This window comes from Liolophura sinensis, chromosome 8 (genome assembly GCF_032854445.1).
Source record: "Liolophura sinensis isolate JHLJ2023 chromosome 8, CUHK_Ljap_v2, whole genome shotgun sequence".
Taxonomy (NCBI): Eukaryota; Metazoa; Mollusca; class Polyplacophora; order Chitonida; family Chitonidae; genus Liolophura; species Liolophura sinensis.
In genome coordinates, this window is record NC_088302.1 from 1 (window position 1) to 127,596 (window position 127,596).

The 127,596-nt window shown below is 41.2% G+C and overlaps 1 protein-coding gene across 3 annotated transcripts; it reads right to left on the reverse strand.

The window, feature by feature from the left end:
- Positions 1-38,999: 38,999 nt before the first annotated feature.
- On the reverse strand, positions 39,000-107,003 carry LOC135472946 (thrombospondin type-1 domain-containing protein 4-like). Of its 3 annotated transcripts, none has more exons than XM_064752685.1 (16): positions 106,139-107,003; positions 66,213-66,279; positions 62,740-62,963; positions 59,371-59,449; positions 58,471-58,573; positions 55,809-55,939; positions 50,064-50,268; positions 49,508-49,680; positions 47,995-49,300; positions 47,452-47,581; positions 44,914-45,118; positions 44,434-44,610; positions 44,059-44,232; positions 43,252-43,437; positions 41,353-41,506; positions 39,000-40,961 (listed from the first exon to the last, which is right to left on the reverse strand). In XM_064752685.1, exons 1-16 carry the CDS (start codon positions 106,150-106,152, stop codon positions 40,834-40,836), a joined length of 3,456 nt encoding a protein of 1,151 aa, XP_064608755.1. In that variant the 5' UTR covers positions 106,153-107,003; the 3' UTR covers positions 39,000-40,833. The 3 variants fall into 3 exon arrangements, with proteins under 3 accessions (XP_064608755.1, XP_064608756.1, XP_064608757.1); XM_064752686.1 differs by lacking the exon at positions 106,139-107,003 and adding an exon at positions 82,622-82,781; XM_064752687.1 differs by lacking the exon at positions 106,139-107,003 and adding an exon at positions 82,496-82,511.
- Between the last annotated feature and the right edge of the window lie 20,593 nt (positions 107,004-127,596).

The window sequence follows — 127,596 nt, forward strand, 5'->3', positions numbered from 1 at the left end:
TTGACGTGGGTTGCGAGCCGTAATCTCCGGAGGACGGGATCCTAGGGGTTGAGGGCGTGTTTGTCTTGCGAGATCCTCATGCCCAACACGCGACTTTGGCCCTTACCTGGAAAGAGACGGGAGGGTTGGATGGGCCCGGTCCGATCAATCGGCTTGGTCGCGTCAAGCCCTACACTTGATCCAGTTTGTTATTCTTTCACGTACTGTGATGTAAAGTTGGTTTTCCACAGACGTTCTTGTTCGAGGTCAGTGTAGAAGGCGGTGGCTAATGGGTCAGTCGAGTAAATTGAGCTTAACCTTGTTGGTATAATTCAATCTGTTCGAGTATACCTTGCGGGGATTCCCTGTTTCTATTCTCTGCCGGTCATCCGCAGAGTCATCTAGTTTCCACTAGAAACTGAAACAGAAAAAGATTGTTTTCCTACTTTTTTTGGTTATATCTAATAAAAATGAAGGCAACATGAAAATAAACCCATTCGCATTTTTAAAAAACACTAGAAATTTATGCAGGAATGTTAAAACATGTCAAATAAATGAAATCTGGAAACATTTTCTTGGACGTTTCCAGAAAACAACAAAATATCAATTTACTGAAAATTCAAAATATAGGAGAGTATCCTGTTTCTTTTTCTCCACATAATGCATTAAACTGCTGTCATGGTATAATTCGTGACAGAGACCAGCACCTTACCGAAATGGCTGAACAAAAAATAATTGAATAACTTAAACACCAAGGAGTGATAAAAGTAAAGCGCTTCATAATTAAAAGAGATGGGAATCTTATAAATTGAGTTGTTTATACCTAACCCCACCCGGTGTTTCTCTTGTCAGCGGTTTTGTCATGGCAGGAGTCAATGCCGCAACACACTGGTCTGCTTTAGACGTGCGGAAGCAGGTCACAAGGGCATTCACAAAAACAATAAAATGTTTGAACTGTAGCGGAGCCCACGTGGCCTCTTCCAAGGACTGCCCCCTGTTCAAAAAAGGAAAAGAAATCATAACCTAAAAATGTAAAAATAATATATCATACCAGGAAGCGAAGCGTCTTGTCTCTGCCACGCATGGTCTTACTACAACTACAAATGCCAATGCTGTAAGGAAAACCACTGTTTCTGTCGGGGTCCAAACAACTTTTACTTGGCTCATTGTCAAAGAACAGCCTCAGAAACTGGTCATCAATTCCTTGAATAACACAGCCAGCTCCTCATCACAAACTGATATAAACCTTTCTAAAATATCTAATACTTTACCTGATTATCCAGCACTTTCTGTACCTGACAACACATCATGTGATAATAAATCCAAATCTCATAAACCCGTTGATTCTTGACAGAAAGCAACGGGGGACAAAATTAATTCTGACAAAAACCATAAAAGGGATAAACGTAATGCCCCCTCTAGAGCGTCCCTCTAAGGCCACTAGAAACCCTGTCCAAACTTTTAATAAGTTTGGATAGTTGGAGGACGTTGATCCTTTGACATCAGGTGCAGACGTGATGGATACATCATCTGCACTTGGCAGGTCTCCTAGTAGATCTCCAAAAAAGGGTCGCCCTCGTTCCAGACATGAATCCCCAATACGCCTTCCTCCATAATGTCGTCCTTAGACAAAATTATACAAGGGAACTGTCGAGGTCTTAAGGCAAATCTTATTGAAATAACACAGCTAGTTCAATCTTTAAATCCAGTTGCCCTGTGTCTTCAGGAGACTCACCTGAAGACATCCGACAAAGATAAATTATCTCTTAAAAATTACACATTGTATAGCAATTATTCTGGTGAGGAAGAGAGAGCATGTACCACAGCCGACGATGTGCCAGTATCTGCGGTGTGCCGCAACCCACGATGTGCCAGTATCTGCGGTGTGCTGCAACCTAAGATGTGCCAGTATCTGCGGTGTGCCACAGCCGACGATGTGCCAGTATCTGCGGTATGCCGCAAGCCACAATGTGCCAGTATCTGCGGTGTGCTGCAACCTAAGATGTGCCTATATCTGCGGTGTACCACAGCCGACGATGTGCCAGTATCTGCGGTGTGCCGCAAGCCACAATGTGCCAGTATCTGCGGTGTGCTGCAACCTAAGATGTGCCAGTATCTGCTGTGTGCCACAGCCGACGATGTGCTAGTATCTGCGGTGTGCCGCAAGCCACAATGTGCCAGTATCTGCAGTGTGCTGCAACCTAAGATGTGCCAGTATCTGCGGTGTGCCACAGCCGACGATGTGCCAGTATCTGCGGTGTGCCGTAAGCCACAATGTGCCAGTAACTGCGGTGTGCTGCAAGCCACAATGTGCCAGTATCTGCGGTGTGCCGCAAGCCACAATGTGCCAGTATCTGCGGTGTGCCGCAAGCCACAAAGTGCCAGTAACTGCGGTGTGCCGCAAGCCACAATGTGCCAGTAACTGCGGTGTGCCGCAAGCCACAATGTGCCAGTAACTGCGGTGTGCCGCAAGCCACAATGTGCCAGTATCTGCGGTGTGTCGCAAGCCACAATGTGCCAGTATCTGCGGTGTGCCGCAAGCCACAATGTGCCAGTAACTGCGGTGTGCCGCAAGCCACAATGTGCCAGTATCTGCGGTGTGCCGCAAGCCACAATGTGCCAGTATCTGCGGTGTGCCGCAAGCCACAATTTACCAGTATCTGCGGTGTGCCGCAAGCCACAATGTGCCAGTAACTGCGGTGTGCCGCAAGCCACAATGTGCCAGTATCTGCGGTGTGCCGCAAGCCACAATGTGCCAGTGTCTGCGGTGTGCCGCAAGCCACAATGTGCCAGTATCTGCGGTGTGCCGCAAGCCACAATGTTACAGTATCTGCGGTGTGTCGCAAGCCACAATGTGCCAGTATCTGCGGTGTGCCGCAAGCCACAATGTGCCAGTAACTGCTGTGTGCCGCAAGCCACAATGTGCCAGTATCTGCGGTGTGGAGCAAGCCCCAGTGTACCAGTATCTGCGGTGTACCGCAAGCCACAATGTGCCAGTATCTGCGGTGTGTTCCAAAATCAAAATCGCCAGAATCACATCCATCACAGTATTCTGTCGTATCATCTTTTTCGAGCGTTTCATTTGATTAGCACTAATACTGATTGACTAACCTAAATCAGCTGATTAATGGCTATGATGACGTAGCTCCGCTGCCACTAACAGAGACATACGACAGTCCGACGTTTATCAGCTTTATGATACTGCCAATTCTAGGTTGTAAGGCTCTAAAATTCATTACCGATACGGACTGTAAAGATTTAAAGATTTTATTTTACTGCCATTAAATTAAATTAAAAGGGCGACAACTCCAGGTAAGCAGTCAACCTGGCTTAGTTATCGCCGGTTTTCCTGAGTTTCACGCCTCAAATGCTCTTTATGATGATAAGTTCGTCATATGACGACCTTCCGGGGGTATACGGGTAGATCGACCTCAACCAAATATCTACCCGTATACATCTGGAAGGCCGTCCTATAACTAATGATATCCTATATCCAATAACGGCGAGACAGGGCGTACACAGAGGTGACATACCTTCATATATAAATGTGAGACAAGGCGGACACAGAGGCGAATTACAATCATATATAACGGTGAGACAGGGCAAACGTAGTGGTGAAATACCATCATATATGCATACAAAAGCGAGACAGACCGAACAGAGGGTGCAATATCATCGTTTATAGCGGTGAGAGAGGACAGACATAGAGCTGAAATATCATCATACATGACAGTGAGACAGGATAAGCAAAAAGTTGAAATACAATAAAGGTGAGACAAATCTTACAAGACACTCTGCATGGGGTATCTGTCTTTCTACTTCTTGCAAAACAACATATTTCTCACTTGGCCTGATCTTGGCCTGCTGGTGGACATACAGAAATGTGGTAATGTGATTGACCTTGAACTGCCCGTAGACATACAGAAATGTGGTGATGTGACGTCAGTATATTGCCACTGATAGTCCAGGCTGACAGACTGACCGATAATAGAAAGGTCAGTATTTATATATTAAACTTTGAGTGCTATTAAAGACTTCATCCCATCGTTTTATTTACCAGTTTCACATAACTTTTCAGTTCTTCGGCTTCTTGGCTACTTAACCATAACACAATGAAAGCCCTCAGGTACAATGATAACATGACCATGAGTGGTAGTCCAAACACGGCAATAGATACAGCAACATGGTACACGATCAGCATTGACAGATCCCGGTACGGTGCACCACATCCACCCTTGCCCGTGTAGTCCTAGTGATTATATGAAAAAAACAAATGGTTTAACATTAAATCAGCTAAATTTTTGTTTATTTTATTTCAGATTTAATCTGTTACTTTTTTTAGCTTTAACATCATTTGAAAAATAGGAATTAGTACATACTGAACTGCGCCACACAAAATTATTAGTTAATTAAATATTTTACAATTCACTATCCATTAAATTTATTTTTGCACACAAATAAACTGCATTCTGTTCTTGTGTTGTAGGCGTAGGTCAACGTGTTATAGATCAATAGAAGTAATGTGGAGGGTAGTCCGCTGACAGAAATTGGCGGGTTTGTCGGGGTCATTTTTAAACCTTGCACTGGACTTATGAAATGGACAAAGTTGTAGAGGCTACCAATAAGAATTACATATGTACTGTCAGTATAATGAAACACATGAATCCTAGACCTGATACACACACACACACCGATATAAATGCGCACATGCAAAGTAAACGTGTTTACGTATATGTTTTTATTTATTTATTTGATTGTTGTTTTACCCCGTACTCAAAAAATATTTCACTTATACGCCGGTGGTAGACATTATGGTGAGAAAAAAATGGGCACAGCCCAAGGGAATCCCATGACCATGTGCAGGTTCCTGCAGATCTTCCCACATATACACGACGGGAGAGGAAGCCAGTATGACCTGGAACTGAACTCATTGCGCCGCGTTGACACGCTAACCAATCGGCATGCCTTATGAAGAACTAGTAACATATCAGGAAGATAAAATTGGAAAGTATCTGGATACACAACAAAGATCTAGAGAAAAGGGACACGAACTAGAATCTTTGGTATAACTAAGACAAGTGCAAACCGCTAAAAGCTGATGCATTTGTGGAGATGAAATTATATTAAATGGTGATTGAACGAGCTACATTAATTTCTTAGTCTTGAGAAGATTATATTTGAACATCGGTGACCAACATTCGAACATCGGTTACCAACATTATACTTTAAGCGATAGTGCAAGGAATAACCCCAAGAAACACAAGTCAATTTCTGTCAGGGGGTTGCCCTACAGATTAGTACTATTGATCTATAGCACGTAGGTCTACATCACGTGGTCGCGGGCCGCTGCTCAAGATCGATACCGTCCTCGTCCCCTCGACCCACGTGTGGCGGCCGTGGTACGAGGACGGTACCATTCGAGCTCGATTTGCTCCGCTCTCGTTCCGCGGGCCGCGACTATTGGACCGCGGGACAAGGGCATGAGGACGGCCACCGTTCGCGCGCATTTATCTGTTTATTATACAAATTCATACATTTAGAATGCCAAACAGCCGTTTGTTTATCTCTTAACTGTACAAATTCATACATTTAGAACGCCAAATAGCCGTTGGTTTATCTGTTTATTGTACAAATTCATATATTTAGAACGCCAAATAGCCATTGGTTTGTCTGTTTATTGTACAAATTCATATATTTAGAACGCCAAATAGCCATTGGTTTATCTGCTTATTTTACAATTGATACATTTGGAATGCCAAATTACAATTGGTTTATCTGTTTATTGTACAAATTCATAGATTTAGAACGCCAAATAGCCGTTGGTTTATCTGTTAATTGTACAAATTCATCCATTTGGAACTCCAAATAGCCACTGGTTTTTCTGTTTATTGTACAAATTCATATATTTACAACGCCAAACAGCCGTTGGTTTATCTGTTAATTGTACAAATTCGTCCATCTGGAACGCCAAACAGCCCTTGGTTTAGCTGTTAACTGTACAAATTCATACATTTAGAACGCCAAACAGCCGTTGGTTTATCTGTTAACTGTACAAATTCATACATTTAGAACGCCAAACAGCCGTTGGTTTATCTGTTAACTGTACAAATTCATACATTTAGAACGCCAAATAGCCACTGGTTTATCTGTTAACTGTACAAATTCATACATTTAGAACGCCAAATAGCCGTTGGTTTATCTGTTTATTGTACAAATTCATATATTTAGAACGTCAAATAGCCATTGGTTTGTCTGTTTATTGTACAAATTCATATATTTAGAACGCCAAATAGCCATTGGTTTATCTGTTTATTTTACAATTGATACATTTGGAATGCCAAATTACAATTGGTTTATCTGTTTATTGTACAAATTCATAGATTTAGAACGCCAAATAGCCTTTGGTTTATCTGTTAATTGTACAAATTCATCCATCTGGAACGCCAAATAGCCGTTGGTTTATCTGTTAACTGTACAAATTCATACATTTAGAACGCCAAATAGCCGTTGGTTTATCTGTTAACTGTACAAATTCATACATTTAGAACGCCAAATAGCCGTTGGTTTATCTGTTAACTGTACAAATTCATACATTTAGAACGCCAAACAACCGTTGGTTTATCTGTTAACTGTACAAATTCATACATTTAGAACGCCAAACAACCGTTGGTTTATCTGTTAACTGTACAAATTCATACATTTAGAACGCCAAACAACCGTTGGTTTATCTGTTTATTGTACAAATTCATTCATTTAGAAGGCCAAATAGCCGTTGGTTTATCTGTTAACTGTACAAATTCATTCATTTAGAACGCCAAACAGCCGTTGGTTTATCTGTTAACTGTACAAATTCATACATTTAGAACGCCAAACAACCGTTGGTTTATCTGTTAACTGTACAAATTCATACATTTAGAACGCCAAACAACCGTTGGTTTATCTGTTTATTGTACAAATTCATACATTTAGAACGCCAAACAACCGTTGGTTTATCTGTTAACTGTACAAATTCATTCATTTAGAACGCCAAACAGCCGTTGGTTTATCTGTTAACTGTACAAATTCATACATTTAGAACGCCAAACAACCGTTTGTTTATCTGTTAACTGTACAAATTCATACATTTAGAACGCCAAACAACCGTTGGTTTATCTGTTTATTGTACAAATTCATACTTTTGGAATACCATTGGTTTATGCAGTTCTACTTCTGTTCTAATATCTCATATAGCTTGTTGTTATTGATATATCATGGCGTCGAAATCAGAGATTTTCATTTCGTTTTCTCCTAGCTTTATCGTGTATTTTCTGTGGGCGTGCCTTGCGGGATGGGAATAACAGGCTTTCCTTGTGATCATTGAGACGTATTGGGATGCAGACTGGCAGATGCCCTGTTGAGTATTTATCGTCCTGGACATAGATCAGAGCACCGTCACCTCAGCTCCGTTCTTCCTGTCCAGCCACTTACCGCGAGTACAAGAGGAATACAACAGCCAATGCACACGACCCATTTCCCAATTGTACAATTTCGAGCGTTCTTCACGGTGCAATATGATTTGTCTTCAGAGGATGACAGATCGCGATGTACCCTAACACAGAAAAGAGGATGTTTGAGCATGAACAGTACCTTAACACAGAAAAAAACATGTTTGAGCATGAACAGTACCTTAACACAGAAAAGAGCATGTTTGAGCATGAACAGTACCTTAACACAGAAAAGAGCATGTTTGAGCACGAACATCTGAAACACTGAGTTGAATCACTTAAAACCCCTTAACACAGAAAAGAACATGTTTGAGCATGAACATCTGAAACACTGACTTGAATCACTTAAAACACCTTAACACAGAAAAAAACATGTTTGAGCATGAACATCTGAAACACTGACTTGAATCACTTAAAACCCCTTAACACAGAAAAGAGCATGTTTGAGCATGAACATCTGAAACACTGACTTGAATCACTTAAAACCCCTTAACACAGAAAAGAGCATGTTTGAGCATGAACATCTGAAACACTGACTTGAATCACTTAAAACACCTTAACACAGAAAAAAACATGTTTGAGCATGAACATCTGAAACACTGATTTTAATCACCTAAAACACCTTAACACAGAAAAGAACATGTTTGAGCATGAACATCTGAAACACTGATTTTAATCACTTAAAACACCTTAACACAGAAAAGAGCATGTTTGAACATGAACATCTGAAACACTGAGTTGAATCACTTAAAACACCGTAACAGACGAACACGAACATGTTGTGTTCACAAACCACATCCATACAAAATTTGACAAATGTGGAATGGGTATTAAACATTTATTTAAAAAACGGTTTGCATTCAAATATACAAGAGAATAAAAATAGATCCTTACAGAATACAACTCCATAGGAGACCCCAGGTTATGCAAATATGTGGACTCACCGTTCAACGGACATCACTGTCATAGTGAGTGTTGAGGTGATGATGGAAAAGTGTCTCATAAACTGGTACGCTCTGCGTTGATGCTTTGCACCGCAAAGAAAACTTTGACCACCTGAAGAAATGCAGACAATGAACCGTTTACCAGGTGCCACAGGTTGTGCAAAGTGGAAGTTAGCTACCATGAGTCTAAGCCTGCATGGCAGACTACAGGTCTACACCAAATAATAAATAAACGCTAATCAGGTATCACACTTTTTACTTTTATTCCTATTCAAACTCCCGAAACCTTTTCTCCTACTCTCCTGTTTGAGGAAACAAGCAGAGGAGTTTGAAGGAGCCCTGTCCTGTTCATTAGCTACATGCCGACTGTACTATGTTCCCACATTTGCTGCATGTCAAATGTCTCGTGTTCCAACATATGCTACATGCCGACTGTCCTATGTTTCAATATTTGTATCATGCCGACTGTCCTATGTTCCATCATTTGCTACTTGCCGACTGTTTCAATGTTCCAAAATTTGCTACACACCGACGGTCCTATGTTCCAGCTTATGCTCCGTTCCATTTTCCTTGTGCTAACTTATACTCTTTGGTCTGACTTAATATGTCTACTTATATGTATGATCTTGTGACAGGAGTCTCTCACCAATGCGGCCGCTGTGAGCTCAAGTCCAGCTCATGCTGGCTTTCTTTCCATACGTGGGAACATCTGCCAACAATATGTCGATGGCCGTGGGTTTCTCCGGGCCCTGCTCTGTTTCCTCCCACCACAATGCTGTTCGCCATCGTATAAGAGAAATATTCTTGAATACGGCTTAAAACACCAATCAAATAAAGTGTCCTGTGTTGTCACTTATGTTGTATGACGTTACGTTTAGGTTCCGGTTTACCCATCACTAAGTACATTTTAATTTGCTAAATTATCACCTTTCAAATATATTTTACATTACCTGTATTGGCAAACCCAGTGCTAGCACAAAGATGTCGAACACTGCCAGTCCACAGAGGAAGACGCTTGTAGAGTTCCGAAGGGTTTTTCTATGACCGACTCCAGTAATGATCAAGATATTTCCTTAAACAAATAAAAACAAAGAACTCTGAGTTCTTTCAAAGTTACCCCAGGTACCTGGTGAACCCCTCTGAGTTAAACTGAGTCACCAATAAATGACAACGAGCAAGGTTATGCATGGACTGCCCGGCTAATGCCACTAGAGTCCCGAAGGGTTTTTACGACTGACTCCCGTAATGATCAAGATATTTCCTTAAACAAATAAAAGAGTTCGAACCCCTGAGTTAAATTGAGTCACCGATAGACGAGATCGACCAGGTTTATGGATTAAATGCCCAGCTTGAGCCACTGTTCTTTCCCATATAGCTGGAAAACCCGGTGAGTCACACTGAGTCACTGATGAACCAGCGAGAACCGTCTGTTGGTAACAGAAGCATTGACTACGTCGTTATTAGATTCACAAACGCTATTATTAAAAACACAACTCATTAAAATGAAGAACTGATTTTTGAGGTCCTTGATTTTGTAGAAGGACTTAGACAGAGCCCACTCGAAACCACTGCATCTACCGAACTACGTGACAAACCTTGTGGGTGCAGCGTAATCAACAAGAGGTGGATTTGAACAAACGGCATGAATTCAAATTCCACGAAGTAACCTCTGTCTATCACAAGAGCCATTTGAGCTACCGACACAACTTTTATATCTAGACTTTCGTGACACACGTGCAAAAGACCTTGCTATTAAAATGAAATCAAGGGCCCGGTTTTATCCACCAATAAAACCGACTACCACAACATAAATGGAAGATTCTTGATTATTGTGTTAGAGATCAATAAAATAGATTTAAAATTTAACCAGAGGTATAAATTTGAAATGACCTATTTACCTATGACGCCCAGGACAGTGGTTACCATTAGCGAGAACGGCAACGACTCAGAAGGTGGCACTGATATCGCCACCTTTGCTGCCAATTTGTCCATGTAATTTTAGCACTATCGGTGTCCATGCAAATCGCCGTTACACAGACTAGCCCATTATCTGTGTTATTTGCTAACTTTTCTTGAAGTTCTTGAATCTGCTTCTCCGTGAGCTTCATTACGACCAGATATCTGGTGTTGTTCCTGTCGACAAAACCGGCTTGTTTTCAAATCTGCCCATACGTCGAAGCTTCAGTGATCGTAAAGTCTACCGATCTCCGAAATGTCAATTAGGATAAAGTCCTCTGTGGTGAGGGGCGCGTCTGTAGTCATGGAGCTGTTTTGTTGTTCAGATGTTGAGTATGTGAGGGAAATCCCCTCAACGCCTGATCTACTTAGAACTGGACATGCACGCCAACAACCACAAGTACGCCAAACTGCACATGCATGTCAGCCTCCACATGTACGTCAAACTGCACATACACGCCAACCTTCGCACGAACACCAAACTGCACATGTGTGCCAACCTCCACACGTGCGCAAAACTGCACTTTAGTACCAGCCCACAGACATATGCCAAACTGTACATGCACGCCAACTTTCAGACATACACCAAATTGCACATGCATGCCAACCTCCACACGTACACCACACACACACACACACACATATATATGTGTGTGTGTATGTGTGTGTGTGTGTGTGTTTTTATTAAATATTGTATATAACAGTTTATTGCTGCTAAGATCTCCTGATTTCACCCTTGAACAATGGAATGGAAATCATATCTTTCATAACATTAACATTTACATGTAAGGCAATGTGTTCCACAATTTTAAGACTGTTGACAGCGATGAGGCTTTCAGTAAAGATGAACATCTTATGTCCTTCTATGTATTGGTTGCCCGACTCTAGGAACCAAATTGATATGATTAAACCATCAGCGAGCGTATAATAAAGTGTGAAAATCACTTAGTTTTACGATTTGCAAGATATTATATTTTTAAAATATAGACGCAGAACGTTCTAAGCTTTTGGAGATAGTTATAATACGGATAGTTTAACTATGTTAGATGCGCATTTGATATGATAAGTTTGCGAAAGGGCATTGTACAAAGTAAATATGTTGTTCCGGTTTAGTAAACTTTTAACATGGTTAATTACTCCATTGTTACCAGATACTTTCTGACATGAGAATAACCGGTAAGAAGGGTCCAAATAAAATTACTAGTTATGTATCCGCCTAGAAATTTAAAAAGTGGCAGTAAAGTAATTATTAAAATAATCAAGATCAATAATTCAAAATGTTATTCTTAATAGCATTTTGTCAACACTTAAGCTGACTTGATGGGGAAAGCAATAACGGGTTACCTAATTTAACTAAAATACATGTAGTCTGGCACGTGATGTCTGTGTACAAGAAAGAAGTCTAGGCTTACCTTGATGGTCTATCTGCAGCAATCGGTGATCGGGTGACTGTCATTCGGACATCATCCCGTGCGGCTTATATGTGCTTCTGTTGACCATTGTGATCATAACCACGAGTTCGGCCAAATATTATAATGACCAGCACTTTTATCCGACGTCAACTCTTCTTGTCCTGTAATCAGTGGCTGTAAACATAGCTGAACCCACAATCTATAAATTCGATAATTACACAGCATGTGATATTCACATATCAGCGCATGTTTTCTGTTTCCCAGTTCACTGACGGCCCCTGGGTGGAGATAATTATATAGCACAGACCGTAAACACCCAATACAGCTCCTTGTGTCACCCAAACATGCGCACGAGAAATTATCAAAAAACGGTACCTCTAATCCGAATGACTTTTACCCTCTCTGCACATCCACCAAACAAACTAAGTGAACGGATCAGTTAATCAATCAATGGTTATGAGAAGAGAGTCTGGAAATTTCTGTAGAACTAAATAGTTTAAGCAACATTGGAAATACCTTATGTATTTAGGAATTCAGGAATTCTGAGATATTTTTTTTATTTTAGACTGTGGTTTGATGTCCTATTCAAGAATGTACGCTGGCAATCGGAGTGCTCAGGTAAATAGCCGACCTGTGACAAATAACTGACGAACTTTCCCACATGTGACATACAGATATACACAGCATATTGGCGGAGACAAGTGACAAGTTACTGACGAACATTCCCACATGTGACATACAGATATACACAGCATATTGGCGGAGGGAACCGGAGTGCCCAGGTAAACTACCGACCTGTAACAAGTTACTGACAAACATTCCCACGTGTGACATACAGATATACACAGCATATTGGCGGTGGGAACCGGAGTGCCCAGGTAAACCACCGACCTGTGACAAGTTACTGACGAACATTCCTACATGTGGCATACATATATACACAGCATATTGGCGGAGGGAACACGAATGCCCAGGTAAAACACCGACCTGTGGCAAGTTGCTGACGAACATTCCCGCATGTGACATACATTTATGCACATCATATCGGTAAAAGGCAAGTGGCCAATCTTATGAAGCTCGTCTACGGCTTTCAAAATATATTAACTCACTTAACAACGGCTTGACGACATTGGCGACCGCCTTCCATGCTTTTCCTTTCGTACTTACCAGGCAGTTTTACTCTCTTCTGGTCCCCCTTGTCTAATTTCACTGTATTTCGCGGTGAATTTATTTAACGGTGACTTACAATCTGTCAGCCAATTATTATTGTATCACATCGTACCATGTGTTACTGGATATGCGTTTAGGGTTGTAGTCAGTAATTGGTCTCTTCATAGACACTGGCAAAATTGGAAGAAAGAATCGGTTACAGAGATGTACAGGTTAAACCGCGCACAGTTGGCACATAATTGATTAACTCCCCCCACGTGTGACTCCAAGATGTTCATGGTCTGAGCAAACTCGATCAAATATAACTGAATGTAAGATCACTCGAACGGCTTCGCCTCATTAATGACACCGTGGCCTGATAAAGCGTAGAATATTAGGGATTCCTTGTACGCAACAGGGACTGGACCAACACCTCGTGTGTCAATGTGTATAAAACATAAGCTTGGCCACGATCCGCGCCATTATTCATTTATTTATATGTGTGCTGTTTTACGCCGTACGAATATTTCACTTATACGTGGGCGGCTAACATTATGATGTGAGGATACCGGACAAAGAACAGAACAGATAAACCTACGATCATCCGCAAACAGACCTTCCCACGTATGGCTGAAGAGGACGCCGGACATGAACTTACACGCGACCGCATAGGTGGAAGCGTCGTGGGTCATTGCACCAATGCTGGCGTGCTAATCCTCTCTGGTGCGGAAGCCCCATCCGCCCCGTTATTCCCATGTATCTGACATTGTTCACACAAACATATTGTGTCCAGTTCATCAAGTTTTAGAACTGTGTTGATAATTACATTAATATTCGAGAATTTATTTTTAAAATTAACGTCACAATCTCTAAATAGGCATACTCTGAATTAAAATTATTTACATGCAAGAAAATGCGGGTAAGAGGTTTGATTGATTCCGGAATATCAACCATGTATGTTTTAATACACAGGTATATCAAAAGAATTTACATGTATACAATATACATGTGGTCGGGTGACAAACGTTCTCTTTAGTGTCGGCTGGGGAATTTGTAACAGGAATATAGCATTCACTACAGTCATATACTGAACAGCCCAAAAAAACCCGCCTTTTTGTCCATTTTTGATAATGAAATAAACCATACAGTCTCTGGTCCTATATTGGAAAAATATCTGGTTTAGAACTGAAAGTGTGTGTTGAAATTTCATCACAAGTGTTATCGATTTACCACAGAGAGCCACAAAGAACTACGTCCTGCAATGCTGGAACGTTTTACTTGTTCCAGTACCGTTTCAGTTCCCAACTGCGTGGGTGTACGCACGGACCATACGATGTCTCCACAAAAATGTGGAAGAACACATTAGACAAGTAGCTTCTATCAAACAGCATTCCACAGAGGACGTCTAAGGGTATCGGCGGATATTAGCCTACATCTCGCAGAGGACATCTAAGGGTATCGGCGGATATTAGCCTGCATCCCGTAGAGGACTTCTAAGGGTATCGGCGGATATTAGACGGCATCCCGCAGGGGAGGTCTAAGGGTATCGGCGGATATTAGCCAGCATCCCGCAGAGGACGTCTACGGGTTTCCGCGAATATTAGCCTGCATACCACAGAGGAGGTCTAAGGGTATCGGAGGATATTAGCCTGCATCCCGTAGAGGACGTCTAAGGGTATCGGCGGATATTAGACAGCATCCCACAGAGGAGGTCTAAGGGTATCAGCGGATATTAGCCTGCATTCCACAGAGGACGTCTAGGAGTATCGGCGGATATTAGCCGTTTTGTTGAATCTTGAATTCGGTTTAACCCATGATGTAGTATTCTTAAAACCTTATTCGTAAACCGTAGAAAATTCCCTTTCAGTGTAACATCCCGGCTGTTTATTAAGTAGCGATTGTTTGCAAACAGCTACTTGCACCTGATTTTGGAAAACAATTTGTTCTGTTAAGAATACAGTTGAAGTTGCATCAGAATGAGTTCCCGGAAAAAAAACAGATTGTTTTGGTTCGCTGTTTGCGTCTAATTGTATTTTGTGTGCAGGTGATACCGAACCGTAGTTGTTTATCACAACATCCTAACACCAAATTCCATGTACTTCGTGTGTATTGCAATGAAAAAATATTCCATCTTTCTGCAGCTCATGATAGTTTATAATCGTCAACCATACAACTAGATATTATGAGCGGATAATCACAAGGTCTTGGGTTTTCAGAAAATTCACTTTGCCTCTACAAGACAAACTGACACAGTGTAACGCTCCAGACAATGCTGCGCATGCCTACCTTTCCCGTTAACTACGTCCCTGAAATCTTAGGTATCACAAGATACACCTGTAATTAGACACAGATGACGGTAGCATTACAGATAATGCCATTCTGCTCCTCAATCCTGTGCCACCATTTATTCCGATGGACCGACGTTGTACGGCTACGCCAGGACCAATCAATAGCGCCGTAGAGTTGAATCTTAGTTGTTTTTGTGTTAAAGGATATCCAAAGGAAGGCGGAATGCTGCTGCCACACCTTCATGTTTACATTGATTTTCTTGTAGATGGCGATTACATTTATGATATGATCCAAGCTAAACTATAATTAGTGGCTGGTTTCTGCCTGGCTATTCTTATCGTGTCATTTGTGAGTGCATGGATGTGTAACAAACGCACCTAATAAATGATTAATGATTCACATCACGTGGGCAATAACACAACTACATCATCTTGACGAGCTGGTAAAAAACATAGCCGTGTATTAGCTGTTCTTAAATAAAAATAGATCAAAAAGCCCAATTAGACCCATGTTAGTAACATATATCTATACAAACAACTCTACTTTATATGTATGTAGTCGTAAGTTAACGTGATGGAGAAAAGAAATTGTTAGTGACATATATCTGTACGAACACTATATTGTATATATAGTCGCCAGTCAATAGGTTGTAAGTCTTTTAGTATAGCAGTTGCCGTCCAGCCAATGATGTTAATGGATGAAAATAGTCCATGACCCTATACCAAATATTTAGATTTAAATCGAGACATAAAACAACAAGTATGAGAAGTAAATCGAAGCTGTACTCTCCATAATGCCACAGTCCTGTCTGATTTATAATAAAGTTACTCCGCTTTTTTTGTATGAACAAAAGTTATCATCTGATAAATATAGATGACCTTGTTTACCTACATCTCTCAAAATCAATCTCAGACGCACTCTGATTGATGTCATAAAATTGCCCAAGTCTGAACGCAATCCCTCAAAGCATTCTTGAAGTATTGCTAGGACAAAATTAAAGAAAGCTATAGCAACAACTATGCTTGAATCAAAAATATCCGTGCATGAAACAAGGACAATGTTTTGGCAGTCACAAATAAACGGCAACCTGCAGTTGGTCGTGGGTTTGTGCCGGGCTCTATCCCGTTTCTTCCAACCATAATGCTGTCGTATAAGTGAATTATTCCTGAGTATGGCGTAAAACACCACTCAAATATATAGATACATAAATAAATAAGCGAATATTACAATTGAGATAAAAAAATTTCTAGGGCTCTAATAAACCATTAACGCAGAGCGGATTTATTGCCCTGCCCTGTAGTATACTAGGTACAGCTAATGGGCTATCGCCGTGCTCTCCAGTGCACTAGGTAAAGCCAATGGGTCATCGCCGTGCTCTCTAGTGCACTAGGTAAAGTCAATGGGTTATCGCCGTGCTCTCTAGTGCACTAGGTAAAGTCAATGGGTTATCCCTGTGCTCTCCAATATACTAAGTAAATCCAATGGATTATCGCCGTGCTCTCTAGTGCACTAGGTAAAGTTAGTGGGTTATAGCCGTGCTCTCTAGTGCACTATGTAAAGCCAATGGATCATCGCCGTGCTCTCCAATATACTAAGTAAAGCCAATGGGTTATCGCCGTGCTCTCTAGTGCACTAGGTAAAGTCAGTGGGTTATCGCCGTGCTCTCCAGTGGACTGCGTGACAGATTTGCGGAATTAAGGCCGTGACATATCAAGCGTTCTGTTGATTCAAATAATAGCATCTGAAAAACTCAGCAATGCCGCTCTGCCTCTGTTTGGCTCGTCAAAGTACTTATGAAGAACTGATCTAATCATCAGTCAGATTTTGAACCTGGCATTAACCTGTCATCTTGAAGCGCGATTCTATGTATGTTACAATTTTCGAGATCAACATTTATTTATTTATTTGATTGTAGCTTCACGTCGTACTCAAAAATATTTCAGCCGAACAGATCAGCATTTACGATTGAGCTCTAGGCGTGACCAGAGCGTGAAAATGTACATGTGATTGTCACACGCTCTAGAAAGGAATGAATGATCATGCATGGTAATGTACATGTGATTGTCACACGCTCTAGAAAGGAATGAATGATTATGGCTTAACGCCACATCGGCAATATTTCAGCCATATCGTGACGAGTACTAGAAGTGAATCAGCCGATTAACGGACAATTATAATCATGATTAATGTGTTGAATCAATCGACATATTCATTCCTTCTGGTACAATATTGTAATTCATTTTTAATTCAGTTAAATTATGAATTTGGGGGAGGGGAGGTGTCGTTTGTTAAAGATTAGCTTTCGTGTATTTTATATTCCATAAGGGCTTCACATGTTATTTTGTCTTACATGTTGCTGGAGCCACTAAGTATTTAGCCGATATTCAGAATATAATACTAATCCAGGAGACAGAAATGAGAAATGCTGATGAATAACCATATTATCGCAGTTTAGAAATTCCGTGAAGCATACAATCTCGGGATATCGTGAAATCGTTATATTTACGTAGTATACCTCAGCATTTAAACCGAGGAGTGCTATTATACTAGCCCAGTGCCATAAGTGTTCGGGCAAGGAAAGATCAAAGAATGAAATAATGACAAAGGCGTGGATTACGGAGTTCTGTCACAAGATAAATAATTTAACTTTCGACTAAGTAAACTTACTATGTTGATGATTCCACAAAATGGAGCAGGGAAATGGCTTGGTCATACCACGCCCCATAAATTAAGTGATTCAAACGCTAGTGTAATAGGCAGTATTACGTTTGTTACGTTTCCAATGAGAATAAGCTAGTGTAATAGGCAGCATTACGTTTGTTACGTTTCCAATGAGAATAAGCTAGTGTAATGGGCAGTATTACGTTTGTTACGTTTCCAAGGAGAATAGCCTTTTTCCAACTAAGGAGAGATTGCCTGTCAGCACCTTATCGATGTAAACCAACTTACCGCTTAATCCAGCAGTTATCTTACGTATATATGGCGAAAGTCATTACACCCACAGTTTCCTGTAGCCTGAGCTTATTCAGTGTCACTTGGACACCTGTGACGGCTGTCTTTTCATTCAGCATCTTAATAATTCCAAAGTTTTAACTGAGCCAGATGTATTTGCTGAGGGATTTTTTATGTGTATGTGTGTCTGAGGTTTATATCCACTGTATTCTATACTGGTTTTTCAACTGGAGAGTTGACAATGCTACAGAAAAGAGTTGGTGAGGGATACAATAGAGGAAGAATAGAGGCAGTGACTGTCACCAAGTCCTGCAATTGAAAACAGACAGAACATAAAAAGTCCTCTGTTATGTACACGACAAAACATATACAAAACCACAGTTAAACCACCAGAGCCACACATGGCTTTAATGTTTGTCAGTGTCATTTAAAAACTATCCCAGCTGATGCTAACTTCCTCTCCAGCCATAAGTGGGAGCAAGCTGCGGATGGTCATGGGTTTTTCCCTGGGCATTGCCAGGTTTCCTCCCACCATAATAAACCTCAATCGGTTATCATCGTTAACATCATTAAGTGGAACATGCAAAAAGCAACACAAAAACATGTCTGCGATCCTGACATGGTCTCCATAGTTATTTATTTCTTGCAATCGCGGAACAAGCGTCTATAACCATTAGAAAAGTGTATGCCCATTGCCTGTATGCCACAGATACATACTTGCAGTGATATACACCAAACATATATGTTTTACAAAAATCTGTATATACTATACAAATACTGATATCTACATTACATATAAATAGTACAGGCATAAACATTTAAATTTTTTTTTTAAAAATTAAGCCTAAATCAAGTTTCAGTTTAGCGTTAGTAAGTGAATTAAACGAGTCTTGGGAGACTTAAGCCATATCGTCGGTAAAGACATTTTTAAACTTAAGGCCAAAGTTACTTTTTGGTATAATCCAGATACTTTTGGAATGGCAATGGTATTCCTCAAGGACGGCATTGTCTTTGATGCGAAAGTACGTCAAACACAGATATACATGTGTAAATCATTGAATATTTTAACTGGCTCACTGGATTTCATGGAATGTCCAGATGTGTCGATCGCCAGCTGTGACAAAACGGTGTGTGGAGAGCGCTCTAATTGACGCTGCGTGGAATCACTATACGACTTCTTCTCGCGAAACAGTCAATACATCACGAACAATGAATGTATAAATCTTTTAGTATAATGTAACTTACTTGTATGGATAGCCAGCTGTGACCTAATCAGAGGGCAAAATGAGCGACAAACCATTACCAACCCATTGCTGCCAAGGTCAACACACCTATTAGTGACAATCTGATGAATAGCTGAACAAACATTGACGACCAAATAATTCACGCCACCTGTTCACAAATGTACATGTTAGATTTTCACGGATAAAAAGTGCTTTGACGGATAAAAAGGCTTTATAAAGTGTTTTTTTTTTTTGCCATTACAAGAAAATCAATAATTTTGTGTTGGATTTGAAGAGCGGAGTAAAAAAACTCCTTTATTTATCGTATTTGTTTCTTAATGAATTTTTCATCTACGCGAAAGCCACCAGTAATCCGATTCACGCTTCCACGTTGCGCCCCTTATATAAATCACCTGGCCGTCAAACCAACTTCAGGATCTCTGCTATACTGTCACCGACCGACACGTTTTGACGAGAGAGATCCGGCTCAGACATGGTAGCTAATGACTGACCTATTTAGCTGCGTAAGGGTGTTGACCAGAGGGTGAGGGCGGGGATGGGGTGAAGGGAGGGGGTTGTCATATAGAAAGTGGATTAAGTGACAGTATTACCCTTACTAGGGACTACATTTTCGGAATAAATCACAGATTCTAGCGCCGAAAATTGGCTGAGATCACTGCGGGATTCGAACCAGGAACCACAAACTGAGAAAGGCACTAAATCGCCAGCAATACATGTCAACCGTCTAAACCAAAAGGTCTCCCCCCCCCCCAAAGTAGTTGACTGGGTGACTTCACGGCGAACACACATTACCCCTCTGATGATCTGATATTTAGAAAGTGTAATCCCAAATAACGATACTACTGTTACTTAATACACTTGTCTGATATATTCATCTAAGGGAACTGTGTCATTTCTAATCATTAGAGGGGTAATGTATATTTGGCCTGTTAGAAGGCCTGTTGGTCTCTTGGTCTTGACGGTTGACATCTATTGCTGGCGATTTAGTGCTTGTTTCTGTCTGAAAGGTCGCTGGTTCGAAAACCGCACAGATTTATTCCTTTTTGTTTGTTAGTATTGCCTCTCCTTTAAACGAACCAACTTTTCCAACTTTTTCCAACAATTCGCCAGATACCCGAATAATTGTTGATTTGTATATTTGTGTCTGACCAGTCTAAGTCGCGGAGAAACATCCTACAGAAATAACGTTATGCGTCTAGGAGCTTTCATAGTTTTAAGCACAATTATTTGCTGATGGCTTCCCAGTACCTCGGGCGGAATTTTTAGGTTAGTCGGAACCTTTTGATAACTTTAATTCTGAACTTCATGTGAGCTCGCTGGGCGCCCAGCCAAAACGGGTTTTACCTTGGTTACAGATGGACACGGAAAATGGTTAAACAGAACGTCCGTCACGAACATATAGCCCACCCCACCAGAGAGCAAGTCCCGTATTTCTGCAAGTAGACTACATACATGGTCAATCATATAATTATCAGCGACAACAGCTGAGCTGGACAGGAAAGCAGCGCTCTGCATCAGTTATGGTGAGATCTAAAATTAAGCCATACAGTGGAAGCTCTGTAGTCAGTCGGATCATCGATGAAATGGAATCTTTATGTTTCGGAGAGAGATCAAGTTGATTGGTTGATGAATGGTTAGAACACCATTTCTGCATAAACTAGAATTTAGCTGCTGGACTAAGTATACCCGAGGCCTGATTCCTCTGCACTGTTTTTGTGTGATTCTTTGTTAACTGTGATGACAACACACCATGCATTCGAGCAAAACCCTAATTGAGGTAACGTGACAAGAGGCCGTATCTCATCGGTTACGTGTGGCCATTTGCCAACTGTCACACTGTCGTCGCCGCGTTGATTATATTCTCACTGCTGCAGTGCATATTATATGATGTTCATTGAATATGACTTGACTTCTTGTATGGTGCGTAGATGAGCGCGTTACATGTTCGATTTAAGCATAGCGGCTGGATAAAAGACTAGAAATATCAGGACGGTACAACTGATAAGGTGAATAAATGTGGAATCTGATTTTTACAATGCCAACTTATACTCTCATCCATTAGACCTATCAAACGCTATATGTCGGGGTCTAATGCAATTTATAGAATGTAAATATAATATATTATACAATATAGAGAGTAAATCCAGAGCAGTGACGACAGCCTGATAGTTGGCAAATGGGGACACGTAAAAGGTGCAATACGGCCTCGTCGCTTTACCTCGAATCCTGGTTTTTGCAGGCATAAAATATAATTAAAGACGTCCAGTAGAGACTAAGACCAGAACAGCGACGACAGTGTGATAGCTGGCAAATGACCACACGTAACCGGTGAAATACGGCCTCTAGTAGTTTAGCTGAGAAAGGGTTTATTCTATCTATTTATGTAAATGCTTAAATAGTGGCAAATTACACCACGCCTAGCACCATGGCTTAAGCAGAATTAGGTAAAAAATGCAGTGATGTTAATTGCAATTTCTTAGTCATTCACCTAGAATTACTCAAATGCTGTATTATCACATTTAACATACAAAACAATGCAAAGGAACCATACATTAAAGAAAATGACAAAAATTTAAGATTCTTATCATTTTCTTATCATTTGATAACACTCAAATGTGCAAATTTTAATGTGTACTTCTCCAAATTTTAAGAACATTTCAACAACCTGCCTTAGCAGTTTTCTCCCTTTGGTCACGCACAACCTACATTTATATCTATGTCGATATGCGAATTGATACAGATCAATAGAACAGCTCAAATGACCTTCCAATGATAATACAACTGCAGCATTCTTTGTACATATCCTAATGTCATTGAAATAGTGATAATTCATGCAGATCTGTGGAATATCAATATAGGCCTGTACATGTACGTTATCATCACTCGTATCCAGTTTAGTATTCAGTGTTTGGCGGCGGGTTTTACAGTAGTGAATCCTCACCTGCCTAAATGATGAACAGTCAGGCAAGGTAACAGGTGCATGTATCATCACTCGTGTTCAGTTTAGTATTCAGTGTAAGGCCGCGGATGTTACAATAGTGAATCCTCACCTGCCTAAATGATGAACAGTCAGGCAAGTTAACATGTGCATGTATCATCACTCGTGTTCAGTTTAGTATTCAGTGTTTGGCGGCTGATTTTACAGTAGTGAATCCTCACCTGCCTAAATGATGAACAGTCAGGCAAGTTAACAGGTACATGTATCATCACTCGTGTTCAGTTTAGTATTCAGTGTTTGGCGGCGGGTTTTACAGTAGTGAATCCTCACCTGCCTAAATGATGAAGTCAGGCAAGTTAACATGTGCATGTATCATCACTCGTGTTCAGTTTAGTATTCAGTGTTTGGCCGCGGATTTTACAGTAGTGAATCCTCACCTGCCTAAATGATGAAGTCAGGCAAGTTAACAGGTACATGTATCATCACTCGTGTTCATTTTGGTATTCAGTGTTTGGCCGCGAATTTTACAGTAGTGAATCCTCACCTGCCTAAATGATGAAGTCAGGCAAGTTAACAGGTGCATGTATCATCACTCGTGTTCAGTTTAGTATTCAGTGTAAGCCGCGGATGTTACAATAGTGAATCCTCACCTGCCTAAATTTATTTACTGATTTATTTGATTGGTTTTTTACGCCGTACTCAATAATACAAGGGCGTCCAGCATTATGGTGGGTGGAAACCGGGCAGAGCCGAAGGGAAACCCACGACCATCCGCAGTTTGCTGGAAGACCTTCCCACTTACGGTCGGAGAGGAAGCCAATATGAGCAGGAGCAGGACTCACAGCGACCGCATTGGTGAGAGACTGGTGGGTCATCACGGCGCGCTAGCGCGCTAACCGACTGAGCCACGGAGGTCCCCTCTAGACAATTTGGAAATTGTGGCACAGATAATTGTGTGACATGACAAGCTATTCTATAAGACAATCCAGAAGCTAGAGACCACGTGATTGCCCTTGTTGCAAACTGGGTGGGTGAAGAAATTCGTTCCGCAAAAATATTACACGGGAATATGCCAACTCGATGTCAGGAATACTATACACACTGTTAAAATGTTATACTATACCATGCTATACAATGTTACGCTATACAATTTTATTTTGCTCCCTTCTCGACCACGACTCCCTCATCCTCCTCGCTCAATGGACAACGCAGCGTCGATCTCATCGAAATAATCGAGCGGGAAAGCAGAGCTGCTCTCGGGCGTGACAACAGTTTTGGCGCGAATGACATGGAGCTCATCCAGTTTTGGCGCGACATGGAGCTGATGCTCTCGCACGTGACATTTTGGCGCGAGTGACGTCGCGCTATGAACAGGTGTGTGCCATAGATCGGGATGATTGTTCTATTTGTACATGATGATTTATAAACTACCGGGCAAAAGAAACGTATAACTTTTAAATGCAGTTTTTTCTATGGAAAAATAAGTTGAATAAGTTTGAACGTTGTGCAAATACGTTTGCACATAAGCACCCTGTGTACACGTCACTTTTCAACGAGATTCATTGAAATTGGTGTAAGACATCATGAAAAATGGGAAAAACAGAGTTTCGGGCCCTGTTGAAAATTCTCGATAATGAATGCCGTATAAATACGGATGTAGCACATGGTAAGGGTGCAATACCATAAAAAAACATCTAAGAGATGCCAAGACTCACACAAGCAGAACGTGATAGAGCCACTGGTATGGCCGACATGGGGGCCAGCCAACACCAGATTGCCAGAACATTCAATTGCAGTCAAGCCACCATCAGCAGACTGTTGGGTCATTACCGCCTAACAGGCAGGACACAAGATCGTCCAAGATCAGGCAGGCCAAGTGTTACAACGCCTGGCGAAGACCGGTACATCCGCACAATCCACGTGCGTAACCGGTTTGTGACGGCGATGTCAACGGCGGAAACGGCGGAAACAGCACTGGGACACCCCATCAGCAGACCCACAGTCTTACGACGATTCCGCGTGAGTGGTATCAGAGCCTATCGCCCCTTCCGTGGAATGGCATTGACTCCTCTACACCGTCAAAACAGGCTGCGTTGGGCAAGAGTTGTATGTTGATGGCAGCGACGAGACTGGAAAAGGGTGCTGTTCACTGATGAAAGCCGTTGGTGCTGGTGGGGTGCTGGTATGGGGCGGAATTTGTGGACAGGTGAGAACGAGATTGGTCATCATCCAGGGAAATCTGACTGGCTAAAGATACCGAGATGAAATATTGGAACCTGTTGTGGTGCCATTCGTGCATCAACAGCAAAGGGGTATCCTTTTGCAGCAGGACAATGCACGACCTCATACCGCTAGAGTTGTACTAAATTATCTGGACACCGTTGATGTCAACGTACTGCCTTGGCCAGCACGATCGCCAGACATGAATCCCTTGGAGCATCTGTGGGACCATCTTGATCGACGTCTGAGACAACGCGCCCCTCCCCCACAAAACAGGCAACAGCTCGAACAGGCTTTATTTGAGGAGTGGGACAGAATTCCTGATGACGTCATCCGGCGGCTGACGACTTCCATGAGGAGACGTATTTTGGCTTTAATTGATGCAATGGGTGCTCACACACGCTACTAACGATCTGTCTTATGACATGATACGACATTAGGTACACCTTTTTAAGGGAGTCCCTTTACTTGGATTTGTGTAATTTTTCAGATTTACCCCATGCCTTCTTTACTCGGCCTGACAGCAAGTGTAATATCCATATGGCTTTGAATTTTTGAACAGAACTTGGAAAATGGTTTATTGCGATATAATGCTTTTCAAGTTGATACTGTCTGTCTTTCTTTCTCTTTCTTGTGGTGCTGAACAAGGTTATACGTTTCTTTTGCCCGGTAGTTTATATGTACTTATAGGTGTAGGCCTAAATGAGAAACAAAGAGATCTGTATGTTTTGATCAATGTCATTGCCTTAGCACAAACCTGGTACCCGGTAGATGTTGTGTGTACTGTTTGATAAGGGTTATTTCCATCCTTTTATTGCTGTACTATGTTTGATATAAACAAGGATATGGTTGAAAACTAATAACCAGATATTTCACATCAGGAGACCCCTTGATTACACTGGTGTACATGTATGTCTAAACTAACTTGAAAGCAGCCTATAAATGTACTCCAGGCACATATAAACGTACACGACACAGTCTAATAAACATTCTGATGCATCACACTCCTACCCAGGGCAGAAACAAGCCACTTAACCATATAAAGATAACATTTCCTGTTGTTGTGTTGCAGTAAAATGTACCTAGATGTAAAACTCGATTGCGATTTGTCAGTACAGATTGTGCCTGATAAAACGGCTGTGGGTTACTCCGGAATATAACCAGTAAATTAATGTCTTGCATCGAACTTGGTTGATATATTAACCTCACACATACATTACTTTGGTTCACTCATTACTGTTCAGCCACCGAAAGCCCTACAGATTGGAACAAAGTTGAGACTTGTACGCGAGGCAAGTATAGAAATGGCTCACAAGGCTGACCTTTCTTGCCAGTCTGCCAATACATCTAGAAACATAGGATAGTAAACATTTGTCCAGATTAACAGGAATTTTGAAGGTACTACCACCAAAGCAGTTGTAATATTATTACGAAAATGGCAACAGCAACAGTAACATGAAACGGTAGGCTACAGTCCACAAATGTATATGTCCGAATATAATCCCCGGCTGTTTTTAATTATATATTTTCTTTTACTCCTTTGGGCTGATTGATGTAATGCGAGTAAGATGGATTGAAAGGCTACGCATTTAAGACGAAGCCTTCCCCTCCTCTTATCCCCTCTTGTACACAGCCATATCCTATATAATGGACAAAAAGATTAGAGAAATGTTTCACACACAGAAACACAACTAATGTTTGACCAATCCTTTGTTTATTTGCTCCAGCTGCTAGGGCCTATTCGTAGATTATTTATTTGCCAGATATATATGCATTTAGTTTAAAGTTTTCCTGGACCAGTGACGTCTAATAAGTTGCAATTAACATGATTGCATATTTTGACCAAATTCTGATTGTCACGGTGTTAGGGGACGTGTAAATTTCTACTATTTATGCATTTACACTAACAGTTTCAGTAAAACCCTGACTGGGGTAAACAGACAAGAGGACGTATTTCACCGGTTACATGTGACTATTTGCCAGCTAGCACACTGTCATCGCTGCTCTGGTCTTACTCTCTTTGTTGTACTTCTACAATTATATTCTGGTTCTCTGATTTGCATGAAATTGGCTGGCCACAACATGAGTTTAGCTGTCGGTTGCTTTGAAACACAAACTTTTAAAAATGTGGCAGACCATCTACCATCACAGGGCATTTCTGGAGCTTTTATAAGGTAAGTAACAGGCAACTATTCTATGAATGAATGCTTGGGACTTAACGTCGTACTTAAAAGTTTTTTATGAGGAGGAGTCATTTGGTGTGTGCACATATATTGAGTCTTCTTGTGGCAGAGCGAGTCCCACTCAGTTATACTTATAACGGGACAATTCGTTCTGTTTCCTTGCTCGAACCTCTCTGTGCTAAATGTTATAAGAGGAAAGAAAACACAAGCACAAATTAAAAATTGTCCTGACTTCAAGGCGTACGTTATAACCATTAAGCCACTGGGGAAGTCTAGTATTATATGAGTGTTGTGTTAGATATTCAATATGATCAAAGTATGCTACCTGCTTAAGTTAGGCATTAAATAGGGACATATAGTCTGTCAACACCCACACCAAATGTTTAAATTTTAAGAAATATGATAAATTAAAGTAGTTAAGTCTTTTCTGGCCTGCTTGTCCGTCCGTGCAAGAAAACATCTTTATATGTATATTTATTAACAGACATATCTATAACAGACAGGGGAGAGTTTACACTCAAATGAAAAAAGGATGTGTACTGAAAATTTCCTGAATTCACACCATGGCATAGTTGGCTATGTGCACTTGGGCTTGTATATCAAAGTATCTCGCAAGAAATATTCGAAGTTGTCTTCAAGTTCAAGTTCTCAGTCTTTTCTTCCAGCTGACATTCTCAGTCTTCAAAACATCTTAATATTTGATGGTATTTTGTCGAAAGTTCTATATGTAATAAGACAAGTGACTCCCTTCAGCTTGGTGCGTAATAGATGCACCGAAATACAAAATCTGTCACCACATGACAGACGTTTCGCCAAGACATAAAGTTCTACGCTGGTGTTTGCTTCTGTTTTGCTAATGGCGGCCTATGTTGCTTGAGATAGATTGTGGGTAAATGTAGTCTGTGAGTAAATCTACGAGTCAGGAAAGAGGGGTGTCGAGAACCAATCGTTCATGACCTGAGGATTTCACATCTCGTGAATTTTCAAACAGATAGCGAGGCCAGTCCTATCTCGCGAGTTCCACGTGGCGCCCCGTTGAGATGTTGAAAGCGAAAGTCAAGTATAATTGAGAGATACTGCAATCGGCGCTGATGGTCAATTTATTGTTGTTTTATCTACATATATGACCAGTTCATTTTTGAACTGTATCTATTACCGCTTAACCTGGGGCTAGGGGCCGTAAAGGCAGCCATGCTCATTACATCTGCATGATGCTTTTATGAACAGTTGCAATCAAAGCGCGACTGAGGTACCTTGTTTAATTGTTATTTGACCTGGAATTAATTCATGGACAACGAATGTGAACTTTGATATGGAATTCATGCCTGGAATATTCAGTGTCTGCCCGGTATCATTGAAAACTGATGACCGCTTCTCTCTTGTGTGTTACCGGCTTTATTTCCTATTTGTATAATTTCTTACATACCTTTGGGAGCTAGTGTTAAACGTTGTTTTGGAATTGGGTCTTGCTATTGTTGACTTGGAACGACCTTTACGGACTTCGAATGGTATACGAATGTCGGGCATGACGCTTATATTTTCTATATTATGCAATTTATTCCACAGCCTCTGTATGCATTTGTATTTGGGAGACAAGAAGTACATTTGCTTAAGTCATTCAAAATGACGTAAGGGCTTCCCCGGTATGCGGTTTGAAGCTGTTACATTGGAGGTGTAGCTGATGAAATGGGCCAGCCTTAAATGTTCATTGCTGACCATCAACCTACTCTAAGCTATTAAATGCATAGGATAATATCCTTTTCCGTCTAATGTTGGTATTTGAAGCAAGTTTGGCCTTAAGAATTGTACCGTGAATGTATGGCAGTGTGCTTAATACATCTTTATTACAAAGCTAAACTGATAAACAGGCGCCCCCTCGTAATTGTACGAGATGCTGTTAGCTGATTCAGAGGTAAACAGCGTTGAGCTTTTATTGGAGTGAGTGTGAGTGCTTCGGGTTTAACGTCATATAACCACGAAGGAGTCCTTATGGTGCATGTACTTGTAATGTGCCTGTTTGTAACAGGATTGATTTCCACCGCTCTTTTATCCAGTGCTACTTCACCGAGACAACTTGCCCCACCCGAGCCATTATACTGATATGGATCAAACAGTATACACTATCCCCTTTCATAAATGCTGAACGACAAGCGAGGAAGCTGCAAGTTCCTCTTTTAAGGTCTTTGGTGCGACCCGACCCAGAATTGACGTTGGATCCGAGTCGGACGCTCTAACAGCTGAGCCATCGGAGCAGGTAGCTTTGGTGGAAGGATACTTTATATAGTCTGTACAGATTTACAATAATATATCTAAACTTTTCCAACATATAACTTGACAGTATGTGAAGAAATATAAAAAACTCTTGTGTGGTTCAAATCCCCCTCCATTACCTCAGTTTGTTAAAGTTTGAAGTCATGAAATTTTATGGGGAATGTAGTTCCTCTGAACTTTAATATTACTTCTTTTTTGAATTTTAAAAAATACCATATGATACTTCGTCATAGCTTAACTAGAAACCAAATATGTGGAACATATTTTGGTTCACGTAATAATGCTCTATTTTGAAAGGAATTCCCGCAATAAAAAGCCTTCAAATAGCAAAATCGGCTTTGACCCTACTGTTCAACACAAAAAGAATAAATCGCATCCCCAATTTTTTTACCCGCATGTTCTTCGGTAATTGTACTTCATATTGTAGTAAGCTTTTCTTATTTTACTTGTGCATGAAAAAAATAGGCCGACATCTCACTGCTGCACCAAAGTGGGACAACTTATTATTTAGTTGCAAAGGGTCCTTTAGACAAAGATGTAGTCCACTATAAATTCCGAGCCAAGTTTCCTGCATGGCTGCATAGGACAACGCTTCAGCCAAAGTCCAGTTAGCCTATGCATGTGATTTGTTTGTTTTTATTCAATCATCACTCGGATGATAACGTATAAAAAAGCTGATAAGAAAAACATATCTCTTTTTCAAGAGGTATAAGCTGCGTCAATGTATGTTCAACTTGACGGTGTTCTACTGTCAGGCAACTCGCCTAGGAGTTTGATCAGACCGTTTCTTGGCCAGTCGCCTAGGAGTTTGATAAGACCGTTTCTTGGCCAGTCGCCTAGGAGTTTGATCAGACCGTTTCTACTCGCAATGGAGACAATGATTCTTTATATACAAGTGGCATGAGAAATGTCGATTTCACTAGTCAGTAGTCAGTTGGGCTTATTTCTCTCCGTTATTAGCCAAATTTATTTTGTGGCCTTTCCTTACAACAAGTCGACAATAAATCATTCAAAAAGGATCGCACGATGGTGAATTGCCTTTATATTATACAATGGGTGATTGAGGGACTGTTACATGTAGAAAGGTTTTGTCTCTAAACAGATACAAACATGTCCCGATCTCTGCTGTGGTAATGTCCGTAGCTCATTTAGAATCAAAATATGCGTTTTGTCTGGAATTTGAAATACGAAATTAATATGGGGAAAATGTCTTTTGTGGCACCTTTTGGTACAGCCTGCCTTTGTAAACATGTGTAAAGTGCGTTGTAGGCGATTAATTTCCAACGCCATAACTTCGGTCAGTATATTTTAATAAGCTTAGGTTTGCGTGTGTTGCAAACTATCTGGGCTTGTCTTCCTAACTTTTGTTTTTCTCACCTGTACAAATTCGGCTTAGTTGTTGAGCTTGACTTGTTGATGCCCCGCTGGGTGCTGAGCACTAAGAGGTTATAGGAAGGTAACAGGATTAGTTGACCTGGTGTCAGTAGAATGTGACTGGGTTGAGTGTCATGCCTTGTGTCTTCGACATAATACTTCAGTGGATGCAGCTCCTTGACGCATGGCCTCGCCCTGCCACAGGAAGACACATTACGTGCTTAAACACGTAATGACTCCTCGCTGTCATATGACTGACAAATTCTTAGTGCAACCATTCCTATACCAGGCGGTAACAAATAAATACGTTAAACCTCAAGCTTACATGCATACAAGTACATACATTCTATACAGTTGTAGCTACAGACACGTTCACTGGTTTCATTTGACATATTCTCTCTGGCAACAACAGTTTCCAGTTAGTTGGAATCCTTTTAATAGGGTTATTGTTTTTTCCCTATTTGCAACATAACTTGTAACATTTAAACCTGTAGGAAAATGAATTTATGTGAAATCATCCGCACGGAGACATCTGCCAGATAAAAATATCAACTTTATGTCTGCGTGGATTCAGCTAAATATCATTGGAATATTCCGTGCATGTGACAGTTTTATTCTAACTGAACAACGAACTGTTTGCCAACAGTTACATATGCAATCAGTTACATTTGAGAGCGTGAGCGGACCAAACTGTAAAACAAACTGTAATAACTGTTAATAACATATACACAAAGAGCTTAATTACACCCCTCCCGGCTTTTACTCTGACGATTTTGTAAACATGCGATTAATGTTCTTCTGTATCAACAGAGTGTAAAATGTGATTAGTGGTGAACCATGTGACGCTTTCTCTAAGGAAAAATGACAAAATGATTAGAATCGACGGGTTAATGATAACACACATGCATTTCTATCTATCACTGGTTTTGATGCAAAAAATGGCTATCACAAAATATTCACAGAATATTGTGGCGAGTGCTTCATCATCCAAACGTCGATTCTTGAGAATTGTTTCCATCACACGTGTAATCATCCTGATCTGTCGCTCCACACGTCACCCATGTGTTAGGAGCTGTGAGGTTAAATAAGTTTGTGGCGGTTCCAGTCCTTAACGGCCAGTCGCTCCCACACGCCACCCATGTGTTAGGAGCTGGAAAGGTAAAATAAGTTTGTGGGGGTTCCAGTCCTTAACGGCCAACCGCCTCCCACATGACACCCATGTGTTACGAGCTGAAGGTTAAATAAGTTTGTGGGGGTTCCAGTCCTTAACGGCCACCCGCTCCCACGTGGACACCCATGTGTTACGAGCTGGAAGGTTAAATAAGTTTGTGACGGTTCCAGTCCTTGACGGCCAGTCGCCCCACACACCACTCATGTGAATAGGTTCTGGAAGGTTAAATAAGTTTGTGGGCGGTTCCTGTCCTTAACGGCCAGTCGCTCCCACATGCCATCCATGTCTTAGGAGCTGGGAGGGTTAAATAAGTTTGTGGCGTTTGCAGTCCTTAACGGCCAGTCGCTCCTACACGCCACCCATGTGTTAGGAGCTGGAAGGTTAAATAAGTTTGTGGCGGTTCGAGTCCTTGACGGCCGGTCGCTCCACACGCCACCCATGTGTTAGGAGCTGGAAGGTTAAATAAGTTTGTGGCGGTTAAGGGCCAGTCGCTCCCACACGCCACCCATGTGTTAGGAGCTGAAAGGTTAAATAAGTTTGTGGCGGTTCCAGTCCTTAACGGCCAGTCGATCTCACATGCCACCCATGTGTTAGGAGCTGGGAGTATAAATAAGTTTGCGGGGCGGTTCCCAATCCTTAACGGCCAGTCGCCCAAACATGCCACCCATGTGTAAGGAGATGGAAGGTTAAATAAGTTTGTGGCGGTTCCAGTGTTTAACAGCCAAGTCGCTCCCACACGCAACCCATGTATTAGGAGCTGGAAGGTGAAATAAGTTTGTAGCAGTTCCAGTCCTTGACGGCCAGTCGCTCCCACACGCACCCATGTGTTAGAAGCTGAAGGTTAAATCAGTTTGTGGCGTTTCTAGTCCCTTAACGGCCAGTCGCTCCCATACGCCACCCATGTGTTAAGGAGATTGGACGGTTAAATAAGTTTGTGGCGGATCCAGTCTTAACGGCCAGTCGCTCCCACACGCCACGCATGTGCTAGGAGCTGGAAGGTTAAATACGTTTGTGGCGTTTCCAGTCCTTAACGGCCGATTGCCCCCACACAACACCCATTTGTTTGGAGCTGGAAGATTAAATAAGTTTGTGGCGGTTCCACTCTTTAACGGCCAGTCGCTCCCACACGCCACCCATGTGTTAGGAGCTGGAAGGTTAAAACTGTTTGTGGCGTTTCCAGTTTCTTAACGGCCGGTTTCCCCCACACAACACCCATTTGTTTGGAGCTGGAAGGTTAAATAAGTTTGTGGCAGTTCCAGTCTTTAACGACCAGTCGCTCCCACAACGCCACCCATGTGTTAGGAGCTGGAAGGTTTAAAACAGTTTGTGGTGGTTCCAATCCTTAACGGCCGGTTTCCCCCACACAACACCCATTTGTTTGGAGCTGAAAGGTTAAATAAGTTTGTGGCGGTTCCAGTCTTTAACGGCCAGTCGTTCCCACACGCCACCCATGTGTTAGGAGCTGGTAGGTTAAATAAGTTTGCGGCGGTTCCAGTCTTTAACGGCCAGTCCGCCCCCACACGCCACCAATGTGTTAGGAGCTGGAAGGTTAAATAAGTTTGTGGCGGTTCCAGTTCTTAACGGTCGTTCCCACACACCACCCATGTTTTAGGAGCTGGGAGGTTAAATAAGTTTGTGGCAGTTCCAGTCCTTAACGGCCCTGTCACTCCCACACGCCATCCATGTGTTAGGAGCTGGAAGGTTAAATAAGTTTGTGTTGGTTCGAGTCCTTAACGGCCGGTTTCCCCCACACAACACCCATTTGTTTGGAGCTGAAAGGTTAAAATAAGTTTGTGCGGTTCCAGTCTTTAACGGCCAGTCGTTCCCACACGCCACCCATGTGTTAGGAGCTGGTAGGTTAAATAAGTTTGTGTCGGTTCCAGTCTTTAACGGCTCAGTCGCCCCCCACACGCCACCAATGTGTTAGGAGCTGGAAGGTTAAATAAGTTTGTGGCGGTTCCAGTTTCTTAACGGCCAGTCGCTCCCACACACCACCCATGTTTTAGGAGCTGGGAGGTTAAATAAGTTTGTGGCAGTTCCAGTCCTTAACGGCCTGTCACTCCCACACGCCATCCATGTGTTAGGAGCTGGAAGGTTAAATAAGTTTGTGTTGGTTCGAGTCCTTGACGGCCAGTCGCTCCCACACACCACCCATGTGTTATGAGCTAGGAGGTTAAATAAGTTTGTGGCGGTTCGAGTCCTTGACGGCCAGTCGCTCCCACACGCTACCCATGTGTAAGGCGCTGGAAGGTTAAATAAGTTTGTGTCGGTTCCAATCTTTAACGGCCAGTCGCTCCCACACGCCATCCATGTGTTATGAGCTGGAAGGTTAAATACGTTTGTGGCGTTTCCAGTCCTTAACGGCCAGGCGTATTTCCTTATTTGCTCCCTGTGAAGTTAGTGCCATTGTCGAAACCTTTCTCAGGAAACTCTCTCAAGTGCATGCGGCACCTGCACTGAAAGCGTATGAAGGCGACGATGAGCGAATCCGTTCGCGTCGAGTCCGGTTTCTCGATGTAGACATCTTTGACCGTCAGGCAGGTAAAGAAACACCCATACCGTTTTTAAGTGCTCCGGACCCTGTCTAAGAGCGCACCAAAGCCATCTATACCAGTGTAGGTCAATGGTGGATACCAAATTGTTACTCTGACAGCCAGTTTATAACGTCCAACCTGAACTCTCCGTCTTTACAGAAGATGAAATTTCTTAATATCTTCTTAACATTACAGCAAGCTGTCACAATCCAATATCTTTGACGGATTTCAGCAAGGACGTCTTCTTTTCTAAAGTGTCCCAGAAGACTGTAATAATATCGAATGATATCACAAATTCCTCTTTATTCAAGATTGGTTCGAACTGATTGAATGAACTTGACCTTAACTTTGTCTTTCCTCCTGAGATATTCTACTTCCTCGGGAAGATTTTTCTCTCCGTTAGAATCAAAATCCGTGTTTTTGAATCTGTTGATTCCTTAACCGTCAAGGGACCTTGATTCCACTTCAGAGGAGATTTTGTCAATGCTATCTTGAAGAGCAGCGCTTTGAATCGGGGTATCCATGTAACGCTTTTCTTAGTCGCATGCATGAGAAATGTCTGCACAAGAAATCCTCTAGGATATCTGGACCAGCCACACTTATCGGACGGTGAGCCTTCTGTTATCTGTGTTTAATGCTAATTAAACCCACTCGCTCACTATGGTATGCGGTGTTGAGTTTGGATTACAACAACAACAGTCACATATGGTAACCGAATGTCACAGATTTCTGGTATAGAAACGTATTAAGAGCTGATGTACAACTCATAGTTTATAAAACAGGTATGTACTGCTGGAGCTTCTATGGTCTTATCTTAGTTAGAAGCCATTTAGATACTTATTTCCGATCAAAATGATTCATGTCACTTTGTAAAATCCGCCATGATGATTAGCATTTCCGATTGAAAGGTTTGGAATATAGGCTTTTGATATATACATGTACGAAAACGGCTCGCGCTGTATTTGCATGATTAGAAAGAGCAGATTTTATCGCATCGGTGTTTTTTTAAATTAATATTTAAGATTGCATAATTTGATAGAAACTGAGGGGTTTTTATCTATGTGTGCATGAAGATGAAAAGTTACTGAGTTACTGTAGTATACAGCTGCATGGTATCTTTACGGTCCCAAGACACAGTTTATACATCACCTGACATTCCGGAGGGAATCATTCCAACACATTAACCTGTCGTAATATTTTTTTAACTGCTAAAAACTGTTCACCTACTACAGCCGTATCTACAAGCCGGCAAGAGTTCTTCCCTTGAAAACTCCTTCTCGCAAACATCATTGCTGATTCCCATGGAATATTTGAATGTATACATGAGTGCTTTTGGTTTAACATTGACAACAATGAGTCATTACATATGTGTATATAGACTATCTTTTTGATGCCGGGCAAGTCCATGTCGCTAAAGTGCTGCCGCCACTGAAATATCATGCTGAGGATACGAGACATGAAACCCCACCGAGTCACACTACATGGTCACCGGGCCAACCAGTCCTGTTTTCTTGCTCTAACCCTTTAGTGTCAAGTCCCAAGCCAGGCAGCCACAAATACTATCTTTGGTATGAATTTGTATCTCCCGACTCCGAGGGGGGCTCTCTATCCATTAAGGCCACCGAGGTTAAAATAAATCGTTACGCTGGGTTTTCTTCCAAAAATTATATTGGAACAATACAGACTGAAAATATAACTATTTTGTGTTCGAATATCGAATCGAATAATTGCATCAAATAAATGAATGGAGTATTTATTTATTTATTTAGTTATTTATCTGATTAGTGTTTTACGCCGTACTTAAGAATATTTCACTTATACTACGACGGCCGGCATTATGATAGGAGGAAACCGGGCAGAGCCGGGGGAAACTCAGGACCATTCGTAGGTTGGTGGCAGAGCTTCCCACGTACGGCCGGATAGGCAGCCAGCATGACCTAGACTTGATGAGAGGGTCATTCCTCTGCGCTAGGGCGCTAACCAACTGAGCCACAGAGGCCCCAATGGAGCATTGAGAGTAAATCCATATTTCTGTAATGGTATCACCAAATACCCGGGGTAAATATCTGTCTCAAACGCTACCAAAACATAAACCTTTTACGTCGAAGTCTATAGAGATTAACAGATGATAAACAGAGCAGAGCAAAGCCTCTATTTTTAATCTCTAGAATCATAAGACTGCTTTTTAAAATCCGCTACAATATTCATCGCCAAGTTGGATATGTGAACAGTTGCAATCAAAGCGGAACTGACATGCATATTTTATTATCGACAACTAATATACCAGCATGGTACACGACTTGAATACTGATTTCACTCATTCGCCTAGAGCACACCTTGTGCCTTCCCAACATTATTGTAAACTGTTGACTGCTTCCCCTTGCGTGATTCCGCCCAGGTTTCGTACTTTATATACTTTCTTAGTTCCTCGGTGGTTTGTGTTAAATGTCGTTCTTTTTTTTTTCATTGGTCTTGCGATTATTGACCTGGAACGTCCATATTGGTGGACAGCTGGTGTACAAATGTCTGTTTCGAGGGACAGAATCACTGTTGTCCGATAATTGTAACAAACTTTCGTGGCGTATAGTAGCAAGACAATGTATAACAAAAACATGTTCAGTGTTTTCTGTTGTACAATGTCACAATTCAAAAGTATTCAGCGAGAGATAAACGATGATAATTTACATAAATATCACTCACTAGCCACTCATTGTAACAGTAGGTAGGGTGACAACGAATCTCATGAGTGTGACTACCGTCCCAGGTTTTCAATGCTTTGGCTCATCTCATGGGTGTGACGGTACAGTACTAGTAGAGAAAATGTGCTACCACCAATATAAACACTTTTGATTCTCTAAAGAATATACGAGAAATTATTAGGAATCGAAATATTCCGCTGACGAAATTAAATTTCTAACTGTGAGCATAGGAAAGTTATTCATGGTTTATATGTTCTAACATGCTCTAGAGTAATTATCATCACAAAACACAGGGATACAAATATAAACTGATGGCCAAAATAAGCTTTACAAAGAGTTCAAATCAATTTATTTTGCCAAAGCAAAAAACAGGCATGTTTAATATATTGAAAAGTCCAATGACTTTAGATATTGAAAGTCGTGAGTAAGAGGGACAAAGCAGCCTTCAAATTGTTTTACAAGGTGAACAAACAGAGCGGGGGTAGAAAAATAGTCAGCCCCATCTTGGTTAACAATGGGCAGAGTATACAAAATTTTTAAAAATCAGTCTATCCCTTGCTTGAGTGCATGCAAAAACTCCGAAGCATAGAAAAAATCAGACGTCTGATGAGATGACGTGGGATTCGTTGCCATTCATCTTGGAGAGCGAACGCCAGTTCTTGCCCGTTGGCTGTTAGGTGTGGCCGGTGTCTTACTGGACGACCCATGATATCCAAAGGTGTTCTATGGGGGGGTCATCTGGGGAACGCTGACGTCGTTGGCGTCCAGGAAGTTCTACCACGTGGCTGCTGTTAAAGGAATGGCAGGACAATAGGACGTAGAATTTTATCCAAGTAACGTGGAGTTGTTAAGCTCCCGTAGATGATGACCAGTGAGTCCGTTCCTCTCCACAAATCCCACTACACACCATCATGCTGCCACCACCAAACGGTACTACCTCCTGGACGCATGATGCAGCCGTTCGTTCGCCTCTTCGACGGTAAATTCGCTGTCTGCCATCGGCTTGGAACAGGCAAAAGCGGCTTTCATCCGTGAAAACAACACGTTGCCAATCACGTCGCTGCCAACGGCGTACAATTCCAGCCCATCGCAACCCTCTGGCGACGAAGTTCGGCTGTCAACAACTGCCCTGTGAATGGTCGATAGGCTGTAATTCCGTGAGTCATGAGTCCTCCTGGACACGGTCTGCCGACTGACCTGTGACTTAAGGCATTGATTGACGATGACGTCACAGTCGGGACGCGGTTCCTGAAGTGTTAGGTGCCCTAGGCCTGCCTGTTACCCTAGGTCTGCCTATTCCTTGGCCTGTCCCAATGTCTGCCCTGTCTGTCTGTAACGTTGTAAATCGAGTTTTACACAGTTACATGAGAGCAGCCGGGGACCATACCCCAGGGCCTGTTGTGTTGTTCTGGAGCCAATCGAGGCAATACTTTTGGTGGGTTTTAGTCAGTGTGCAAGTCCAGCAAACTGTGTGTAACGTTTTTATACACTTATTACACGTGCAGTTGCGGCCATCCATGGGTCACGTGATTTTTCAACTTTCTTCGTTGTCTGAAAACAAATTCGTGTGGGCGTATATGACGCTTGTCACACATGGGAATATGTTTCATACAATGTTTTCCTACAATAATTTCGTACTAATTTGCTGAAAAGGCTGGTTAAATTTAACTCACGGAGTCGTAAAGTTTTTTTTGGCCGTAAGTTTTTAGTACTATATAAATTTATAATCATGTTCAATATCGTAACATAGTAATCAGAGTATCTTTGTGGCCTAAAGAAATTCGGTGCAGTCGCTGTTCCTTCTCAAAATATCCACCAGAGAACCTCAGTATTTATCTGTGTCTTATCGATTTAAATTTGTAAAAAAAATCATGAAAACCATACATTGAATCAGCGCCCTTTTGAAAGAAGTGCACTATATTTAGAAACGTTCTATTCTGTTGGAAGTAATTATTATGTACGGAACACTGCCTTCTGCGACGCACCCCCCCCCCCCCCGCCCACCCCTTCCGACGATCATGCGAATGTACAATGGATAACAGCATAACATCACTGGTCAGTCGTGAAGTGTAAAACACACACTGGACACATGGGCCCTAGTTCGACGAAGAATAACTATATTGCCATTTTATTCAACACGGCTGTTGCTATCTTGACATATGCTTGTGTATAGCTAATAACATCTGTCGACTCATATCTCCTTTACAGCAGACCATTCTCATCCGCTCTTTACATTAAGAATTTGGTCTACGGACTTACTTACCTACTTACCTACGGACTTCAAGTCAAAAAGCAATGTTTTTTTCTCCCTGCGTGGTATAGTGTATTGTTTTGCAGAAATAGTCGACCCTTCCAAGGCTGACAGGCATCGCTTTGATGTGGTTTCTGCAACCACGGTGCGCTGTACAGCTATCTTGGTAAACTTTGATTTTTTTATCCCCAGATCAAGGGCGACCACTCTTCTTGACAACATGCACATTATTTCAAATACATGGAACACACGGGACGTGTCTGTAAAACGACTTTCACTGTTTGTTTCTTAGTCTGCATGCGCCTCCCAGTGCCTTCTACTATTGGTTATACTGTGTCCATATCTAAAGATAACGTATACACACTACATCCAGGAGTAAAGGACCGGAGTTAGATACACGAAAGGTATACGCGTCCAGTACCATACGTCCCGGTGTTGAGTAGCCAGTATTTAGGCCAGAATTCGGAAATCTTGAAGTGATCATGTTCACAGACATCCAGAATGACAAGTTTAATTTGAGATGTCGCCATGATCAATTTGCCAATAAAACGCTATCAGCAATTCACAGGTGTGCAGGTAAACTGTTATCAGCATTCTAACAACCATAGTCAGGATTAAACCTAGAATGGTGACAAACAGATCTGTTGTCAAAAATAAGACTGATTTCAATGTGGCATTTAGTAATACAACAGCGTTTCTAAAGTCTTAATGCAAACAAAAAACACACATCGACCGTGAAAATTACGTTTGTTAGGTAATGACTAGGTTAAACTGAAGACTGTAGCAAAGCGTGGACGGAGTTGTCCGGTTGTCATTACGGTTACACGTTACTGCTGTTTTCTATTACTATACTTGAGTTTTCATCCACATTGTACAGGTTATTTGTGAATTATTACAATGTATCCTATCTCACATACCATTGTCTATGATAGCAAGAAAGTTTAATACACCTTATTTGTGGAAAGGCAAAAACAGAGGACAAGTTTTCCAGTAGTGGGTTCACTTACAGAACTGAAATATGTATGTGGAAATGACTTCCATGGGAAAGATGGAACTCTTATAAAGCCACTGTCCACCGCTATCAAACCACACTCTACTGTTATCAAGTCATTGTCCTCTGTTATCAAGTCATTGTCCACTGTTATCAAGCCACTCTCCACTGTTATCAAGTCACTGTCCACTGTTATAAAGTCATTGTCCACTGTTATCAAGCCACACTCTACTGTTATCAAGTCACTGTCCACTGTTATCAAGTCAATGACCATTGTTATCAAGTCATTGTTCACTGTTATCAAGTCAATGACCAATGTTATCAAGTCACCGTCCACTGCTATCAAGTCAATGTCCACTGTTATCAAGTCACTATCCATTGTTGTCAAGTCACACTCCAGTGTTATCAAGTCACACTCAACTGATATCATGTCACAGTCCATTGTTATCAAGCTGCAAATCATTGCAGACTATGGGTATCAGGGTATAAGTGGTAGACATTAAATGAAATGTGTGTTTCAAACTTTGCACCAGTTTTAATTAAATTTCCGCTCAAACGGAAGGAAGGAAATATCCATATACCCTGTGTCTAATAATTCAAATGCTATGACAATTCATCTACGCCAAAACTTTTCTAATCACAGGCACCTACTTTTCACTCAAAAGTTACACAATTACTGACAAATAAAGAAACGGGTCTGTTTAAAATTCCACAATGTGTCCAGCCGTCTAAAACGTTCACTTCACTACTAGTCCTATGTTTCTGCTTCACCGACCAGTAGCGCTGCGACTCTCACGCCCTACTTATCTGGCCACTTTGTACGCATGAATCACAACACACGGTCTTGTAGTACTTAAATACGCACATCCGGGCCTGCACAACTACATTACAACTGTAAAAAGTATCTTTACAACTGCCATCTGCAAAGCAAGAGAAAAAAGCGCATGATTTAAAAAAAATAATTTTACAGTGCTAAAGTACTTTCTAAATATTTTGATATCATATTTCTATATTAAACGCTAATAACATTATCGGCAACAAAACATAAGCCTTCTTTCATAAAGAATGGTGTGAAGAAACTGCCCAGCCAACGTAAAAAGCCGGAACCTAATTTAAGTTCCAATAAAAAACTTTATTGAAACTAAGAGCCCATTTCAGAACTGACGATGAATTTTTTGATATAACAAATGCTTGATTAACCTAAATGTAGTGTAAATAAATTGCGTGATTAACTGTAAGAATATAATACTAATAAGAAAAAGAGGCAAAAAAAGTAATAAAAATGCACTTTCTAGGTGTGTGAGCGTTCACCTGTTGGTTTGTGAGTTCGATGACAGGAATGGACATTGCAGCTCTCTCTGATCACAGGTTTGTCATTCTGCCGGCAGTCTGGGCTCGGAACTTGTTTATCATCTAAACATTTAACCTCACGGGTTCTGTAACCAGTACCACAGGATGCTGAGCACTGTACATGAGACAAAGGGAACAACTTAGATACACCGTGAGTGACGGATTCTGTCGCTAAACTCCCCATACAACAGTACTCAGTAAAATCAAAAGGTTCATTGACATGACCGCTGTGAGTGAAGGCGAGTTGTGCAAACAATAAGACATTGACCTGAATTGAGTTTACACAATGCAACATTTACCTGAAGTGATTATACGCAACGACACATTGGCCTGCAGTGATTATACGCAATAAAAATTGACCTGCTGTAAGTATATGCAATGAGACATTGGCCTGAAGTGAGTATACATGATAACACATTGACCTGAAGTGAGTGTATACAATAAGGCATTAACCTGAAGTGAGTATACACTGTAAGAAATTGACCTGAAATGAGTATACGCAGTGTGAAATTGACATACGTCATGACAAAAATGACCTGAAGTGAGTGTATCCAACTGAACATTGACCTGAGATCGGCATGAACAATAAGACTTGACCTGAAGTGATTAAACACAACCAGGCATTGGCCTGAGGTAGGTTTACACAATAAGATTTGACCTGAGGTGGCTACATGCAAAACACATCGACCCAAAGTGAGTGTGCACAGTAAGACATTGACCTAAAGTGAGTATACACAATGACACATTGACCTGAAGTGAGTATACACTATGAGACATTGATCTGAGGTGAGTGTACGAAATGAGACATGGGCCTGAAGTGAATGTACGCATTAATAAATGGTCCTGAAGTAGGTATAAATGACAAATTGACCACAAGCGGATATACATAAATGACATATGGACCTAAAGGGGCTGTACACAATGAGACATTGATCTGAAGTGATTATACACTATGAGACATTGACCTGAAGTGAGTATACAAGATGACAAAATAATGACCTAAGTGAGTATACACAATGAGAGATTGACCTGAAGTGAGTATACACAATGAGACATTGACCTGAAGTGAACTTACGCATTGAGAAATTGACATGAAATGAATATTTGTAATGACAAAAATGACCTGATGTGAGTAGACCCAATGAGACATTGACCTGAAGTGAGTATACACAAAGAGACATAGACCTGAAGTGAGTATACACCATAAGGCATTGATCTGAAGTGAGTATACACAATAAAACATGGACCCCAAGTGGGCACACACAATAACACGTTGACCTGAAGTGAGTATATACAAAGAGCCATAGACCTGAAGTGAGTATACACCGTAAGGCATTGACCTGAAATGAGTATACACAATAAAACATGGACCCCAAGTGGGCACACACAATAACACATTGACCTGAAGTGAGTATACACAAAGAGACATTGACCTGAATTGAGTATACACACAAAGGCATTGGCCTAAAGTGAGTATGCACACTAAGACATTGAATCTATGTGGGTATACACAAGAAGACATTGACATGAAGTGGATATACAGAATGAAATATTGATCTGAAGTGTGTATAGACAATAAAACATAAACCTTAACTGGGCATACGTGGTGAAACATGGACCTGAAATGGTTCGGGAGGGACACGTGACCCACTCCACCCATACCCGCGCTGTCCTGGTGGGTAGCTCTGAATCTGGGCAGGCGCTTTTAGCCATGTAGACATTTATGTGTTTTTATGGTGCGTGTATATTAAGCTTTAGAACTGTTCCTTCTTATGTCAAGTTTTCTGTCAAAAATCGAGCAAACAGCAGCAAAGCTAGACAGGATTTCCTGTACACATATAGGAGGGAGCGATGTTTTACCTGGCCCCAGTCCTTCATGTACCATTCTGGCCGGCATCGCGGTAAGTTCTCACAGGACCTCACTGAGATGGGCTTTTCTTCCATTACACAGTTTTCATCCTCCACCACCGTTACAAAATCCAACCCCAGTTTCTTCATGCACAGAACGTCTCTCCGCTGAACACCCACGCCACAAGTGGAGTTACACTACCAGACGATGAGAAAATGTTACAACGTTATTAGAAAATCACCGTTAAAATGCCATGGCGTCAAGCAATAATCAAAGAAATAAATCAAAATACGAGGAAAAAATCCACATAAGAAATGGGCAAGGGCACCACGATTTACGGTCAGGCTCAAGAAAAGTAACCTTTACTCTGTTTTCTATGTCGATTAAAGGAGGAGACCTACAGATGTTTATAGCCTGAGAATTCTATCAAAATTCCAACGTTCAAGTTATTTACCAAACACTTGACTCTTCGAAATCGACCATTAGGCACTGAGGAAAGTTCAGTGATCAGATGACATTCTACTCTTGAGAAACAATAATCCCACCCGCCTGTTGTCCAGGGTAAACTGGTCACACAGACCGATGAGACACTGCTCAATTCATCTGCTAGCTACCACGCTTCCTGTTTCATCTCTCCAACGACCAGATCAAAGCAAGCCTTTGAAATCTCAAACGCAAATCTCAAACGCAAGCCTGAATGTTTGAAGCTTGGTTTGTTGCTTTAACTGGCATGATAATGCGGTGAAGCGTGCGAGCTGTTGGATGTAGTCTTCTTTCTTACAATTTTCAAGAATTTTCTTGGGAAGTAACTTGCTTGCCTTGAACCAGGGACCTGTAAACCATTTTCCTCCGCAGGGTATATCCGTTTTACAGGAGCGCTCTTTGTCAGGTTTGTGGAACTGTCTACATTTATTGTCTTCTAGAGGATTGCCACGCGGACCTGCACAGTGGATCTTCCGCTCCTGTTTTCCTTCTCCACATGCTGCTGAGCACTGAAAATGTCAATCAGAAATCAGACCGTAACATCAATTAACAATAGCTTCGTTATCTCCGCGTCAAACAGAATTCTTTCGCAGACAATTCTCTAAATATCGCAGATTGGGGCATGCATTTACATGGATATCCTCTGAAACTTTTCGGCATACATGTAACATAAAGATAGGTCCTATTGAAGCCTTGGTGGAGGGTCTTACATGTTCAGGCCACTGAGTATAAAACCATCCTATTCCACACGATCCAAGATCACAGACCTCTCTCTGCGAGGGTTTACGGCCTCTACGGCTACACTGCTTGTCATCGGCGGTCTGTCCGCTCAACGCCTGACACACCACGTCACGCGTCCGCTCACCTTTACCACAGAGAGCCGAACACTGAAATATCAGATATCTCAATGTAAGTACACAAATGACAGTTTTCATCACAGTACTGCAATAAGGCGAATAACATAATAAAAACACTTGCAAAGTCTGAAGTTAGGAATAAGACAAAAATACGATTAGCAACTTAAGGTTGCCGCAAAAGAGAGACGCAAAATATCTATTCTAAAACTGAAACCTCTGTATTGATCCACTTAACAGAAGGGAAATATTGTTATAATAAGGCACGTATTCCATGTAACGAAGCTTTGACAGCCTTAGTGCTAAAATCGTGCCAGTGCACTGTGAATGGTTTACCCGAGTCCAGTTGCCCGGAACCCACAGAAAGCAGCTTTGCTCCCCACATCTCTGAGCTGATATGGGTCTGACCAGTCCTGAACAGTCCTTCGTATCCACCGTGATGTTGACTCCTGCGGATAACTTTCGCTTACACATCACTTCCCTCCTCTGTACCCCCGTGTCACAACTGGCCGAGCATCCGCCCCATTCTGTCACGTGCCACCTTCAATCCGCCAATGAGGTATCATTTAACACAAAGTTTAAAGAGGTATACAAAGCAAATTTTGCAATTTAAAGTTTAGATTTTATCTCACGTAGACTAGTTACCTTATCCAAGTCTAAGAATGTTTGTATGATCACAATGTAGTTAGAATATTATGATCATATTAAACTACTGCAGTATGGCGCCTAATACTTTTATGCTAACAGAGCATTGTATTTTTCTGCAAATGTACATTTATTTCTTGTTTCACTCGAGACATATAGCTGTAAATCAATGCTTTTATCACTGTGACAGATTTACAGTCAGTCAACTGGTTCGGTTGGGCAAGCCTGTTTAGCATAAGTGCAAGACAACATTTTTGCTATACCTGGCAAAATCTTGTTCATTACCATATACAAATGCAACATTATGGCTAGAAAAAATATGAAACTAAGATACTTCGTCTGAAATAACCGACAGGGGCACCTATGAAAAGTATTTGGATCAGTGGGCTCATATGTAGCCAGAGTCACTTACCCGAATGGGGAAAGGGCTTCCCTACAGATGATGTTCTATTTGCCCGACGGGACAGGGGCTTCCTTAAGCATGACTATGTAAGCTTCAGTTACCCAACTGGAATGGGGGATTCCTTACAGATCACTGTGTAAGTTCCACTACCCACCGGGCAGAGGCCTTCCTTACAGATGACTCTGAGTTCCAATCCTCAGTCGGACAGGGGGCTTCCTTAAAGATGACTGTGTGTGTTACAAAACTGGACAAGGGGCTTCCTGTCAGGTGACTATGTGAATTCCACGCACAGAAGTGAAAAAGAGGGTTTCCTGACAGATGACTGTGAGTTTCACTTACTCGGTCGGACAGGAGGCTTCCTTACAGATGACCTGACGAGTTACAGATACCCGACTGGACAGGGGGCTTCCTTACAGATGACCTGACGAGTTACAGATACCCGACTGGACAGGGGGCTTCCTTACAGATGACCTGACGAGTTACAGATACCCGACTGGACAGGGGGCTTCCTTACAGATGACCTTGTGAATACCACTTGCCCAAGTAGAAAGAGGGCTTCATGACAGATGAGTTCCACTTACTCGGGCTTCCTTAGAGTTGACTGTATGTGTTCCATATAACCAACTGGACAAGGGTGCTTCTTTCCAGGTGACTGTGTGGGTTCCACTTACTCGATCGGACAGGGAACTTCCTTACAGTTGACCGTATAAGTCCCAGTTACCCAAATGGATAAGGGGCTTCCTGGCGGGTGACTGTGAGTGTTCCAGTTACAAGACTGGATAAGGGGCTTCCTGCCAGATGACTGTAAGTTCCGCTTACCCAACTGGAAAGGAGGTTCCCCTACAGACAACTGTGCGAGTTCCACTCACCCAACTGGACATGAGGGGTTTTTTTTTACAGAAGACTGTGTGAGTTCCACTTCCCCGACGGAACAGGGGCTTCCTTACAGATGACTTAATGAGTCTCACTTACCCGGTCAGACAGGGGGCTTCCTTACAGACGACTGTGTTAGCTCCACGTCCCCAACTAGATTGAGGGCTTCGCCACAGATGACTCTGAGTTCCACTACTCAGTCGGACATAACCCTTCCTTACAGATGACTTTTATTAGATCCACTTACCCGGTCGGACAGGGGCTTCCTTAAAGATGACTGTGTGAGTTATAAAACTGAACAAGGGGCTTACCCGGTCAGACATTTCAGTTACCCAAATGAACAAAGGGCCTCCTGCCAGGTGAGTTTGTGATTTTCACTTACCCAAGTGAAATGCGGGCTTCCAGACAGATGACTTACTGGTGGCTTCCGTACAAACGACTGTGTGAGGTCCAGTTATCCGACTGGACAGAGGGCTTCCTGCCACATGACTGTGTAAGTTCTGCGTACCCAATGGAAAGTGGACTTCCAACCATATGACTGTGTGAGTTCCATTTACCCGACAAGACAGTGAAGCTCTTTACAGGCGGTTATTTGAGTTCCACTTCCCCCGGTTGGACAGGGGGCTTCCATACAGATGACTATGTAAGTTCCACCTAGCCAATGGAAAGTGGGCTTCTCCACAGATGACTGTGTAAGTTCTGCTTACCTAATCGAAAGTAAGCTTGCAACCATATGACTGTGTGAGTTCCCTTTACCCGACTACACAGAGGATTTCTTTACAGACGGCTATGTGAGTTCTACTTCCCCGGTTTGACAGGGGCTTCTATACAGATGACTGTATAAGTTCCATTTATCCGGTTGGACAGGGGGCTTTCATGCAGATGACTGTGTCAGTTATGAACACTGACTGAACAAGAGCTCTTTTACAGATGAATATGTGAGTTTCACTTACCCAGCCGGACACGGGGCTTCATTACAGATGACTATGTGAGTTTCAGGCCGTGCTGTGTACTCACAATTCTCATCTGTCACAACAGCTTGAGAGCTTCTCTTCACACAAATAATAATTGTTTCCTGATATCCTGAGAATTTGAAATTGACACATCCTTGGATAATTAAAATTATTATTATTATTGGAAATATATGGGCTGATTGGAGGGTTCAGAAACTGTCCCACCTATCTTGAATCTACCCTTTTAACGAAGTTAAAAGAAAGTTAAGTTCAAGAAATACACGGTCTGAAAAAGGCTTATCTGTACAGGTGTAGATAATATACCAAGTAACAAGTACAAATTACACAAAAGTAATCAGCACAGAGAGCAAAAATAGAGCATCGACAGTCTGATAGCTGGTAATTGACACACGTAACAGCAAAAAAACGGGATCTGGTCAACTTACCTCATTTAAGGTTTTATTCTATCTGTGTATTAAAATGTTTAAAAAGTAACAAATTACACACATAGAATATCTGACGAGTGATGGTCGATAATCTTACCTCCGCCACAGGAAGCCGTGCAATCTGTAAGACCGGAAATCTTCCAGGAATATTCCCCTTTAGAGACTGTGTTTTGGCCTGAGAGAATGCTGTTGAAATCTCTGATGTCTTGTTCTGACCAGGTTCTATTCCGTTCAACTCTGTTGTCCACGATGCGTGAAATGGACGGGACACGATTCTGCAGTCGATTGATGTTGGTTGGAAGCGTAGTGAAAGTTAGAGCCCGATTTGGACTATCGGTACGTTGAAGAAAAACAGGTTGTTTTTGAATATTCAAGTTGTGGCGATGCTTTCTCAGCTGTTCTCGTCTTCGCACATCAACAGCTATTTGGTAATTATTGTCCGCCAATGACCTATGGCTGTTTTGATTCTTCTTCTTGTCAGCAGCTGCTTCCTGTGGACTGTGTGATCGCCTATCTGGTAAATAATATCGTGAATCAGTCTGCCGATGTAGCGTGTCCGTCGGATTGTATCGTGAACCAGTTTGTCGGTGTCGTGTGTCCGTCGGATGATATCGCGAATCAGTTTGTCGATGTGGTGAAGGTGTTTGTCTGTTTAGTAAATCGACATGAGTATGCCTTGAGTTAGATTGCTGATTGCGACTATCCGAGTGGCGATATGGAGAAGAGGTTTGACGATATGGTGAGGCTGTTGGGCGAAATCGCGAATCAGTCTGTGGAAGGTAGGAATCAGTCTGTCGATTGTAGGAATCAGTTCTGCGCTGTGAACTAGGCTGAGGGTATTTCGTTTGCGCATGTATTTGTTGACCCTGCCCATACTGCGAGTTGTGGTGACTTGAACTATATGAATGCGGCCTTGAATTGGAGTGTGCGCTGCGGGTCCTGTTTACCTCGCCGGAACTAGCATGGCGTGTGGCATCGATATATCTGGAGTTGTGTAAATCGGAAGAGCTAGCCCTAATCCTATGATCTGTAGAGCGAGTATCAACTCCATCCGGCCTGTAACGTTGATTTATTACACTTTTTCCACCAAAAGTAAAACTCTGAGTGTATTTTGGGAAATACAACGTTTGCTTTGACCTCGCAGAGTCGGTGTGGCGCTGGCCATGGTGGTGCCTTGTGTCACGACTGCTGTGTGCCCTGGTCCTCGTGCGCTCGTGAGATCGTTGATCATTCTGAACCTCACGAGAGTCAGACAGGTAACCTTGTAATTCTGTATCCCGTGTGGGCACGGTTGAAGTCTCGTGTCCACGATTATGAACTCGGTTAACTTCAGCTGAAATGCTTGATATTTTCGGCACAGAATATTGGTAGCGTATACCCGGATTTCGATTGTAATATAAAATCTACAACGCAGAAAAAACACTATCATTACAACGCAATCACTAACAATACTGGGGTGGAAGTCATAACGTCCTGTACATTAATCAAATGTTTAGTTACTTACGTCAGTGTTATGCACTGGAAGATAGATATGGTTACTGAAACAATAGGTTAATATTTTCATGTGTTTCCAATGTTGATCGCTTTCTGTTTTGGGTAACTCCCGGTACCTGTATTTCGATTGGCTCTGATGTCGGCCCCTTTGCGTGAAGGCACTGCCCGGGACACCAGCCCTCTTGATTTTTGTGATAGGTAAACTTGGTTCCAGCGGCGAAATATTCTCCCTCCGATGACAGCCCTTGTGGACCGTTTAGAATATATTTGTTCCCTGACGTTTTCATGGCTGAATAGAGAACAAACCGTTATAAACACATATGTACTCACAATATGCAGTGGATGTCTACCACAGGCTATTTTTACAATGTCGTCACAAAGTGGCTTACGATAAGAAGGGTTCTTCGACAACAAATGAACAAAACAATACAAAAGAGAAACACTACAAAGAGTTCATGTATCTTCCCGGTACGACCGAAGAAAAAATCATTGAGTCATTCTCAAAGGGGCATCGTATGATGTTCAAACAGAGATGTTGTAAATAATGTCTGTTACAAATATTGCCTTTCGTCATCTGATCGAGGTTACTTGAAAACAACTTGCTCAATGTAAAACAACTGTCACTGTCCAGTTTAGGGGAGGAGTAATTCACACGCCAAGAAAATCTATTACCTAAGAAGTTACTGCTTCTCCGTACTTCCGTCACGTTGATACTTGCAGCACCTGTCGGAATACGTAGTACCGTATTGTAACCCTGAATAAGTTGATCACTCGTGCGAGTCCCAGATATGATATTACAGCTAGAGTTATCCCCCTTGCATTGGCCGCACGCATCCAAGACTGCGTATGAACCCACTATGCCATCGCAGCCAACTTTCTGGGAATAAAGGATTATTACACGGTTTGAATAAAGGGTTATCTACATAGATGTAGAAAATATGCCAAATAATTAATTAGTTGTAAATCGACTGTGTGATAGTTTGCAAGTTTGATTTGAATTGGTGTTTTATCCCTTACTCAAAAATATTCACTTATACGATGGTGGAATAAAGTGGGGCAGAGGTCTGGGGGAAACTCACAACCATCCGCGGGTTGCTGAAAGACCTTTCCACGTAAGGCCGGAGGGGAAGCCAGCATGCACTGGACTTGAACTCACATCGACCCATTTGATTGAAAGCTCCTGGGTCATTGCGAGTCTCGTCAACAAGATACTGCCAAGTTTGCAAATGGTCACACATAAACGGAGTGTAATTCGGCCTCTGGTCAGTTTACCTTAGTTAGCGATAAAGGTTTTGTTGTAGCATTCCGTGTAAATGTTTAAAAGTAGCAACTTACATCTGATCTTGTTTCCCATTGAAACTTGTAAATGTAAGCAGATTTATGCAGAAATCACTGACTTTCCCCAAAGTTTTGGGGGAAACAGCTGACTTTCACACAGATATCACCCAAAGTCACGCGGAAATCACTGACTTTTACACAAATAGCACATAAAGTTATGCGGAAATCATTGACTTCCACACCGATAGCACCCAAAATTATGCGGAACTCACTGACTTTCATACAGATGGAATCCAAAGTTATAGCACCCTAAGTCATGCGGAAATCACTGACTTTCGCGCAGATAGCACCCAAAGTGATGTGAAAATCACTGACTTTAACACAAAAATCACCTAAAATCATGCGGAAATCACCGACTTTCACACAGATAGCAACAAAAGTGAATCATAGCATAATCAGTTGTACAAAAAGCTGAGTTATCTTTATACTTATTTCTGCTTCATAACATGGTATTTTTTTTATAATACCAAGAGGGAAATTTTTGATGTTTTAAATATATATATATATATATATATATATATATATATATATATATATATATATATATATATATATATATATATACTGCAGCCCAATATATAGATTGCCTCAGCGTGTACACAATGTTTATTTCCAAGAAATTCCGTGTGACAGCCCACATTTCGGATAGTGAAACCCAACGGGAGATTAAACGTGACCTGGAAATCAAAAAGCTGAGAACTGAAATTCTACTTCTTGAGGACGGACATATTCACCTAGTGTAGAAGTACACCCGTTTTGACAAGGAAATGAGAGAGCTTATCCTCCAACAAAAACGAAGACCCAATAAAGTCCAAACTGTTGGAATTTTGGACAGCTGACATCAATCAGGCTGAAACTGAAGCCGGTGAATGGTGGACCCAAAAATATGATTGGCTAAGATCTGTTTCTGCCAATTCGGAGACTTAAGAGGAAACCCATCCAAAGGAGCTTTACTCTAATGTAACTGTCCGGCAACCGCGGCAGAATTGGACTCCCCACAACAGAACAAGAGGCAGTTCTAACTCCACCACAAACACTTGCTCCACCCGTGACATCCGTAACAACGGACATGTCAAAAATAGCGGAGCACGCTGACAGTTTCGGTTGACCAACCGAGATGACGAAGTGATAAAGACGGTGGGCGTAAACAGAGCCGGACACCACGGAGCACAAGGAACGTGCCCGAAACGATACAAACAAATCGGGCAAAACCGGTTAGGCTAAACAACAGGACCCCGCCAGGCATTAATGACAAAAATTAACTCCCCCCCCCCCCGAAAAACTGTGTTTATTGGTCAATTTAGAAACCGTCAAAATCGCTCAAAGACTTATGTGGACATTTTTTTTTAGGAAATCGTCGGGGCCAACGGAAGAAACCGCAAAACAAACGGTGGTTCCCAAGGTAATTAACCTTTCTTCAGTGATTTTGACCCATGTTGACATTAACGAATTAAAATTAAGACTTGACTTCACTTCAGCGCTACAAGCTTACACTGAAGATCTACAGAAAGATATACGTGAGTTTAGCAGACGACTAAGAACGAGTGAACTGATGCATGGTCATATTAACGATAACCTGATTGACGATTCTCTTGATAAAAACCCATCCATTTTCAGGCCATGCACTAGTGATGACGATAATCTGGAATCATTTTTAGATAATTTGCCAAAGATTCCCCTCGAAACTACATCAAAATTTATCATCTGCACAAAAGTCAGCTCTGGATAATTTTGCATTAAATCCTAACATTATTATAAAAGAAGCAGACAAACGTAAAGCTGTCGCTGTTATGGATAAGTCATTTTATAAACAAAACTTATGGAAATGCTTGAGGACAGATACACTTATATGGAAGTAGGTAGCAAGCCAGATAGTGCAATACTCACTGAACCTTCGGAAATTGATATGTAAACATGAACAAGACCTTAATGAAAACGAATGCGAGTATCCAACCAAATTTGAATCTAAAACCAGCAATTTCTATGGTTTTCCAAAAGTACGTAAATCAAAACAGATTACCATGGCTATTGAAGACCAGAAATCAGAGTTCATTTCACTACACTGTCCTTCCGATTTGAAATTTAGACAAATCAAAGTTGGTCCTAGCTCTCCTACACAAAGGCTTAGCCATATAGTTGACATTTTACTTAGGCCATTTATTGCTCATGTAAAAAGTAACGTCAGAGATGATATCGACTTCGTAAATAAGTTACCGCAGGATGTAGACCATGATGTCAAAATGGCCACTTTTGATGCGGCAATACATCACTGGTTAAATCAACATCCCGAATCACTGGACAAACGTTTCAAAAATGATTTTCTAACAGATTGTATAAAATTTATCTTAAAAAATTAATCCTTCTGTTTTATCGATTGTCATTATGTACAAATTCTTGGGACATTGGGAACAAAGATGGTCCCAGTTTATACAATATTAGTAATGGGCTGTTTAGAAATATCTCTTTACAAAAAACAAGAAACCATGTTTGGACATGATTTGGCAACAGAATTTAAAAGCCAGTGGAAAAGATACCTCGATGATTGTTTTAATTTCTGGCTAAAGGAATCCGAGCCGATTGATCTTGTCTTTGATAGCCTCAGTAACCTTCATCCCCAAATATCCTTGACAATGGAAGTAAATTCTAAGTCAATACCGGTTTAAGGGAAACTTGTCTTGAAAGTGGGGACTTCTATATTCACTGATATTCATCGAAAACCCACGGACGCACAACTGTATCTTCACTTTAGTTCGAATCACGCGCGTCATACTCGGGAAAACATCCCATATTCACTTGCCAGAAGAACCTGTACAATAGTAAACGTAAAATCGAAACAAAATGAGCGAATAATAGAATTTAAATCATGTCTACGCAACAGGGGTTATCAGGAAAACACTTCATTGTAATTTTTTATAATTTATAATTTTTTGTAATGTATATATCCATTAATAAAAATCATTCTCTCTCTGATGCACCAAATCCAGTCCAGAAATATTAATCCGAACCAAGAGATAGGCCTAGCACTGGACTATAAAACTACTTCATGAACCCTTAGCTGGGAACGCATTCCATAACGTTCTCAACTGCCCCAAATGATTCTCGGCGTTTAAATCGAACAATGAAGATCTGCCAAAATATATTGGACACATAAAATGCACAAAACATAATATTGGAACAGGTTTATAACTGGGTCTGGGAAATGCACAACTAAGCTCCTGTCTATCTGGTTCTCAATCGCTATGCAGGAAGTTAAACCATTGTTGAAAGATATTGTTGAGTTATCGGAAAAAATCAATGCATGTGGATACTTAACAATTCAAACGCACAAACCGAGCAATTAGATTTCCACGTTTTAATGCAGTATAAACATATACCGTTATCCAAATGAGATTTCTCTACTCTCGACACTATAACCCTTCATAACGACGCAATCCAAGGCCTCAGTCAACCAATTGCCTTGGTGTTGCAAAAGACAGACATTCACACATCAGCCGTCAACCACAATGGACAATCCAGGGCAATAATCGCAAATATTAATTCCCAGAATGACGTTTAACACAAACTACTAAGAAAGAACTAAGAAAGTACATAAAGTACAAAAACAGGACAGAATCATGCCAAGAGAATCAGGCAATTTGAAAGGTGTAGTTTTATATTCTATCCCTCCATAAACCAGGATTCTGCTTCTGGGCTAAGCATCCCCGAGGCCTAGTCCATTTGCACGGTTTTCATGTTTTCGCATGTTAAATGTGATGACAAAACAACATTCTCAGTAATTCTATAGCAGTGACGTCTAATTAATCGGAACTAGAATCACAAGTTTTCTAGAAAGCGTGTAAATTGTTGTTATTAAAGTGTCTATATGAACAGTTAGAATATAACCTTAACTAATATAAATTGACAGGAGGCCGTACTTCACCGCTTACGTGTGACCATGTGTCAAACATTACAATGTCATGGCTGCTTTAGTTCTAATCTCTACGCTGCAGTTTTTCATACGATTCTTGGAATGTTCCACGGTTTATAGAGCTTCTCGAATTGAGATTAATAATATTTACGCGAAATTCGGCGTCGCGATACATCAAGATCATATAGATTCAGGTATCCCAGTGAGTATTCCCTGCGATCCGCATACATTCGCAGACCTTTATTTATTCACAGCTATATGAGGAAAACAATCAACTTCACATTCGTCAACAGTTATGTAAACGAATTCTGGCGGTACAGTGGAACTAAAGGAGACCACAGCTTCCAAGCACAGCACATCTCATCTGGATTTGTATCACAGTAAGCACGACGAGGGTTTCCTCTTACGTCGATTGTATGGCACGAGAGACACTTTAATTTCGATATCGCTAACTATCCGCTTGTGGATGGCAATACCTTTAAAAAACTCCTGTATATGAAACTTCTAAGTCAAGGTTCTACTACCCATCGCCAGCAATCAAAGTTTCTTGAATTGTGTCCCAGCTAACTACTACTTATAATCATTGCATGGGGGTCTAGTGCGCTAGGCTTTGTTAGCTTTGTAGATTCTTTTGATTTTGTAGCAGATTCTTATTCTAGCACAAACAGGCACTCTTCAGTGTTGTGGAATACGTACCTCATTGGACGCATTGGATATTATGCACGTATGGCTTTCTGACAACATGGCAAACTGTTAATTACTTCTACTTCCACTAAATATCTTTATATTTTTAGAGATTTTGATGGATATTATATGAATGAAACTAGTCTTTGGAAAGTTGACTTTGGATAAATTGGTTTTACCAATTCCCGGCCTGAAAAGTGGTTTTTGATACTTTGTGTAATGTCATACGGCTTTCAAAACTTGAAAAAAAAACTCAAAATAAGGCAGGACATATCACGAAATACACATTCCATCAAGAATCTTTTCGTACATCGTCGTATAATTCTTGACGGTATGTAGGGGGACTCAATCTCCTCTGCTGGATAAAATAAAGCACTGTGGTAACAGGAAACTTAAACTCTTCTATGCAGTGTTTGTAGAAATAATTTTGGACGTTGATACCAGCTGTGGTGTTTTGAGATTAGTCAATTAGTCAGGCGTGTTATTACCTTGCACAGGCCGGCTATACAGAGGTCCTCATCTCCGGGAACACATGGTGTTCCGTCAGCTACAGTAGCTGCCAGGCGGGCGTAGAAACGGAAGCCCTTGGCTCTGCATGTCAACTCACACTGACCTTTGGCTGAAATTATACAGAAAGTCCATGATTCGTCTAAACTTCGAACTGAAATTCAGCAAGACTGAAGCATTAATCTGAAAAAGTATCACCCAGTTTTAGCATGGTAAACAAACCAAAATCTATAACCGTCTCAATGTGACTTATAAATGCCACATATACCAAAGATAATTCAGCCAAAAAGTGAATAATATACAGTTCCCTTGTAGCAAAATAAAAAGTATTTCATCCAAATCTTAACAACATTACCTCTATGTCAGTCAGATGCTGCCAATATATGTGCTACATGTCTAAATATGCTATGTGCTGATAATAAATTATTTTATTTTAACTGCAAAATATTAAAACATGTAGTTAAATATTACGGATATTAAACAACTACACGGTATATCAGGGAATATTTTGTGCTTAAGTACGCCAAATATTACGGTGCAGTAAAGTGTGTCAGATATTACCGTGAAGTAAAGTGTGCCAGATATCACTCTGTAGTGAAGTGTGTCAGACATTACCCATCAATAAATTGTGTCAGATATCACCCTTTAGCAGAATGTGTCAGATATCACTCTGTATTAAAGTGTGTCAGACATTACCATTAATAAATTGTGTCAGATATCAACCTTTAGCAGAATGTGTCAGAAATCACCCTGTAGTAAAGTGTGTCAGATATCACCCTGTAGTAAAGTGTGTCAGATATCATCCTTTAGTAAAGTGTGTCAGACATCACCCCGTAGTAAAGTGTATCAGATATCACCCTGTGGCAAAGTGTGTCAGATATCACCCTTTAACAAAATGTAGTAAAGTGTATCAGATATCATCGCGTGGTAAAAGGTATCAGATATTACCCATTAGCAAAGTGTGTCAGATATTTCCCTGTAGTAAAGTGTGTCAGATATTACCCTGTAGTAAAGTGTGTCAGATATCACCCGTTCGTAAAGTGTGTCAGATATCACCCCGTAGTAAAGTGTGTCAGATATCACCATGTAGTAAAGCGTGCCAGGTATCACCATTTAGCAAAAATGTGTCAGATATTTCCCAGTAGTAAAGTGTGTCAGATATCACCCTGTAGTAAAGTGTGTTAGATATCACCCTGTAGTAAAGTGTGTCAGATATTACCTTTAATAAAGTGTGTCAGATATTACCCTTTAGTAGAGTGTGTGAGATATCACCCTTTAGTAAAGTGTGTCAGATATCACCCTGTAGAAAAGTGTGTCAGATATTACTCTTTAGTAAAATGTGTCAGATATCACCCTTTAGTAAAGTTTGTCAGATATCACCCTTTAGTAAAGTGTGTCAGATATTACCCTGGGGGAAAACTAAAGGATGTTGCCTTCTGGGAAAAGTGTCAACTATTATCCTGAGGAAAAATGTGCTAGACATTGCCAACTTTCAAAAGACGAATGAAAGCCAGCATTATACAATGAGTAGAATCAGCCGGCGTAACGTTTTGATCAACACTGGATGATACAGTACACAAATGATGGATCTCCAATGAGTGATCCTAAGCTAGCAAATTAAAAATTATTTGTTTTCACTCTAGCACTGTATATCCCATAAATATTAAATTGAGCCTCAAAACAGCGAGATTAAGCTGTTCCCTTTTCCTGTTTATATAAGCAGCGCAGAAGCGTGAGTTATTTTAGGATGTGACATCAGTCATTCGTTCTCAAGCTAAAGCACCTCTTTTATGCAGATGATAATTTCAAAACTTTTTTTACTGAGTGAAATTGATTTTTGACATTATCATGTATATAATTAAAACTGAATTGCAGATAATTGCTCCCAAACAACTTACGAACATGTTTTTCAGACAAACTAAGACCTCAGGAGTTGCACGGAAAATCAGTGACGACGACATGCATGCGCAACGTGCACGTCACCGTTCATGGTAACAGCTGAATAATGGCTGCATCAGTTACATATAGGTAGCAACAACTTAACACAGGATCCTGTTGATAAGGAATCTTCAAAGTATCTATCGTTACAGTCTACATATCTTCTGATATTTGCATTTAGTTCAGACAACAAAGTAACGTAGTAAAGTAGTTTGGCGCGAGTGTAGCTTTTGATATGCTACTTTTTATCAATGGGCTGTAGTATGGAAATCAAATACCTCTCAGCACAATCCCCCCCAAACCCCTCCCATTTTTATGCCATGGTTTATGTGACATTTGGGGGAAAAGGCCATTATATTGTAAAGTAAACGATGCAAACTACACCTTAAAGCAGGAGAAAATCAAAAATGGAGGGCCACGAGGAGTATCATACACAACTGCATCTGACACTTAAGTACCGGCATTTTAAAAGGTTTTATTGTTTGCCCAGTTGGGCCATATTCTGTCAATCCAGATTTACGGGACATGACATTTTGTATAATCTGTTCATATAATAGAAAAGGAAACTAATTCTATCAAACACATTTACACAGATTAAAGTAAAAGCATAATATGTTTTAGCTAACATAGCTTTTTCACGGTATTTCTGATAACGCTCGATGATATCTGTTTCCGACTGTTGGTCACCATCTTTTGGTCACTTACGGTTAATGAAGGGTTCCCACTTATATTGACGACCCATGAATGCCTTGTGGTTGAACTCGGAGCACTGAGACTCTCGGGAGGCCGGGATCCCAGTGGGGCATAACTGAAAACAGGCAGTTAACGCAGGTCAAAAATAAAATGAATGCAATATATAGTTTGGAAGTGACTTGGAATTTGTAGGTTACAACACAATATTATTATAATTGTACAGGTCAAATAAAATGATATGAAGAGAAGGATAGGTATGTCAGTTCTATCGTGTGGGTCATCGTGCGATCATCTAGTCGTCTCCTACCTAGGGATAACATTACGATACTCGTGCGGTAATTTCATTATAACCCTAGTGATCTCCAATAAATCAACAGACTATACAGGTTTGGCATTCCTGTCGCGACCAACAGCTATACATGAGTAATACATGTCCGAATCTCCTTGATACAACATCAACATACATGAGTAATACATGTCCGAATCTCCTTGATACAACATCAACATACATGAGTATTACATGTCCAGATCTCCTTGATACAACATCAACATACCTGAGTAATACATGTCCGAATCTCCTTGACACTACCGCAACATAACTGAGTATTACAGGTTCAGATCTCTTTGACACATCAGCAACATACCTGAGAATTACAGATTCGAACCTCCCAGGTACAACAGTAACACACCTGGGAAGTACGGGTCCGAATGGCCTTAATACAACAGCAACATACATGAGAATTACATATCCGAATCCGTTTGATACAACAGCAACATACCTGAGCATTACATGCCTGGATCTCCTTGATACAGCAGCCACACAACTGAATATAAAGGTCTTGATCTTGATGCAACAGCCACATACCTGAGTGTTACAGGGAGGATCTCATTGTTACAACAACACTAACATACCTGAGTATTACAGGTTCGGATCTCCTTGTACACCCCCAAACACCCTCTGCTGTGCTCGTCGGCGCTATTCACCAGGTCACTGTAGTACATGATGCATCAACAACATTCGAAGCATTAATCTCAAAGGACATCTGATAATGATAAAACCTCTAGAGATTTCCAAAAATCGAAGTAGGCATCATTAAATAGATCACTTAGGAATATGTATAAATATCCTTTCATTTATTTTTTATCTTTGTGAAAAGAGCTTAAGACCCTAAAACATTTGAATTCTAAGGTGGGCTTTATGGACACTACTGTCAGAGTTTAGGAATTCTGACGTCACAGGAATTTTATCCAACACTAATCACGACACTGAATGTTGGAATGACTCATTTTACCTATGACTAAAAGACTAATGAAATAAGTTTCCCAAAAATTCTTGACGTGAAAAGGTGAATTTGTGCATATCGTTAGAATGGCTCATAAAACCCACTGTAGTATTCAAATATTTGAATGCCTTCCTTGACGCATAGTTTCAGCCGTATGTAGGATGACCTTAATTCATACTTTAGCTTTGTTTTACTTTGCATGAAACTAGAAATGAATAAATTCTATTCATCCGTAATATAAGGCGCCATTTGAATGTATAGTTTTGCTCTGGGAGTACTTTTGATTGATTAGTTGTGCACATGGTAATGATCTGGCAATACTTCTGATTGGTTGATTATACACATATGTTAATGGTCTGGGAATACTGCAGACTGATTGGTTGTGCACACATGGTAATGGTCTGGGAATACTGCAGACTGATTGGTTGTGCACACATGGTAATGGTCTGGGAATACTGCAGACTGATTGGTTGTGCACACATGGTAATGGTCTGGGAATACTGCAGACTGATTGGTTGTGCACACATGGTAATTGTCTGGGAATACTGCAGACTGATTGGTTGTGCACACATGGTAATGATCTGGCAATACTTCTGATTGGTTGATTGTGCAAATATGTTAATGGTCTGGGAATACTGCAGACTGATTGGTTGTGCACACATGGTAATGGTCTGAGAATACTGCAGACTGATTGGTTGTGCACACATGGTAATAGTCTGGGAATACTGCAGACTGATTGATTGTGCACACATGGTAATGGTCTGGGAATACTGCAGACTGACTGGTTGATTGTGCACACATATGGCCAGACATCTAATCATAACAATTTCAGGTTAGTATGACATCCAAACAATTCAAGAAGATATTGGACTGTAGACATTTGCAGATGGTATAAATGACATCACAGATCTTGAGCAACAACAGCGTACATCATTTACAAGTTGTTGACTTCGAACATTATAAACTCTTTGTCTCTTTTTGATCTGTTGATCACTTCCGTAGGTTTTGTTGTTGTTGTTCTGTTTATACGCGTATAACATTCTCCACGTGTGCTATCATACAGGTAGGAATAATAAAGTACATGGCAGAAAGCCTATGTATAGAAACACAATGTTGAGAAGATGATTGGAGACAGTTGTTTGTGAAGGGCATGACATCACAGAATAACCCCATAATAAAGTCAATGAATGCATAAGCATCTTTAAAGTTGTGCTTCAACTGGCCAGATTTCATAACTACAGTAAAAAAAATTACTCTGTGAATTTTAACAGAAAGTCTGTTGTCTGAGTGATGCTAGTCAATTATCTGTCATATTCAACATAATACTCTGTCGTATTCAACATATTACCCTGTTAGCCTAATATAATCTTGTTGAATTAATACAATATGTCTACCATCACTCAGACAACAGACTCTGTTAAAATTAACAGATGATTTTTCCAGTGTATCACAGAGCAGTTTTGCAGATAGAGCAGAGTAGACATGACTCATATTTACCGTATTATTCATATTGCCATATGTCATGGTTTCACTACCTATCGGATAATTAACTGTAATAATGAACTCGCTTATTTGTAGGATTTAATTTAAAGTTGGCACAAGACCAGTTTAGGGTAAACGTCAACTTTTTTATATATAAACTTCGCTGAATAACCCTAACCGTAACCCAATATATAGTCACATAAACTAATAAGCTCTAGTATACGGAGCCGTAAAAGTGACAGGGTGAAAAAAATTTTGGAACCGAAATCTTTCTTTTAACTACCCACTTTTAAAGTTGGGCCCCGTAGTTCAAAAGCCGGGGGCCCGACTTAAATGACCAATCACATATGCAATGCTAGGGATACGCTATAATCTCATATATATACAGGGATCTACTGCCTGATCGTCAGTGCCATTATGCTTTTTGCAAATTATTCTTTCTCAAAATATCCTTTTAGACGACGAGGAACGTCAACATAATCTCGATTTATAGCGGTATAACCTCCCACAAAACAGTCAACCAAATAATACACTCATATAGACGGTAAGATTCCAACTTACAATGCCGTCTTCATACATGTCCACATGTGACACAAAGCTGTAGCCTTTGGTCCTGTAACGCATATCTGTAAGTGGAAATGTTTTCCAGCAACCTGCGGATGGTCTCTGTCCGGTTTCCTCCCACCATAATGCTGGCCGCCGTCGTATAAATGAAATATTCTTGAGTACGGCGTAAAACATCAATCAAATAAATAAATAAATATAACGCATATTTCGCCTTAGCTACACCCTGGCCGGATACGTAAACGTATTCGAAAGGAGTCTCACATTTAGCTGATGTAACTGAGGTTGAAAAAAGTCAACCTAATAAGGCCGGGGGGGGGGATGCTGTATGTTGTATTTTACTTTTATTTAGTGCATATATGACTCTTGAAATCTGTTTTTAATAAGCTATCTTGCTGGTAATGGGAATTGCGTTGCGCGCCTAAAAGGTGTCGGTCGATAGCATCGCCATTTCTATACAGACCTAGCTATACAGACCTAGACCAGACCTAGTCTCTCGTCCAGCAGAGACGTATATGTACATGTGGGTCACAAGCACTGCAGCGTGACAGCTGAGAATGATGTTCTTAAACAGATTGGAACTGACCTGTGTAGGCGATCAATCCCATTGTAATCCTTGTTTTTTACTTAAGTTATTTATCTCATGGTTAGACCCTAGTAAAAATAAGTAGTTATTAGTAAGGGATGCTTGTCTGTGGTTGTCATATTGACTGTTTGATGGCAAAAGACCTGTGATTAAGTAGGGGACCGGACAACGATCCAACTTTTAAACTCGAGTTTTAAACTCCGAGTTTACATAAAAGATTTTCTCTTCCAAAAGAAATTTTTATTCACCATGTCATTTGTTTTTCTAATCTTCTGTTTGAATAGTTGTTTTTATTCAGACTCAGTCCAGACACTAATTTCCATTTAGACCAAGGATGGTGTCAAAAAGACATATTTACCGCCTCACCTAGACCGGCTAACATCTTTAGTCACGCATTCTCTCGTTCGTATGGAAATTCCAAATCCGCACGTTTTCGTACAACTTGACCATTCCATCCAGTTCGTCCATCTTACAGATTCTGCTCCATTTTGAATTTGAAAAGCATTCACGGTGCTTGGATAAAGTTTTCGCGTGTCACCAAGTTTACCCATGTGGCGTGGGTGATGCTCGTCGTACGCATGGCCTCTTTCCTGGTGTAATAGAAAGAATAATTATTAGAGAAATACAGGTATGGCGTAAATGAGCACAAACTCTGACTATACATATGGTAATTTAATGAAATATGCTTTACATGTAACATTCATTTCCCAATAATACCAGACATGGCTGTACATCTGCCGCCGTGCATGGTTGTACATCTGCCGCCGTGCATGGTTGTCCATCTGCCGCCGTGCATGGTTGTACATCTGCCGCCGTGCACGTTTGTCCATCTGCCGCCGTGCATGGTTGTATATCTGCAGCCGTGCATGGTTGTATATCTGCCGCCCTGCATGGTTGTCCATCTGCCGCCGTGCATGATTGTACATCTGTCCCCGTGCATGGTTCCTACATTCGCCGTCGTGCATGGCTGCTATATCGTCTGTCGGGCATGGTTCCTACATCCGCCATCGTGCATGGGTGCTACATCTGCCGCCGTGCATGGTTCCTACATTCCCCGTCGTGCATGGTTGCTACATCCTCTGTCGTGCATGACTGCTACATCTGCCGCCGTGCATGGTTGTACATCCGCCGCCGTACATGGTTGTACATCTGCCGCCGTGCATGCTTGTTACATTCATGTGCATGACCGCTACATCTGCCGCTGTGCATTGTTCCTACATCCGCCTTCGTTCATGGTTCCTACATTCGCCGTCGTGCATGGTTCCTACATTCGCCGTCGTGCATGGCTGCTACATGCGCCAATTATCCTTGTGAGGGTCATTCCCTTGCAATAGTCTTCGTCGGGCTCACAATCATTCCCCTTAAAAAGTCTTGATCTGGCTCTCACAAGCATTCCCTTAAAACAGTTTGGTCGGGTTCTCAGAAACATTCCCTTATAAAAGTATTGGTCGGGCTCTCACAATAGCCTTGGTCGGGTTCTCACAATCATTCCCTTACAATAGCCTTGGTTGGTACCTCGCAGCCATTCTTTTGCAACAGTCTTCGTCGGGTTCTCACAATCATTCCCTTACATAAGTCTTGGTGGGGCTCTCACAATCATTCTGTTCAATAGGTCTTGGTCGTGCTCTCACAAGAATTCTCTTACAATAATCTTGGTTGGGCTCTCTCAAACATTCCCTTCCAACAGTATTGGTCTAGCTCTTACAATCACTCCGTTACAATGGTCTTGGTTGGCATCTCACAAGCATTCTGTTACAAACGGTCTGGTCCGAGTTCTAACAATCACTCACTTATAACATCCTTGGTCGGGCTTTCACGATCATTCACTTATAACAGCCTTGTTTGTACTTTCACAAGCATTACTTTACAATAGGCTTGGTCGAGCTCTCACAACAATTCTTTTAGAGTAATCTTGATCGGGCTCTCACAAGGATTCTCTCAGATTAATCTTGATCGAACCCTCACTATCAATACATATCATTCGGTTGGGCTCTCACAATCATTTCTTTACCATAATCTTGGTTGGTCTCTCCATACCATCCTCTTATAACAGTCTTGGTTTGAGATCTCATCATAATTCCCTTACCAGCTAAGTCTCTTAGTCGTCTCTTACAAGCATTCTGTTACAACACTGTTTGTCGGGCTCTTACAATCATTCCCTTACAGCAGTCTTGGTCGGGCCCTCACAACAGTTCTCTTACATAAGGTCTTCGTCGGGCATTCACAATCATTCCCTTACAATATTCGAGGTTGGGCTCTCACAATCATTCCTTTACAACAGTCTTGGTCGGGCTCTCACAATCATTCCCATACACTAGTCTATGTTGGGCTCTCACACTCACTACTTCATAATAGTCTCGGTTGGGCTCTCACGATCATTCCCTTACAACAGCCAAGGTTGTGCTCTCACAATCATTCCCTTATAATGGTCCAGGTTGGCTCTTACGATCATTCCCTTACATTAGTCTAGGTTTGGCTCTCACAACCATTCCCTTTCAGTATTATTGGTTGGGCTCTCATAATCACTCCCCTACAATAGTCTTGGTCGGATTTTTACAGTCATCTGATCAGCAGCAGTTCCCTCCGTCCGCCACCGCTCAACTACAACTTCATCACTCAAATACCACACACACAGTTATCCCTAATGTTGGATAAATGTAGTTGTGGCAGTGAATCGAGAACACGTGCCTCAAAGTTGCTGTTTTGTACCTTCCGCGTGTTTCATAAGGAGGATCTGTCTCACAGATGGCCACAAGGTTAACTCCTTCCAGCAATAGAGCTTCTCAACATCTGAGCAAGATTTCTTTGCCAACCAAACCTCGGTATTCTGAATACGCCTACAGCTGTATATTTCCTGAACGTACATGAACTATGGCTACTGTGGTATTTATTGGTTCTTCAAACAGTTTCCACACTGAGTGCTTTGGTTTTGTGATATGTCATTTTCGTTGATCGGAGCTTTATGTCGCACTCAAGAATATTTAACGTATACGACGGCGGCCAGCTTTATGTTGCAAAGAAACCGAGCAGAGTCTAGAGAAAATCCGTGATCAACGATTCCTGACAGACGTTCTCACATACGACCGGACAGGAAGTCAGCACGAGCTGGACTAACCCACAGCGATGGCATTAATGAAAGACGCCTGGGAAACTGTGCTGTGGTAACACGCTAACCACTAGAGATGTCATTCCTATATTAGGTAAACTACTAAAGCGTCATCCACGGTGAACAATGCCATTCACGAAGGGCAGAACCATATGTATTTAGGTTGGCAAGATATAGGAATGATGAGACAAATTCTAGGTTTATGTTGAGAATCCATGTTAAGATATGGTATATAAACGACTGATAATGTTCGAATGGGCACGTTGAGGTCTGTAATTTTCAAATAAGAAACTAATGTCAAAAAATACAATTTATCTATCTACTTGTTCATAATATATTGAAAAACATATTGATTAACAGGGTTAAAGAATGCACAATGTTATGAAGCGATTAAAGTATCCAGTTATATAGGACTGATGAGTGTTGAAATAACATTACATATATGTAAGCTGACAAAGCTGTTTTAAAAATAAAAGTAGCAGAAAGTTGTTTTAAATTGGTGTTAACTGAATTTTGGGCATTTGACTAAGTCTGCAAGCGTCCGGTGGAACGTATCTTCCCAGCCCCAGATAGTACGTACTTCACCCACTTACCCCTCACACGCTTCGATTACCCTTACCCTTACACTTAGCTAGGTAACATCAGAAGTAAGTATTACAGATGTTGCCAACAGATGTATTTTATATTCGTCTCTTAAAGTTAGCCAAGTTTTAAAATTGGGGGAAATACTCACATGTGAACGCTTGGGCCAGACACTTTGGAAGGATGCCAAAACTACGCATGAGAAAAAATATGCGTACCTAAAACAAACAAAAATTAAAGGTGTTGATACTCTTGAGGCCTATATATGTTTGATGGACTCTGCCATACTGAGAACACATTTGACACAGAAAAATAACAACAATATTGAGTCTCCGGAAGACAAATCCAGTGTATTAAATCGTAATAGATAAACCCCACGGAAAAATCAGTGGAGAAAGAAGAGCTCGGCGTTAAAGATTTTTCTATCATGTTTGTCACGGCAAACGGGGAATCTGGATTCAAAGAGGGGATAGGTATTACATGACAGTTTAAATTTGCACTCTGGTACTTCACCGTTGGTGATCAAGATGTTGGGATATTTATCATCTAAGCGACCGGTGTTTAACCCCGTACAAGCGTGTAGGCCGAGCACAAGTTATGTTGTGAGTAGGCGTGAAATCATTTCCAGTGTCCTCGGCATGGCGTTCGAGTGAGGGAATACTAAGCATGTGTGAAAGGGCCGGTTAGACGTAGATACGGCCAAATATAACCTAATACAGCTCTCAAACAAAAATGTCGATTTCGCTGTCGACGATAGGTACTTGGCTATTCATGCTAAACGGACAATGGCCCCAGAGGCCCGTTTCACAAAGCTTCTGTTGTCACCTTAGGTCGGATAGTTAAAGGCGGCTATCGTAAATAGGCTACGGAAAAAACTGACTGGCCGTTTCACAAACGTTTCAGTAGCAATGTGATTGACAGAGTTCATGATGCTAATTGTAAAATAAATTAAATTACTATCTATAAATAATACAGAAAGATTGTATTTTGTTCTTCAAAACAGACAGCCGAAGAGAAACAACAGCAACGGAAAAGTATTGTTGCTTTAATAAGACGTTCATTTTTTAAGGAAGCGGGTATATTCTTATTTTTCTGCAGCCATTAAATGGACTTTCCAAAATGGGACTCATAACACTTCCAATGTCGAATTTGTACCTTCCTAGCCACCTTCGGACGTGAATAAGGGCTGTCATAAAAAAGCTTTAGTGGATAGCCTACATGTCTAAAGAAGGTTGCTCCTGGATTGTATAGCCTATAAGGGAAGCAGCTTCTGTACAGTATTTCGGATAAGGAATGTTCCTCCTGTCAGGAAAACGTTTCCTCCACCGTACAGCGTATAAGGGAAAGCTCCTCCTGTGTCGTATATAGTCTATGAGGGAAGCACTATACTGTATAGTTGGTAAGGAAAGCTCTTCCTGTGTCGTATATAGTCTATGAGGGAAGCACTATATTGTATAGTTGGTAAGGAAAGCTCTTCCTGTGTCGTATATAGTCTATGAGGGAAGCACTATACCGTATAGTTGGTAAGTAAAGCTCTTCCTGTGTCGTATATAGTCTATGAGGGAAGCACTATATTGTATAGTTGGTAATGAAAGCTCCTCCTGTGTCGTATATAGTCTATGAGGGAAGCACTATACTGTATAGTTGGTAAGGAAAGCTCTTCCTGTGTTGTACAGTTCATACGTCACGTGTCTCCAGGGCTGCATAGCCTATATGTATAAGGAAACTTCCCCCTGTGTTGTACAGCTCATACGGAAAGTGGCTTCTGGGCTATATAGCCCGTAGAGACAGTGGCTCCTGAGGTACATAACCTATAAGCACTGTGGTTTCAGGTCCGCAGCACATATAAGGAAATGTGACTTTTACGAACCATGTAGGCTGTAAAAGAATGTGACATAGAAACCATATAGCCTTTAAGGGAATATAACTTAGGAACCACATAGCCTGTAAGAGAATGTGACACAGAAACCACACAGCCTATAAAGGACTATAACTTAGGAACCATGGAGCCTGTAAGGGAATATAACTTAGAAACCGTGTAGCCTATAAAGGAATGTATCTTAGGAACCATGTAGCCTATGTGGGAATGTAGCTAAGGAGCAATGTAGCCTATAAGGAAATGTAGCTTATGGACCGTCGTATAGCCTATAAGGGAATTTAACGTAGGAACCATATAGCCTGTAAGGGGATGTGACTTAGGAACCATACAGCCTGTAATATAATGTAATATAGAAATCATGTAGCCTGTGAGGGAATGTAATTTAGGGACCATGTAGCCTATAAGGAAATGTAACTAAGGAACCGTGTGGCCTATTAGGGAATGTAACTTAGGAACCGTGTAGCCTATAAGGGAATGTAACTTAGGAACCATGTAGCCAAAACGGGAATGTAACTTAGGAACCATATGGCCTGTAAGAGAATGTGATTTAGGAATCATATAGCCTGTAAGAGAATGCGAGATAGAAACCATGTAACCTGTAAGAGAATGCGAGATAGAAACCATGTAGCCTATATGGGATTGTGATTTAGGAACCACATGGCCTGTAGGAGAATGTGACATAGAAATCATGCAGCCTATAAGGGAATTAACTTAGGGACCACGCAGCCTGTTATGGAATATGATTTGGGAACCACATGGCCTGTAGGAGAATGTGACATAGAAATCATGCAGCCTATAAGGGAATTAACTTAGGGACCACGCAGCCTGTTATGGAATATGATTTGGGAACCACATGGCCTGTAGGAGAATGTGACATAGAAATCATGCAGCCTATAAGGGAATTAACTTAGGGACCAGCAGCCTGTTATGGAATATGATTTGGGAACCACATGGCCTATAGGAGAATGTGACATAGAAATCATGCAGTCTATAAGGGAATTAACTTAGGGACCAGCAGCCTGTTATGGAATATGATTTGGGAACCACATGGCCTGTAGGAGAATGTGACATAGAAATCATGCAGTCTATAAGGGAATTAACTTAGGGACCAGCAGCCTGTTATGGAATATGATTTGGGAACCACATGGCCTGTAGGAGAATGTGACATAGAAATCATGCAGTCTATAAGGGAATTAACTTAGGGACCACGCAGCCTGTTATGGAATATGATTTGGGAACCACATGGCCTGTAGGAGAATGTGACATAGAAACCATGTAGCCTATGATCGAACTTGAGCCACATAGCCTGTAAGGAACCGTCCCCAATTATCGTTCGTTTCTTATACGTTTTATAACGAATGTGAAATACCAGCTAAAACGATTTGATTATCTGTCTTTCGTTTAAAACGACTGAAAAACGTAGTAAAAACACCTGTGCTGAGAAAAACGACTTCATGTGCTGTTTTGTGTTGTAGAAAGTAGTCCCTGCGTGTGTGACGACAGAATCAGCGCTGCGGTATGTCCGATACACAGTCAACGGCTCGTGGCGCAGATAAATTCACCACCATGCCCTTACAAAGCTATAATATGAAGTACCTAATTTTCGTGTGGAACTAATTTTCGTGGTCAATACGTTACCGCGAAAAATAATTTTGGCGAAAAAAAAATCCAATATTGAATCATATACTACACTTAGTAGTAATAATGGAGTGGAATCTTTGCCAGCGTGTCGGGCGTTGCGCTAAGAAAGCCCGACGGGCCATCTAAATTGTTTTAACAGCAGAGAATGTCGCTCTGATACAAGGCTATCCCATTAGCTGAGTCTGTCCTGTGGTCCAATGGGTGAGCTTCTAACAAACTTTGAAGTGTGTGCAAGAACACAATGGCTGTTAGACAGCTACGGCAATGTTTGTGGTTTCTGACCTGCTACAGAGGACGATTAAAACTGAAAACAATGCAAAACTTACCATTTTACTCGATAAAGACTGAGTGACTGGTACCGATAATGGTGAATTCACGTGTTTTGCATTGAACAGCTCAAATTGTGACAGGTCACTTTGCCAGGTGTTTAAAAGTACTCATCAATGATTCGAAAAGAAGTGTCACCAAGTTTGAGTACTGCTCACGGTAGGTGCGAAAGTAATCTTCTTTCGTGGGGATCATCCGTCCCCCATCGTTTTTATCTCTGATCCAGATCACGAGGATTAGCAACAGCGCACGAAACACTGGAGAATTAAAGCCACCCATGATGATACCTGTTTGATGTGCTTGAATAATTTCGGCCATATCATATCCTGGAAAATTTTAAAAATTTTTTTAGTATTCTCTTTCAGAATTAATTCCCGCGAACATATTTTTGGAGACAATCCGCGAAAATAAATTCCCGCGAATAATAAGTACTTTATGGCACCTTTCCGTTTGACTTCAGCTTACGACAATCAGCCACATTACTCGAGTAACTTATGAATCATATAGCCTGTAAAGAAATGTGACATAGAAACCATGTAACCTGTGAGGGAATGTAACTTATGAATCATATAGCCTGTAAAGAAATGTGACATAGAAACCATATAACCTGTGAGGGAATGTAACTTTTGAATCATATAGCCTGTAAAGAAATGTGACTTAGAAACCATGTACCCTGTGAGGGAATGTAACTTATGAATCATATAGCCTGTAAAGAAATGTGACATAGAAACCATGTAACCTGTGAGGGAATGTAACTTATGAATCATATAGCCTGTAAAGAAATGTGACATAGAAAGCATGTACCCTGTGAGGGAATGTAACTTATGAATCATATAGCCTGTAAAGAAATGTGACATAGAAACCATGTAACCTGTGAGGGAATGTAACTTATGAATCATATAGCCTGTAAAGAAATGTGACATAGAAAGCATGTACCCTGTGAGGGAATGTAGCTTATGAATCATATAGGCTGTAAAGAAATGTGACATGGAAACCATGTACCCTGTGAGGGAATGTAGCTTATGAATCATATAGCCTGTAAAGAAATGTGACACAGAAACCATGTAACCTGTGAGGGAATGTAACTTATAAATCATATAGCCTGTAAAGAAATGTGACATAGAAACCATGTAACCTGTGAGGGAATGTAACTTATGAATCATATAGCCTGTAAAGAAATGTGACATAGAAAGCATGTGGGAGATAAGGAATTTGATCCCTTACATATACGTATAATGTCATGTACATGTACATATAATGGCTATAAGGAAAACTATCAAATCCAAACCTAGCCGATTTATATTTTAAAAACAAAACAGAAACAAATTAACCCTGGGCAAATAAGTTGAATGAACTAAGCTAATTCCACTGGTTTGAAAGAACATGTTTCACGTGAGCCTACATGAGCACATGTGGTTTCCAGAAACCCAGCTCTACACCATGCACCCATAATATCCAGCTCAAGATCAAGCACGAATGATATCCAGCTGAAGATCATGCGCCGATGATATTTAGCTGAAAACAAAGAACCGATGATACCTGGCTGAATACCAAGCACCGATGATATCCTGCTCGCAAGACCAAGCACAGATGATATCTAGCTGGAGACCATGCGCTGAAGATATCTAGCTGAAGACCATGCACCGATTACATCTAAATGAAGACCATGCACCGATGATATTCAGGTCGAAACAAAGCACCGATGATATCTAGATGCAGATAATGCACCGATGATATCCAGCTGAAGACGAAGCATCGATAACATCTAACTGGAGACGAAGCATCGATAACATCTAACTGAAGACCGATGATATACAGCTCGAGACCAAGCACCGATGATATCTAACTGAAGTTCAAGCAACGATGACATCTGACTGAAGACCATACACCGATGATATCTAACTGAAGACTACGAAACGACGACATCTGCCCGAAGACACACGCGTTTCACGTATCACGGCTGTCTACACTGCACCGCTGGAAAAAATCTTCATTTTGTTTGGTCACAGGTATTCAGGGTTGTCTACACTGCACCGCTGGAAAAAAATCTTCATTTTGTTTGGTCACAGGTATTCAGGGTTGTCTGACATGTCTCTTGCGAGGAAATGTCTCCTGGCAAGAGCCAGTATATATATCAACAAGAGGATAGCAGACAATGTCGCCTGGCGGCAGTTAGTATCTCCCATCAACACGAGGATAGCAGGCAATGTCGCCTGGCGGCAGTTAGTATCTCCCATCAACACGAGGATAGCAGGCAATGTCGCCTGGCGGCAGTTAGTATCTCCCATCAACAAGAGGATAGCAGGTAATGTCGCCTGGCGGCAGTTAGTATCTCCCATCAACACGAGGATAGCAGGCAATGTCGCCTGGCGGCAGTTAGTATCTCCCATCAACAAAAGGATAGCAGGCAATGTCGCCTGGCGGCAGTTAGTATCTCCCATCAACGCGTGGATAGCAGGCAAAGTCGCCGGGTGGCAGTTAGTATCTCCCATCCACACGAGGATAGCAGACAATGCCTTCAGGCGCAAGTCAGTATCCTCTATCAACACGTGGAATATCAAAGTAGCAGTCTCATGCAGTACGCTCTGTCCTGTGTTCTTCCGCCAGTACATTTCATTAGGTATTACCATCGACGTTCAGTAACGGAAAAACTAGATAGTCATATTTAGGGGAAGAAATGAGTATCTTATCAGGCTTGCTAATGGTGTCGAGGTATCATGGTATATACTTTTGGCAAGGCTTGAGAACTAAGCTTTCAACGCTCAGACTTAACATTAAACTGATTTGATTTGAGTCATTTGTCTTACTAAACGATGTATTTTCAAGGGTAGGTCGATTTTACGACGACGATCAATTTCATCGGGACGGGAATCGCAGTGACCAGAGTAAGTGAACAATAAACTGGCAAAGTAAGATTTCCTAAGATGTGATGCTCAGATTGTTACCTGTAAGACGAGCTTTCTATATATGAAATCTTTATGGAACTCAAAGATGTGTTCGAGGAAAGTCGCTGATGGTACATTGCTGTCAATGAATGATCTGTGAATAGTGGCAGCACTGGGATGAAGAACTTTTCACACATGGTGGTGAGTTTTATGGTTGAGGAAAACCGTCAATCGCTCACTGAGTTGTGTAAGTGGCTAGTAAGAGCCTTCGACCGCTTACTGAGCGGTGCAAGTGGACAATGAGCGCCGTCGACCGCTTACTGAGTTGGGCAAGTGGTCAGTGAGCGCTGTTGACCACTTATTGAGTTGTGTAAGTGGCCAATAAGAGCCGTCGACCGCTTATTGAGTTGTGTAAGTTCAAAATGTCCGCTAAATCACGTGACTGCTAAAATAGCACAAAACGTCAAAGGTGCTTCATATGCTCCTCAGTAAGATTCAAAGTTTGTCTTTTCTACGTTTACCAGTTTTGAGACATGGCGATTTTACGAGTTGACAAAGAATAACTAGAACTGAATGCAGTTATACGCCTTCCACGCGGTCTTACACACGGCTTTTGGCGTCCACTTTCTTCAACTTTCCACTTTCTCCACCACAGACCATTCAAATATATCAGTTCAATGCACTTCTGAAAAGACCCCAGGTTTGTCTAATACAAGCAAAAACAATAAACGTAATCCATATAAGACAGTAAACTTACCAAACAAATGAACTGCATGTAACTTGACATCTTGACCACGAGTCTGGTCTTATTTTTTCCTTGCAAGATGCACTTATGTTACAAATTGCCATCATAAATCGAAAATGTGCAATTGTCTCTAATATTTGTAGGTCACGTGACAGAAAACTAATACAGCTGTAATGTTCAAAATTGCTAAGTGGAATGGGTTTTATATGTACTGTATGTGTGATGAAAATCTGTGAGCTGTCTTACTAAATACATGACATACAGGGCTTCAAAATTTGACAAACAGCCGATTTACTATATTTTGGCACATTTACAAGTATATGTTATATAATGCATACACACTCTATGCGCGTCTAGGATGAATGTGGAAATATTGTAAGCATGCCACCCACCGCTAACCAAGCCCCGGTGATTGACAGATATCTATCTACATGTGCTAAAGTCTAGGTGTCCACTTCTGACAACGGCCGAGCTATCGGTAGAGCAGTCAGTCTGGACATGGCAGGTCGTGATTTCAGACATGGAGGTATAAACTTGCTGTTACACGGGCCATGTTTTTGCCTTATTTCTCACAAAAAAGGCATGCTAAGCCTGAGAAGGGATCGCTGTTTCTCATAGGGCATAGTGCGGCATCACCAGGCTCACCGATCTATTCGCGGGAATGCGAATGACCGCCCAACTGCCTCAGTGATAAACGGTGTAAGGTCGCATTGAAAGATTCAAAGCCGTGTATCTGGTTATGCATTGATTTTCGACTAATGATGGTTTTGTCTAATTTTTGTCAGGTTTTTTGGTCACAACATGAAAACAACACAAAGTACATAAATAATCCTTACAGATTGGTAATCCGGACGTCAAGGAGTCCTTGACAGTGTGTTTATTTAATCATTTTGAGCAGTTTTAGGCTTGACCTACTTTTAAGCTAATTTCTGTGGTCAATTACAGCATACCAAACAAAAAGTTTTTGTAAAATATAGTTACAGCGATCCACCTAAAACTTGCAAGTGAAATTTCATCCAAAGACCATTAGCCCATTTATGGAAAAAAAATGGTTCAAGCTTATCAATAAAATTCAAAATGGCTGCTAAATCACGTGACTGGCCAAACAGCACAAAACGTCAAAAGCTGCTTCATATATTGGCTATTAAAAATATCGAGTTTGTTTTTTCTACCTTTACCGGTTTTGGAGATATTGTAATTTTACGAGCTGATTATGAATAAAAATAAAAAGTTTTTAAACGCATTTTATTGGCAAAAGTATCAGTTGTAGCTGTGCAATTCTACAGACAAAAATGAAGACCTCTGGTTGATTTATCTACTGACCAATTTTCAGGTGCATAGCTATTACGGTGCCCGGTTACGTGACATTTGAAAAATGACACTGAAATGAGCTATAACCGTATTTTAAAGAAAAACTGGACATCGTGGGAAAAACGAAAACCACGGATGTATTCAGCAGGCTAAACCACATGTAATGGGTAACTTGTTTTTTTTTTCAAATTTCATTCACGTGACTAAAACGACCAATAGCAAGCTTCCACATTTCTCCGCTGATTTGCATACAAGTTTCAACCTTGATACCCGTAGTAGTCTTGTACATGCATATCAATTTTCAATGCAATTGGATCAGCGGTTCTGGAGAAGAATTTTTTTAGATTACCATACTGCTCCACTGTGGCCGAAAAGTGGGTCACAGATGATTTAGTAATTCTTGCTGATCTTTAATATTGAAAACCTATTAGATTCTTCTAAATACCGCTCACGTGATCTTATATACCGCCTTGGACCATTGATGAGCGAACATGGCCATCCTCTAACACCTTACTTGACCCGATTATTTAAGTGAGTGAGTGCTTGGGGTTTAACGTCGTACTGAACAATTTTTCAGTCATATGACGACGAAGGAATCCTTAGGGTGTATATAATGTGCCTCCTTGGTGCAGGACGGATTTCCAAAGCTATTTTATCTAGTGCTGCTTCATTGAGACGACTAACCAAAGGCAAGCAAGAAGTCAACCAGTACTTGCACTATCCCCTCGAGAGGAAGATACAACTTCCTTTTTAAGATCTTTGGTGTGAATCGACCCAGGATTGACAATGAATCTACCACTCCACCATATATTATATTGTGCTAAAACTATATACCTGGTAAAAATGTAATAATCAAATTCAAAGATAAATTATACGTTACCACTAAATTAAAATGTGAAATAAATATTACGATAAACTTGTCAAAATGAGTAGGCGTATCAGAAATAATTCCACTGATGCTTATAAGAAACAGTGAAACAAAGTGAAAACAGTCTTATCCGAACCAGCCAGGGAAAACAACGTTAAGAAATTTGCTGACATGGTAACAAGTAACTGCTGTGAAAAAAGGTAGTGGAAGCTTTGCAAGCCTCTCCTCAAGGTGTTATATTTCCACCAATTATGAAATCATAGTCTGTAAGCTTACCAGTCCACAGAAAAGGCAAATATTTTAAATACCTACTTTACCAGTATTTGTTTTGTAGACGCTAATGGAAAAGGGGCACTGATATCAGACAAAGTAGCCGAATGTTTACTTTCTGAAATAGTAATTACCTCAAATCAAATCAAGTTCTTCTGAATTTAGACACGATTAAAGCTTTGGGCCCCGATGGCATTAGCCCACGTCTCTTATTTGAAGGCACACAACTTCTTCCTCCTATATTTGCAAAAATGTTCAATCTATCCTTATCCCGTGGTAAATATTCGGCACAACGGAAAATTGCTAATGGGACCACAGTTCATAAAGAGAAGAATGTACATGATCCTAAGAATTAGCGACCTATCTTACCTTCAAGCTGTGTAAGTAAAGTTTTAGAAAACAGAAATAAAACGGTTTTCAGCTCGGTGTTTCCATTTCTAGGTCACTCCATGTTCGTACCAATTCGGTTTCCTTGTATCGTCCTCGACATGTACACAGTTAGTAGATACATATTTTGATATCGTTTATGCTTTAAACAAGATAAAGAAGTCTACGTTTTATTTTTCGATATTTCCAAAGTCTTCGATAAAGTTTGGCATAAAGGTTTACTTGCTTTAAAGATTATCTTACAGACTGATACCAGAGAATTTTGATTAACGGAAAGCAGTCCGTCCTTTTTAAACTGCGTAAGTGTTCCCCATGACTCTGTCTTGGGGCCCTACTTTTCTTGTATATATTGATGATCAATGATACTCGGAGCAGCATACGTTGATTTGCTGAAGACTCTTGTTTGTATGTCAATTCACACATCCGGGTACCATGTCCAACTTAGAACATAATTTGTCATGTATAGAGCGGTGGTCCTCAAAATGGCTGGTTGAATTTAACGCTGCAATGACAAACTCGTTAATGATACCCAAACGCGGATCACCTTCTGAATTAGACCTCTAATTTTGTTCATTACTTATAACACAATGTTTAAGTACTTCTTTAAACCTGCTTTATCAATGTTCAGGATTTCCATCTCTGGCCACAAAGCGATTAAGAAAGGCTTTCTTTTACGCACGCATTTTTACAAGGTCTTAGTCATCCACTATATAAAGGACTTCTGCCCTTTTGCTCTGAACGTAATCCCTATTCTTCTCGATCTCACCATAACATAACCACCTTCTTATGCCAAACAGATTATTTTAAGAATTTTTTCTTTCCACATACAGTGCGAGATTGGAACTTTCTTCCAGTGCATTTGAAAAATATGACTACTAAACTTCATTTTAAGGAGAAAACACAATTAATTTACAAAGTAATTCCACCCCCTAAATGGGTTTATGCAGGGGACAGAATGAGCAATATTCATCACTGCACGTTAGACAATGAAATAACTGTAGATCACTTAATGGTGACTTATGTCATAATTTCACTGTAGACACCCTTAACCGTCTCTGTAAAAATGTACCTGAGCCGTCATCGCATTATGTATTGGCCTGCCCAATGTTTTAACAGCAAAAAACACGTATGCTTGAAAATACCATGGTATCATGGTATCTGGTTATGATGGCCCTGACACGGATACTGTTCTTTTGTATGGTGACAACAGTGTCAGTCTTAAAATGAATGTACGTATTGTTTGGTGACGATACTTTCAGTCTAACTATGAAAGTACGTATTGTTTGGTGACAATAGTGTCAGTCTAACAATGGATGTACGTATTGTTTGGTGACAATAGTCTCAGTCTAACAATGGGTGTACGTATTGTTTGGTGACAATAGTGTCAGTCTAACAATGGGTGTACGTATTGTTTGGTGACGATACTTTCAGTCTAACTATGAATGTAGGTACTGTTTGGTGACAATAGTGTCAGTCTAACAATGAATGTACGTATTGTTTGGTGGCAATATTTTCAGTCTAACTATGAAAGTACGTATTGTTTGGTGACAATAGTGTCAGTCTAACAATGAATGTACGTATTGTTTGGTGGCAATATTTTCAGTCTAACTATGAAAGTACGTATTGTTTGGTGGCAATATTTTCAGTCTAACTATGAATGTAGGTACTGTTTGGTGACAATAGTGTCAGTCTTAAAATGAATGTACGTATTGTTTGGTGACGATACTTTCAGTCTAACTATGAATGTAGGTACTGTTTGGTGACAATAGTGTCAGTCTAACAATGAATGTACGTATTGTTTGGTGGCAATATTTTCAGTCTAACTATGAAAGTACGTATTGTTTGGTGACAATAGTGTCAGTCTAACAATGGGTGTACGTATTGTTTGGTGACAATAGTGTCAGTCTAACAATGAATGTACGTATTGTTTGGTGGCAATATTTTCAGTCTAACTATGAAAGTACGTATTGTTTGGTGACAATAGTGTCAGTCTAACAATGGATGTACGTATTGTTTGGTGGCAATAGTGTCAGTCTAACAATGAATGTACGTATTGTTTGGTGACAATAGTGTCAGTCTAACAATGAATTACGTAGTGCAATGTATGTATGTAATTATTTAAAAGACACTTAACCATTTCATTGATATGACCCATAGATCTGTATGTACCCACCCTGCTTGCGCATTCACTCATTCTGATCCATTTTTCATTGATATGACCCATAGATCTGTATGTACCCACCCTGCTTGCGCATTCACATTCACTTGCCCACTTTTCTTTCTTTGATAAATTATAATCATTATATTATTATTAAGTAGTATTATTGTTAGTACGGATATTCCCAATTATTTAGCATTATTTGCATTAGCAATTAATTAGCATTATTTTATAATTATTGTTATAGTAATAGCAGTAGTATTAATGTTGTTATTACTTTTTACTATTACATGTATGCGTGTGTATGATAGTAGTGATAGTGATGATTGTGAAAATGGTACTGATGACGATAAAGATGGCAACAATCCTTATAATATAATTATTCTTGCTTATCATTGTTAATTACCATCATCGTTGGTACAATGACCATTACTTTTCCCGTAATTTTCACTTAAGTCACTTTAGTCATCATTGACAGCAGTCCAAATGAATATTATTTAAATGGTCTTTGGTTTTTCCTGTTGTTTCACCAAGAATGGGGCCACGTTATAAGCCTTGCTCATGGTGGCCAATTGTCTTAAATAAAGCTTTAAAAACATTTACTACAGAAGGCTGACTACAACACGTTGACAAGTCTAAAATACATCATAATGCGAACAAATCTAAATACATTACACCGCGGTCAGTTCTAAATACGTTATACTCCTGACAAAACTATACACATTGCATCGCGGACAAGTCTAAATACACCATACTGCAGACAAATCTAAATACATTACACCATGGACAAATCTAAATATATTATACTGTCGCTAAATCTAAATACAGTATACCCCAGGCAAATCTGAATACATTATACTGCAACCAAATCTAGATAATTATACTACAGTAAATCTAAATACATTATTCTGCGGACAAATCTAAACACATTACATCGCGGAAAAGTCTGAAAACATCATACTGGGGACTAAGATTTGGGTTATCTGTTACATGCATGACTTTTCATGACGTTATATACATCTTAATTGCAGTGTATTTCTGTATTGAGCTTGCTAAAGGCTCTTGCTCTCAGAACAGTGTAAAAAAAAATTCAGTGCATGTAAAACAGCCAATTGTTTTATCATTGTTCGAACATTGGGTGTATCGGACTGATTCCAGGACTTCTAATGCCAACACAACTACATTAGAACAGACAGAGGATACACGATTAAATGTGTAACTGCAGCGTTTCACAAGCAATTATTTCGGAATAATTTTTTTTCTCTTTTAAGAGGAATTTTTCTCCCAGAACAGACTATGTGTATGAAGGATTGTGATTATCACACAAGCTGTGGTAAGTTGTCCGCACAGACTGGCACCGGGAGCCTTTCCCAGGCAATTAGGACCAAGTTCTGACTTGTGACACCTATTTCCAGGTGGCACCCAGTTTTTCTGCTCGGTCATTTAAATGCATTTATCTTCTGTCATCGTCTAGCAGAGAAACATAACTGTGCAGTTAGCGTAGGAGATAAAGCACATCTGTTTATACTGGGAGGCTGCAAGTGGCCTGAGTGTGGGACCTGCTCCACGCCCAGCTTCTTTCCAAACAACCACTCTCACCAGCACAACTTGCTGACCTTTATACCCAAACTAGGAAAGGAATTTCCATAGACGGTAACTGACTTCTAAGCATTGCAATGAACTGGAAAAGATGATTGGAAGAATAGTTGGTAGGGAAGATTAAATTAAGGTCAATTGGCTGATAGTGGGATTGGGTAAAGCCACTCTTACCACGATATTTATTTACTTGATATACTATCCTTCGACCTTAACTGTTATCCAAATATTTCCAGGTATAATATTCTTTTAAACAGTGATGAATTAAATTTAGAAGGAGATGTAAAACGACCAATTACTGTTAGGTGAAGAGTTCAATGGGTGTTGCCTAAGGGTCCACCCTTATAGACCTTTATGGAGGAAGGCATTCCAGGGAATGTCGTAAACTACCGATACAATAAATACATAAAAAGTATATATATACATACAACAACGCTTAAATCGCTAAGTAAACTATAAGACAACAATGGCAATTGTGGGTTGATAATCATTTTACATCACTATAATGGTACGATATATCTGACAAATAAATGAAAAACGTCTAGAAAGATTCTCTTGCTTAAATTGTGCATGCGCCCTGTATGAATTAATCAAGCCACAAGTTTAACCTGAAATCTTCAAATTTAATAAAACCTATTCTCTAATTAAAGTAACAATTAAGTAAACTTGATCTACGCCGGGAATTCCGGTTTTCTCCGTCCATAAAACTGACCACCAAATAAGAATAAGTAATACATTTTTGGCGTTAGCAATAAACAAACAACAATAAAATAAGTAACCAGATAATAAAGATAAATAATTAAATAAACAGGTTTTACTGTAACTCCTCAAATGAAATTTATCTAAACCTAATGAGTAGATGTTTCCTTAAAGTTGAGTGAATCATCATTACCAGGTTTGAAACGTCATGGACTTAAAAGTTTGTTTTCACTAATTTCCTTTACCGCGCTGAGTTTATCCCAATTTGTAAGAAATCTAGGGATAATAAAACCGTGTTTTGTCAGTTAGCTGGGAGTAAAAAAAACATGCTTTGGTCGACTGGATCTTAGCCGACCTTCTCCTAGAGCTTGCCAACGTTTGCCCGCCCTAATTCATTCAGTACTCAGCCCACATTTTCCCTGACCTAAGTTTTGGGTATGTGTGTACTACAAGTAAATCATTGCTATGCACTTGATGCTCGCCCACAGCTGCCTCTGATACACCCACGATTGACTGACATGCATCGGCGATGTACGCTGAATGAATACAGAAGTCAGGATCCATCCAGAACTTCCTGTGACAAATCTAACTAATACCTATTTTGAGGTGTTACATCGAAGTTTAACAAATTTGCCCCAGTAACACCCGACTTTTTTCTACACACGCTTAGTGTTTTGTGGAAATATCGCTTTCTCTCTCTTACACGCGCATCCCTCGTGTGCTCCCCCAACTATTGCTCTCCCTCACTCATACGCACATCGTATGTTTCCTAATCCAAATATTGCTCTCCCTCACTCACACGTGCGCACCTCGTCTCCTCATCCTAATATTGCTCTCCGCCACTCACACATACGTCCCACGTCTCCTCATCCTAATATTGCTCTCCGCCACTCACACGTATGTCCCACGTCTCCTCACCCTAATATTGCTCTCCGCCACTCACACGTATGTCCCACGTCTCCTCATCCTAATATTGCTCTCCGCCACTCACACGTATGTCCCACGTCTCCTCATCCTAATATTGCTCTCCCCCACTCACACATATGTCCCACGTCTCCTCATCCTATTATTGCTCTCCGCCACTCACACATATGTCCCACGTCTCTTCACCCCAATATTGCTCTCCGCCACTCACACGTATGTCCCACGTCTCCTCATCCTAATATTGCTCTCCGCCACTCACACGTATACCCCACGTCTCCTCATCCTAATATTGCTCTCCGCCACCCACACGTATTCTCCCACGTCTCCTCATCATAATATTGCTCTCCCCTGACTCACACCTACGTCCCACGTCTCCTCATAATAATATTGCCCCCCCCCACTCACACGTACGTCCCACCTCTCCTCACTCTAACATTGCTCCACCTTACACACACGTAAGTCCCCTGTATCCCCACTTAAATATTGCTCTCTCTCACTCACATGCACGTCCCATTCGCGTGCTAATTCCCTCGGCAACCGAGTCCCTTCTACTGTAATATTTCTTTCCCCAACTCACACGTGCGTTCCACATAGCCTCACTCTCATATTGCACTCCCTCACTCTTACGTACATCCCACCTCTCCTCACTGCAATATTGCTCTGTGGCATTCGGACTTACATCCCACTTCTTGTAATCCTAACATTGCTTTCCCAAACACACACGTATGTCTAACCTGTTCTCACCCTAGATTCGCTCTGCTCGTATGATCCACGGCCTTCCATCCTGGTATTGCTCTCCCCGACTCACACGGACGTCCCACATAAGGTCACCGTAATATTGCTCTCCCTCCAGTCACACGTATGTCTCACCTCTCCTCAGCCTAATTTTGCTCTCCCCGTACGTCCCACGTCTTTCCATCCTAGTATTGCTCTTCCCCAATGACACGTAGGCCCCACGTCTCCTCGCCCTACTATTGATCTTCCCTACTCACACGTAGATCCGGCGTTGCCTCATCCTAATATTTCTCTCCTTTACTCACACGTACGTCCCACTTCCACTCACCCTAGTTTTGCTCTCCTCACTAACATCTACACCTAGTCCACGTGGGCAAATGGTACAAGTCTTGATGCTTGCTGTGGTAGAGTGCGTGAGTGCGTAGAATGCGTCAGTGCCAAAGGGTGCTTTAGTACAATGCGTGGATGGTTCTTGTAGATGATTCATGCACTGATGTATGCTGATGTACAGTCCGTGGAAGATTCATGTGCTGATGTATGCTGATGTAGAGGGCGTAGATGGATCATGCGCTGACGTATACAGTTGTAGAGGGCGTGAAAGGTTAATGCACTGATGTATGCTGTTGCAGAGGACGTGAAAGGTTCGTGCACTGATGTGTGCTGTTGTAGAGTGCGTGGGTTGTTCATGTGTTGATGTATACTAATGTAGAATGCGTGGATGGTTCATATGCTGATGTATGCTGTTGTGGAGTGCGTGAATGGTTCATGCACTGATGCATGCTGTTGTAGAGTGCGTGGATGGTTCATGTGTTGATGTATGCTGATGTAGAATGCGTGGATCGTTTGTGTGCTTATGTATGCTGTTGTAGAGTGCGTGGATAGTTTATGTGCTTATGTATACTGTCGTAAAGTGCGTTGATTGTTCATGTGCTGATGTATGCTATTGTACAGGACATGGATGGTTCATGTACTGATAATGATGATGTAGGGAGCGTGGATGGTTTATGTGTTGACGTAGAGGGCATGCATGGTTCATGTGCTGATGTATGCTGTGGTAGATTGCGTGGATGGTTCATGTGCTGATGTATGCTGTGGTAAAGGGCATGGATGGTTCATGTGCTGATGTATGCTGTGGTAAAGGGCATGGATGGTTCATGTGCTGATGTATGCTGTGGTAGATTGCGTGGATGGTTCATGTGCTGATGTATGCTGTGGTAAAGGGCATGGATGGTTCATGTGCTGATGTATGCTGTGGTAGATTGCGTGGATTGTTCATGTGCTGATAATGCTGATGTAGAGGGCGTGGATGGTTCATGTGCTGATGTATAATGTGGTAAAGTGCTTAAATTGTTCATGTGCTGATATATGCTGATGTAGAGGGTGAGGATGATTCATGTGCTGATGTATAATGTGGTAAAGTGCTTAAATTGTTCATGTGCTGATATATGCTGATGTAGAGGGCGTGGATGGTTCATGTACTGACGTAGAGGGGATGGATGGTTCATGTGCTGATGTATAATGTGGTAAAGTGCTTAAATTGTTCATGTGCTGATATATGTTGATGTAGAGGGTGAGGATGGTTCATGTACTGACGTAGAGGGGATGGATGGTTCATGTGCTGATGTATACTGTTGTACAATGCTTGGATAATTCCTGTGCTGATGTATGCTGTGGTTGCGTGGATGGTTCATGTGGTGATGTATGGTGCGGTGGAGTTCGTGGGTGCTATATGTGCTGGCGTGTTATAAAGTGCGCGGATGGTTCATGTGATCACGTATGCTAATGTAAAATGCGTGGATGGTTTCTGTGCTGATGTATGCTAATGTAGAGTGCGTGGATAGTTCATGTAATGATGTATGCTGTGGTAAAGTGCTTGAATTGTTCATGTACTGATGTATGCTGATGTAGAGGTTGAGGATGGTTCATGTACTGATGTATGATGCGGTGGAGTGCGTGGAGGCTTCATGTACTGACGTATGCTGTGGTAGATTGCGTGGATGCTTTATGTGCTTATGTATGCTGACGTAGAGTGCAGGGATTGTTCATGTGCTGATGTACAGGTATGCTGTTGTACAGTGCATGGATGCTTTATGTGCTGATGTATGATTTAGTGGGGTGCGTGGATGGTTCATGCAGTGATGTATGCTGTGATGTGTGCGTGAATTGCTAAGGCACCGATGTATGTTGAGGTAGAACGCGTTGATGTATTATATGATGATGTATGCTGTTGTGGAGTGGGTGGATTGTTCATAAGTTGATGTATGTTGATGCTCAGTGCGTGGATGGTCCATGTGCTGATATATGCGGTTGTAAAGTTCGTGAATGATTCCTGTGCTGATGTATGATGCCGTGGAGTTCGTGGATGATCTATGTGCTGACGTATGCTGTAGTAGAGGGCGTGGATGTGTCATGCAATGATGTATGCTGTGGTAGATTACGTGAATGGTCTATGCTCTGATGTATGCTGTTGTAGAGTGCGTGGAAAGTTCATGTACTGATGTATGCTGTTGTAGAGTGCGTGGAAAGTTCACGTACTGATGTATGTTTTGGTAAGGAAGCGTGGATGGTTCATGCACTGATGTATGCTGTTTTAGAAGGCGTGGATGTTTTATGTGCTGATGTAAGCTGTGGTAGACGGAGTAGATGATTTATACACTGATGCATGCTGTGGTGGGGTGCGTGCTTGGCATGTATGCCGACGTATGCTTTGGTATTGTGCATGGAATGTTGTGACATTAGTGCGTGGCTGGTCTCAATGCTAGTGTTGTACTTATAACCATCTTGTAGTGCGTGTGGCATTAGTGCGTGGCTGGTCTCAATGCTAGTGTTGTGGCATTAGTGCGTGGCTGGTCTCAATGCTAGTGCATGCTCGGTGATTCACACGCTAATGCTGCATTTCTTAATTTTACAGATGATCCAAGGTATCACGTATCTATAGGTGTCTTTTAGTACTTATGCATGGCAACTAGATACCTCCAACACTCGTCATACGTCTATGTCTCTGTACTGTATCTTTACCTGATATGTGTCCCCGATCTATCTGTATCGTGTTTATATAGAAGCCCATGTTATCCGCCATGTGTATCTCGTTGACAGTTTCATTGAGCGAGTAATCAAGGCCGTTACGTAACATGGAATGTCAGTCCCAAGTGGGCGTTGACTGACAAATGCAGAAACTGCATGCCTGTAGCTGGCTCCCAATAGGCTCCTTATAGTACAAGTCAGACGAGGTTACAGGAAACATTTGGCTATCACCTCGTAAAATGACAGCTAAATGAGCCAAGCTTGCAATTAGACAAAACAGCCGCTGGTGTATGGGTTTATCTAGCACGCGTGTATCAAACACGGATGGAAGAAAACGTAGGAAAAATGGTAGAAAAGTCTCTACTTTTTTGTCTTTGAGTCTCCATTGGAAACAAATGGAATGCCAAATACTGGCGATGACGTGACTGACAAGGCGTCAGATCGTCAGCACAAGAGGGCCCTGAACAGTACTTTTTGATTCAGTTGCCACCCAGAAGAAAATATGGATAGTTGCATAGTCATGGTTCATAGACAAAACATTCACACTTTACCAATGTGGCAAAATGAACTTCAGCAGTATCCGCTAAATGTTTGACTTACGAAAGAGCACGATAAAGTTTGAATAGATGGTTGGTAACTTATCTGTTACAGAACTATAAAATACTTGGTCAACTGTTAAAGTTACATTACATGTTTTCACTCCAAAAAAAAATAATAATAATACAAGCCCAAACACCCGGCTATACTTAGTATGAAACAACTATTAGAGAAAACTACTAGAATAGAAAACAACAGTTTAAGCGATATTCAGCATGATATCTACAAAAAATAGAGAATGTAACCCACCTTATCCAATACAATTAAATCGCCTTGAGAGATGATCATGGGTCTTATACCGTGTAGCTTATTTTATTTTAGCAATCATGGGTTGTGTTGTGCAATGAGTAAGTAATCCAGTGGACTCAAATAAGATTTTATTATTTTTTTATTTGACGGGCGTTTTACGCCGTGGCATTCACTTATATTCGACGGTGGCCAGCATTATGGTGGGAGACAACCGGGAAAAAGCCCGTGGGAAACCCACGACTATTCGAAGTTTTGCTTGCAGACCTTCCCGAGTACGACCGAGGGGGAAGCCAGCATAAGCTGGGCTTGATCTCACAACGATAGCATGGGGGAGAGGCTACTGGCTTATTGTGCTGCACTAGCGGGAAAACCACTAGGCAACGGAGCCCCCGACTAAAAGAAAGTATTCCAGTGGAATACGAGGTTGGCAAACAAGCTTTAACGTGATAGCCTTTTAAGCATGATGCCGATTCCGATGTAAGCTGAAGGGTTTTTCCTACAATATATGTCGAACAGGTGTTACTTGTAACCCAGTCACTGATTGATTCATGTAAATGCCATTGTCACTGATGGGTTTATAAGGGTTTTAAGAAAATAACAGAAAGTGTAATCGTACATATTGGTCTATTTTTTGGTGTTCATTTCTACAACCAGTAACGTTACATATTATCTTTGTCGTCGTTGGTTAGCTCTACAACCAGTATCTTTGCGAATTATCTTGTCTTCGGTGGCTACACGTAACTCTACACCCAGTAGCGTTACATACTACCCTCATCTTTTTTTTGAGGCCTGCTTCATTTGGTTAGTTCTACAGCTTTACATATTCTCATACTATCTGAGAGTCACGGTATTGCGTCGATTGCGTTCAGTGTGAAAACATTGAGTACGGTGTGAACAAGATGGTTATAAGTACACCAGGTGTACGAGCCACATGGAAAACTCTAAAGGAGGAGCATGACAAAACAAGGGCATTTGACTTCCAGTGGTGATCCCCTTGCTGAGGAAACTTAAAACGTTCAGCGGAAAACACCCTGTAAAAAACATACGTTAGTTAGCAGTGTGTTCTAACGAGTCTAGGTGACCTTGACACGACTACGAGTGATGGTGCACCCCTTTTTGGAGAGACCCGGTTAGGGCGTCCCCAGTGACGTATTATGTGAAACGAGAGACGTGCAATACAAAGAGTCCTATTTGCTCAATTTGAAAAAAAATCACCAGAAGTCTCCGAAACATCTCATTAACGACGCACGTGCTGTGAATCCAGCTCTGTCATTATATCTGATGTGGTTTTAACAGGAGAATGGCGCGACCTAACAAAGTTTTTCCCGCGCATAAACTGTCCCAGGAAACGTGGGAAACTCAGTGTAAGTGGATGAAAGCTATGTGCTTGTCGTTCTCTTATGTAAGTGGCTGAGATCGCTGGTCCATGTGTCTCTTTGATGACGGAGTTTACATCAGACTTTATGTTTCTGAGTACGGAGTAAAACACCAATCAGTAATGCTAACAGACACAACAAATGCAATTATAGACAAATATAAATGCTCTTTGCTGATGGCTCAGTAAAAACAGAACTTTCCAGGAATTTGCTAGTGACACAAAAGGAACATCCCAGTCCTTTGCTTGTTACACAAAGCAACATGGCAGTCCTTTGCTAGTGACACAAAGCAACATGACAGTCCTTTGCTAGTGACACAATAGGAACATTCCAAGTTTTTGCTGTTGGAGTTTACCTATGATACGGAGAACATTCTAGCCCTTTGCTAGTTACACAAAGCAACATGGCAGTCCTTTGCTAGTGACACAAAGCAACATGACAGTCCTTTGCTAGTGACACAATAGGAACATTCCACGTTTTTGCTGTTGGAGTTTACCTATGATACGGAGAACATTCTAGCCCTTTGCATGTTACACAAAGCAGCATGGCAGTCCTTTGCTAGCGACACAATAGGAACATTCCACGTTTTTGCTGTTGGAGTTTACCTATGATACGGAGAACATTCCAGCCCTTTGCTTGGTACACAAAGCAACATGGCAGTACTTTGCTAGTGACACAAAGCAACATGACAGTCCTTTGCTAGTGACACAATAGGAACATTCCACGTTTTTGCTGTTGGAGTTTACCTATGATACGGAGAACATTCTAGCCCTTTGCTTGTTACACAAAGCAATATGGCAGTCCTTTGCTTGTTACACAAAGCAACATGGCAGTCCTTTGCTAGTGACACAATAGGAACATTCCACGTTTTTGCTGTTGGAGTTTACCTATGATACGGAGAACATTCCAGCCCTTTGCTTGTTACACAAAGCAACATGGCAGTCCTTTGCTAGTGACACAAAGCAACATGACAGTCCTTTGCTAGTGACACAATAGGAACATTCCACGTTTTTGCTGTTGGAGTTTACCTATGATACAGAGAACATTCCAGCCCTTTGCTTGTTACACAAAGCAACATGGCAGTCCTTTGCTAGTGACACAATGCAACATGGCAGTCCTTTGCTAGTGACACAATAGGAACATTCCACGTTTTTGCTGTTGGAGTTTACCTATGATACGGGGAACATTCCAGCCCTTTGCTTGGTACACAAAGCAACATGGCAGTCCTTTGCTAGTGACACAATAGGAACATTCCACGTTTTTGCTGTTGGAGTTTACCTATGATACGGAGAACATTCTAGCCCTTTGCATGTTACACAAAGCAACATGGCAGTCCTTTGCTAGTGACACAGTAGGAACATTCCACGTTTTTGCTGTTGGAGTTTACCTATGATACGGAGAACATTCCAGCCCTTTGCTTGGTACACAAAGCAACATGGCAGTACTTTGCTAGTGACACAAAGCAACATGGCAGTCCTTTGCTAGTGACACAAAAGGAACATCCCAGCCCTTTGCTTGTTACACAAAGCAACATGGCAGTCCTTTGCTAGTGACACAAAGCAACATGACAGTCCTTTGCTAGTGACACAATAGGAACATTCCAAGTTTTTGCTGTTGGAGTTTACCTATGATACGGAGAACATTCTAGCCCTTTGCATGTTACACAAAGCAACATGGCAGTCCTTTGCTAGTGACACAAAGCAACATGGCAGTCCTTTGCTAGTGACACAATAGGAACATTCCACGTTTTTGCTGTTGGAGTTTACCTATGATACGGAAAACATTCTAGCCCTTTGCATGTTACACAAAGCAACATGGCAGTCCTTTGCTAGTGACACAGTAGGAACATTCCACGTTTTTGCTGTTGGAGTTTACCTATGATACGGAGAACATTCCAGCCCTTTGCTTGTTACACAAAGCAACATGGCAGTCCTTTGCTAGTGACACAAAGCAACATGGCAGTCCTTCGCTAGTGACACAAAGCAACATGGCAGTCCTTTGCTAGTGACACAATAGGAACATTCCACGTTTTTGCTGTTGGAGTTTACCTATAATACGGAAAACATTCTAGCCCTTTGCTTGTTACACAAAGCAACATGGCAGCCCTTTGCTAGTGACACAATAGGAACATTCCACGTTTTTGCTGTTGGAGTTTACCTATGATACGGAAAACATTCTAGCCCTTTGCTTGTTACACAAAGCAACATTGCAGTCCTTTGCTAGTGACACAAAAGGAACATCCCAGCTTTTTGCAGTTGGAGTTCACCTGATACGGGGAACATCCCAACCCTTTGTCAGGGACACAAAAGTAATATTCTACAGTTTTGATGGTGGAGTTTACCTTAGATACGAGGAACATCCCAGCCTTTTGCTAAGAGACATAAAAGGAACATCCCAGGTTTTTATTGCTCGGGTTTCCAAAATTGATATGGAATATTTCAACCCTTTGTTGGTGGTACACAAGGAGAATCGCAGCTTTTCCCTGGTAATTCAGAAGAAACATTCCAGTTTTTCGTCGGTAAAACACTTTACTAGTCGCATTTACAATAGTCACATGGGGCATCCCAACTTTTGCTTGGTGAACTTTACCATAGACACATAAGACATCCAAGTTTTTATGTGCTGGGTTTTACAGTTTTCCCAGCTGTTCCAGAGACCTTACACAAATGGGTTAGGCCGTCTTTATTCCGGCATTCATACCTGACCATTGACTGTACAGAGCATACCAACATTCATCACTGACACTCAAGCCTACAGAGTATACCAACATTCATCACTGACACTCAAGCCTACAGAGTATACCAACATTCATCACTGACACTCAAGCCTACAGAGTATACCAACATTCATCACGGACACTCAAGCCTACAGAGTATACCAACATTCATCACCGACACTCGAATCTACAGAGTGCACCAGTGGTCGTTGGCGATATTTGACTGCACACAGTATACCAACATTCATCACCGGCGCTAACAGTATATAGTATAAAAACATCCATCACCGGCAACCGACTATTCAGAGTATACCAATGGTCGGCAACGACACTCAACAGTACAGACTATACCAACATTTATCACGGACACTCGTCTGTACAGAGTATACCAGTGGTCAACACCGACTCTCAACAATACAGACTATACCAACATTCATCACGGACAGTCCCTTGTACCGAGTATACCAGTGGTCAACACCGACACTCAACAGTACAGACTATACCAACATTCATCACGGACACTCGTCTGTACAGAGTATACCAGTGGTCAATACCGACTCTCAACAATACAGAATATACCAATATTTATCACGGGCACTCGTCTGTACAGAGTATACCAGTGGTCAACACCGACTCTCAACAATACAGACTATACCACATTTATCACGGACACTCGTCTGTACCGAGTATACCAGTGGTCAACACCGATAATCAACAATACAGACTATACCAACATTTATCAGGGACACTCGTCTGTACAGAGTATACCAGTGGTCAACACCGACTCTCAACAGTACAGACTATACCAACATTCATCACGGACACTCGTCTGTACAGAGTATACCAGTGGTCAACACCGATACTCAACAGCACAGACTATACCAACATTTATCAGGGACACTCGTCTGTACAGAGTATACCAGTGGTCAACACCGACTCTCAACAATACAGACTATACCAACATTCATCACGGACACTCGTCTGTACAGAGTATACCAGTAGTCAACACCGACTCTCAACAATACAGACTATACCAACATTTATCAGGGACACTCGTCTGTACAGAGTATACCAGTGGTCAACACCGACTCTCAACAGTACAGACTATACCAACATTTATCAGGGACACTCGTCTGTACAGAGTATACCAGTGGTCAACACCGATAATCAACATTACAGACTATACCAACATTCATCACGGACACTCGTCTGTACCGAGTATACCAGTGGTCAACACCGATACTCAACAGCACAGACAATACCAACATTCATCAGGGACACTCGTCTGTACAGAGTATATCAGTGGTCAACACCGACTCTCAACAATACAGACTATACCAACATTTATCAGGGACACTCGTCTGTACAGAGTATACCAGTGGTCAACACCGATACTCAACAGTACAGACTATACCAACATTTATCACGGACACTCGTCTGTACCGAGTATACCAGTGGTCAATACCGACTCTCAACAGTACAGACTATACCAACATTTATCACGGACACTCGTCTGTACGGAGTATACCATTGGTCAACACCGACTCTCAACAATACAGACTATACCAACATTTATCACGGACACTCGTCTGTACAGAGTATACCAGTGGTCAACACGGACACTCAACAGTACAGACTATACCAACATTCATCACGGACAGTCCCTTCTACAGAGTATACCAGTGGTCAACACGGACACTCAACAATACAGACTATACCAACATTCATCACGGGCACTCGTCTGTACAGAGTATACCAGTGGTCAACTCCGATACTCAACAGTACAGACTATACCAACATTCATCACGGACACTCGTCTGTACAGAGTATACCAGTGGTCAACACCGACTCTCAACAATACAGACTATACCAACAGTTATCAGGGACACTCGTCTGTACAGAGTATACCAGTGGTCAACACCGATACTCAACAGTACAGACTATACCAACATTTATCACGGACACTCGTCTATACCGAGTATACCAGTGGTCAACACCGATACTCAACAGTACAGACTATACCAACATTTATCACGGACACTCGTCTGTACCGAGTATACCAGTGGTCAACACCGATACTCAACATTACAGACTATACCAACATTTATCAGGGACACTCGTCTGTACAGAGTATACCAGTGGTCAACACCGATACTCAACAGTACAGACTATACCAACATTTATCACGGACACTCGTCTGTACAGAGTATACCAGTGGTCAACACCGATACTCAACAGTACAGACTATACCAACATTTATCACGGACACTCGTCTGTACAGAGTATATCAGTGGTCAACACCGATACTCAACATTACAGACTATACCAACATTTATCACGGACACTCGTCTGTACAGAGTATACCAGTGGTCAACACCGACTCTCAACAATACAGACTATACCAACATTTATCACGGGCACTCGTCTGTACAGAGTATACCAGTGGTCAACACCGACTCTCAACAATACAGACTATACCAACATTTATCACGGACACTCGTCTCTACAGAGTATATCAGTGGTCAACTCCGATACTCAACAGTACAGACTATACCAACATTTATCACGGACACTCGTCTGTACAGAGTATACCAGTGGTCAACACCGACTCTCAACAATACAGACTATACCAACATTTATCAGGGACACTCGTCTGTACCGAGTATACCAGTGGTCAACACCGACTCTCAACAGTACAGACTATACCAACATTTATAACGGGCACTCGTCTGTACCGAGTATACCAGTGGTCAACACCGACTCTCAACAATACAGACTATACCAACAGTTATCAGGGACACTCGTCTGTACAGAGTATACCAGTGGTCAACACCGACTCTCAACAATACAGACTATACCAACATTTATCACGGACACTCGTCTGTACAGAGTATACCAGTGGTCAACACCGATACTCAACAGTACAGACTATACCAACATTCATCACGGGCACTCGTCTGTACAGAGTATACCATTGGTCAACACCGACTCTCAACAGTACAGACTATACCAACATTTATCAGGGACACTCGTCTGTACCGAGTATACCAGTGGTCAACATCGACTCTCAACAGTACAGACTATACCAACAGTTATCAGGGACACTCGTCTGTACCGAGTATACCAGTGGTCAACAGCGACTCTCAACAATACAGACTATACCAACATTTATCACGGGCACTCGTCTGTACAGAGTATACCAGTGGTCAACAACGACTCTCAACAATACAGACTATACCAGCATTCATCAGGGACACTCGTCTGTACAGAGTATACCAGTGGTCAACACCGACTCTCAACAATACAGACTATACCAACATTTATCAGGGACACTCGTCTGTACAGAGTATACCAGTGGTCAACACCGACTCTCAACAATACAGACTATACCAACATTTATCACGGGTACTCGTCTGTACCGAGTATACCAATGGTCAACACCGACTCTCAACAATACAGACTATACCAACATTTATCACGGGCACTCGTCTGTACAGAGTATACCAGTGGTGAACACCGATACTCAACAATACAGACTATACCAACATTTATCAGGGACACTCGTCTGTACAGAGTATACAAGTGGTCAACTCCGACTCTCAACAATGCAGACTATACCAACATTTATTAGGGACACTCGTCTGTACAGCGTATACCAAGATTCCTTCCGGACATTTGAATCTACAGAGTACACCAGTGGTAATCATCGACACTCGACTGTACTGAGTATACCACTATTCATCACCGACATTAGACCGTACACCAAATTTATACCAAAATTTATCAACAACATTTGACTTTACAGAGTATGCCAACATCCAGCACTGGCATTTGACTTTACAGAGCTTACCAACATTCATCACTGACAATCGGCTGTGCAGAGCATATCAACATTCATCACTCACAATCGGCTGTGCAGAGCATATCAACATTCATCACTCACAATCGGCTGTGCAGAGCATATCAACATTCATCACTCACAATCGGCTGTGCAGAGCATATCAACATTCATCACTCACAATCGGCTGTGCAGAGTATATTCATGACCGACACTCGACTTTATAGAATACGCCAGTGGACATGACAGTGTATCGACTGTATAGAGTACACCAGTTTTTATCACCGACACTCGACTAGACTGCAAGTTTGATTATGTCGTTTAAGTGTGAGTTTCGAGTACAACATTTCTCAATAAGAGTAGAACAGTATCTGGCGATGACATTTGTGTATTGATTAATGCAGTGTGTAGATATGTATTTTGGATGCAGTTTGCAGTTATATTTTCTTGGTGTGGTTTGTTAATGCTGTGTGTAAATGTGCTTTGTTAATGTTGTTTGTTAATGTTATTTGTAGATTTATTGGTGGTTTGTTGATGTAGTTTGTCATTATGATTGTGAATACTGTTGGTAGATATGGTTGGAAAATGTGGCTTGTAAAAGCGGCTGTAGATGTGGTCTGTGCATACAGTTTGTAGCAGTAGTTTGCAGATGTGGTTTGTTAATGTTTTTGTAGATATGATTTGTTTATGCTGTTTCTACATGTGGTTTGTAAATGCTGTTTGTAGATGTGGTTTGTTAATGCTCTTTGTAGATGTGGTTTGTTAATGCTGCTTGGGAATCCGGTGTGTAGACGGGGTTTGTAAATGTGGTTTGTTGATGTCAACTGTAGACGTGGTTTGTAAGTGTTTTAGGTTTTAGACGTGTTTACTTTATGCGGTTTGTAGATGTAACTTTCTCACTTGGTTTGTAGATGTAGTTTCCTCTTGCGGTTTGTAGATGTTTCCTCAAGCGGTTTAAAGTTTCCCCATGCGGTTTGCAAATGTACTTTCCTCATGCGGTGTGTAGATATAGTTTCCTCATGTAGTTTGCGGATGGGGTTTTGCCATTCGATTTGTAGATCTGGTTTCCTAATGCGGTTTTCATATGTGGTTTCCTAATGCAGTTTCTTGATGTGGTTTCTTCATGCGGCGTGTAGATGTAATTTTCTCATGCGGTATGTATATGTAGCTTCCTCATGCAGTTCGTAGATGAATTTTTCTTATGCGGTTTGTAGATATGGTTTCCTCATGCGGTTTGAACATCTGGTTTCTTCATGGGGTGTGTAGATGTAGTTTTCCCATGCGGTTTGCAGATATAGTTTTTTCATGCAGTTTGAAGATGTAGTTTCCTCATGCGGTTCGCAGATATGGTTTCGTCATGCGTGTATAGATATAGTTTCCCCATGCGGTGTGTAGATCTATTTTCGTCATGCGATGTGTAAATGTAGTTTCCTCGTGCGGTTTTTAGATGTTCCTTTTGATGCGGTGTGTAGAATTAATATCCTCATGCGGTTTGCAGATTTAGTCTGTAGATGTAGTTTCTTCATGCGGTATATAGATGTAGCTTGCTCATTCAGTTTGCAGCTGTAGTCTGTAGATGTAGTTTCCCGATGCGGTTTGTAGATGTAGTTTCCTCACATGCGGCGTGTAGATGTAGTTTTCTCATGCGGTTTGCAGATGTAGTCTGTAGATGTAGTTTCCTCCTGCGGTGTGTAGATATGGTTTCCTAATATACTTTGTGTATATACTTTAAGTAGATACAATTTCTAGTTGTTTTTATCGCACAGCTTTACAAGTACCGCCGCTGAGCTAAATCGCGAGGGTGAAAGTGAAAAACGTTTCCAGATGCCTTAAGCGGATATGCATCTACAGTGCATCTACATTGCATTTACATCATCCTCTGCGCCCGTCAGAGCCTGTCGTACTTTCGGAAACTTTTTTTTCAAAACTAGAATAATTAAAAACCCATATAAATGTGTCAGTCGGCTTCACTTCCATGGCGCTGCACACTCAAATACAATAGCTTCCAGCTACCGCCATTTCACAACTTTGTTCAGAGGAGGGGAGCACCTTTCAAGTAAATAATAATGCCCAGGAAGAGTACTGTAAACAATTGGCACTAGCTGGTTAACCAACAAGAACTATTGTGTCATGTGAAATGCAGACTAACTAGTTTTTTGAGTGTAAGTTATGGCTGTCTCGTGTGACATCTTCATTCCAATTCAAGTTTATTCGCTATGTTAGTTTAAGTGTCAGTGAGGAACTGCTAAGGTGGCTAAACCAAGATACCCATTGTAATACAGCTTGTAATACAGCTTCAACTTTACACATACGGTTATGATAATCTACAAATATGGTTGTAGTATGGAGAGTATGGAATATGGATTATGTACAAGTATGGAGATGGTTGTTTCTCATGAATTTGTTTCATGACTTACAGTCAAGAGCAAGACGTCACTGTGTTACAGACATACCTGTGACAGAGATAAAAGAAATGACGTCACCAGGATAGAGGCATACCTGTGTCATAGATGAAGAGAACGATGTCACCAGGATACAGGGAAAGAATGACGTCACCAGGATAGATGAAAAGAATAATGTCACCAGGATACAGGCATACCTGTGTCAGAGATGAAAGAAATGACGTCACCAGGATAGAGGCATAATTGTGTCATAGATGAGGAGAACGACGTCATCAGGATACAGGGAAAGAATGACGTCACCAGAATAGAGGTATACCACTGTCATGGATGAAAAAATGACGTCACAAGGATACAGGCATACCTGTATCAGAGATGAAAGAAATGACGTCACCAGGATAGAGGTATACCTGTGTCATACATGAAAGGAATGACGTCACCAGGATAAAGGATTACCTCTATCCGACGAGGTCACCAGGATACAGGGAAGGAATCATGTCACTTGGATAGAGGTATACCTCTGTCATAGATGAAAGGAATGATGTCACCAGGATACAGGTATACCTGTGTCATAGATGAAAGGAATGATGTCACCAGGATACAGGCATACCTGTGTCAGAGATGAAAGGAATGACGTCACCAGTGCACAGGTATATCTGTGTCACAGGTGAAGAGAATGACGTCACCAGGATATAGGTAAAGCTGTACATATTAAACATGTAACAATGGACGCAGCACAGTAAAGTTACAAGATACATTGTCAGGATCAGCAGACCGTTATGTATTTTTTTCCACGACCAGAGGTACTTCTGTGACCAGAGAGAAACAAGGTTGTCGAAATAATTCCGAAACACAGCTGACCTTTCGTTAAATTCAGATTCTCTTCCTGAAGGTATTGAAATATAATTCTCTGCATTATAAAAATCAGTCATATTTTTTTGTATAGTACATAAAATGTATGTTTTCATATTTTGCCTTATTCTTCATGATATACTTAATGCTAACAGTTTAAAACACCTATACTTTTAATCCCGTCCCAGAATGATTTCTCCTATTTTTATTTTGTCTGACAAACCACCGTTAGCCTTGGGCCTTACTCAACTTTTACCACCCCAATGCACTTAAATTCAAATGAAAATTCGTACTATATGTCAGCTTGACAAAAAAATTTAGGGACTGTTGCCATCAAAAGCGATATGAATTTTTTTGCAAAACAACAGCTGAAAAGAGAGGGGGAAAAAGAACAACATTACAATAAAATTAGTTTGTAAAAACAAAATCTTGTTCATAATTTGATCCAATAAGACATCCATATAACACCCAGTTATCAGATCCCTCCGGAATTATAGACATGAGCTTTGTCACCACAAGTAACATAGGCATGCGAATCAATGACTAGCTTAAGTTAGATTTACAAGTATGAATCATTTTCCTGATGATCTCCCACACGTAAGGCCCTTTGACTCCCAGCTGACCTTTTGTTTTCTCATGAGGCTTTCTCGCCCTCTTTCTCCTCTCTCGCCGTACGATTTTCGAAAATACATATCACAAACAACTACACATAGCTCTAGAGGCAGCTGGGAGGAAATGAATTTTTATCCATAGCTAACAGACTCGTGACAAACCTTGTCAAAAACAGGATCTATGGTTTAGCGAACAGGTTATGTTTTGAAAGTGAACAACTCGGGCCTAGCGTATGTAATGTATCCGTGCCTGAGAGGGCGGCTGTGGAACTGCTGACTGACGGCTCTGCCGTATGATTTCCGCTTTTCACTGTGAACGTTTATAATTATAAAAGCAGACGTACAGCCGATAAGTAGAGTGCTTCTTACAGACGGCTCGCCCTGGTTTTTCTGCCTCTTGAGATAAATTGAACGTACTCTGTTGGAAAACATTAATCTAAAACGACGTCTTTTCTTTAATGTTATGATGATTAACAGTTATTATATTTAATTTGCTGAATGAAATCAGACATAAATTGTAGCTATGGTGGCGGTATTAATTATATATCCTAGCTATTTCTATACTCTTAACCAATGGCCTCCCTCAGGCGCCATTTATTTGTTAAGTTGTTTTAATTATTTATTTCTTATATGCAGCACTGGACAGCGCTGCACGGCCAAGGTCACAGCTAAGCACACTCAGTTAAAATAAATTCAATCGAACTTCACCTGAATATATGTTCAACATGGTTTGTAAAAATCAGTATAACTGAACATTTACAATGTGTCTTTACTCATCCGTTATTTCGTGTAACGACTGACAGATTACTGGCAGTCTTCCATGTTCGGGACCTTCATACTTGAAAATGCCTCCATTCTATACAACAGCCCGATGAATTATTTGGCTTTACTATCCGCTGTTTTGGAGTGATAATAACGTGACAATGCGGCCTGCTGGCTTGATATAAGAAGCACTCTCCTCTGTCCCGTATCATATTCCCCAAACCCAGGCCTTTTTAGCATTTCTCCTGTAAGAGGCTCGGGCGATTGGCACGTTTTTATACCACAAACTGACCCCCATAAAAATGCCTGCCTGATTTAAGGATTGTAGCGCTAACACGCCTTGAGTTGTGTGCCGATTACAAACCTCAAGTCAAATAGTGAACAATCGTTGAAACGTTCCTCCGGCTGAGGTATTACTGAAGCCAGTACGGAGAAATAATCCATGAAGATACGTATATACAGTTTCCAGCAAGCAAAACTTGTATATCTACATGTGATCATAGACAAGAGTTTGTTATACGTAAAAGCGAGACAGAATTGACTAATATGTTAACTAACGCAGACAAGCGCTGACTGAGCAATTGTCAGAAAAATATGGCGGAGTTAGGCGTGATGCCCGGCGTCATCAAAATGGAGATCCTCTTGTGCAATGTACAGTGTCATTAAAACACAGATCGTCTTGTGCTATGCAAACCGTCATTACGATACAGATTCTCTTGTGCAATATACACCGTCATTACAATACAGGTCGTCTTGTGCGATGTACAGTGTCATTACAATACAGATCCTCTTGTGCTATGTGGAGCGTCATTACAATACAGATCATCTAGTGCAATGTACAGCGTAATTACAATACAGATCCTCTTGTGCAATGTAAACCGTCATTACAATGAAGATCTTCTTGTGCAATATACCGTGTCCTTCCAATACAGATCCTCGTGTGCAATGTACACTGTCTTTTCAATACAGATCCTCTTGTGCAATGTACAGCGTCATTACAATACAGATCGTCTTGTGCAATGTACATCGTCATTACAATACAGATCGTCTCGTGCAATGTACACTGTCATTACAATACAGATCCTCTTGTGCAATGTACAGCGTCATTACAATACAGATCGTCCTGTGCAATGTACAGCGTCATTACAATACAGATCGTCTTGTGCAATGTACATCGTCATTACAATACAGATCGTCTCGTGCAATGTACGGCGTCATTACAATACAGAGCATCTTGTGCAATGTACAATGTCATTACAATACAGATCGTCTCGTGCAATGTACAGTGTCATTAACATACAGATCCTCTTGTGCAGCCTACAGAGTGACTATAATACAGATCCACTTGGGCCATGCAAACCGTCATTACAATACAGATCCTCTTGTGCCATGTACAGTGTTATTACAATACAGATCGTCTCGTGTGATGTACAGCGTCATTACAATACAGATCGTCTTGTGCAATGTACACTGTCATTACAATGCAGATCGTCTCGTGCAATGTACAGCGTTCTTACAATACAGATCCTCTTGTGCAATGTAAACCTTCATTACAATGAAGATCCGCTTGTTCAATATACATTGTCCTTCCAATACAGATCCTCTTGTGCAGTGTACAGCGTCATTACAATACAGATCATCTAGTGCAATGTACAGCGTCATTATAATACAGATCATCTTGTGCAATGTACATCGTCATTAACATACAGATCCTCTTGTGCAGTCTACAGTGCGATTACAATACAGATCCACTTGTGCCATGGAAACCATCATTACAATAGAGATCATCTTGTGCAGTGTACAGTGTCATTACAATACAGATATCATGTGCAATGTACAGCGCCATTACAATACAGATCCTCTTGTGCAATGTACAGCGTCATTACAATACAAATCCTCTTGTGCAATGTACACTGTCATTACAAAAGAAATCCTCCAGTGTAATGTACAGTGTCATTACAATACAGATCGTCTCGTGCAATGTACGGCGTAATTACAATACAGAGCATCTTGTGCAATGTACAGTGTCATTAACATACAGATCCTCTTGTGCAGTCTACAGTGTGGCTATAATACAGATCCACTTGGGCCATGCAAACCGTCATTACAATACAGATCATCTTGTGCAAGGTACAGTGTCATTACAGTACAGATCCTCTTGTGTCATGTACAGTGTTATTACAGTACAGATCGTCTCGTGCAATGTACAGCGTCATTACAACACAGATCGTTTTGTGCAATGTACATGATCATTACAATGGAAATCCTCTAGTGCAATGTACAGCGTCATTACAATACAGATCATCTTGTGCAATGTACATAGTCGTTAACATACAGATCCTCTTGTGTAATGTACAGCGTAATTACAATGCAGATTGTCCTGTGCTATGCCAACCGTCATTACAATAGAGATCCTCTTGTGCAATGTACAGCGTCATTACAATAAGATCATCTTGTGCTATGTACAGCATCATTACAACACAGATCCTTTGTACAGTGTACAGTGTCATTAGAGTAGAGATCCTCTTGTGAAATGTACAGTGGCATTACAATAGGAGATTATCTTGTGTTATGTACAGCGTGATTACAATACAGATCCTACCATGTACCATGTACAGTATCGTTACAATACAGATCATCTTGTGCAATGCATAGTGTCATTACAATAGTGAGCCTCTTGTGCTATGAATTCCATTTGTGCAGTACAAGCAATGTACATGACCATCACAATGGCGATCCTATGGTGTAATGTACAGTGTTATAACCAAGGAGATCCTGTAGTGCGTCACTAGAACTATAGACGTCATTACAGCGGATTCCCATAGTGCGGAACTGGAAATTTACAGCCTCGCTATAAAAGAGTTCCTGTGGTGCAACACGGGAGCTGTACAGCGTCATTACCACGGAGTCATTTCAAGCTATGCATACATGGGTCTTAGGTTTCATTGCAAACGATGCATATATCAGCCCTATATTTAATTTACCACGTTGTCAGCACACGTCTGCTGTGCCAGCTCCTGTCTCCAAAGCGGTGGCGCAGATTTAAGAGTAAACTCTGGTATTTTGGCTGACAATTGCCTGCCTAATAATTGCATTGTTTTTAGCAGCGTGCCGCTCACGGTCAACTTCCGAGTTCTTCCCCTATCACTCCAGGTATCCTGAGGGTCAGCGATGGATTAACAATGGGACAGAAATCCTTAATGAAAAGCGTATTTCCCATGTGGCAAGTGGACAGACGAGATACTCTCCGCTCTCCAGTGTACCGGTACGCGGCAATATCTGCTGTTCTACGGGATTGCACACCACACCGTATTATATAGACATATGAGCCCGAATATTCCAAGTCTCTTGAGGCACGCCGGCCTCAAAAAAAAAAAAACCTTAACAGAAAACTGCACATAATCTGAGCTTGTGTCTGTCGCGTATTAACACAACCCTGATCAAACGTCGAAAGTCATAAACCATTTCCGGGTTCTGGCTCGAACTCACCATAAGATATCTGTATTACAGTACATGTGGTGTAAACCTATTATCATTGAACTTTGCACCGTTCGATAACCGTTGTGTAAACTAATTAGCCATTGTAAGTTATTCTAGGTGCTTGTAAAATCGTGTATGACATTTTATGCCAAAAATTTTATTTTTAACATATTCCTTCTCATCCACTCTGGTTAACTGTCTAATTCAAAATGCCAAAATGAATTTCCGTTTTCCCCAGATATCACTACCTGGTTATACGTGGCCTTGCGAATACAGATTTTACGTATCACAGTGGTATGCGCACCACTGTGATATATACAAATCTTATGTATCACGTTGGCATACACAGATCTTGCGCATAGCATTGGCATGCGCAATCCTTGCGTATTACTGTGGTGTATACAGATCTTGCGTATCACTGAGGTATACACACATCTTGCGTATCACCTTGGTATGTGCCGATCTTGTGTATCACTTTGGCATACACAGTCAAAAATGAAGTGCCCCAAAGTGACGGAAATGTACAACTGATCGCTTACTTGGATCCTGTCTCATCAATCACAAGGCCTTCCACAACAAATACACGAGCTATAATCTCATAATCTGCCTGACATCATTTCAGATTTTCAAAACGTAGTCACGAGTAGGGCATATGACGACTCGGCCTCGTCTGTTTCATAATTAAAGTGTTGAACAAATCGCATTTGTTGCCGTGGAAGTTTCTGATCCTATGTGATTGGAGGAACGACATTTATAAGTGTAATTGTTTACTGGAGTATCTACATATCAGATTATGACAGACTATACAATGATCTTGTCTGACGTGGTAAATATCGGCTGCGGCGCGCATACTGGCATCTGTCTCTATAGGTGAGGCTTTTATGCTGAACATATCTGTTCAAGCTTTCTTTAAACGCTTGGCCCTAGAATAGTCTTATATCTCAAGATCATAGCTCTCCTCTCAATCCTCTCTATGAGATTAAAGCTCACTTCATTCTACTGTGGACAATAAACCTGTTTATAAGATTACTGACAGTCAGTAAAACTCAGACTGTGTGATACAGATCTGACAGTCCTGATAGCGGCCATACGATCCTCTTTCGCTCTGACAGATTTAGGTTTGGTATTTGACAGAACACTTCGATAGGTCAATATACTGCTTGACATAGCTAACCACAACTACTGAGTATGCATTCCTGACCCTTGCCTGTCTATCACGGTGCTGAAAGTCATAAAAAGCATATATATATATATATATATATATATATATATATATATATATATATATATATATATATATATATATATATATATATATATTATATATATATATATATATGGCGACAACAAACATAGGTTTTCACCAACATGCACGTGAAAACAATTAGTGAAACACTTATCTGTATAATATCTAGATTCTAACAATATGTCACCACGAGGTTGTAGGTAAACTTTGTTACGTGGCCGCAAGGATGGATATATCACCACGAGGTTAAAGGTGATCTTTGTGACGTGGCCGCAAGGATGGATATATCACCACAAGGTTGTAGATAATCATTCTCACGTGGCCGCAAGGACGGATATATCACCACAAGGTTGTAGATAATCATTGTCACGTGGCCGCAAGGACGGATATATCACCACGAGGCTGTAGATGAACTTTGTTACGTGGCCGCAAGGATGGATATATCACCACGAGGTAGTAGGTGATCTTTGTTACGTGGCCGCAAGGATGGATATATCACCACGAGGCTGTAGGTGATCTTTGTTACGTGGCCGCAAGGATGGATATATCACCACGAAGTTGTAGGTGACCCTTGTCAAGTGGCTGTAGGTGATCTTTGTTACGTGGCCGCAAGGATGAATATATCACCACGAGGTTGTAGGTAATCACTATTAAGTGGCCGCAAGGATGAATATATCACCACGAAGTAGTAGATGATCTTTGTGACGTGGCCGCAAGGACGGATATATCACCACAAGGTTGTAGATAATCATTCTCACGTGGCCGCAAGGACGGATATATCACCACAAGGTTGTAGATAATCATTGTCACGTGGCCGCAAGGACGGATATATCACCACGAGGCTGTAGGTGATCTTTGTTACGTGGCCGCAAGGATGGATATATCACCACGAGGTAGTAGGTGATCTTTGTTACGTGGCCGCAAGGATGGATATATCACCACGAAGTAATAGGTGATCTTTGTCACGTGGCCGCAAGGATGGATATATCACCACGAGGTTGTAGGTAATCAATGTTACTTGGCCACAAGGATGAATGAATGATTATGGCTTAACGCCACATCGGCAATATTTCAGCCATATAGTGGCGAATGGATATATCACCACGAAGTAGTAGGTGATCTTTGTTACATGGTCGCAAGGATGGATATATCACCACGAGGTTAAAGGTGATCTTTGTCATGTGGCCGTAAGGATGGATATATCACCACGAGGCTGTAGATGATCTTTGTCACGTGGCCACAAGGATGGATATATCACCACGAAGTAGTAGATGATCTTTGTTGCGTGGCCGCAAGGATGGATATAGCATCACGTGGAGGTAGGGGACCTTTGCCATGTAAACTCCAAGATAGTTCAACTGGACCAAATGAACCACGAACTGCTGGACGACTAGACCTGGAAGCCTGGACCCCTGGACCCTTGGACGACGGGGTAACTGGACAACTGGACTAGCGGGCCACGAAACCATTACACCACAGGATCACGGAACCACAGAACCTCTATTTCAAAAGACCGTGCAACAATGGAACCACGGAGCCACTGGAACAAGGGATCACAGGAGCACCGGATCACAGGATCACTGGTACACCGGAACACCTTACCATGGGGCCACTGCACAACGGGAACACGGGACCAGGGGGACAACTTGATCAAAGACCATGGGATCACCGGACCACGGGACACTCCTCCAGTGCCCCAGTGTTTATCATGCCGGTCAGATGAGGGTCTGACTCAGAAGTAGAAGCCCCAGGACAAGGGCACATCTGTTAGCTATCTCTCTTTCGCCTCAAGAGCCCTACAGTGTTTTTTATGATCCACTTAAAATATCAGCATCTGTGTAAAGCTAAAACCATTTATTCGGATTATAGTTCTATATATAAATCACTAGACACCAGTATCGTGCGTCCGGTTTCCTACCTGTAGGCATAATGTACGAAATACCGGCCATCTGACATACCAGGAATGCTTCCTTACCCACTTCAGATACACGCTAATTGGAATAACCTCAATCTTACTTAATCTCTTAATTACTGACACTGAGGTACCCAGTGAAATGAACCAATTAACAGAGAGATGTTTGTTTTAAGCAGTTCTACCTGACTAAAGTGAACATAGCATAACAACAATTGAGTGAGGAAGAGTTGGCTTTGCGCTCAAATTCAGTTTTTTCAAAAGAGTTTTTATATGTTTTTTGTTTCCTATTTTTCATTTAAATTCTCTGGAAGACAAATTAAAGAAATATTAGAATCATTAAAATATTTCCACGGGCATCTTTCTTCTCTTAAATGTGCGACATGCTAATCCTACATATCACCTGACCCTAAACAAAATATAATCAATCATGGACGGTACTGTATGATTCGGAGAGTAATGCATAACTCAGTTTACCATTAATGGAAAACTGCTACAGTTTGAAACATTTCGGTAAACAGTCAGTCATCGAGCAGGATAAAACGTTAATATTGGATATTATTTATTCTAGGGAATAATCCTAGACTTACCTGAATTTGACCATGGCGACCGGTATAGGCAAATATTGTCCATCAACAAAGTTGTCTGAAAATGTCTTAATCTGCAGCGTATTCAGAATTCACCGAATCAAACAGTAGTTTCAGTGTAACACGTCTTTTCAGTAATTGCATCAAACGGCCGTTTAGGTGTTCAGATTCAAATCCGTGACCCAAAAACGATCCTTGTGGGGGTTTTACAGTGATCTGACACTTTTCTCAGATTTTCTCGCCTTTCTCTGACTAACCCGTTTTTCTCCCCTTTTACACCTTTTCAGCAACACTTTTGTAACGAACGCTGAACAAATTTACCGGCTTGCTACAAGCAGTTCGAATGACATCTTCTTTGCTGACTTCCAAACCTAAACTATTAATAAGGCATATTACGTAAAAAATACAATATGTGGCCATCCAAGCTGTTACCCGTCAGACAGAAATTCCGCGTAAATCACTTCTTTGTTTTCGCCAGAGCAAAATGTTCACAACCTCGCTATATATGTGACAGCTTTGGCAGTTAAGACATCTTGCGTCCCGTTTGGCTGGCCCGACCCACTGACAACTGCCGCTCCACGAGTAAAGCTAACCACACTGACATCCCACTGCTGGGTAAGACCACTCAAATCTTGCGCACGGCCTGAGCTCTAGGAGGTACAGCATTCTCCATGCTCACACAGACAGCGGTATTCGTATATACCTGATGTGTGCTGATATTTGTCTTCAATAAACAGGAGGACGAATGTAAGAACTAAAAGCACTTGGAAATCCGTTTCTTTGCGTTTTATGGCACCCGTCACTTGCCTTAGAAGGTTGTGTCACACTTGATATCGCCCAGCCAACAAGCGAACACAAACTCCTGGCATTCTCACCTTGTGTCGCTTGTGTAAGGCTGTAGCTTGCTTTTAGTTACGTCAGACGCGTACGTTTCTTAAATAGCACACTAATGGTGAGAGTAATGGCCTAGTTATTTCTTTATTGACCTCGACTGGTGTCAAGCGAACTCCTTTGTACACTTTTTTCCTACAAACGGTATACTACAGCCCAATGTTTTATATAGATCAACCTTCAGAGTTTGCTTACGCTAAATGCATTTGTTACCCGAATGCGTGGCCCATATTAAAATGGAGTCAATAAAGCTTAATATACAGGTGTACTTTGCCAGTGTCTTTAATTAATGGCCCATTTCTGCCATTGAAGGGTGTGAGGATAAAGGCCAGGACATGCACTAAGACCTATGTACCTCGCCCAGTGCCCGCTATGCGCTGCTGGCCGTCAGGCCCTCCAGCTATGACAGAGATGTATATAGTCCACGGTAAGAATGAGGGTGAGGACGCAGACAAAGATTCAGCTACGTGATGAAAATGTTAGGGTGTGTGAGCAAGGAATAACGGGTATAATATAGATGCCTGCTGATGACGGCCGAGTGGACCGAGCTGCACGCCAAGTGGGGTGCGTCATTTTACAGCTACAGACGAGAGTTCAGACACCGTAGATGCCACTTTTATCTATATGACTGTTAGCCAAATTTAATATAAGATAAACACAGTCAAGAATTCCGTGATATTAACATTTAATGTTGAGTAATTTTAATAAACCCTTAATTTAATTTGGAAAAAGCATGTTGAATATATATAGTGAAAAAGATAAACTAGAGAAACGGCCGGCGGCAGCGGTCAGATAGCAGTCAGACAGTGGTCAGTCAGTGGTAGAAGGGCAAAATCGATGTTGCTAGAGTGTAATAAGTATCCAAAGTACTATCCAATTATTGTATTTGATCACATCATGACTGTAGCAAACAACGCAATGCATACCGAACCTGCACCAAGACAATACCCACTGACACAACTATGGGACCGATCCATGGTAAACATGCGGCAAAAGATCTGTCCGTATTCGAACATTCGAATGGTGAACATGCACATTGCGAAAGAAAATTTCAAGGGAAACATTGTACACACTGGCATTTAAAGCAATATTTGTGCGGAAGATAGAACTCATCACAGTGTGGGTTTTCTAGACACAACAATGCCCTTCACAATCTCTACTAATTTCTTTCTTTATATCGCCTATTGGACTTAAAAACAGGCAAAAAAACTCCAAAACAGTTCACAGTGTATACACTAGTGAGTGCACCTATTACTGACAGATGTTATCACAGAAAACTTCCAAAACGGTTCACCGTGTATACACTAGTGAGTGCACCTACTATTGACAGATGTTATCATAGAAAACTTCCAAACAGTTCACCGTGTACACACTAGTGAGTGCACCTACTATTGACAGATGTTATTACAGAAAACTTTAAAACAGTTCACAGTCTATACACTAGTAAGCACACCTACTATTGACAGACGTTATAACAGAAAACTCCAAAACAGTCCAGCTATGACAGAGATGTATATACACTAAGATGTATGTATTAACTTGCATGGGTTCTCAGACATCGTTGGCTCCCATGAGTTTTATGGTGTTAGCTCATGGTGTTTGCATGAATTTTAAGACAGTATTAGCTCGCATGGATTCTCAGACAGTCTTAGCATGAATGAATTTTAAGACACTGTTAACTCCCATGAGTTCTCAGACAGTGTTAGTTTGCATGAGTTCTCAGAAAGTGCTGGCTCTAATGAGTTCTCGGACAGTATTAGTTCGCATGAGTTCCCAGACAGTGCTAGTTCGCATGAGGTCTCATACAGTGATAACTCGCATGAGTTGTCAGACAATATTAGATCGCACGGTTTCACAGACAGTCTTACCTTGAGTGAATTTTAAGACAGTGTTAGCTCTCAAAAGTTCTCAGACAATGCTATCTTTCATTAGTTCTCAGATGTTCGTTCGCATAAGTTCTTATATAGTAATAACTCCCATGAGTTGTCAGACTGCTTTCATAGTTTCTTAGTTCGTTTTAGGCCTCAGGCTTGAGTTAGTCCTCAGACACAGTTCTCAGACAGCGTGAGCTTTACAGAGGTCTCAGATATTGTAAGTTAACATAAGTTCTCAGACAGTGTTAGCATGCATACATTTTAAGACAGTGTCAGCTCGCACAGATTCTCAGAAAGTGTTGACTCACACGAGACGCCAGGCAGTGTTTTCTGGCATGAAATGTCAGACAGTGTTAGCTTGCATGAATTTTAAGACAGTGTTATCCCGTATGTGTTCTCAGAGAGTGTTATCTCTCATGAGTTCTCAGACAGTGATAGCTAGCATGTGTTCTGGGACAGTGTTACCTTGAATGAATATTACGACAGTGTTAACCTGCATGAATTTTAAGACAGTGTAAGCTCTCATGAATTCTCAGAGGGTGCTAACTAGAATAAGTTCTCAAATAGTGTCGTCCTGCATGAGTTGTTGTCTCCGCAGAGACACGTTCTCTGTTTGTTTTCGGCGGTATGAGGTATCAAAGTTGTTCCTGCTGGCATGGGCTGTCTGGTAGCTTTCGCTGGATTCAGCGATTTTAAATTGTTGCCGACGCATGAGCTGCCTGGCAGTTTTCGCTGGTATGAGATTTGAATGTCATCCCGGGGGCATGGGCTGTCTGGCAGTTTTCGCTGGTATGAGATTTGAATGTCATCCCGGGGGCATGGTCTGTCTGGCAGTTTTCGCTGATAGTATATTTGAAATTCATCCCGAGGGCATGGGCTGTCTGACAGTTTTCGCTGATAGTACATCGCTGATAGTATCAAAGTTGTTCCCGCTGGCATGGGCTGTCTGGTAGCTTTCGCTGGATTCAGCGATTTTAAATCGTTGCCGACGCATGAGCTGTCTGGCAGTTTTCGCTGGTATGAGATTTGAATGTCATCCCGGGGGCATGGGCTGTCTGGCAGTTTTCGCTGGTATGAGATTTGAATGTCATCCCGGGGGCATGGGCTGGTAGTTTTTTGCTGGTATGGGATTTAAAATTGTTCCTGGCGGCATAGACTGTATGGTGGTTTTCGCTGATATGAAATTAACATTGTTTCTCACTGCATGGGCTATCTGATAGTTTTCGCTGGTATGAGATTTGAAATAATTCGCGGTGGCATGTGCAATTTGATGATTTTCCCTGGTATGATATTTGACATTGTTCCTGGCGGCATGGACTGACAGTTTTCGAGAGAATTAGGTTTGAAATTGTTTCCGGCAGCATGAACGGTCTGGTAGTTTTTGCCAGTATGGGATTTGCAATTGTTCCCAGTGGAATGGGTTTGATGATTTTAGCGTGTGTGAGATTTGAAATTGTTCCCGGTAGAATGGGTTTTTTCAGTGATATGAGATACGGTTTAATCATCGCTGGTTCGACGGTACTTTTCTTTATATGCCAAAGCGTGTGTGGCGTTCTGCTAGGTCGCATACTCATTTATATGGATGCAGACATACTTTTCATAACTTGTCTAGCAATAACTGATGTACGTTGCACAGTTGATTACATCTTTACCTTTGTGTGACCTTCCAGATCATTCCGTGTGTGATACTGTATAATAAGTTTACCTCCCACGAACCACATCTCCTACATGTAGCTTTATTTACGTGGCGTGTATATAGTGGTTTTTTGCCGACATTTCCCATTATGGCGATTCCTTCATGCCTACACTCGTGTTTGTAATGAGGATATCTAGTCAAGCAAATATCAGTAATATGCCAAGGGTCTTTCATATGACACATGCACACGACACATACACACGACACATACACACGACACATACACACGACACATGCACACGACGCATACACACGACGCTTTGTAACATTTGACACACACGACGCCGTGTAACATTTGACACACACACGACGCCGTGTAACATTTGACAGGCAGTTTAATATATATATTACATAAAGATGACTTTTCAAACAACATCTAGTGTGTCACGCAACATACCGGCCGGCACAGTAATAGTATTTATGTCTACAAATAAAAGAATTTGAGATTATTTGCTGGTTAGATTTGCTTTTGCGATTTATATAAAGGTGAATTATCGGAATTTCCTTCAGTGATAAAAGTGTTATATCACAGCTGATAGATATCGCTTCTGTATTTACATTTTTGATAGTTTACACCCAGATCCCACGACGTGGAAAAAGAAACACTGGCTTCATGACTTTCCAATCTGAACCCAGCGGTATGACGTCATAATATCTGTACAGTGCGATTTTACATTCCTACGTCACTCAGCAATGAGACACGACGTCTTACATATGCAGCTTTGAAATATCTAGGGCAGTTTCCCCCGGGCTCTGCACGGTTTCCACCCACCATAATGCTGGCCGCCGTCGGATAAGTAAAATATTCCTGAGTACGGCGTAAAACACCAGTCAAATAAATAAATAAATATCTAGGTCAACTACAATTGAATACGCTTGCCGTTGATTGCTCTGAAAGGTATGACCTTTGTGGAGGGAGGGGAAGAGAACGCCAGTAAAAAATTGCATGGAATATGCCGTTTTTGCCTAATTTTCTTCACGTCTCCACGTCAAATCTCTCGAATGCTGCGCATTCTCGGTATTTGACTCGATACGAAACAAGGTTCAGCGCTATCGGGTTACCCAACACACGCCTAGACGAAGGTGTTAAACCCTTAATCATCTACCTTAATTTACTAAGCTATATTGATTCTCCAAAGCCCTGAACTTTCCTTCATAAATATGCACGAATCATGGTCCAGTCTGATTCCAGCTTAGTTATTGACACTGACAGAAGTTCAGAACAACACTAGTAGTGGAAGTGCTAGCACAAAATAAAAAACCCCTGAACATCGACGTGCTAATGGTTTTCGGAAGACAGTCTTTTTGGGGCTAAATATAGGGATATTGGGATAGAAATTAATCGCGAAACATCATCAACATAGGCTACATCGAATGGCTGTTCGGCCACTTTCACTATCACCGGTATTGGTTGATAGCGCTGTGACTTCCCGTTGCCTGTTCGACTCAATAAAAGCAAATCGATCACCGTTCACAGCATTGCTTATTGCTGTGGTATAATGTTGTGTCAAGGAATAAATCAGATCCGAAGGTACATAATTTGCTTCGAAACAAGGAAATACACACTCATAACGGAAAATCAATGATTGGCCGAAATGCTCTGTTAGAAGTATGCGGGGAGATATGTCATTGGCTGTCTCAACAGTAGGTTCCTGAAGACTTATATTTAGAGTAAAGCTTGCTGGCGGGAAGATGCTCAACCCAGGTCTACAGACTGTGTCAGGGCTGATGTTTATTACATCAACATGAGGCTTTAATGAAAAGTTGAAACCATTGCGCAATTGAGATACCTGTATTTGCAACTTGCAAATAAATCAGGTGCACAAAATCACCCATTAGTTAGCCAGCCAAGCCATGAAAATGTGTCTAAAATCGGTTTGATGACATCTCTCATGATACAAAAAACTAACTACCCAGATCGGTTTGCCACCTGTCCAGGATCATCTCTTGGGGTGAATTTCAGTTTTGTAAGTAATCATTTCCAGTAAAACAAAATGGTGTCATAAAAGGTGGCCACAAAGGTATGGTGGTATTTTGCCAATAAGAACAAAGCAATAATGATCAGATTTTATGATATTAGCTGTAGATGGACGCGCTGTTTACGCTGTATGTATCATCACATCTTCATTCCTCGGACTAGCACCCAAAATTTTGTTTTCCGATTGTTATCAACACAACACAACTGAGTAATCCAGATTACTTGAAGGGCTCATTCATTGCCGCAAGCAGAAAGTGGAATCTTGCCGCCAGTGATCATTTTCCGAACAGGCATGTTTGCCTTTTTGCTCGGCTTCACACTGGTCTTCCATTTGATTGATACAGAGCACCATAGTACCACGACCAAAGTGCACTAATACAGCACGGATAACAGCTCACATGTTTTCGTAAGCCCTAAATAAGGCCGTGTCTGTCAGGTACACACGTACCTTTCATAGGATCGTCCTATGCTAACCTGTATCGAAAGCTAACCTGTAGTGCTACAAGTTACACAAACCGAACAAAACGTTACAAACAGAAAGTTAAGCTATGAGGCGTCATGACACACCAGCCGAATTAAACCTTACATTAGAGAAAGCTAACCTGTACGGCTACACGCTACATCAACCGAACCAAACATTACAACACAGAAAGCTAACATATAAGGCGTCATGCTACACTAGTCGAAGCAAACCTTTCATCAGAGAAAGCTAACCTGTAGAGCTACAAGTTAACCAAACCGAACCAAACCTTACAAACAGAGAGTTAAGCTATAAGGCGTCATAATACACCAGCCGAATTAAACCTTACAGTAGGGAAAACTAACCCGTAGAGCTACAAATTACACCAACCCAACCAAACGTTACAAAACAGAACAGGACGAGGTCAGTTCTGGCGTAAAAAAACCAAGGTGATCACTATCCTTGTGGTACTCTCTGGTATCTCTCCACGTTATTTTGCTATCGCACGAATTATTTTACTATACTTTTTTTATCATTTACTGGATTATTTTACTATTCCTCGGTTTATGTTATTATCATTTACTGGATGATTTTACTATGCCCCGGATTATGTTACTATCATTTACTGGATGATTTTACTATTCCCCAGTTTTTATTACTATCATTTACTGGATGATTTTACTATTGCCCGGATTATGTTACTATCATTTACTGGATGATTTTACTATGCCCCGGATTATGTTATTATCATTTACCGGATGATTTCACTATTCCCCGGATAATGTTACTATCATTTACTGGATGATTTCACTATTCCCCGGTTTTTATTACTATCATTTACTGGATGGTTTTACTATTCCCCGGTTTATATTACTCTCATTTACTGGATGGTTTTACTATGCCCCCGTTTATGTAACTATCATTTACTGTTTTAGTATTCCTCCTGTTGATTTTTTTTTTTTTTGGTGTTTTACGCCGTATTCAAGAATATTTTAATTATACGACGGCGGCCAGAATTATGGTGGGTGGAAACCGGGCAGAGCCCGGGGGAAACCCACGACCATCCGCAGGCTGCTGGCAGACCTTCCCACTTACGGCCGGAGAACCTCCTCCTGTTGAATATAATATTCTCCTGAGTTGTTTTACTATCACCCTGGTTTGCTTTCCCTCCAGGCTATTCTACCATTCTCCAGGAGCTGTATATAACGTTTACTTCTGACAGACATACTGCAGTCACCACGTATATAACAGTGACCACAGACTGGCACATTGCAATCACCTTTTATACAATGGTGACCTCTGATAGGTGACCATGATAGATATATAATGGTGACATCTGATTCTGATACTGCAATCACTCCGTATATAATGACCTCTGGCTTACTCTAATCGCTTTGTATATAATAGTGACCTCTGACTGCCCTACTGTAACCACCTTGTATGCAATAGTTACCTCTGATAGACATGCTACCATCGTATGTATGTAATGGTGACCTCTGACTGGCATATTGTAATCACTTTGCATAAAATGGTGACCTCGGTCAGGTATACTACAATGGTGACCTTTGACAGGCATACTCCAATGACCTTGTATATAGTAGTGAACTCTAATAGGCATAAAGCAATCACTTTGTTTATAATAACTTGACCTCTAACTTGAATATGATGTTGACCACTGACTGGAACACGGCAATCATGTTGTATAAAGAGATGACCCCTACGTGTCATTTTGCAATCACCTTGTATGTGATGCTCACCTCAGACAGACATGCCGCTACTACCTTGTATATAATGCTCACCTCTGGCAGGTGTGCTGCAATCACCCTGTATTTGGAACACTACAATATAATGTTAACGTCTGACAGGCATACTGCAGTCGCCTCCATGTGGTGGTGATCTCTGAATGTCATACTGCAATCATCTCGTATTCCATTCTGACATTTGACAGGCATGCTGCGTTTATTTTGTGTATAATGGTAACCTTTGAATGGCATACTACCGTCGCTTTGTTTACCATGGCGACCTCTAACTTAAATACTGCAATGACCTCTAATGAAGTGATGAGCTTTGACTGAATACTGCAATCACCTTGTATATAATGGTGACCCCTGGTAGGCATACTGAAATCCCCTTGTATATAATGGTGACCACTGGTAGGCATACTGAAATCCCCTTGTATATAATGATGACACCGGTAGGTATACTGAAATCACCTTGTACATAATGGTGACCACTGGTAGGCATACTGAAATCCCCTTGTATATAATGGTGACCACTGGTAGGCATACTGAAATCCCCTTGTATATAATGGTGACCACTGGTAGGCATACTGAAATCCCCTTGTATATAATGGTGACCACTGGTGGGCATACTGAAATCCCCTTGTATATAATGGTGACCACTGGTGGGCATACTGAAATCCCCTTGTATATAATGGTGACCACTGGTAGGCATACTGAAATCCCCTTGTATATAATGGTGACCACTGGTAGGCATACTGAAATCCCCTTGTATATAATGGTGACCACTGGTAGGCATACTGAAATCCCCTTGTATATAATGGTGACCAGTGGTAGGCATACTGAAATCCCCTTGTATATAATGGTGACCACTGGTAGGCATACTGAAATCCCCTTGTATATAATGGTGACCACTGGTAGGCATACTGAAATCCCCTTGTATATAATGGTGACCACTGGTAGGCATACTGAAATCACCTGGTATATAATGGTGACCCCTGGTAGGCATACTGAAATCCCCTTGTATATAATGGTGACCACTGATAGGCATACTGAAATCACCTGGTATAAAAATTAGCTTGTGACAGGTATACTGCTGACGCTGTATATACATCTGACCGACATACTGCAAACACTTTGTATACAATGATGACACTTGGTAGGCATACTCTTTATTTATTTATTTGAATGGTGTTTTACGCCGTACTCAAGAATATTTCATTTATATTCGGCCAGCATTATGGTGGGAGGAGACCGGCTAGAGTCCGGGGGAAACCCACGACCATCCTGTTGCTGCAGACCTTCCCACTTACGACCGGAGAGGGAGCCAGCATGAGCTGGACCTGAACTCACGGCGACCGCATTGGTGAGAAACTCCTGGGTCATTACGCTGTGCTAGCGCGCTAACCAACTGAGCCCCCCCCCCCCCCCCCCCCCGGTAGGCATATTAAGATCACTTGTATATAATGGTGACTTCACGTAGACCATAGGCATACTGTAATCATCCTGCATATCATAGTGACCTCTGATCCCCTTCATCCTGAGCGCCAAACGAAGAAGCTGCAACTTCCTCTTTCAGTCTTATGTGTGACTCGACCCAGGATTGACCTTGGATCTACCGCTCCCGAAGCGGACGCTCTACCAACTGTGCTAGCGGGTCCGGTCCTGGTATAAAAAGGTGATCTCTGCCTGGCACACTGCAATCACCTTGTATATAATGGTGACCTTTGGTAGCCATACTGAAATCACCTTGCATAAAATTAAGACCTGTGGCTAGCATACTGCAATGACCTTGTTTATAACGCTGACCTCTAACTCGAATAGTGCAATGACCTTATATAAAATTGTGACCATTGATTGGAACTCTGCAATTACCTCGTGAAAAAAGGTATATAATGGTGACGTCTGACAAGCATACTGTAATCACCTTGTATATAATGATGACGTCTGACAGCCATACTGTAATCACCTTTTATATATTGGTGACCTCCGACAGCCATACTGTAATCACCTTGTATATAATGGTGACCTTTGGTAGCCATACTGAAATCACCTTGCATAAAATTATGACCTGTGGCTAGCATACTGCAATCACCTTGTATACAATGGTTACTTCCGACGGCCATAGTGTCATCACCTTGTACATAATGGTGACGTTTGACAGGCATACTACAATCACCTTGTACATAATGGTGATGTCTGACAGGCATACTGTAATCGCCTAGTACATAATGGTTACCTCCGACAGCCTCAGGGCAAATCACCTTGTATATAATGGTTACCTCCGACAGCCATACTGTAATAATCACCTTGTATATAACGGTTACCTCCGACAGCTATACTGTAATCACCTTGTATATAATGGTGACGTCTGACAGCCATACTGTAATCACCTTGTATATAACGGTGACGTCTGACAGCCATACTGTAATCACCTTTCATATATTGGCGACCTCCGACAGCCATACGGTAATCACCTTGTATATAATGGTGACCTCCGACAGCCATACGGTAATCACCTTGTATATAATGGTGACCTTTAGTAGCCATACTGAAATCACCTTGCATAAAATTATGACATGTGGCTAGCATACTGTAATCACCTTGTATATAATGGTTACCTTCGACAGCCATAGTGTTATCACCTTGTATATAATGGTGACGTTTGGCAGGCATACTGTAAGGCATACTGTAATGGTGACGTCTGACAGGCATACTGTAACCACCTTGTATATAATGGTTACCTCCGACAGCCATACTGTAATCACCTTGTATATAATGGTTGCCTCCGACAGCCGCGGGTAAATCACCTTGTATATAATGATGACCTTTGGTAGCCATACTGAAATTACCTTTATATAATGGTTGCCTCAGACAGCCACAGGGTAAATCACCTTGTATATAAAGGTTACCTCCGACAGCCATACTGCAATCACCTTTATATAATGGTTGCCTCCGACAGCCACAGGGTAAATCACCTTGTATATAATGGTTACCTCCGACAGTCATACTGTAATCACCTTGTATATAATGGTTAACTCCAACAGCCATACTGCAATCACCCTTTATGTAATGGTGACACCTGACAGGCATACTGCAATCACAGTGTATATAATGGTTACTTCCGACAGCCATACTGTAATCACCTTGTATATAACGGTTACCTCCGACAGCTATACCACAATCACCTTTTATATAATGGTGACGCCATACTGTAATCACCGTATATATAATAGTTACCTCCTAAAGCCACAGTGCAATCACCTTGTATATAATGGTTACTTCCGATAGCCATACTTTAATCACCTTGTATATAATGGTGACCATTGTTTGGGCCACTGCAATCACCTTGTGTAAAAGGTCATCTCTCTGAGAGCCATACTACAATCGCCTTGTATATAATGGTGACGTCTGACAGGCATACTGTAATCACCTTGTATATATTGCTGACGTATAACCGGCATACTGAAATTGTCTTCTTTATACCAACGACCTCTGATTTGAATACTGCAATGACCTTTAACAAAATGGTGACCTCTGAGTGGAATACTGAAATCACCTTGTACATAATGGTGACCTTTGACTGAAACGCTGCAAATTACCTTGTATAAAAAGGCGATCTCTTGACTGGAATACTGAAATTACCTTGTGTATAATGGTAACCCTTTAATGGCAAATCACCTTGTATGTAATGTGACCTCTAATAGACATACTGCAAATAACCTTGAATATAAAAATGATCTGTGACAGGCATTTTGCAATCACCTTGTATATAATGCTGACCTCTGACAGGCATACTGCAATGACCTTGTATATAATCTTTACCTCTGCCAGGCGCCCTCCAATCATCGTATATAGTGGTGATCACTGACAGGCATACTGGAATCACTTTGGATATATTGGTGGCCTATAACTGACATACTGCAACTGCCCTGTATATAATGCTGACCTTTGACAAGCATACTGCAAGCACAGTGTATATGATGCTCATCTCTGACAGGCATTCTGCAATCCCCTTTTATATAATGCTCACATGTGACAGCCATACTGCAATCACCTTGTATATAATGCTCACCTCTGACAAGCATACTGCAATCACCTTGTATACAATGTTCACCTCTGACAAGCATACTGCAATCACCTTGTATATAATGCTCACCTCTGACAAGCATACTGCAATCACCTTGTGTATAATGTTCAGCTATGACAGCAATACTGCAATCACCTTGTATATAATGCTCACCTCTGACAAGCATACTGCAATCACCTTGTGTATAATGTTCAGCTATGACAGCAATACTGCAATCACCTTGTATATAATGCTCACCTCTGACAAGCACACTGCAATCACCTTGTATATAATGTTCAGCTATGACAGCAATACTGCAATCACCTTGTATATAATGTTCAGCTCTAACAAGCATACTGCAATCACCTTGTATATAATGTTCAGCTATGACAGGCGTACTGCAATCACCTTGTATATATTCCTCACCTCTGACAGCCTTACTGCAATCACCTTGTATATAATGCTCACCTGTGACAGCCTTACCGCAATCACCTTGTGTATAATGCTCAGCTCGAACAGGCTTACTGCAATCACCTTGTACATGTATATAATGCTCGCCTGTGACAGCCTTACTACAATCACCTTGTGTATAATGCTCAGCTCGAACAGGCTTACTGCAATCACCTTGTATATAATGTTCAGCTATGACAAGCATACTGCAATCACCTTGTATATATTCCTCACCTCTGACAGCCTTACTGCAATCACCTTGTATATAATGCTCACCTGTGACAGCCTTACCGCAATCACCTTGTGTATAATGCTCAGCTCGAACAGGCTTACAGCAATCACCTTGTACATGTATGTAATGTTCACCTGTGACAGCCTTACTGCAATCACCTTGTGTATAATGCTCAGCTCGAGCAGGCTTACTGCATTCACCTTGTACATGTATATAATGTTCACCTGTGAAAGCCTTACTGCAATCACCTTGTGTATAATGCTCAGCTCGAACAGGCTTACAGCAATCACCTTGTACATGTATATAATGTTCACCTGTGACAGCCTTACTGCAATCACCTTGTGTATAATGCTCAGCTCGAACAGGCTTACTGCAATCACCTTGTACATGTATATAATGTTCACCTGTGAAAGCCTTACTGCAATCACCTTGTGTATAATGCTCAGCTCGAACAGGCTTACAGCAATCACCTTGTACATGTATATAATGTTCACCTGTGAAAGCCTTACTACAATCACCTTGTGTATAATGCTCAGCTCGAACAGGCTTACTGCAATCACCTTGTATATAATGTTCAGCTATGACAAGCATACTGCAATCACCTTGTATATATTCCTCACCTCTGACAGCCTTACTGCAATCACCTTGTACATGTATATAATGTTCACCTGTGACAGCCTTACCGCAATCACCTTGTGTATAATGCTCAGCTCGAACAGGCTTACAGCAATCACCTTGTACATGTATATAATGCTCACCTGTGACAGCCTTACTGCAATCACTATAATGGAGATAATATGTGAGTGTGTAACAGAGGGCTACACCAACGAGCCACGAATGGCCTTTTGACTTTGCTACTTTAGTTAATATTCTGTACATATTTCAAGACAGTAGCCAAATAAATGTAATTTTGACATGCATAGCATACATAAAGAATGTGTACCAAAAAAAGAGTTGTCTATCTTGTTTACACTGAATATTGGTATAATATGGGGTTTTCTCTATCGCCTAACGCTGTATGAAACGTCACCACAATGCTCTATGGCTGAACACTTTGTTTAGTCAGCTTTGGAGCGTACTTTTTTTTCTGTTGAATGGTTCAAGTGTTGATATGTGTTAGAGAGTGTTGATTGTGTAGTGTCATGGAGGTGTGGCAGCACGCCTCACAGTTATCGCTGGCCCCACCCCCTCCTCATCTCAGCCATGGCTTACAGAGTCAAGAAAATACTTACTGGCGATATTTAACACTTTGTATACACGACCATATGGCCTCATAGAAGGAGCTTCTTTGAGCTTGGCTATCCAATAGCTATTCCTTCTGTTTATTCTTCAGTGTCAGGACATCATGTGCTGGCCTTTTTAAGATGCTATGATAGGCACGCCCGTCCAGTATGGGATCATTTATTCCGAGGGCAGTCACACAATACCTATTCAAAACTATGGCCAAACATTCTCTCGAAAGAAAATATAATTAGGTAAAAATCTCACGAGACACATCTGTACAATAGGGCAGAGGAATGGAGAGACAAGACAAGCACGAAAAGTATGGCAGATAACCTCATTCCTCTATCGGCCCATATTCGGCTTTATTTCAAAACTTGCTGCTGTAAATACTGTATATCAAAAAGTCTGTTCATAGTTCTTTTACTTTTGGCTTTCCGTTTGCAAAACATTTCATTTAAATTGTTTAATTCTCTACGTGATCATAAACTGTGATCTTTTTAAAAAGAGAAAGCCGCAGAAATGTACAATTCACCGCCCTGTTAGTAAAATGAGCTTAATCCATGAACGTCCCATGTTTTTAACATGAGCTTAATCCATGAACGTCCCATGTGCTCAACATGAGCTTAATCCATGAACATCTCATGTGCTCAACATGAGATTAATCCATGAACATCCCATGTGCTCAACATGAGCTTAATCCATGAACATCCCATGTGCTCAACATGAGCTTAATCCATGAACATCCCATGTGCTCAACATGAGCTTAATCCATGAACATCCCATGTGCTCAACATGAGCTCAATCCATGAACATCCCATGTGCTCAACATGAGCTTAATCCATGAACATTTCATGTGCTCAACATGAGCTTAATCCATGAACATCCCATGTGCTCAACATGAGCTTAATCCATGAACATTTCATGTGCTCAACATGAGCTTAATCCATGAACATCCCATGTGCTCAACATGAGATTAATCCATGAACATCCCATGTGCTCAACATGAGATTAATCCATGAACATTTCATGTGCTCAACATGAGTTTAAATCCATGAACATCCCATGTGCTCAACATGAGCTTAATCCATGAACATCCCATGTGCTCAACATGAGCTTAATCCATGAACATCCCATGTGCTCAACATGAGATTAATCCATGAACAACCCATTTGCTCAACACCTACTTGAAAGCACAAAACACGAGAGGCAAGTTTAATTTGAAAAAGTCATATGGTACTAAAATGGTGCCACGTGCGTATAAAATACAATTAACGGTAAACATTTATCCAAATCAGAACATTGAGGACTTCCACGAATAAATGAATATAATGTTGCAAAAGTGTTGTAAACGAATAGTTTCTTTGCTAATTATAAATGCTAGGTAGGACCCTGATTGGAATTATCCCTGCGTGAAGCTTTCATTCGCCGCAATTACAGTTGGAGCACATATCAGGTCCTTTTCGGTGGACTATACGCCTCCTATTGATACAGTGTTGAACTGTTTGGTACATGTACTATCTTAGTCATCAAGAAACGTGTTAAATATTACTACTGCGGCAATTATCACATACACTTGCCAGTCAAACAAGGTTTTTTAAACGGATAAAATGGTGTCTTAATCCACGTTCATTTCATAAAATTTGTGCAAACACATTCGCGAATTACACCTAAAATATATCGCTTTGAAATTATGTAACGTTTAGAGCGTTTTGGAACCATAAATTAACAGCAAATCTCATAAAAGACACACTGCTTCAAACACAATAAGGAATAATGATCTTCACTGCACCATGGCGCATGTATTCAGTCCTACTAGAGAAACAGCTGTATTAAGATTTCTAGACGTGTTAGGACATGCTCTGCAAGCCCTTGCCAGCTACGTATGAGGTAGTGTTAAACCTGACAGGACTACATGACTGACTTTGTCAGTCCACGGCAGCCTTTATAACGACCGTGTAATGAGGCAATGACTCAAAATGACAAAATTCTCCATGGCAACAATGACCAGCTTGTTGCCATTCCAAGCTTTGCCCTAGCCAGTTTCAAATGCCGTTAATTACAGTAAGTCAAGAAATTAGCAGGCACTAACATTTTTATATCCAGGTGTCGCTTGACGCTGGTAATCTGAGGTCAGGCAGGTTCGTGCAAGCTCAGCTTCCTGTCAAGTAGAAGGCGGACTCGTCTTCTCAGAGCAGTATTATGTCCTTACATAAATACAGGAATAATTCGGGGGCTGAACCATTCAGCCGGCTCGGACTCGCAGGGCTACGACCTTACACAGCCAACGTATACTTTCTTTTTAAGCAAACACGAATGGTCGACTACACGAGCACCTGAAAAAGACACTTTGTTCCCAGATTGTGTGCCTTTCGTTAACACGGTCAACACTCTCCAATATCAGCGGCGGATTTGGCTTTAGCTACGTAAACTCACATGTCACTATCAACCGCCTCCTAGTCTATGGCCCCACTGACTTTTCTTTCTATGAAGAGCGTCTAGGGCGTATAACAAGATTGGCCATCTGAAAGGGAGGAAGCAAATATGCTACAATGCTTTGTCAGTTCACGGCAGATTGGCTAAATTGTTAGTGGCCGTGAAAAGGGACGTGTGAGCTTTAGATGAGACAGTCTGTGACTAGATATAAACCAAGAGAATTCTTCAGGCTTAGAGATGACTCGTACAAGGTAACCAGTCCCCGCTTTGTCAATTCACGACACATTGGCTAAATTCTTAGTAGCTCTCGCTTAGGGTACAAAAGCCAATGTTACATGTATCTCTCTCTTTAGGCACACAATCCAGTATTAAATGTACCTCTCTTTAGACCACCCAAGCAAATGTTACGTATATCTGTCTTTTAGGGCACACAAGCCAATGTTACGTGTATCTCTCTCTTAGGGCACACAAGCCAATGTTACGTGTGTTTCTCTCTCAGGGCACACAAGCGTGTGTCTCTCTTTTGAGGCACACAATGGAGTATTAAATGTAGCTCTCTCTTAGATCACCCAAGCCAATGTTACATCTGGCTCTCTCTTAGTGAACCCCAAGCCAAGGTTACATGTCTCTCTCTCTTAGGGCACACATGCCAATGTTACGTGTATCTCTTTCTTAGGGCACACAAAACAATAGTATGTATATTTCTCTCTTAGAGCACAAAAGCAAATATTACGTGTATCTCTCTCTTAGGGCACACAAGCCAATTTTATATGTAGCTCTCTCTTAGGGCACACAAGCCAGTGTTACATGTAGCTCTCTCTTAGGGCACACAATCCAATGTTACATGTGGCTCTTTCTTGGGGCACCCAAGCAAGTGTTACGTGTATCTATCTCTTAGCGCACACAAACCCATGTTACGTGTATCTGTCTCTTAGCGCACACAAACCAATGTTGCGTGTATCTATCTCTTAGCGCACACAAACCAATGTTCCGTGTATCTATCTCTTAGCGCACACAAACCAATGTTGCGTGTATCTATCTCTTAGCGCACATAAACCAACGTTACGTGTATCTAAATCTGCTCCTTGTTTCTCTCGTTTTAGTGTGCCATCAGCGAACAAGAAAAAAGATAAAAGTTGATAATTATAAACAGCCAAAACAGCCAAAATAAAAGATTACATCAACTTTCTAGAGAAAGGAAATCAAATTCCTTCAAAGATGACACAGTGATCAACCCTTATTTGACTGACCCTAATCTAAAGTTTTTTTCTTTCTGTCTTGGGTCTCATTTGTACGTAAGTTAGTTCAAAGTACGCAGCCGTAAAGCTGTACCAAAAAATAAAGCATCAAAAAGCTGGGCTTGTATCGCATTATTTTTAACTTTTCACGACCAAGTATATCTTTATTCAAAAGGCGATACCTAAAGTATCCCGCGTTAACGCTTCTGTAACAGTTTGTAACACTGTGCAGATTCGCCTTACAAACTGCAGCACGTCCGTTAAAATTTCACAACAGTGTGTAGTTTACCAGAAATACTAAGTTGCACTTGAGATATCACAAAGCCCGTAATTCTCGTTCGTTTTTCTCTATGCTCTTATTAGTTAATGTTACATAACTGTAACAGTTAGCCTATGTATAGATCCAGCGAGATAAAAATAATCCAGAGTGTTGTTTAGTTAAAGACACCATGCAATATTTTGTTAGAATGTCACCTCGACATGTTGTCAAAGCTGGCTGTGATCGAGGCAACGCCGGATTGATATATACTAATATGTAGGTTGAGTCAATATTATATACCGCTACTTGATACGCTGAATGTTAAATGTGTGCGCGCTGTACTGAAAGGCACTCCTAGACTTTCACCGATATGGAAAAAATATCAAATTGTTATGTTTTGGCCTGTCGTCTCAATTTTGTCGCCGTATCTGCATCTCCAGGAGATCAGGATTTGGATTAAACAATGTATACCAATAGATCTCTCTGCAATGCGGTTCAACTTTGCGTAGACTAACAAATGTTTTGATTAAAAGTTAATCTATAACCAGTACAACTGTTTTAGAGAAAATCTTTCACATGGCTTTTACCAGCCACTGCCGCCCAATTAAGTATATAGAACATAGGATTCCCGTCGATACACGTTTGGATTCAGATCTTAATACTTACACAATACTTACATTTCTAGAACATGTCTATTGTGTCACATAAACCATTCGTATTTGTCCACAAATTCATATGAATAATATTTGTTCACATCACCGGAATGCCAGGGGCTCTTCAAGATTAGGTCCATCTCTCTCTCCTCACCTACTACGAAAAATTAGACACTGAATTTCGTGAGAGCAAAATGTCAAATAGTGTGAGCATTGTTACAGGTAGGGTGAAATTGATGAGTGCGAACTTGGGGATACTTATGCGCGGACCTCCAAGTCAAGTCACCTGCAGGACCCACGAAATGGGCCATTTATATGCATCCCCAAGCTCCCAATTACCACACCAGTAGTTTTACTGGTCGTTTGAACTCAAGGGGTTGATAAAAGCGGCGGCTGCAAAACAGGAAATGTACTCGGAGACAGCCCTTCCGGCAAATGCTTGTAAAAAAAACCTAGTTAATGTGTCAAAGGTTTAGCTAATTCACTTAATAGAGTGTTTGATGTACTACAAAGTTATAACTTGTATGGCAAATTTATTGGACATGTAAGTTATCTGGCCTCGTGAAAAACAATTCTCGTGGAACATATCTAGCGAATATCACGATTGCAAGTTTGATCCATTTGTTTAAGTATCATAGCGTGGTTATAGTAGGGAAACTATTAGTATAGTAGGGATTGTCTATACATCATTGTGTGGTTAAAGTTCAGAAACGGATTTGTCTAGGCATCATCGCGTGGTTATAATCGGGAAATTGATTTGTCTCGGCGTCATCGCGTTATTATAGTCGGGAAACGGGTTTGTCTATGCATCATCACACGGGTAGCGTCGGGAAAAGGGTTTGTCTAGGCTTCTTCACGTGGTTATAGTGGGGACACGGGTTTTAGTCACCATTCCATGGTTAACGTCGGGAAAAGGGTTTGTCCAGGCATCACCGGTTAGTTACAGGCGGAAAAAGAGTTTGTCTAGGCATCATCATATGGTTTACGTCGGGAAAAAAGAGTTCGTCTACGCATCATCGCGTGGTTACAGGCGGAACAAGGGTTTGTCTACTCATCATTCAATGGTTAAAGCCGGGGAAAACATTTTTTTTTACAACATTGCGTAATTGAATTCGGGGAAAGGACTTGTCTAGGCATCTTTGTGCAGTTGAAATCAGGAAGCTAAGAGAATTTTGATGACCGTATCTTTTAAGTAAAGCATTCATAGAGCTATGCAAAGGTGGCTGGGTAAGGGGCCGGAAAAACACTTACTCCACTTTGACTCGCGATAATGACATTAGGGCTAAGTGACAATTTTAATTACGTCCAGGATAAATCCACAGGGGGAATTGTTATCTGAAAAGTGGAATAGACCTTCTAATAGATTACTACTTCGTCTCACCCCTGACCCATTTCGCATAAGATTTTTAAAATTCCCCTATCGTCTTGAGCAAATAAGATGGGGCGAGAAGAGCGGACAAGTGATAGATTTATTACCGGTTAATAGTTATTCGCCACACATGTCCGCCTACAGATCTGATCGAAGGAATGCCACGGGAACAGAAGTTAACGTACAAAGATCTGATGTTAAAACACCTTTACAGGCTACATCAGCTCCGTAAACTTTGTCTCTGTCATATGTCAAGTTGTCGTTTTAAAACCCCGACTCCTACACACGTTGTTTGTGATGATCTTTGCGGTTATCAGAATAAGCTGGGGTTTGTTTTCCGTGCACAATGACAAATCTAATCAACACACGTACAAGGCATTGTAGGAGGTCAAGACGACTGCAAATAAAGAAAACCTGAACACGGAGAAATTTATAGCTGTGACGCCATCATTCTAAATGATTACTTTAATGTGTTAACAGGTGTTAAAGACAATTTAGAGCTGTGATGGTAGCCGATAATCACTACAAGCAGAACATGCTGATGTCGTGTACATGGAGAGTATACCATTTATTTATTTACCACGCCGTTTATCTTTCACTCGAGGAGCATATCACAACTAACAATTTACAATTTAGTTCGTTGAGGAAATAAGCGAAACATAATCTTGAAACGCGCTTACACCAATCAGTTGTTCAGTGGTAACATAAGTAACCGAAGGGAAGCAACTCTGGATGGATAGCATTCTGGAATCAGTGTGGAGCCCGCAACATAGTGTTAAGGAAAAACCTAGCGTCACGATAAGGTAACAAGTCACCGTGATGATGCTTGTAATAAGCCACCGTGATGATGCATGCAAGATATCACCGTGATGATACGTACATTTACAAGTTACCGT

Excerpts from the sequence above, each read along its gene's own strand:
- LOC135472946 (XM_064752685.1), bottom strand. Across the intron at positions 59,450-62,739 it reads AAAGATGTTAGCCGGTCTAG|TGACCTGGTGAATAGCGCCG; the intron begins GTGAGGCGGTAA and ends CATGTACTACAG. Across the intron at positions 47,582-47,994 it reads CACGGCTTCCTGTGGCGGAG|GATATCAGGAAACAATTATT; the intron begins GTAAGATTATCG and ends TCAAATTCTCAG.